At 36.1% G+C, this 129,491-nt stretch overlaps 5 protein-coding genes and 1 pseudogene across 6 annotated transcripts in view; 3 read left to right on the forward strand and 3 right to left on the reverse strand.

The window, feature by feature from the left end:
- LOC110458397 (glutamate receptor 1-like) overlaps nt 1-4,241 on the reverse strand; it is a 17,449-nt gene extending 13,208 nt beyond the window's left edge. Inside the window, exon 1 of the mRNA XM_021510076.1 lies at nt 4,027-4,241. Within this exon, the coding sequence (XP_021365751.1) occupies nt 4,027-4,128 (102 nt within the window). The 5' untranslated portion in view covers nt 4,129-4,241. The remainder of the gene's footprint in view (nt 1-4,026) is intronic.
- An 8,968-nt stretch (nt 4,242-13,209) lies between these two features.
- On the reverse strand, nt 13,210-19,198 carry LOC110458387 (D-beta-hydroxybutyrate dehydrogenase-like). 2 transcript variants are annotated; one of them, XM_021510061.1, is made up of 9 exons: nt 19,115-19,198; nt 18,400-18,563; nt 17,514-17,638; nt 17,208-17,330; nt 16,192-16,295; nt 15,473-15,545; nt 14,323-14,384; nt 13,948-14,001; nt 13,210-13,619 (listed from the first exon to the last, which is right to left on the reverse strand). In XM_021510061.1, exons 2-9 carry the CDS (start codon nt 18,546-18,548, stop codon nt 13,527-13,529), a joined length of 783 nt encoding a protein of 260 aa, XP_021365736.1. In that variant the 5' UTR covers nt 18,549-18,563; nt 19,115-19,198; the 3' UTR covers nt 13,210-13,526. The 2 variants fall into 2 exon arrangements, with proteins under 2 accessions (XP_021365736.1, XP_021365737.1); XM_021510062.1 differs by lacking the exon at nt 19,115-19,198 and adding an exon at nt 18,762-18,854.
- Nucleotides 19,199-28,735: 9,537 nt separating this feature from the next.
- On the reverse strand, nt 28,736-43,627 carry LOC110458377 (annotated as a pseudogene).
- An 8,110-nt stretch (nt 43,628-51,737) lies between these two features.
- On the forward strand, nt 51,738-95,945 carry LOC110458356 (protein FAM43A-like). The gene is made up of 2 exons (XM_021510014.1): nt 51,738-53,336; nt 88,897-95,945. The coding sequence occupies exon 1, from the start codon at nt 52,261-52,263 to the stop codon at nt 53,317-53,319; it is 1,059 nt and encodes a 352-aa protein (XP_021365689.1). The 5' UTR covers nt 51,738-52,260; the 3' UTR covers nt 53,320-53,336; nt 88,897-95,945.
- A 14,293-nt stretch (nt 95,946-110,238) lies between these two features.
- On the forward strand, nt 110,239-113,369 carry LOC110458352. Its single transcript, XM_021510010.1, has 3 exons — nt 110,239-110,411; nt 111,774-111,890; nt 112,328-113,369. Exons 1-3 carry the CDS (start codon nt 110,249-110,251, stop codon nt 112,888-112,890), a joined length of 843 nt encoding a protein of 280 aa, XP_021365685.1. The 5' UTR covers nt 110,239-110,248; the 3' UTR covers nt 112,891-113,369.
- A 4,205-nt stretch (nt 113,370-117,574) lies between these two features.
- On the forward strand, nt 117,575-128,624 carry LOC110458371. Its single transcript, XM_021510039.1, has 4 exons — nt 117,575-117,801; nt 125,688-125,875; nt 127,438-127,554; nt 128,056-128,624. Exons 1-4 carry the CDS (start codon nt 117,635-117,637, stop codon nt 128,622-128,624), a joined length of 1,041 nt encoding a protein of 346 aa, XP_021365714.1. The 5' UTR covers nt 117,575-117,634.
- Nucleotides 128,625-129,491: the final 867 nt, after the last annotated feature.

Consider the following 129,491-nt stretch of genomic DNA (forward strand, 5'->3'; position numbering starts at 1 on the left):
CAAGATATATTGTAATTGATTTAAGACAGAAACAGAACAAGATATATTGTAATTGATTTAAGACAGAAACAGAACAAGACACATTGTAATTGATTTAAGACAATACATCACAAAAGATAATGTTAACATTGATTTATAACTTAACATGATAAGACAATATACTTTAATTGATTAAACTATTACATTAGGAAAAAACCCAGACAACCCTTGGTATAGCACGACTACAGTGATATCGGTCGACAGAATAAATAATGTTACGGCTAATGGGTCGTAACAGAAAGATGTTTGTTGTAATCTTTGTTTTTATATGAAAACAGATCACGTGATATTTAAACATCTACATCATTCCACGTGCATGTGTGACAGCATAACACGTGACTTGCGTCATAAAACAACACTATAATACTGGTGCCGCGATGTTTGATTATCCGCCATTGATCTTGTCGACACAAAAACGGGTTTATGACTGGCTTCTTACCGTAACAGCATCCATAACATGTTATACGGACACGTCGACATAGACAGAAATAAAACAAACATGGAACTTCCGTCAACACCGGAAAACCGTCTAAAATTCAGCAAAAAACGATGAAATTAAATCTAGCAAATTTCCTTCTCTAAGGGGAAACTGGTAATTTGTTCAGGCAATGCAGAAATAAAACAGTGGAACATTTTATGCCACTACATTAAAGCCATTGTCTGACGTCTATACTGAACAATGGTTTTTAATCAAATGCTCAAGTTACAGTGACGTCAGCTACTTATGTTACATAGATCTGGTCTAATAAAGATATTTTTTCGTATCTCGGAGACGTAAGGCCTCGTCTGAAACACGCACAAAATAAAAGCGATGTGAATTGATTTCATGAAAGATGAACGTTAGACACACACAATGGTATACCGTATGCAAAGAATTAATTACACTCTTTTGTCCTTGGACGCATCGGTGATGCTAGGGGCCAATAAGGTGGACTTCCGTATTGGTCTTAATTACTGTCGGGGAGGTACGTAACATCAATTCTCTTATAAATTACAAAAATTAGAAGAGTACTGGTTAGTTTAAAATTAAATACAGAGAAAAGTGCGTATATTACGAACCGTGACAATACTCATTAGAAATAACTGTGGTGATCAAGGTTACAGCAAACCTTGGGGACAACGAAAGCCACCAGCAGAGTCTACCATCTGGTATCTTGACAGAATAACGTAAGATACAATGAGTTAACATGTTACGCGGGAACTAGTTTATGACTTTGAAACAAATGATATCCATAACATACATGTTCTGATAGGTAAAACCACGTTTAACATTTCTGTTTGAAATTATTTATTTTTTTAATTTTTTTTCCTTGTTTGAAAAAAATCGTTAAAAAATTATATATTTCCTTTTTTTGGTTTGGGTTAAATGTCGTCGAACTTTATGTAACAGATGCCTTTAAGGAAACATTGCCAAAATGAAAAAAATATGGAAGTGAAAAGCAGAGTGTTGCTATAGATGTAGCAATCAATTTGGGTTTTTACAATGACTCTCAAGGAAAGCCTAAGGAGACTAAGAAATCTCTAATTCTTCAGGTTGGGGAATATTATTCCTCAAAATGAAATGAACGCTGTCTGATTATTTCAGGTAAACTCATTCACCCATGAAGGCACATTTGAAACCTTCCAATTCGAAGGTTAGAATAGTTCATTTTGTTTCAGGGGTGAATGAGTGGATGTTTGTATACAGATTCATATGAGCGCAATCAGTGGAATATTAATGTGTCAAGTTTTTGCCTGGTGAAAGTGACAGTCATCGAACCGTCACACATAAACAGTCCACTGATTGGGCCATATGAATCTGCATACTTTCCAACAATAAGAAAAAGTTAAGAAATATATGGTAGACGTTTTCGACATAACACAAAGTGTTTTTTTTCGTTAATAAACATGGCAGGTAATTAAACAGATAAAATATATATCTTAAACTTTAAATATCAGGCAAATTAACGCATTAAAAACATCCTCCTCCCTTACACGCATTGGAAAGATAGTATACACATGTTAGTCAGCATAAATTCACATACCGCGACGTACCAATGTTAGTTGAGAAAATATTAAACATGGGCGTCACCGGTAAAATAGCACTGATAATGTGGCAAACAGGTGACCTCGTTTTTAAATTGGGGACATGCTGACAGGAAATATAACGAGATAATGTTATTAGAGAAAACATTTCATGATGATTTTAATTTGTCAGTCTACATATAGTATTACACAGGTAAAGCTGACCATAGACAGGAGACATTAGAGAGCATGTAAAATTATTCGGTCGTTTCTATTTTGTTAATAACAAAACTGCAGAAGCGGTTCAAACAATACTAAGGATTCAGACGCGTTTAGTGGCATTGTCCTTAACTCATTCACCCCTGAAATTTCATAATGAACTTTTCCAACCTTTGAATTGGAAGAGTTCAAATGTGTCTTCAGGGGTGAATGAGTAAATATATCCCGAATGAATCTGGGCAAACTTGTTCAACGCCTGATTAGCCTAACATCAACTTAACATCAACTTAACTCAACATTTTAGACCAGATTATTTTCAAAAAACACTTAATTCAAAAACGTAATGTTATATGTATTAGGGTTGAAAAGGATAATCTGAAGACAAGAAACACAAACGATTTTGAAAATGTTCAAATAGTTCTCAGAAAACACATTTTGAAAAATTGCGTCAATGACTTCATTAAGCTAACAAGGCTTTGGAAAACTAGACGCTGGGTTTAAAAAACACACAAGCTCAGGACAGTTTTGTCAACATTAATCTAGGTTTTATGAACCTGTAGTCATCATTAACGGTGTGCTATTCGTGTCAGTATTTGTACATGGACCATATAACATAGCCAGAACACACAGGCGTTTTTTTAACGCTAGAAGTTAGGAAATATAATCTGAACATCACCGATGAGTTAGTTATAAAAGGACGAACAGGTGTCTGATACAGTGTTATTCATTGTCTGGCATACTATATATATCAACAGTCTTAACTTATAGGTGCAATCACCGGTGTGTGTGTTACGTTCATCGATAAACCGATGATAAAAACCAGGAGTTTATAACACGAAAACAGGACTGTATTTTCAACATTAATGGAGATTTGTATGGACATTTAGTTAGTATTAACACTGTATCATCAGCGAAGGTTATGAACACGTGCTTTACGATACAGAAAGAAAAAAAATCTCTAGCTGTCCTTATTTTGTCTGTATGTTGTCTCTGACCGCCATATATGTCAACTGTATGACTATCACTTATCACTGTATGTGATATGACACACACACCTATTTTGTATAAACAGCGGACCATCAGTGTCACATCAAAAGTATATAAAGTTTTGGGGTAATAACGAACAGGTCAGGTTCAACCAGGAAACTAGTTATATACAGTAAAAACTCGACATAGTGCCCCTCATTTCATCAACATTTACCGTCAACATATTTTAAGATCCCATTTTCTCGTTTCTTAAGATTTCCTGTATATGTTTCCCTCAAATTATCGCCAAACCCCTTCATAACGCCAACATTTCTGTGGACGAATGGTGGCAATATAACCAGGTATTACTGTACGTTATATCGGTATAAGGAAACCTGTTGATTTATAAAATGTACAACTACCCCATATGGAATATTTCCCGAAACAAAAATGTCATATATAATGCCAACAGGTATACAGAGATACATATGATGTAAAAATGATATAAATGTATACGAACATACATCAACATTGTTTTATGTATGAATATAAGCACATACCCATTGTATACCAATCGTAATGCAATAATATCTGAACACGTACTCCATAAAACACATGAATTGCAGTTGATACTTTAAGACACATATATGGAAGTGTATTGACAGTAGCAATACCCTTTATGTATGAGCGAACACACTATACGTACATGCATATCGTATTATTTCAACAGTATAGGAACTATTCTGAAAAGAATCTATATCAACATGCAATTCAGGTTATTGCATATATAACGCCTACCTGTTGTTGGGTGATGGCGGAGACGAATAGACCACTCCATAGCGCAAGATGAAGTACCAGTCCCCAGCCGAGAATCACTCCAGGACCTCGCCACTGCGCCATCTTTAATTAATTACCGGCATCCTTTGTCACACCGTGTTGTTTTTGATTCACTGAATGCTCAGTCGTGTTAATACAGCGTTACAATAATATGTAAATGAAGCAAATATGATGGCTCTACTGAGGCAGCTGTCAATGCGGTAAGCGCAATATGTAAATGTATGTGTGGCGGAGATGAGGTCAACTATTCAAGCGGGATTCGTTTTATGAGGTGATTTAGCAATAAAAACGGATTAACAAATTGAGAAGTTTGATCTTTCTTCAAATTAAATGTAGATTTGGTTGAAAATTATGTACATATGTAATACCTGGCAATATCGGTGTATGTGTTAAGCATGCAAGTATATGTATACAGCACAATGCAGGATACAGTTTTTGAAGGTGGGCGTCAACTCGTTAAGAAGATAGCAGATACTTTTTGAAGAAAACTTCAGATAGACGACATTTTAAAAGGCAAAAGAGAAACTATTTTAATCAAGAAAGGAATGGTACATTATTTATCTGCTAGAAGGTCAAAAATTAACTTATGTCAGAACAAAACCGCGAAAGAGTAGCGCAAAACGTTTCCAGTTAAGGTTCTTTAAGGTATATTGGGATTCAATTTCACTATACTGTAAATAAGATATTTTCGTGGGGCCCAAATTTCGTGGTTTTCCGGCAAAACATCATTTCGCGGGTACACGAATTCGTGGATTACGAGGACCCACTGAAACGTAGAATTGTTTTATATCAAAATTGTAATAACTTCTTTGACCTATGAATTTGTGGATGAAGATTACCAAAGAAATCAACGTAATTAAAAAAAACACGAAGTCTCTGAATAGAGTGTTTTATCTATAAGTACTAACAATATTTTGTCAAATTAAGATTGTAGGTTACAATCAATATCAAATTAAGACTCAATGTTACTTAAACATCAAATAAGGACAAAAGCGTGAACAAACGATGATAACACACTTGGTCACCGGTGACATGAGCTACACGGTTTCTAGGATTTGAGAGAGATACACCATGGCGGATGTCACACGTGGTGGTATCAACATTACCTTTAATAAACGCTTGGTTCCGCCACCGTATTTTTGTTAGAAGATCCTTGTTACCTTATGCTCTTTATTCCTTTTATCTTTTTAAGGATCCCTGTCCCGCTGCACTGTAGATTTTCGTATATACAGTATCATCCCCTTAACTTCCGATTTTAATTTTAAACTGTTGCACAGATGTGCCAGGACACTTCTATTCCGTCTTTGCGTATTGCAGATTTATCTTCTCTTGTGAGCAGGGATTGATTGTTACGTCATTTGTTTGTGACAGTAACGTCATCAATTTTTGAGAAAACGACGTAATTTTCTCACACAAACCAATGACGTTACAATCAATACCTGCTCACAAGAGAAGATAACTCTGCAATACGCAAAGACGGAATTAACAAGGTAGCCCAGTCAGTTAGAGTGATAATATAACAATCTGAAGTCCAGGATTAGCATTCCGTCTAACCCCGCTGACTCCCTCTTCTCTGTTAACACTCAGAACACTGATGTTGATTATATTTTGCTTTATTTCCACTTAAGTGTTTCTCATAAGACACCCGCAAAGTATGGTTTCTTTTCAGAAATCAATTATCACAGCTATGGTCATGTTCCCAACAATTAGTTACAGTTTTTGGCAGGGGTACGGGGTCCTTAAATCAATTTTGGCTCAGTGGTGTCCTATTCTGTTAACACTGTTGTATACATTTATCTCTTTCGCTCCTTCGAAACGAAATAACGTTTCTTACTAATATCTTTGTGTACACGTGGGTCTAAGACCTTAATGTGGAATGTTAACGTTCAAATACTGGGAAATAAAATGTAATTGATAAAGTTTATGCATCCGGGTGTGACATGTAATGATTTTATTATTTTGTATTTAGAAAATTGCACGTTTACGTAATAATGCAACATGCGGAAATCATTAAAGAAGTTTTAAGTTCACTTATTCGAAAATAGCAAGTAAAAGTTCGTGAAAGGAATGGTTGATTATCAAGGGCTTTATTGAGGTATAGGAATAGTTGAGGTCCCTAGTTTGTCCTTTTCCCTATCTATTTATGAAGGCACGGTAGTCTAGTGGTAAGACGACGGGCTCTTGACCGAAGGGTTGCGGGTTGGAGTCACGTCAAGACACTGTGTTGTATCTTTGAGCAAGATACTTTACTCCGCTTGTTCCAGTCTACTTAGCTGTAAATGAGTACGTGTTTGGGCAGTGCTGGAATGGCTAAATGCTAGCTATTAGCGCCGAAATGGCAGCTCTGGCTGTATGCTCCCCAGGGAGTTGAGAAAGGTACTGGCTGGTTGCAAAAGTCATATAACCACGGATAATAATTTGTGAACCGCTTTGAGACAACCTTCGAACTAGGTTGTGATAAAGCGGTGTATAAGAACCAAGAATTATTATAATTATGTTAAGTATCTTAACTCGGCGGTTTTTCCCTAGTTACCTCTGGTAAGCCAGCATATGAATTATGTTACCAGGTGCAGTGCCATGCGGCTGTCTTTCGGATGTGAAATGTCATTGAGATGACACTATAGAAATGACATTAGATAGATATCATACACTGCAGCAAGTAGGCAACTAATAACTACACGTCGTCATATGACCTTTGTCATTTAGTTATCACGTCGCGAGAAGTGGTATTTGACTGACCTCATAACAAGTACACGTCGTCATATGACCTTTGACATTTAGTTCTCCCGTTACGAGTAGTTGTCTTTGACTGACCTCATAACAAGTACACGTCGTCATATGACCTTTGACAATTAGTTCTCCCGTCGCGAGTAGTTGTCTTTGACTGACCTCATAACAAGTACACGTCGTCATATGACCTTTGTCATTTAGTTCTCCCGTCGCGAGTAGTGGTCTTTGACTGACCTTATAGCTAGTAAACGTTATTGTTAAATGATTTCGGCTGATACGGAGACATTTCAAGCATACCACGTGTCCAGAAGTTGCGTCCGGATAATGATTCACGGGTCCGTAATTAGAAAGGCACGCTATGGATTCACGTATCGTTAGATCGAGAATATAAATGTTACATTATGGGCCATATTCCAAGTAACTATACCGTTGATAATCAGTCATTATTGGGCACGTGCTAGATAACATACCCTCGGGAGTCATTGACCATCAAATAAACCGCTGATGAAGGCTAATGAATATTCATATATCGAAGACATTAATGCGGTCACCGTTTAATATTTATGGCCGATATTCCGCCATATTTACTACATCATTTTTATCACATAGCAAACATTTTAGCCAAGCTATTGCCTGGACGTTTTATCCATTTTGTTTACAGATAGAATGCTGGGCGTTGCTGGAATTGGCGATGACAATGTGGCGACATTGTTCCATTATTCCATCACATGGCCTGATAACTAAGTCACAGGAGCTATGCTACGATAGTTAAATAAAAATCTCAGTAGCATTAGGAAATATCGATTTTATTGATTATCGCCAGACATACACAAATGACTTATGACAGAAACTTCGGTTTCTGTAAAACATAACTTGCAGTTCTATCCTGAGAATGTATTGTTTGGATTGTGCTTTTATTCAGCTTAGTTAATTTAAATTCAAAACAGTACGAAATAATTTCAATCAATGCTCATTTCTTGTTTGCGACTGACTTGAACAACGGACTTCGATAATCTGCAGCACTAAGAGTTACACCCTGCAACAATCCCTTATTGCAGTGCGATAATCTAGAACCACTACGGTAAATATCCTATTGGAAAAAAATAGTCTGAAACACGTGAATATCGACACTGCGACAAACCCTTTTTCAAAAGTGCTCCCGACTGCAACACCGTAAGTTAAACACTGCCGTTGACCTACTACTTAGACAGTGATAGTCTTGGACATGAAGAAATGAAAACCTGCAATAGTCCTGCAGACCGTAAATTTAATTATGCAATAAACCGAATATCGATCTACAATAGACTGGAAAACAGCAAGTTTATCACTGCGTAAACCACATACTGGTCTACGGTAGACTGGAACACGATATTACAACTATAAAATAAAACACATACTGGTATTCGATAGACTGGAACACGATAATACAACTATAAAATAAACCACATACTGGTCTTCGATAAACTGGAACACGAAATTACAACTATAAAATAAACCACATACTGGTCTCAGATAGACTGGAACAGGATATTACAACTATAAAATAAACCACATACTGGTATTCGATAGACTGGAACACGATAATACAACTATAAAATAAACCACATACTGGTCTTCGATAAACTGGAACACGAAATTACAACTATAAAATAAACCACATACTGGTCTTCGATAGACTGGAACACGAAATTACAACTATAAAATAAACCACATACTGGTCTCAGATAGACTGGAACAGGATATTACAACTATAAAATAAACCACACACTGGTCTTCGATAGACTGGAACACGATATTACAACTATAAATAAACCACATACTGTTCTACGGTAGACTGGAACACGATATTACAACTATAAATAAACCACATACTGGTCTTCGGTAGACTGGAACACGATATTACAACTATAAAATAAACCACATCCTGGTCTTCGATAGACTGGAACAGACTATTACAACTATCAAATAAACCACATACTGGTCTCCGGTAGACTGGAACACGATATTACAACTATAAATAAACCACATACTGGTCTTCGATAGACTGGAACAGGATATTACAACTATAAAATAAACCACATACTGGTCTCCGGTAGACTGGAACACGATATTACAACTATAAATAAACCACATCCTGGTCTACGGTAGACTGGAACACGATATTACAACTATAAAATAAACCACATACTGGTCTTCGATAGACTGGAACAGACTATTACAACTATCAAATAAACCACATACTGGTCTCCGGTAGACTGGAACACGATATTACAACTAAAAAATAAACCACATACTGGTCTTCGATAGACTGGAACACGATATTACAACTATAAAATAAACCACATACTGGTATTCGATAGACTGGAACACGATAATACAACTATAAAATAAACCACATACTGGTCTTCGATAGACTGGAACAGGATATTACAACTATAAAATAAACCACATACTGGTCTAAGCTAAATAAAAAATATAAACTTTTTTTTATATCACAACAATTATGGCACAAGTTATATAACTGGTATTAGTCGCTCTTGTTGGCAAAGATATTAGCGCGTGGTCTTAATGTGGGAGAAACCGGAGTGCCCGGAGAAAACCCACGTGGTCGGGCAGGTGACCTCATATCTTTTCACTTCCGATCAGGGAATCGAACCCCGGCCGCCCTGGTGAATAGCGAGTGCGTTATCCACTGCGCCACCCTACCAACAACTATGTGTTCGGTCGACTGGTCGACTATGAGCTTAACACTGAATCCCCTTGCTGAACAGCTATTGCTGGCACACTGCAGTAAACCCCGTACTTGTGTACACTTGACTAAAGTACTGCTAGTTTAAACCCTACTACATAAATGTAGACTGCAATAGTCTTGTTCACTTGATGTTTCCTCCTTATTTTATCCTTTTTGCAGTGTTCCAGAACAAGTATAACTTCCTATTTCCATAATGAATTTTCATTGTTAAATGTAAACTAAGTAATAAATAATGGGAAAAAAAGGTAAGGACATTTCCGGAAATTGCATCAGTGGCGTCTCTTGTTAGGAAATAATCCATTTCAGTTGTCATTGTTTAACCCGTAAACACTTTGACATAGTCAAGGCTACATAAATACCATTCCTTAGAGCCGTTTCGTAATGTCTTATTCCGTTATAACGTAGACGCATTAACGAATGGAAATAAACTGCTCTTTTAGTCGTCTGTAATTGACGGAAATAAACGTTTAAATAGATAAATGCTTCTTGAGATAATGTTATTGTTTTGAAACACAACTTTTATGGACGAAACTAATTGACGTTCTCCCCACGCTAATGCAGATTGAAATCTCCACTGTACAATTAGTGTTATATGTACATATAGTTAACTTTTATATGTTTTTTACATTACGTCACTAGACATATCGTAAACATTGGCGGTGGGATTGCCTATTCAAGATCTGATGTCGATATAAAACAAATGCTTACATAAAAAATACGTGTATAATATTGCATCTCTCACGCGCAGACTCCTCAACTGACTACTTCGCGCAGATCTGTATCTTTATCCCTCGCACACACCACACTCCATGTGCACACACACTCACTCTGCACACACACTAACTCTGCACACACACTCTCTGTGCACACATACTCTCTTAATCTTTCTCCCTCGCACACACTCTCTGTGCACACACACTATCTGTGCACACACACACACACTATCTGTGCACACACACACACTATTTGTGCACACATACTCTCTGAATCTTTCTCCCTCGCACACACTCTCTGTGCACACACACTATCTGTACACACACACTATCTGTGCAGACACACACACACTATTTGTGCACACACACTCACTGAATCTTTCTCCCTCGCACACACTCTCTGTACACACACACTATCTGTGCAGACACACACACTATCTGTGCCCACACACACACTATCTGCGCACACACACACACTCTCTGCGCACACACACACACTATCTGTGCACACACACTATCTGTGCACACACACACACACTATTTGTGCACACACACTCACTGAATCTTTCTCCCTCGCACACATACTCTGTATCTTTTTCCTTCGCACACACACATCGTATCTTTCTCCCTCCTACACACACTCCCTATCTTCTCCCTCGTTCAAACACTCCATATCTTTCTACCTCGTACACACATTCTGTATCTTTCTCCCTCGGTTACACATGCTTTATCTATCTACTTCCTGCAAACACTGCATTTCTTCCATTTACCTATTCATCCGTTGCTCTCTCTTTTTGCTTGTTTAATGTTCAACTACAAGGACATTCCTATCAGAGGAGCGACCAGCTAGTTCACCACTGTTGCAGACATTCCGCATTCCTCTCCCTCGTGTTTATACGTCAAATCATGTATCCCCATCGCATACATTCTGCACCTCTTAAAGTACAAACCTTCTATCTTTCGTCATCAAGTACACGTGGCTCCCCCACAAACCCTCTACACGTGTATCCCTCCCCAACTCAACACACCTCGCATCTCTCTCCCTTTTCATTCAAGCATCGCGCACCTTTCCATAATGAATACATACTCCGTTTAGCTCTCCCTCGTGTACGCATTCCATACTTTCCCCTTGCGCACGCGACTTCCACACATTACCTTAAGGCTGTACAAAATCAATACATTTATGTTCGCATGAAGTCATGTTAATAACAATGCAGTTTGCTGGCCCTTTAACACAATTGTAGAACAAAATATGAAATAAAGTTATTGATATTATAACTTCAAAAAGTAATTGATAATTTCGATAACAAAGGTGATTGATGAAGTTAATGCCCCAATTGGCATTATATATATTACTCACATTCTGCTAAGGATCACCTATATTTTGCAAAAATAAATATTAGAAAGGATATTATAATTTCCTTCCGTACTGTTTTTGGCGAATATGTTAGCCTTCAACATCGTCCTGTGTTGGTGTGTTCAGTCAACCATAAAAGAGCGTGCACGCTTCTCCACGTGTACACCCCTTTCAAAAGCTAATTTAAGCTAAGCTAAGTAAGGCGTTGTTCAAATTGTTAAGGAAATCAATTTGATGAATATTCTTTGCATGTTTGTGTTAATATGTTACAAAGACGAACCAGACAACGGTTACATGACGGTGAAATGAATAGGGGCATCGGAATGCTGCAAGCTAGCATGTCTCAACGTCAGGTTTCAGCAGACCTTGGGGTGTGTCAAAGTGTGGTGGCAAGAATGACGAATCGTTTCTAAAATAACGGAAACCCTTCTAGACGTCATGCTTGAGGTTGTTTTATGGCTACAACGCAGCGCCAACACCGATTTTTGCTCATTCAGGCACTGCGTCACAGGTTCCAGACTGCCACAGCTTTACGAAATGACCTCCTTAATGCTTCTTGTACCCGGGTAGCCACTCCGACAATTAGGTACCGTCTTCATGATGCTGGTTTAAGGTCACGTAGACCAGCAATACAAGTTCCCTCAACTGCCCGCCATGTTAGGTACCGATTAGATTGGACCCAAGCTCACAGCACTTGGACTCTTCAGGAATGGGAACCGGTTCTTTTTACTGGCGAGTCCAGATTCTGTCTCGACTTCACCGACAGACGCGTTAGAGTATGGAGACAACCTGGGGAGAGGTTCCAGGCAGGTAACGTTCTGGAACATGACCGATATTGCGGAGGTTCAGTGATGATAGGGGGGGCATAAGCCTTCGTGGGAAAACTGACCTCCATGTCTTCCATAATGATACCGTTACGGCCCGGATTAACTGCGATGGAATCCTTGATGCCTATGTCCGACCCTACGCTGGCGCTATGGGCCCTGACTTAATCCTTATGGACGATAATGCTAGACCACATAGAGCAAGGATGACTGAGCAGTATCTACAGCAAGACACTATTCAACGAATGGATTGACCAGCCCGCTCACCGGATGTAAATCCCATCGAGCATGTGTGGGGCATGCTGCAGACAGCGCTCTCTGCCAGAAATGTTCAGCCAAGAACGCTCCAGGAGCTGGGAACAGCTTTGGTAGCTGAGTGGAACGTTACCCACAAAACCGGATACGCGATCTCATTGGGGACATGCGCAGACGTTATGAAGCTGTAATTGATGCTCATGGGCGTCACATTCGATACTTAAACAGTTTCTGTTTATTTAGGATGACTTATATTCAATGCAAGTTTTTTTTAGTGAATACCTCGCTGTTGCCAATTTTAAGGGTAACCCTTTTCCTGGTGCTCTTTTTCCGAATGTAATGACGATTTTTGGAATTTTTGCATGCTGATGAATTGAAAAAACAATCAATTTAAAAAAAATAAATAAAAAAAATATCCCCCCCCCCTTAGCAAACTGTGAGTAGTATATAAAAATATCAACAAGGCTTTCATTGATAATTAACAACAATCACATCAAGGTCTATGATTCTTAAGTCAATTTATATGGTCGATGGATCAATGTATATGTCATAACGGAGATATTGAGAAAAAGGTAGTGAAACGCACTACAAAATATATCGAACACCGTAGTGAGAACGTCTTGTGCATTAATTGCATTATCAAACGCGTGAGCAGCTACGTCATACATATTACAGAAACAATATTCACCGATTCATCAGAGATGTACATGTTTATTTAACGGATAGTAAATTAGCGTCATGTTAAGCAATATTTAATTCCATACACCTATTAGGACCTATTTGATTGCTCAGTGTCCTCTTGAATGACGTCACAGTGTTGAACTGACTTATTACTTGGCGCTGGTGCCTCCATCCATGACGAATGATGTCCCAGTCATACTGTCAGCCCCGGGAGAACACAGAAACAATACGAGCTCAGCAATCTACAAAAAGATTTCCAACATAAAAAATACTTTATTTCACGAATAGGTTTTCTAACCGTGATATGTGTCAAAAAATTGTTTGAAAATTCGAGTTGCTTGGTGACATAGGTGTCTTTTCTAAGACATTTGCACTGTGTGACCCTATTGTGCTGATTGGCTATTATGATTGTCCGAATTTAGCTTAAAAATGAGGATACTTATTCTTTTCTCTCTCTACCTATCAAATTTGAACAATTTAGAAATATTATCATATGTGTGTGCTAATATATAGACATCTCCTAAAATGAACATTAACTAAGTTAATTATATTTTGTCAATTTAATCTCACCTGAGAAACCTGTACTGGTTTTCCTGTCGGCTGTGAATCACAAAATAGACGTTTCTGGAATGACAAAGCCACGTGATCAGAAGCTATGGCAGTTAAATAAACTCATATAATCGACAGAATGATTGATTTATATTCCTCATAGTTTTTGTAGAATTTCACGATGGTTTTAGTGCTGCTTTACTGTCTCCTTACATCTATTATAATCTTACCGTTTTGTCCTCGAGTTTAGTTCTGCCCTTGTGTGTTGACAGTTTCCGACAGTTTCCATTTCGCTTCATCACAATATCTTATAAAAACATCTCTAAAGATTTATGTTCGTATCTGTGGTACACCTAGCGGATTGTTACCGGGGCAATTTTCGTGTTTGTTAATTACCTTTGCGTCATCTATGGAAATATTCTGTTGGCTGGCGACGTTTTCTACCTGAGCCTGCACAACTGAAAGTATAGACAAATTTCTAGATAGAGTCGAAAGAACTGTTATACTTGTCACCATAAATATATCATTGTTAAAAATTTAGGAAACTAGAAATTCGTCACATATACTATTGATCAGGAACACTGCAAGCGTGCGTATTACCTGCAGGTTTCACTGGAACTGATGAATATATCAAACATTTCAAAATCGATTGAAAGACTTCATGAAAATAAAAATGGCATGATCCTATAGCTACAGTAAAACCTTGAAAATGCACTTTGTTTTGTTTCCCAACTCGCTTACTGCCAAGATATTCAAGGTTTGTTCAGAATTCCAGAATGTAATTTGAAAATTATATGGACGAATGGTAATACATTATAACAAGGCTATTACATATATGTTGTGCAATACTTTATAGGTTTGTTAGTGAAGTATTCATTCAGATCAGCACAAAATCGCCCTGCAAATTAGTTTATGATAAACACAAGAATAATTGTCGTCTCCGTTCTTGTTAACAGGTGGACAACGTCCGTCCAACATTTGGTCGAAAGCTTGATCTTTGATGTAACGTCAGAACTAAGTGTAAGTTTAATTTGCCTTTATGCGTTGATGAAGTTCTTTTAATAATAGATTGAATTTCCTGGTAAATTTTAATGATATTTTGGAAACTCAATATCAATATTCCCAAAAGGCGAATTTTGCATGAGCAGTTTTGACGCATTGATGTCTGTTTTTGCGGTAGGATTGTGTTTCAAACACAGCATAGTGACATCTCATTTGAATGTTACAGCACAGACTCTGTAACACCCACCGAATACCTTTTTATTCTCCGTGAGGTTTAATAGAGTGTGTGGGCAGTAGGAAAAAGATACCTCTTTGAAAATTTAATACTATGACGATGTCTGCGAGGAGGGCTAGAATAGTTTTAATCAATTGTCCAAATCACCCCTGTGCTAAGTGTGTATAAAGAAATTGGGGGTAAAGTAAGGAGGTTGGAAAGAGGTTGTGTGGGTGTCTGTTTTCGTGAATGGGGTGTCTTAACCTCGCTGTCAAAATAGGATATTTATTATGCATTCCCTGATACATTTACCATGACGACACTACTTACAGGGCGTATCAACCCAGCCAGGACAGATGGCGTTACACGTGATTCCGTATGGAGCGGTTTCCAAGGACACTGCCTAAATAAAATGCAACGATACATTTATTTGTCAATTTTAATTACAAATATCAATCATTTCAAACACGAACATTGCATAAAGATATACATTGTTATCAATTATAAGATTATTATTTTTCATGAACGTTTTGTCTGTATATGAGGTATCGATTTTGTGATATGTTGTACACAATGCGGATGTGGTGAGGTTTCGTTTGTTTGTGGTTCAACGGTCTCGTGACATCTTATGACGTCATATAAACAACGACTTTAGATATGAGTACAAATTCATCAATTCCTACAACAGATTAAACATTTCAAAAAGTATTTATTCAATTTGGATTTCCAACTTTCTGGCCCCATAGCATCACCAATGAATCCTAGAAGGACGAAACAGTTGTGGGATTCAGTGTCATTCATTTTGTGCATACTGTATCGAATACCATAATTGAACGGTGCTATCACCTCTGTATGTTTTACGTTCAATTTTAATTATATGCATGTTTTCATTGTTGTTATTGCAACTGTTTGCTGGGGGAAAGGCGTCGATAAGCTACAATTAGTTGTGTCCAAGTATTGCTAAAAGACATCGCTGTATCACAAAAACGAATTGTTATCCATCGGTATGCCCCATTTCTGTGTCACTCGGAGTAGACACTGATACATACCTTCGTCATGCCTACTACTCCATGTTTCGTAGCACAATACGGGGATTTGTTGGCTGAAGCCACCAGCCCCATCCTAGAAGACACATTGATCAGGCGACCCCAGCCTGTTAGTAGAAGTATTTGTGTAGAATAAGGTCATAATCACGTACTTTGTTAGCTCTAGGAAGTGAACAGCTTAACGAAAATGCTTTGAGCTGATTCTGTATTACAACATTACAGAACAGTTTTTGATATTCTTTCATTATTGGATCCTGGAAAAGCGGAACGGTTCTTTGTTAATCCTCCTATATATAGAATCATGAAGACACATTTAATCATACGACATCCGAGCCGGTGCTCTAATACGCTTTTGTACCCAAAAACTTCTGGTTGTAAAGACGTTAAGATATTTAGAAATATACATTATACTTTGAGAACAAAGACGTTGTAAAGAATAAAACTATACTGATAGGTGAGAGGATTTCTTATTACATGTAACTTGCAGTAAGGAGGGGTGCCAATACAATTTTGGCCTTCTGGTGGCTATCACCGACACATTTTATTTTTTTATAAACATACGTTGGGGCTATGCCTCCATGATATTACATACAATTAACGTCACAAAAAACAAGTGTTGTGGTTGTGCTACATAAACCTTACTGCAAAGCATATTTAGCGACCCGAATAAAATGTTCTGAAATACGCAATTTATGTTGAAGAGCCAGAATTCTGCTACACCTATTTGATAATGTTTTTTTTTTTTTTTTTTTTTTTTTTTTTTTTTTTTTTNAATGCATTACGGTGTAGAAAGGGGTAAGAATTCTGCTTCACTTGTTTGATAATGATTTACTGTGAATAAAAAAAGCAAAATTCTGCTGCATTGAAAAGGAGCTGAACTTCGTGCATTTAATAATGCGTTACCGTGTATAGAAAGGGACATAACTCTGTTTCATGGTTCAAGTAGTTGATATTACCGACCCTCTGATCTTCCTGTACTTGTTTTTACACGATAGAGAGGACATAGATAGTGAACGAACCCTTCTGCTTCATTCGGGGGACAAAATGGCTGATAAGATAAAACGGCGCCGTAAGATTGATGGCGACCACCTCGTTCCACTTTGCTAGCGTGCAGTCCTCTACAGGAGTGACATGTTGCATTCCTGCAATGTATAAAGCACGTGCATACAATGGTCGGTATTTTTTCCATAACCTCGTTCATAAATACTTAATCCAATACAGAAATTACGAATTAATTGATTAACGAGTTCATTCGTTGAATACTCGAAAGCAAGGAACCGGGTCATGATCACGTGACTAAATGGCTAACGTAAGCGGTCGTGTACCTGCGTTGTTGACCAGTACGTCGACGCCATCCGGACAAATACGGTCCACCTCCTTACATAGACTGACCATTCCAGCCTCTGTCTTCAGGTCAGACTGGACATAGTCGACACTTTGGAGCGCAGAACTAGTCAGACAAAATGGCACAGTTGATAGATAGAAGGCCTACATGTTAAACATTGTGACAAATCCATAATCGTGTTATTTTCCCCTCACTCTTCAACGTCCTCTGCTTAGTAGGGAACAATAAAATAATAAAAATAACTAAGATCGTCTGCAGCAATTGAATTCTTGGGACCTTCACATTTCTTTGTTGTCTGCATACCCTCTATATCTGTCTCCACTTACATATTACGGTTAAGCAATGTTCTGTGATGTGGCTTTGTTTACCTTGTTACTTATGTGTGGTCACGTGTAAACTTATTGTGTTATTTGATTGATGGATATTACCATAGTGATATGTATAGACTAAAATACAAACAACTAAACTGATGCTTGACCTCTGCATTATTGGAAGGAAATATCAAGCTGAATGTTAAAAGAATCATAGTTTGAACAAAATGTTTTGAATTCTTTTCTTTGTTCAATATCTTTGCAATGCAATGATTTTAAAGAAACCTTTAACGCAAATCTGTATTGAAATTTAGCTGGTTTTGTGTAGTATGATCGAAAGCTGGATCAAATGATCAAGTTTTTAGCATATAATTTGACAATAAAATGCACGAAAACTGTTACTGATTTGTGATGCAATTCCAAATACAACACAATTGGTTTTACAACTTTTAAAATATTTCAATTAGTAAAATGCAAAAACTTTGGATGGCGAAATTCGACGATGGTACCCCTGCATCTTTTTCACTGTTTACGATTGGGTGTATAAACATGTACCTCTTGACCTTGTTAATTGCCTCCAAAGCCTCCTCCGTTGACCTTGACCCACACATGATCACGTGATAGCCTTTCTGTGCCAGAGATGTGGCCACACCTAGGCCCATGCCACTTGTGGAGCCCGTTACCAAGGCAGTCTTTGTCTCCATGGTGATAGTAGTAATCTACCGATACAGGCATTAAGAAAGAAGACATAGAATTTCAATATGAGAAAGCACTGAAATATCATAAATCCATGTTTTTTTGAGCAACTGTACATTGCTGGCCAGTAATGTTGCGAACGTAAGGAAGTGACGTTCCCATGGAACGACTGTTATCAAAAATCTATGTTCGATCAAAATATCGCAAAAGAATGTACATACCCCGTGTTTCCTGTAAAGTCTTGTTTTAATCTTACTACACTTCAGGTTGTGTCAGTATGTATAATGACCGTCCTGAATTACAGGCGGTTGAATCAATTGGCCCTTCTCCCGTTTATATTTTTTAAAAAGTCGGACTTGAGCAAGGCTACTGCTTGAAATAGATTACCGATCAAGCAGAAATACAGAAGTGGTTGTATATAATTGATATGCTGAATTATTATCTAATAACACGTGGTCATTGGGTTGTTTTAAATAAACAATAACATATGTACTGCTGTCAAGACACACTTTTTAGCTAGAGAGCCGAGAAATATAGAATTCATCATGATCAGTCGTATATGCAACATACTTACGTTTCACTAGTTCAAGTCACTCGGTGGTTGAAGACGTGCAAAATATTCGTATCTGCGCCCTTATCTATTGGCCGACAAGCTTTACCTGTCGACAATGGAAGAATAGTTATCTTGCCAACATGAATTAGCTAGGTTATGTGAACCGTTTTATCAAAACTACATTATTTCGTTTCGTTTCTTATTTGTTTCCCTCTTTTTGTAGTTGCAACCGGGTTCAAACGGGAATTTCGAACTGTCGGAAGTGACCATATTATAAGGTAAATACCTAATAGTTCGCAGTAGTAAAGACGGCGTACTGTGCTTGGGAAGAAACAATTCCCTTTACGTGCGTGACATGAACTAAATTAAGACGTCTAACGTAATGAATTTACGTTGATGCGGGTACACACTTTTGTGATTTGGGAGGCGAAGATGGCCTGCTATATTTTGGATATCAATATGGGGATCTGTAGAGCTAGGTATGACCCCTGTNATGTCGACTTTTATTTATTTATTTTTTAATTCATTTTTCATTTCTAAATACAAATAGTAATTTATTGTCAAGTGTTTATCTCTGTAGTTTTTTTTTGTTTTGGTTGCGTTAATTACCAATCTAATAAACATAAATCCTAATTAATGCGTTAGCAACCGGGGCCAAAACGGGAATTTCGAAATGTCGGAAGTTACCATATTATAAGGAAAATACCTAATAATTGGCAGTAGTAAAGACGGCGTACTGTGCTTGGGAAGTAAACATTTCCCTTTACGTGCGTGCCATGAACTAAATTAAGACGTCTAACGTAATGAATTTACGTTGATGCGGGTACACACTTTTGTGATTTGGGAGGCGGAGATGGCATGCTATAGTTTGGATATCAATATGGGGATCTGTAGAGCTAGGTATGACCCTGTAGAACTATGTGTTGCCGCTATAAAACTATGTGTTGCCCCGCCCCCTAGAACTTTTTTCAGGAAAACGAACAACAATTGTAGACTGATACAATTTTTTGAAATTAATTCGTCCAGATAATTGGTTGCAAATTCATGCATATCGTATAAATATGCAACGAGATTATAAGGATTGTTGCCAATAACAAATTTCAATCTCAATTGAGTTGATTGTAGCCTTAAAATTGTTAAAATACATTTTCGCTGAAAGCAAACGATAAGCAGTATTAGCACCGACAACGTTGTTGAACCTGGACAACTGTATCGTGGTCATTACGTACTTTGTAATTTAATGATCCCTGTCCCACATTAGGCGAAACGCCCGTCTTGCCATATCTATTTTTGATTTCGTAGGGGGACTGGACTGGAGTGAACACCACTGTCCAGCTAGTGATCAGTTGGTTAAAGCAACTTTGGAGGTCCAGGCTTCGAAACCCAATCTGACCCCGTTGCAATTTTACTGTCCATATTAAAAAAACTTTTGATTTCATTTGTTTAATTCATCCTTGGTATGTTCCATCGTGTATATACTTCCTTATAAAAGAATTAATTACAACGAATGACATGACGGTAAGAAACCCCGTCCAACTTGATAACAGATAACGCATTGGAAAAAATGTTTCCATGTTTTTTTTTTATTTACTGCATTTACAGGTGATGCATACATTTGAAAGGTTCCGTATTATTAAGGTTTCTTTTAACTAGAACAAGTATCTGCCATAAGTCTCGTTTTTGATGGAGTCTGTTTATGTTCCGTTGTCATGTACAGTACGTCATTCGGCGGAAATGACATATTATTTTGGGTCGAACCCTCCATCAACGGATAGTGACTTTCTTGCAATGTTTTCAGCCCGGGAGAGCACAGATAAAGAACGAGAACAATGAGGTGGAAACAATAAACCATATATGGGTCCGGAAGGGGTGAATAATTAAAGAGACGTAACGCGACCGACAGATAAGAAAGTTACCCTTATTAAGGTTAGCACCTGTTGTCCGGAGCTTGACATGTTTCAGAGATCACAATATACATGTAGCTTAGGGGCGATATATAAGCATAGGTTCAATTTGAGTTTATTTAGACCAACATATATGAAGGGACGACAGCTTGCAAGGGAACATAGATGGAATGATAATGGTAGACAGTATACCTGTACATGTTAATACAAATCGATTCCTATAAATAAGACACGCAAGTTACGCCAATTCNTTTTTTTCAACCAATTCGTCCAAAAAATTGGTTGCAAATTCATGCATATCTTATAAATATGCGACGAGGTAAGTTTAAACGAGGAACACGTTATCTATAAGGATTGTTGCCAATAACAAATCTCAATCTCAATTGAATTGATTGTAGCCTCAACATCGTTAAAATACATTTTCGCTGAAAGCCAACGATTAGCAGTGTTAGCACTAATAACGTTGTTGAACCTGGACAACTGTATCTTGGTCATTACGAAATTTATAATTTAATGATCCCTGTCCCACATTAGGCAAATCGCTAGATTGTTCTACAGAAGTTTTGCCCGTCTTGTCATATCTATTTTTGATTTCGTAGGGGGACTGGACAGGAGTGAACACCACTTACCAGCTAGTGGTTAGTTGGTTAAAGCAACCGTAACTGTAGTCCAAACTTTGGAGGTCCAGGCTTCGAAGCCCAATCTGACCCCGTTGCAATTTTACTGTCCATATCAAAAAAACCTTTTGATTTCATTTGTTTAATTCGTCCATGGTATGTTCCACCGTGTATATGCTTCTTTATAAAAGAATTAATTACAACAAATGACATGACGGTAAGAAACCCCGTCCAACTTAATAACAGATAACGCATTGGAAAAATATGTTTCGATGTTATATTTTATTTACTGCAAATACAGGTGATGTATACATTTGAAAGGTTCCGTATTATTAAGGTTTCTTTTAACTAGAACAAGTCTCGTTTTTGATCGAGTCTGTTTATGTTCCGTTGTCATGTACATTACGTCATTCGTCGGAAATGACATATTATGTTGGGTCGAACCCACCATCAACGGATAGTGACTGTCTTGCAATGTTTTCAGCCCGGGAGAGCACAGATAAAGAACGAGAACAATGAGGTAGAAACAATAAACCATATATGGGTCCGGAAGGGGTGAAGAATTAAAGAGACGTAACACGACCGACAGATAGGAAAGTTACCCTTATCAAGGTTAGCACCTGTTGTCCGGAGCTTGATATTTTTCAAAGATCACAATATACATGTAGCTTAGGGGCGATATATAAGCATAGGTTCAATTTGAGTTTATTTAGACCAACAGATATGAAGGGACGACAGCTTGCAAGGGAACATAGATGGAATGATAATGGTAGACAGTATACCTGTACATGTTAATACAAATCGATTTCCTATAAATAAGACACGCAAGTTACGCCAATTCAGAATGACAGAGAACGGCTCAGGACCGCTTAGGACGACATAGAGAGAGCGACAGAGAACGGCCCAGGACAGCTTAGGACGGCCTAGAGATAGCGACAGAGAACGGCTCAGGACAGCTAAGGACGACATAGAGAGAGCGACAGAGAACGGCTCATGACAGCTTAGGACGACATAGAGAAAGCAACAAAGAACGGCTTAGGACAGCTTAGGACGACCTAAAGAAAGCGACAGAGCACGGCTCAGGAAAACTTAGGACGATCTAGAGAGAGCGACAGAGAACGACTCAGGAAAGCATAGGACGACCTAAAGAGAGCGACAAAGAACGGCTCATGACAGCTTCGGACGACCTAGAGAAAGCGACAAAGAACGGCTCATGACAGCTGAGGACGACCTAGAGAGAGCGACAGAGCACGGCTCAGGAAAACTTAGGACGACCTAGAGAGAGCGACAGAGAACGGTTCAGGAAAGCATAGGACGACCTACAGATTGCGACAAAGAACGGCTCAGGACAGCTTAGGACAGCTTAGGACGACCTAGAGAGAGCTACAGAGAACGGCTCAGTACAGCTACCTATGTAAGGACGACCTACAGAGAACGACAGAGAACGGATCAGGACAGCTTAGGACGACAAACAGAGAAAGGAAAAGTCAGCAGCTAACACCTTGACAGCAAAAATAAACTTTTACTTTACAAACAAAACTTGTTGACTCTTTTGATATTTACAACCAATCGTTTCTGCTTTTTCTGTGGCTGTGCGTGCAGGGGTGGTTAGCCTAGGGGTTGATTTGAATCCGAATGATTGTCTATAATGATATATAAATATGCCAGGACAGATGGTGTTACATGTAATGCCGTATGGAGTGGTTTACAGATCCCCTGCAGAATTCGGGATTTTCGTTAGTTTCTCCTATACACGGGGAATGAAGAGAACAACATAGATTTGTGTCATTTCTAACTTTTATTCTAACAGTATCCACTGCATATAAATGAAAAATGCGAATAACGTGGGGTTCACTGCAGAATCAGGTTTTTGATAATTGATTTGTAGAAGTCGATTTTTCATTGTTTTTTCTGTTATTTCTAGGGATAACAACTCCTCGAGGTGAGAACTCGGAAAGGACACTGCCTACCTTGGGTATGCTCATCAGTCCATGTTTGCTGACGTCACCAACCCCAATATTGAGGACACATTGATCAAATGACCCCAGTCTGTCAGTCAAACATATCAAGGTCACAGATCAAAGCAATATGCCTTCCAATATTGTGATCAGTCCCATGTGTTTTTTTAATATCTGACTCCATTTGAACTGTACGTCGACGACTCCTGGACAATTACTTTCCAACTCCAGACTGGTAATTCATGCCCCTGTCATAGTCAGACTGGACATAGCGGTGTGCAGAACTAGACAGAAAAGCGACCATGTGTACTGTGGACGTGTTCTAGGTGTTTGTATNTGGGGAATGAAGAGAACAGCATAGATCTGTGCCATTTCGACCTTTTATTCTACAGTATTCACTGCACGTTAATGAAGGAGGCGACTAACGCTGGGTAAACTGTAGAATCTGGGTTTTTCTCTCTCAGGCTTCCGCTTTTTAGACATTTGAAGAACCAGTAATAAATCTGACTCAACAACTGCATCCTTTGTGGCGATTGTCGAGGGATCCCTTAGCAACTGGGAGTTTGCATCCGTGTTGTCTGCTCAGCGGACATTGCTGCCCCTTACAACACGTGAGATCTCTTTCATTTCCATTGTCTCCTGCCAACTCTATTCTGTAGTTTCTGACTCGTCACCCGTCTTCATTGACCCTAGCTTTGAGAGGACGTTTATTCTACAACTTATATCATTTTGCACTTCCATAATTTTGTTGGCACACCTACATCTTTTCTACAGTATGACCCCATTTGGTCGTATTTTGCTCATCCGCCTTAAAGATCACTGTAAAACACTTTTTTGTCATATTGGATTTATGGACCAAGAGCAAGTAAAAATGCTGAAAAAACACTAAAATACTCGATCCTTCCGACAAGAACACTACATATAGATTCAAGCGCGCCACGTCTAAAATGAGACTTGGCGTATGCTATAAGACAACAAATAATTAATTTGTAGAAATCGTTTTTTCATTGTTTTCTGTTATTTCTAGGAATAACAACTCCTTGAGGTGAGAGCTCGGAAAAGACACTGCCTACCTTGGTCTTGCTCATCAGTCCATGTTTCGTAGCACAGTACGGGGACTTCTTTGCTGACGTCACCAACCCTAATCTGGAGGACACATTGTTCAAATGATCCCAGCCTGTCAGTCAAACATATCAAGGTCACAGATCAAAGCAATATGCCTTCCAATATTGTGATCAGTCCCATGTGTTTTTTTAATATCTGACTCCATTTGAACTGTACGTCGACGACTCCTGGACAATTACTTTCCAACTCCAGACTGGTAATTCATGCCCCTGTCATAGTCAGACTGGACATAGCGGTGTGCAGAACTAGACAGAAAAGCGACCATGTGTACTGTGGACGTGTTCTAGGTGTTTGTATTTAACCAGTGACCTTCATTATTTCTGCTGTATCCCACTGCACATCACCCCTGCAAGTCGGGGATCGAGAAAAGAGTATACCTGCTGCAACCCACTACATGCATCGTAAGAGGCGACTAAGATGGAAACCCCAATGCAAAATTTGGGATTTGCTATTGTGCTCTCTACTTCGGGTCAGAAAAGCGACCAAAATAAATCTGCTAACTACCTTATATTTCCAAGCGCCTTGCCTGGATAATACCTCGCTTTTGGCTTGAATGTTGAGTGTTCGATAAGGTGAGGAAGGCGATGGGTTCTGTCCCAAGACTGGGACAAAACAAAAAAGTTTTATTCCCTGCTAAATGTTCAGCATTTAGTGTAATGGCAACAACTGGTTAACCCGTTGTCAGTATAATGCGACTCGGCGAAATGCTATGCTGGGTGTCTTCGGCATGGTATTTCAGTGAGATAGCACTATAAAGTCGGCATCAGATCTGCGCTAGCATCGAGGTAAATACAACAACATACCCTGTCTCCGGCACACATTCACACATGCAGGCATACACGACACACATGAATACACGCCGATCAATGACATTAGCTGTTAATAGGACATTAAACCCCGTACATCCGACCAACTTAGCACTGCAACACTTTGGTTCTATTTGTCATGTCTTTGATGTCGGCGATTTTCTCCTGTGTCTTCTGCTTAGATCACATTACAGAAACCAAAGTGATATGTTTCCCCCATGACAACACGTAGGATCTGTATCAATTCGTTTGTCACTTCGGCTGTGTCTCCCTAAGCACTCGTCTTCTTTCTCACTGGCTGTCACTACGACGTTAAACCCCACGAACAACCAAACAAATATATTCATGTAACTAGGTAACAATCAAAACATTCACATACATTGAGGAGGTGTCTTTACAATAACCCGGTTGTAAATCCCTTGTAAACACATATAATTTTAAGTAAAGTTCAAAACGATGACCGCCGAATACCCGCTTTAAAGTGTTAATTCTTGTTTGTTTGTTTGGGGTATAGCGTCCTCGCAGCAGCCTGGGTCATATGAGGAGGGTTGCCTAGGGGAACATCGCCAGGGGGAAAACTAAAACAAACATACAAACAAACAAACGTTGATGCAAAATTTATTATTATATTACATAATTATATAGGCTTGAGTTCATTATATGAACAAAGATTTTGATTGGGTAAATTACATTTTTACGCTACGATATAGATTGAGGCGTTGAGTCCCGAAAGTATCCCTATGTTAACTTATTCCACTATAAACTGAACCTCTTGACCTAGTTAATTGCTTCAGATGCATCTACATTTAACCTTGACCCGCCATGACCACGTGATAACCTTTCTCTGCCAAAGATTTGGCCACTCCTAGGCCCATGCCACTTGTGGAGCCCGTTACCAAGGCAGTCCTTGTTTCCATGGTGATAGATCAATGTTTTCTACAGATATAGAAATTATGATCCTACATTATACAAAAGATATGCATCAACAGATATTCATATCGAGAAAAATACTTAAAAGGTATTGATCTGTGTCTTTCTTAAGNGTGGTATAGTATTTGTGGTATAGTAGGTGTGGTAGAGTATGTGTGGAAGAGTATGTGCGGAAGAGTAGGTGTGGTATAGTAAGTGTGGTATAGTTTGTGTGGTTGAGTAGGTGTGGTATAGTAGGTGTGGTATAGTAGGTGTGGTATAGTAGGTATGGTAGAGTAGGTGTGGTATAGTAGGTATGGTAGAGTAGGTGTGGAATAGTAGGTGTGGTTGAGTAGGTGTGGTATAGTAGGTGTGGTAGAGTAGGGGTGGTAGATAATGCCTGATAATGTAGTGAAATTGTAATATGTTAAAACAGTGTGCTTGAATAAGTATGGTATAATAGATGCTGTAGAATATATGTGGTAGAATAGATGTGGTAGAATAGATGCTGTAGAATAATATATATAATATAATGCCGTATGGAGTGGTTTACAGATCCCCTGCAGAATTCGGGATTTTCGTTAGTTTCTCCTATACACGGGGAATGAAGAGAACAACATAGATTTGTGTCATTTCTAACTTTTATTCTAACAGTATCCACTGCATATTAATGAAAAATGCGAATAACGTGGGGTTCACTGCAGAATCAGGTTTTTGATAATTGATTTGTAGAAGTCGATTTTTCATTGTTTTTTTCTGTTATTTCTAGGGATAACAACTCCTCGAGGCAATTTGATGGAATTCATCAATTTAAACAAATCCTATACGATTCACTGCATTCCTGCTGAAAAAAAATGCTGATCGTTGGTATAATTTATTAATGATCTATTTAGTATCAATATTATAGAATCGAGAAGAATTGGACCGAATAACGCAAGGGGGATGGATGGCGATGGGGTATACCATAGGAACCGTTAGTTCCTTAATTGGTATCAAAAGTGGTTAATACTATGACCCCTATTAAAACACCCAGCTATAATTTATTTTGGGATTATTTCCATCCAATGCCTTCCAGAGTTGCTCCCCTGAGAAAATAAGTTTGTAGGCTATNCAGTAACTCAAATACATTGAAAGAATTGTCATCTTAACGTGTATCTGGAAATGTACAGATACTGTTTAAGTATCAATTTGATTCCGGTCTGTTATTCAAAAATATTTTTAGACTTGGTATGATTATCCCCCTTTCAAAACAAAACAATATTCACATCCGTGATTGTTTAAAGGATTTAAGCAAGCAAAGCATGCATTTAGAATATTGCACATCAGTTCTTTATCATATTTTATCGTAAACTTGTTAAGAATATAATATATTTAACAGTAAATATTACTAAATGTTATATATTGAATTTGAATTGTTATTGAAATAAAATATTAAATATAATTTTAAACATCTCTGTTGTATTCTTAAAAAGGTTAAGCTAGATAATATTTTGTTCAATATATTGAACCGCGAATGAGTGTCACGTGATCCTGTAGATGTTGTCAGCATTCAAAACAAATTTAAGATTTCGTTTTCCCCCAAATAGGAGCAATTTGATGGAATTAATCAATTTAAACAAATCCTATACGATTCACTGCATTCCTGCTGAAAAAGNGTTTTGTTCAATATCTGGAGATAAATAGCATCCCGTGATTTCCGCTTCATTGCATGCAATTTTAGTATTTCATGCTAAGAGCAAAACATGTCTGTCTATCTTGGTCAGCATTATGTGATTGTGTTCTGTACCTTAGAATCCATAGCAAAATACTGAACCGCGAATGAGTGTCACGAGATCCTGTAGATGTCGTCAGCATTCAAAACAAATTTAAGATTTCGTTTTCCCCCCAATAGGGGCAATTGATGGAATTCATCAATTTAAACAAATCCTATACCATTCACTGCATTCCTGCTGAAAAAAATGCTGATCGTTGGTATAATTTATTAATGATCTATTTAGTATCAAATATTATAGAATCGAGAAGAATTTGACCGAGTAACGCAAGGGGGTTGGATGGCGATGGAGTATAACATAGGAGGGGTATAACATAGGAACCGTTAGTTCCTTAATTGGTATCAAAAGTGGTTAATACTACGACCCCTATTAAAACACCCAGCTATAATATTATTTTGGGATTATTTCCATCCAATGCCTTCCAGAGTTGCTCCCCTGAGAAAATAAGTTTGTAAGCTATCCGAGTTGTGTCCCTTCTTCTATGTTTGATACACTGTAGCACTTTAGAAATTCACATGACAAAGTTCACATACTCATACCATGTTTTTTTTATAATATATCTCATTTAAAAAAGTATACTAATGCGTTTGACGTTGTGGCAAATTTGTACTTGCTCAATCCTGTTTTTAAACAGAAGCCACATCGACAAATCTTCCGCAAAACAAAATGGTGTCAGATCGATTGTCTTTGATGAGAAAGATGAAAGGGTGATCGGCATCGAACACCAAAGGCATCTTCATTGACATACAACAATTCATTGCGACAGCTGTGGCAGCTGCAGCTTCTGTTCCCGTTTCGGTGACATCCACAAATGTTTTGTGAAAGATGGCGGAAAGATATGTCTTCCCGGAGGCGTCTAGACCAGACATATCAGCTTTCGACGCTTCAAAAAGGTCAGCCATTCCCATTTCCTTGAAGATCTTTGAAAGCTCAAATTCAGATTCGAGTTTGAACTTTGGCAGAGTCACGTTAACTGCAGTTGGTGTCATATGTTTGATCAGCCCATGAAGCTTTGATGGGGTAAGCGAATCTTCAAGGGCAGATAATCCATCTTTATCATCAGGTAAAATTACTACCATTGAGAGAGCATTCCCTTTGTAGGGCAACTCCAAAGCACTGCACTTTAGTTTTTCATCACGCTTCATGCAAAAATGTTTATCAACGTTAGACATCATTTGCACTTTCTCTTGTCGACCATTAAGGGTGTGAAATGTCCCTTCCTTGGTACAATATTGATCAAATTTTAACATCCATTCCGCTTTGAAATATATTGCGTTTACTAGTACCATCACGGTCATTGGGTTTAAGGACCCTTCTGGCAGAAGATCATTTATTTTCTGTGCAGTCTTCACACTCACCCATCCGTTGATTTCATTTCTTGCAGTTTCGGGCGGGTCATAGTTCATTGCCTTGATATCAGTCTGGTAGTGTTTCTTACAAAGCTCGAAGAAGGATGACATAATATCTGTCTTTTGGTTGGGATATAGTCTGTTGGCTATCCTCAATGTCACCTCTTTGTTTCCAATCATAGCCACTTGTAGGTAATCTTCGAAAGCCTCGTGCACGCGCTGACCTAAAGACTGGAGTTTTAATGCTGGACCCATTTGGACTGCCGTTTGCCCTCTGGCACCGAGAAACACCATTGACATGGCAGCAGAGATCGAAAACGGCGAGTAGAATAGATTATCGCCAGGTGAGGTTGCCATCAGACGTTTGTATAACTCCCATGTAAATTCCATGTTTGAGTCCTGGAAATCTTTGTGCAGGATATCGTTTCGAAATATTTTGGCGGATGAAGAAGCCATGTTGATGTTAAGTATAACACGGGTCGTCCCTTTTAATGATGTTCTTTTGAAGTTCTCTCTGTTCTAGTGTAACTTTTCCTGTTTAGAATATATAGAGAAAACAACATTGTACTATTTTGTGTTTAATTTAGGAACGATGCAAAAAAACAAGATAAATGTGACAAGGTTCAAAATGTAGAAAATGGCAAAGATTAAATCAAAAATAAAAATATGCAGTAGAATATGACCGGTAAGGATAGGGTATGGTAGAGTATGTGTGGTAGAGTATGTGTGGTATAGTAGGTGTGGTATAGGTGTGGTAGAGTATGTGTGGTATAGTATGTGTGGTATAGTATGTGTGGTAGAGTATGTGTGGTAAAGTATGTGTGGTAGAGTAGGTATGGTAGAGTATGTGTGGTAAAGTATGTGTGGTAGAGTAGGAATGGTAGAGTAGGTATGGTAGAGTAGGTATGGTATAGTATGTGTGGTAGAGTAGGTATGGTATAGTAGGAATGGTATAGTAGGTGTAGTATAGTAGGTGTGGTAGAGTAGGTATGGTAGAGTATGTGTGGTATAGTATGTGTGGTATAGCATGTGTGGTATAGTATGTGTGGTAAAGTATGTGTGGTAGAGTATGTGTGGTAGAGTAGGTATGGTAGAGTAGGTATGGTAGAGTAGGTATGGTATAGTATGTATGGTAGAGTAGGTATGGTATATTATGTGTGGTATAGTATGTGTGGTATAGTAGGTGTGGTAGAGTAGGTGTAGTATAGTAGGTGTGGTAGAGTAGGTATGGTAGAGTATGTGTGGTAGAGTATGTGTGGTATAGTATGTGTGGTATAGTAGGTGTGTTAAGTATGTGTGGTAGAGTAGGTATGGTAGAGTATGTATGGTGAGGAGTATGTGTGATATAGTATGTGTGGCATAGTACCTGTGGTATAGCATGTGTGGTAGAGTATGTGTGGTAAAGTATGTGTGGTAGAGTAGGTAAGGTAGAGTAGGTATGGTAGAGTAGGTATTGTAGAGTATGTGTGGTATAGTATGTGTGGTAGAGTAGGTATGGTTGAGTATGTGTGGTATAGTATGTGTGGTATAGCATGTGTGGTAAAGTATGTGTGGTAGAGTAGGTATGGTAGAGTAGGTATGGTAGAGTAGGTATGGTATAGTATGTGTGGTATAGTATGTGTGGTATAGTATGTGTGGTAGAGTGGGTGTGGTATAGTAGGAGTAGTATAGTAGGTGTAGTATAGTAGGTGTGGTAGAGTAGGTATGGTAGAGTATGTGTGGTATAGTAGGTGTGGTATAGTAGGTGTAGTATAGTATGTGTGGTAGAGTAGGTATGGTAGAGTATGTGTGGTAGAGTATGTGTGGTATAGTATGTGTGGTAGAGTAGGTATGGTAGAGTAGGTGTTGTATAGTAGGTATGGTAGAGTAGGTATTTTGTGTTTAATTTAGGAACGATGCAAAAAAACAAGATAAATGTGACAAGGATCAAAATGTAGAAAATGGCAAAGATTAAATAAAAAATAAAAATATGCAGTAGAATATGACCGGTAAGGATAGGGTATGGTAGAGTATGTGTGGTATAGTATGTGTGGTAGAGTAAGTGTGGTAAAGTATGTGTGGTAGAGTAGGTATGGTAGAGTATGTGTGGTATAGTATGTGTGGTATAGTAGGTGTGGTATAGGTGTGGTAGAGTATGTGTGGTATATTATGTGTGGTATAGTATGTGTGGTATAGTATGTGTGGTAGAGTAAGTGTGGTAAAGTATGTGTGGTAGAGTAGGTATGGTAGAGTATGTGTGGTAAAGTATGTGTGGTAGAGTAGGAATGGTAGAGTAGGTGTGGTATAGTAGGAATGGTAAAGTAGGTGTAGTATAGTAGGTGTGGTAGAGAAGGTATGGTAGAGTAGGTGTGGTAAAGTATGTGTGGTAGAGTAGGTATGGTAGAGTAGGTATTAAGGGTATGTGTGGTAGAGTAGGTATGGTAGAGTATGTGTGGTATAGTATGTGTGGTATAGCATGTGTGGTAGAGTATGTGTGGTATAGTATGTGTAGTATAGTATGTGTGTAAGGGTATGTGTGGTAGAGTAGGTATGGTAGAGTAGGTATGGTAGAGTAGGCATGGTAAAGTATGTGTGGTAGAGTAGGTATGGTAGAGTAGGTATGGTATAGTATGTGTGGTATAGCATGGGTGGTAGAGTATGTGTGGTAGAGTAGGTATGGTAGAGTAGGTGTGGTAGAGTAGGTATGGTAGAGTAGGTATGGCAGAGTAGGTATGGTAGAGTAGGTATGGTAGAGTAGGGATGGTAGAGTAGGTATGGTAGAGTAGGTATGGTAGAGTAGGGATGGTATAGTATGTGTGGTAGAGTAGGTATGGTATAGTATGTGTGGTATAGCATGGGTGGTAGAGTATGTGTGGTAGAGTAGGTATGGTAGAGTAGGTATGGTAGAGTAGGTATGGTAGAGTAGGTATGGTAGAGTAGGTATGGTAGAGTAGGTATGGTCAAGTAGGTATGGTATAGTATGTGTGGTAGAGTATGTGTGGTATAGTATGTGTGGTATAGTATGTGTGGTATAGCATGTGTGTAGGGTATGTGTGGTATAGTATGTGTGGTAGAGTAGGTATGGTAGAGTATGTGTGGTATAGTAGGTGTGGTAGAGTATGTGTGGTATAGTAGGTGTGGTAGAGTATGTGTGGTATAGTAGGTGTGGTAGAGTATGTGTGGTATAGTAGGTGTAGTATAGTAGGTGTGGTAGAGTAGGTATGGTAGAGTAGGTGTGGTATAGTATGTGTGGTAGAGAAGGTATGGTGGAGTAGGTGTGGTTTAGTAGGTATGGTAGAGTAGGTGTGGTAGAGTAGGTATGGTATAGTATGTGTGGTAGAGTAGGTATGGTAGAGTAGGTGTGGTATAGTATGTGTGGTAGAGTAGGTATGGTGGAGTAGGTGTGGTTTAGTAGGTATGGTAGAGTAGGTGTGGTAGAGTAGGTATGGTATAGTAGGAATGGTATAGTAGGTGTAGTATAGTATGTGTGGTAGAGTAGGGATGGTGGAGTAGGTGTGGTTTAGTAGGGATGGTAGAGTAGGTGGGGTAGAGTATGTGTGGTATAGTAGGTGTAGTATAGTATGTGTGGTAGAGTAGGTGTGGTAGAGTATGTGTGGTAGAGTAGGTGTGGTAGAGTATGTGTGGTAGAGTAGGTATGGTAGAGTAGGTATGGTATAGTATGTGTGGTATAGTATGTATGGTAGAGTATGTATGGTAGAGTATGTATGGTAGAGTAGGTATGGTAGAGTAGGTATGGTAGACTAGGTATGGTAGAGTAGGTATGGTAGACTAGGTATGGTAGAGTAGGTATGGCAGAGTAGGTATGGTATAGTATGTGGGGTAGAGTAGGTATGGTATAGTAGGAATGGTATAGTAGGTGTAGTATAGTAGGTGTGGTATAGTATGTGTGGTAGAGTATGTATGGTAGAGTAGGTATGGGAGAGTAGGTATGGTAGAGTAGGTGTGGTAGAGTTGGGTATAGTAGGTGTGGTAGAGTAGGTATGGGAGAGTAGGTATGGTAGAGTATGTACGGTGAGGAGTATGTGTGGTATAGTATGTGGTATAGTATGTATGGTAGAGTATGTATGGTAGAGGATGTATGGGAGAGTAGGTATGGTAGAGTATGTACGGTGAGGAGTATGTGTGGTATAGTATGTGCGGTATAGTATGTGTGGTAGAGTATGTATGGTAGAGTAGGTATGGAAGAGTAGGTATGGTAGAGTATGTACGGTGAGGAGTATGTGTGGTATAGTATGTGTGGATGGTATAGTATGTGTGGTAGAGTAAGTATGGTAGAGTAGGTATGGTAGCGTAGGTATGTTAGAGTATGTGTGGTATAGTATGTATGGTAGTGTAGGTATGGTAGAGTATGTGTGGAAGAGTAGGTGTGGTAAAGTATGTGTGGTAGAGTAGGTCTGGTAGAGTATGTATGGTGAGGAGTATGCGTGGTATAGTATGTGTGGTATAGCATGTGTGGTAGAGTCTCTGTGGTATAGTATGTGTGGTAGAGCAGGTATGGTAGAGTAGGTGTGGTAGAGTAGGTGTAGTATAGTAGGTGTGGTATAGTATGTGTGGTATAGCATGTAGGTATGGTCAAGTAGGTATGGTATAGTATGTGTGGTATAGCATGTAGGTATGGTCAAGTAGGTATGGTATAGTATGTGTGGTAGGGTAGGTATGGTAGAGTAGGTATGGTAGAGCAGGTATGGTAGAGTAGGTGTGGTATAGTAGTAGAGTAGGTATGGTATAGTATGTATGGTAGAGTAGGTATGGAATATTATGTGTGGTATAGTATGTGTGGTATAGCATGTAGGTATGGTCAAGTAGGTATGGTATAGTATGTGTTGTAGAGTAGGTATGGTATAGTATGTATGGTATAGTAAGTGTGGTAGAGTAGGTATGGTAGAGAAGGTGTGGTAGAGTAGGTGTGGTTGAGTAGGTGTGGTAGAGTAGGTGTGGTATAGTATGTGAGGTAGAGTAGGTGTGGTAGAGTATGTGTGGTATATTATGTGTGGTATAGTATGTTGGGTATAGTAGGTGTGGTAGAGTATGTGTGGTATAGTATGTATGGAAGAGTAGGTATGGGAGAGTAGGAATGGTAGAGTAGGTGGGGTATAGTAGGAATGGTAAAGTAGGTGTAGTATAGTAGGTGTGGTAGAGTATGTGTGGTATATTATGTGTGGTATAGTATGTTGGGTATAGGAGGTGTGGTAGAGTAGGTGTAGTATAGTAGGTGTGGTAGAGTAGGTGTGGTTGAGTAGGTGTGGTAGAGTAGGTGTGGTTGAGTAGGTGTGGTAGAGTAGGTGTAGTATAGTATGTGTGGTAGAGTAGGGATGGTAGAGTAGGTATGGTAGAGAAGGTGTGGTAGAGTAGGTGTGGTTGAGTAGGTGTGGTAGAGTAGGTGTGGTAGAGTATGTGTGGTATAGTACGTATGGTATAGTAGGTGTGCTATAGTATGTGTGGTATAGTAGGGGTGGTAAAGTATGTGTGGTAGAGTAGGTATGCTAGAGTAGGTATGGTATAGTATGTGGGGTAGAGTAGGTATGGTATAGTATGTGCGGTAGAGTAGGTATGGTTTAGTATGTGTGGTAGAGTAGGTATGGTACAGTATGTGTGGTAGAGTAGGTGTGGTAGAGGATGTGTGGTATAGTATGTGTGGTAGGGTAGAGTATGTGTGGTATAGTATGAGTGGTAGAGTATGTGTGGTAGAGTATTTGTGGTATAGTATGTTTGGTAGAGTATGTGTGGTATAGTACGTATGGTAGAGTAGGTATGGTAGACTAGGTATGGTAGAGTAGGTATGGGAGAGTAGGTATGGTAGAGTAGGTATATGTGTGGTAGAGTAGGTATGGTAGAGTCGGTATGTTAGAGTATGTGTGGTATAGTATGTATGGTAGAGGATGTATGGGAGAGTAGGTATGGTAGAGTATGTGTGGAAGAGTAGGTGTGGTAAAGTATGTGTGGTAGAGTAGGTATGTTATATTATGTGTGGTATAGTATGTTGGGTATAGTAGGTGCGGTAGAGTAGGTATGGGAGAGCATGTGTGGTAGAGGATGTGGGGTATAGTATGTGTGGTATAGTAGGTGTGGTATAGGTGTGGTAGAGTATGTGTGGTATATTATGTGTGGTATAGTATGTGTGGGATAGTATGTGTGGTAGAGTAGGTGGGGGATAGTATGTGTGGTAGAGTAGGTATGGAAGAGTAGGTATGGTAGAGTATGTGTGGGAGAGTAGGTATGGTAGAGTATGTGTGGTAGAGTAGGTGTGGTATAGTAGGTATGGTAGAGTAGGGGTGGTAAAGCAGGTATGGTAGAGTATGTGGGGAAGAGTATGTGTGGTAAAGTATGTGTGGTATAGTATGTGTGTGTGGTAGAGTAGGTATGGTAGAGAAGGTGTGGTAGAGTATGTGTGGTATATTATGTGTGGTATAGTATGTGTGGATGGTATAGTATGTGTGGTAGAGTAAGTATGGTAGAGTAGGTATGGTAGAGAAGGTGTGGTAGAGTATGTGTGGTATAGTACGTATGGTAGAGTAGGTATGGTAGAGGAGGGATGGTAGAGGAGGGATGGTATAGTATGTGTGGTATAGCATGTAGGTATGGTCAAGTAGGTATGGTATAGTATGTGTGGTATAGCATGTGTGGTAGAGTCTCTGTGGTATAGTATGTGTGGTAGAGGAGGTGTGGTAGAGTATGTGTGGTATAGTAGGGGGGGTAGAGTAGGGATGGTAGAGTAGGGATGGTAGAGGAGGGATGGTAGAGGAGGGATGGTAGAGGAGGGATGGTATAGTATGTGTGGTATAGTTTGTGTGGTAGAGTAGGTATGGTACAGTATGTGTGGTAGAGTAGGTGTGGTATAGTATGTATGGTAGTGTAGGTATGGTAGAGTATGTGTGGAAGAGTAGGTGTGGTAAAGTATGTGTGGTAGAGTAGGAATGGTAGAGTAGGTGGGGTATAGTAGGAATGGTAAAGTAGGTGTAGTATAGTAGGTGTGGTATAGTATGTGTGGTATAGTGGGTGTGGTAAAGTATGTGTGGTATAGTATGTGCGGTATAGTATGTGTGGTAGAGTATGTGTTGTATAGTAGGTATGGTAGAGTAGGTGTGGTAAAGCAGGTATGGTAGAGTATGTGTGGAAGAGTATGTGTGGTAAAGTATGTGTGGTATAGTATGTGTGGTATAGTATGTGTGGTATAGTTTGTGTGGTAGAGTAGGTATGGTAGAGTATGTGTGGTAGAGTAGGTATGGTAGAGTATGTGTGGTATAGCATGTGTGGTAGAGTATGTGTGGTATAGTATGTGTGGTAGAGTATGTGTGGTAGAGTATGTGTTGTATAGTAGGTATGGTAGAGTAGGTATGGTAGAGTAGGTGTGGTAGAGTAGGTATGGTATAGTATGTGTGGTAGAGTAGGTGTGGTATAGTATGTGTGGTAGAGTAGGTATGGTAGAGTAGGTATGGTATAGTATGTGTGGTAGAGTAGGTACGGTAGAGTAGGTATGGTTTAGTATGTGTGGTAGAGTAGGTATGGTATATTATGTGTGGTATAGTATGTGTGGTATAGTAGGTGTGGTAGAGCAGGTGTAGTATAGTAGGTGTGGTAGAGTAGGTATGGTAGAGTATGTGTGGTAGAGTATGTGTGGTATAGTATGTGTGGTATAGTAGGTGTGGTAAAGTATGTGTGGTAGAGTAGGTATGGTAGAGTATGTATGGTGAGGAGTATGTGTGGTATAGTATGTGTGGTATAGTACCTGTGGTATAGCATGTGTGGTAGAGTATGTGTGGTATAGTATGTGTGGTAGAGTAGGTATGGTAGAGTAGGTGTGGTATAGTAGGTATGGTAGAGTAGGTATGGTAGAGTAGGTGTGGTATAGTATGTGTGGTAGAGTAGGTGTGGTAGAGTATGTGTGGTATAGTATGAGTGGTAGAGTATGTGTGGTAGAGTATGTGGTGTATAGTATGTGTGGTAGAGTAGGTGTGGTAGAGTATGTGTGGTATAGTATGTGTGGTAGAGTATGTGTGGTAGAGTATGTGTTGTATAGTAGGTATGGTAGAGTAGGTATGGTAGAGTAGGTGTGGTAGAGTAGGTATGGTAGAGTAGGTGTGGTAGAGTATGTGTGGTAGAGTATTTGTGGTATAGTATGTTTGGTAGAGTATGTGTGGTATAGTAGGTGTGGTAGAGTAGGTGTGGTAGAGTAGGTGTGGTATAGTATGTATGGTATAGTAAGTGTGGTAGAGTAGGTGTGGTAGAGTAGGTGTGGTAAAGTAGGTGTGGTAGAGTAGGTGTGGTAAAGTATGTGTGGTATAGTAGGTGTGGTATAGTATATGTGGTATAGTAGGTGTGGTTGGTGGGTGTGGTAGAGTATGTGTGGTAGAGTATGTGCTAATGTAGTGAAATTATAATATGTTAAAACATAGATGCTGTAGAATAGATGTGGTAGAATAGATGTGATGAAATAGATGTTGTAGAATAGATGTTGTAGAATAGATGTGGTGGAATAGATGTGGTGGTATAGATGTGATAGAATAGATGTGGTAGTATAGATGTGGTGGTATAGAAGTGGTAGAATAGATGTGGTGGAATAGATGAGGTAGAATAAGTGGGGTAGAATAGATTTGGTAGAATTGATGTGGTAGAATAGATGTGGTACAATAGATGTAGTAGAATAGATGTGGTGCAATAGATGTGATGGAATAGATGTGGTAGAATAGATGTGGTGGAATAGATGTTGTAGAATAGATGTGGTGGAATAGATGTGATGAAATAGATGTTGTAGAATAGATGTTGTAGAATAGATGTGGTGGAATAGATGTGGTGGTATAGATGTGATAGAATAGATGTGGTAGTATAGATGTGGTGGTATAGAAGTGGTAGAATAGATGTGGTGGAATAGATGAGGTAGAATAAGTGGGGTAGAATAGATTTGGTAGAATTGATGTGGTAGAATAGATGTGGTACAATAGATGTAGTAGAATAGATGTGGTGCAATAGATGTGATGGAATAGATGTGGTAGAATAGATGTGGTGGAATAGATGTTGTAGAATAGATGTGGTGGAATAGATGTGGTGAAATAGATGTTGTAGAATAGATGTTGTAGAATAGATGTGGTAGAATAGATGTGGTGGAATAGATGTGGTGGTATAGATGTGGTAGAATAGGTGTGGTAGAATAGATGTGGTGGTATAGAAGTGGTAGAATAGATGTGGTGGAATAGATGAGGTAGAATAAGTGGGGTAGAATAGATTTGGTAGAATTGATGTGGTAGAATAGATGTGGTACAATAGATGTAGTAGAATAGATGTGGTGCAATAGATGTGATGGAATAGATGTGGTAGAATAGATGTGGTGGAATAGATGTGGTAGAATAGATGTGGTGGAATAGATGTGGTAGAATAGATGTGGTAGAATAAGTGTGGTAGAATTGATGTGGTAGAATAGATGTAGTAGAATAGATGTGGTGGAATAGATGTGGTAGAATAGATATGGTAGAATAAGTGTGGTAGAATTGATGGAGTAGAATAGATGTGGTCGAATAGATGTGATGGAATAAATGTGGTAGAATAGATATGGTAGAATCCATGTGATGGAATAAATGTGGTAGAATAGATGTAGTAGAATAGATGTGGAAGAATAGATGTGGTGCAATAGATGTGATGGAATAGATGGGGTAGAATAGATTTGGTAGAATAGATGTAGTAGGATAGATGTGGTAGAATGATGTGATGGAATAGATGTGGTAGAATAGGTGTGGTAGAATAGATGTGGTAGAATAAGTGTGGTTGAAAAGATGTGTTAGAATAAGTGTGGTAGAATAGATGTGGTGGAATAGATGTGATAGAATAAGTGTGGTAGAATAGATGCTGTAGAATAGATGTGGTATAATAGATATGGTAGAATAGATGTGATGGAATAAATGTGGTAGAATAGATGTGGTAGATTAAGTGTGGTAGAATAGATATGGTAGAATAAGTGTGGTAGAATAGATGTGGTGGAATAGATGTGATAGAATAAGTGTGGTAGAATAGATGTGGTGGAATAGATGTGGTGGAATAGATGTGGTGGAATAGATGTGATGGAATAAATGTGGTAGAATAGATGTGGTAGATTAAGTGTGGTAGAATAGATATGGTAGAATAAGTGTGGTAGAATAGATGTGGTGGAATAGATGTGATAGAATAAATATGGTAGAATAGATGCTGTAGAATAGATATGGTTGAATAGATGTGGTAGAATAGATGTGGTTGAATAGGTGTGGTAGAATAGATATGGTGGAATAGATGTGGTAGGATAGATGTTGTAGAATAAGTGTGGTAGAATAGATGCTGTAGAATGGGTGTGGTAGAATAGGTATGGTAGAATAGATGTGGTGGAATAGATGTGATGGAATAGATGTGGTGGAATAGATGTGGTGGAATAGATGTGGTGGATTAGATGTGGTAGAATAGATATGGTAGAATAGATGTGGTAGAATAAGTGTGGTAGAATAGATGCTGTAGAATAGATGTGGTAGAATAGATGTGGTGGTATAGATGTGGTAGAATAGATTTGGTGGAATAGATGTGGTAGAATAGATGTGGTAGAATAGATGTGATGCAATAGATGTGGTAGGATAGATGTGGTAGAATAAGTGTGGTAGAATAGATGTGGTGGAATAGATGTGGTAGAATAGATGTGGTAGAATAAGTGTGGTAGAATAGATGCTGTAGAATAGATATGGTTGAATAGATGTGGTAGAATAGATGTGGTTGAATAGGTGTGGTAGAATAGATGTGGTAGAATAGATGTGATGCAATAGATGTGGTAGGATAGATGTGGTAGAATAAGTGTGGTAGAATAGATGTGGTGGAATAAGTGTGGTAGAATAGATGCTGTAGAATAGATGTGATGGAATAGATGTGGTGGAATAGATGTGATAGAATAAATATGGTAGAATAGATGCTGTAGAATAGATATGGTTGAATATGTAGTAGAATAGATGTGGTGCAATAGATGTGATGGAATAGATGTGGTGGAATAGATGTGTTAGAATAGATGTGGTGGAATAGATGTGTTAGAATAGATGTGGTGGAATAGATGTGGGAGAATAGATGTGGTTGAATAGGTGTGGTAGAATAGATATGGTGGAATAGATGTGGTAGGATAGATGTGGTATAGATGTGATGGAATAGATGTGGTAGGATAGATGTTGTAGAATAAGTGTGGTAGAATAGATGTGGTAGCATAGATGTGATGCAATAGATGTGGTAGGATAGATATGGTAGAAGAAGTGTGGTAGAATAGATGCTGTAGAATAGATGTGATGGAATAGATGTGGTAGAATAGATGCTGTAGAATAGATATGGTTGAATATGTAGTAGAATAGATGTGGTGCAATAGATGTGATGGAATAGATGTGGTAGGATAGATGTTGTAGAATAAGTGTGGTAGAATAGATGTGGTGGAAAAGATGTGGTAGAATAGGTGTGGTGGATTAGATGTGGTAGAATAGATGTGGGTGAATAGGTGTGGTAGAATAGATGTGGTGGATAAGATGTGGTAGAATAGATGTGGTGGTATAGATGTGGTAGAATAGGTGTGGTGGATTAGATGTGGTAGAATAAGTGTTGTAGTATAGATGTGGTAGAATAGATTTGGTGGAATAGATGTGGTAGAATAGGTGTGGTGGATTAGATGTGGTAGAATAAGTGTTGTAGTATAGATGTGGTAGAATAGATTTGGTGGAATAGATGTGGTAGAATAGCTGTGGTGGAATATATGTGATGGAATAGATGTGGTAGGATAGATGTGGTAGAATAAGTGTGGTAGAATAGATGCTGTAGAATAGATGTGATGGAATAGATGTGGTAGGATAGATGTTGTAGAATAAGTGTGGTAGAATAGATGTGGTGGAATAGATGTGGTAGAATAGCTGTGGTGGAATAGATGTGGTATAATAGATATGGTAGAATAGATATGGTAGAATAGATGTGGTAGAATAGCTGTGGTGGAATAGATGTGGTATAATAGATATGGTAGAATAGATATGATAGAATAGATGTGGAAGAATAGCTGTGGTGGAATAGCTGTGGTGGAATAGATGCGGTATAATAGATATGGTAGAATAGATATGATAGAATAGATGTGGAAGAATAGCTGTGGTGGAATAGCTGTGGTGGAATAGATGAATAGATGTGGTTGAATAGATGTGGTAGAATAACTGTGGTAGATTATGTGTGGTAGAATAAGTGTGGTAGAATAGGTGTGGTAGAAAAGGTGTGGTGGATTAGATGTGGTAGAATAGATTTGGTAGAATAGATGTGGTGAAATAGATGTGGGGAAATAGATGTGGTAGAATAACTGTGGTGGAATAGATGTGATGGAATAGATGTGGTAGAATAGATGTGGTGAAATAGATGTGGTAGAATAGCTGTGGTGGAATAGATGTGATGGAATAGATGTGGTAGAATAGATGTGGTGAAATAGATGTGTGGTATAGATGTGGTAGAATGGGTGTGGTAGAATAGGTGTGGTAGAATAGATGTGATGGAATAGATGTGGTAGAATAGATGTGGTGAAATAGATGTGTGGTATAGATGTGGTAGAATGGGTGTGGTAGAATAGGTGTGGTAGAATAGATGTGGTGGCTTAGATGTGGTAGAATAGATGTGATGGAATAGATGTGGGAGAATAGGTGTGGTAGAATAGATGTGGTAGAATAAGTGTTGTAGAATAGATGTGGTAGAATAGATTTTGTGGAATATCTGTGGTGGAATAGATGTGGTAGAATAGATGTTGTAGAGTAGGTGTGGTAGAATAGGGATGGTAAAATAGATGTGGTCGAATAATTTCGGTATATTATGTTTGATAGAATATGTGTGGTAGAAAAGATGTGGTGGAATAGATGTGGTGGAATAGATTTGGTGGAATAGATGTGGTAGAATAGATGTGGTAGAATAAGTGTGGTAGAATAGATGTGGTGGAATAGATGTGATAGAATAAGTGTGGTAGAATAGGTGTGGTAGAATAGATGTGATGGAATAGATGTGGTAGAATAGGAGGGGTAGAATAGATGTGGTAGAATAGATGTGGTAGAATAAGTGTGGTAGAATAGATGTGGTGGAATAGATGTGGTGGAATAGATGTGGTGGATTAGATGTGGTAGAATAGATGTTGTGGAATAGATGTGGTAGAATAGATGTGGTAGAATAAGTGTTGTAGAATAGATGTGGTAGAATAGATTTTGTGGAATATCTGTGGTGGAATAGATGTGGTAGAATAGATGTGGTAGAATAAGTGTTGTAGAATAGATGTGGTAGAATAGATTTGGTGGAATAGATGTGGTGGATTAGATGTGGTAGAATAGATGTTGTGGAATAGATGTGGTAGAATAGATGTGGTAGAATAAGTGTGGTAGAATAGATGTGGTGGAATAGATGTGGTGGATTAGATGTGGTAGAATAGATGTTGTGGAATAGATGTGGTAGAATAGATGTGGTAGAATAGGTGTGGTAGAACAGATGTGGTAGAATAGATGTTGTAGAATGGGTGTGGTAGAATAGGTATGGTAAAATAGATGTGGTCGAATAATTTCGGTATATTATGTTTGATAGAATATGTGTGGTAGATTATGTGTGGTAGAATAGATGTGATAGAAAAAGTGTGGTAACAAGTATGGTGGTAAAAGATGTGTTAAAAAAGGTGTAGCAAAACAGATGTAGCAAAACAGATGCTAGACCGGAACTAGAATCATTCGATATTCTGTCTTCTCTAACCACTAGTAGCCAGGTGAGCTTCCTGGTCGACTGAAATACCCTGGCTCAGCTGCGACAGGGATATTTAATAAAGATCTTATTAAGACGTAATCATTCGTTATAGATACTGACGCCTGCACATGATAAACGGAAGTTACTGGACGTATTATGTTTATCTCTTTATCGTAGAGCCACGGGTACTAGCCTCGTCTGTCAATACACATGATTACATTGTATATTGTGTTTATGTAGAACCGTATCGTATACATCGGAATTAGCTATCTAGGTCCGTGCGTATACATACACATAAAAGACAAAATAAAAATGGCGTTTTGAGATGTAGAACTAATGACTTACTTTTCTTGGCTCATGTAAGCAGTGGGCGTGTATATATAATTTTGTTTATAAATACACACATGTACAGTATATCTATCGGAACGGGAAAACAAACTGAGCTAACCTTATCCTTTAGTTACATATGAGGTCAATTTAATTTGCATTACGTGCTGGGGTATTTTGTAGGTGTCCAAATTCAGCTCTTGATATTACACAAACGTCATACTTATTCTTCCAATCCCTGAGTATGTTTATAGAACTTCAGGTNGCGAAGAATTGTTTCATTAGTGTTTTATTTTTACTTGGGAGTAGTCTCCCTTTTTTAGAAAGATGAAATATGGGCGGCCGTTTTAGGATAAAATACATAAACTACTTAAGGTACTAGGATTTTCTGCCACAAAAAAATAGAGGTTGTCAGAATTTTAAGGATTTTAAATGGAAATTTATGTAAAAAGGATTGAATTTTGAAAAAAGCCTTGAAACACACATTTCTTTTGCAAAATAATGTCAATAAAAATGATACTAACATGGATTAGTATTGCATTAATGTATATTAATTTCATAAATGCTGAAATTGTGTAAAACTAATCATCTATAAACGATTAAAAATTGACATTTTATAATAAAACCATATACACATAGTAACTGCATGCAATGAGTTATCGTTCTTGGAAAACAGTAGTAAAATAGGTAGCCGGTTTCCTGAAGTACAGAAATATGGACACTGTTCCGTCAATAATAAGCATACAATATTCATCAGTTTAATATTAAACATTAGAATATGCGGAAATTGTGATACTATCTCCCTACATTGGATTTTCAACTAGGGATGTACTTCCTACTTCCGTTTAGCAATACACTCCTATGACCTTAAGTGAAAAAGTGATTGCCTTTATGTGAATTTTTGCCATTATGTCCAGTTTTTTCCACTTAAGTGTAAATCTTTTGCTCTTAAGTAGTTTATGTATTTTATCCTAAAACGGCCGCCCATAATGAAACAACGAAAACAGTTTACCTGGCTTAGAGTAACTGTCCCTGTCCAGTTTTTCATTTGCTTTGCTGATGAATAATTTTGATGCTGTGCTTTGATATTCCCTGTAAGGCAACATCGGTAAAGTATAGGCATTGCAGTGTTAATGTCCAGAGATCAACCCAGGTAGTTTTCTCTCTTATTTCTATTTCAAACATTCGAACAACTACTGTGAACTCTGTTAAATGCATCGCAGCATGTTATTTCATGGAATATACATTTCGAAAAGGACTGAAACATACATTGTACATGTATATTGTACAGTAATGACAATGGTAACAACATACTGTTACTTATTGTTACCATCTGCCTTAACATTTATTGCGGATTTTCAAAGGATTATCTATCAAACATTTTGCTCTCGTATTATGTACCAAATATGTGTTGATAAAGTAGGTAATACAAGTGTCTATTTACTATTACTGTCTTTTCTAAGAGCATCGTATGTCACAGTTTCCAATTGTTGACGACGGAAGAAGTAGAGCGCGAGCCAGCAGCAAGGGAAACAATCGTCCTGTCGGTAACATTAGAACCATCCTTGTGCAGAAGGCAATATTGGTTTAAGTCATTGTCGATACTCCAGGGGTTACGTTGAAGTCGGGTGTCGCTCCTTTGTAATCTTCAAAGGACAGCTATCGGTCGGCGATTGGTCAAGATTTTACCCGAGACAAATCATATATCAATCAATCAATCAACTGTATTGCATTTTACATCCAATTTACAAGGATCGAGCTGCAAACATCAAACAAACATTGATACTTTATAATGGACATCAAAAACTACATATAGCTAGCCGCGTGCATTCAACTTTGCCTTTACACATTCCAGTGGTGCAGAGAGCGAAAATGAGCGTAACCCCAGGAGTATCGAGGATGGGGTTAAGTAAACCACTGCCTATACAGTATGTGATGTACGTCACACCCAAGCGGCGTTACTTTGCAAAAGTGATAAATATTCGCATTTTGTCTTAATATGGTAAAACACAATCCCTTCATAGAAGGTGTGAATTTAAATACTGCGTTGATCAAAGTAACGAAAAATATGCATACTTCAGTGACGATACCCTTATTATTGCCAGATTTTAAACTATAATGCGTTTCATATGTTAAGCCTCTCGAAAGTGATCAAGACTTTTATCTTTTCAAGCTTTTTCTTCTGTTTTGCGTCCATAACGATCACTTACTTCCTCACTTACGATTTTTTTTCCGTGCCACTTTGCGAAAAAGTCATACATTTTCACTTTTACTTCCACTATTTTTCAGGTGGATACAATCTGTTTCAGCTGTTTCCCTGTTGTTCTGTGCCGTGTCGTTTTTCACGTTCCCTTTATCTTCCCATCAGTCGTCCAGTAGATTACCTCTATATCTACGGTATGCTGGTCTTTNAAATTTTTTCGTGCCCCTTTGCGAAAAAGTCATACATTTTCACTTTTACTTCCACTATTTTTCAGGTGGATACAATCTGTTTCAGCTGTTTCCCTGTTGTTCTGTGCCGTGTCGTTTTTCACGTTCCCTTTATCTTCCCATCAGTCGTCCAGTAGATTACCTCTATATCTACGGTATGCTGGTCTTTCCTCAGTACATACACTAATCATCTCATTTTTTTCCATTGAAATGATGTCCTCTTGTCCGGATAATGTTCTCAGATTTTTGTTAGATAATACAATTCGTCGCCTGATCTTATAAATGGCACCAAAACGCCTTTTCACAAGGTAATCTCGGAGGGATTCCGTATTCCACAGTTTCCAGTATTCTGATTCATAAAGAGGAACATTGCTGTTAAAATTCCTAGTTTTGTTCTGATGGTAATCTCGGAGGGATTCCGTATTTTTAAGATGGCGAACACACGACGAGCTTTGTTGATGCTTGTTGTAATGTCTTCGTCAGTTCCCCCTCTTGTTGTTAAGACGCTCCTTAGATACGACTTTATCGATGCTTGTTGTAATGTCTTCGTCAGTTGCCCCTCTTGTTGTTAAGACGCTCCTTGGATACGAAAAGTTCTCAGCGTCTTCAAATGCTTCTTTCGGGCATTCATTATCATCACTTTCGTATTTTGTAGATTGATGTTGAAAGCCAATACTGCTAAACGTGTCAGATAGTTTAGTGGTTTCCTGTTCCGTGTTCTTATGGGTGGGCGAAATTTCTGACAGGGATAGATCATAGTCTAGGTAATAATGTGAATGGGATTACACATTCGGACCAATCAGCCTTTATCGGCCTGCGTAGAGTATGCTTTTTGTCGCTGTTGAGTGTTGTCACCAGTGAATACATGGTTTACGGGGAAATGCTGCTTTCACGTCTGTATGTTAATTTTGATATTCCAATAGCTGCACCCAAACATGGGGTAGTATCCCTTCCAATCAACTCACCGTATAAAAGTAACTCAAATATTAAATAAATACGAAACTTAAAGTTGGGTAAATTTGTTGAAATGATATGTACGAAACATGTCTATCTTCCTACAGGTTGGGGATCTAATTTCCCTCGGGTCATCAGGCTTGAATAGGATGTCGAACATATAAACAGTACAAAATACAATACATCTACAGAAAGCATACATCTCATGTTAGTTAAGAAGTTATCAAATTCTAATGGAATTCTCGTGATTAAAAGCTGTTCTAGTATTTAATTGTTTTATTTTGTTTTGCCTGGAAGAAAGGTAACTCTCGTGTTTTACTGATTTGTACTATAACAAGGGGAATAACTCCTATGTATAATTCATCGCTTGGTGATCACTTTGAGAATTGATTGCGTCTCTGGTCTGTATAAAAAGAACAGACATTACTATATCCTATCATGTTTTCATATAGTAAAAACTGCATGGACCTGAGAATTTGTTTCAGCTATTTTTGGACCTAAAATAAGGTGTTCAGGGTATTTTTACACATTTTATTGTTATCATCATTAGGGATGGCATTTGTTTGTTTTTTACCGAAAGTTGATCTAAACCCCTAAAACTTGTAAAATTACTCCGAACACCCCAGTTTAGGTCCAAGTATAGCTGTAAGTGTTTCGTAGGTCCCTGTGGTAAAAACTGTCGTCATCCTAATCCGGTAAAATATCCTCTACTTGTATAATTATATTTATCAAATTTTGAGGAGACACACAATATCAGTGGTGGTGGATCCAGAGATGGGGACAAATTGAGGAAAATGGTGAACATGTTTTTAAAAGAAAATTATCAGGGGGATGGGTGTGTGTGTGTGTGTGTGTGTGTGTGTGTGTGTGTTCCTGAAGCCCCCCCCAAAAACTCTGGATCCGCCACTGCAATATACTACATTGTATACGTCTCTGCCAAGTCGTTTTATTGCGGTTTATTTTTGTTTAGTCGCTGAGTACTAAACGGTTGTGTTTAGTCCGGCTACTTAATGTCCCAATATTAGTTAGATTATATAAACAAGCACTTATCAAGACGCAAAGTTCTTCCTAGAGGTCCCTTTAATTCTCAAATTAACATCATTTTATTTCTTAAATACTTATCTTTATGTGTGAATTACGTTTAAATTCTAAGATATAAGGTACATACTCTGCTGGTGGATTGGATGTTTTAGTCCCGAGGTTGGCTGTAATCTCGATAGCCACAGTAATATATTTAGTGTAGTGGAATGGTCATAAAATACACACTTTATATAAATGACTTAATCTAAAATGAGCAGTACAACTCTGAATATTCCAACTTATAAAGTAGGTGGTTTTACCCACCTCCCCTTCTGTTTCTCCAATAGTTTAGACCCAACATGGGTTTTCACCTTCTTGTCACCTATAGCTAGCATCGCCGATAATTCCTAGAAGGACGAAATAGCTGTGTGATACAGTGCAATCAATTTTGGCAAACTGCATATGCATGTATGACCGAATATTAAAGGTGCAGTTACCTGTGTGTGTGTCTTAACCTCAGAAATATGCACTGCGTGTCGACTTTTATTTATTCATTTTTTAATTCATTTTTCATTTCTAAATACAAATAGTAATTTATTGTCAAGTGTTTATCTCTGTAGTTTTTTTGTTTTGGTTGCGTTAATTACCAATCTAATTAACATAAATCCTAATTAATGCGTTAGGTGTATCGTTATCAAAAGGGACATGGCTTCAACTACATCGTATTTATTGAGTTCATAGATTTATTCAAAAGCTACTAGAAATACGAAGAAGGCAGCACCCACATAAACATTAGTATGTCGATGCATTTCACCCACAAAGTAAACATTTACTGCACCATAGGGTAATTATGGTAAGCATTTACTGTACCATAGAGTAAATTAGTGTATAAAAATTTACTGTTCCATAGGGTAAACGTTTACTGTACCATAGGACCACTTCGTGCATTTAAGACTCGTCCGTGGAACTGAATGTCAAAATAAATGAAGAATCCATTTCTAGAGTATTCCGAAAGTTATGTAAACATTGGAAAGATACGTTTTAATCCTTTCATAGTGCATCCTAGATAATCCAGGGGTTTCGCTCACTTACGCACTGCGCAGAGAGCGAAAGTGAGCGTAATCCCTAGAGTATCGAGGATGTTCATAGTGCAACGCATTAAAACATTGAACTAAATGTATCTCTAATCAGTTAAAGTTATCTTTTAGTGTAATCAATATTTCTTAAGTATTAAAGATTACGTGAGAATTTCTTTGTTTATTAAATTTGTCCTGAATTAATAACGCGTACTTGGCAGTCGCTAGCTAGGTACATATATTGCCCGAAGGTCTGTGGTTCAAAGACCACAGCTGTGACGTAAAGCACAAACAAACCAAATCTAAATAAGTTCACATATCCCAGTTAGTTTATATCTACAAAAGAACATGAATGATATCTTTTAGGTATTAAAGTTAAGTTCAATTGTAATAAATAATCGTTAATTTTGTTGCTTAGTTACTTTTAATTGTTTTTTGACAATTGTGTAGTATTTCGAGTGTTACGCTATCACTGGTGGTCTGTTTATTTCTCTGTTCTAGAACTTTTCTATTGATGTAATCTTATATTGTTGATTTAAACCCCTTAAACGTGTAAAATTACTCTGAACATCTTAGTTTAGGAATAAATACAGCTGCAACAAATTCGCAGGTCCATGGGGTATTTTGTACAAGGGTTAACAGCTTGGCTTCCATACAAAGATGGGTGAATAGGGAGACGCCACAGGAACAAACACAACGGGGCACTATACGTAGATCACATTGTTCGTTTATTGAGTGCCCTCTAAAAGAAAACACGAAAGTAAAACCTCGATTTGCAGGAGTTTCCACTTAAGTCACCTTTTACGACATGGAGTGGGTACAGCAGGTCTTTTTATATCAGACAAATAACACAAAAATACGAACCTAGCAAGTTGTACAACAGGTATTGCAAAAATTCAGTTACACATGGCAGTGAAAAAAACATCGTTTTGATGGATTCATGTACTGTAAAGCTCCACAGGTATAGCAATCTATTAATTAAATAAGGTTTACCAAATGTAGGTGACCCTAAATGGTTGTTTGACCGCATAAAGGCTTATTGTTAACTTAAGTCGGGGGTTTACCTCGGTATATAAACAGCTCAGTGCAGAAGGACCTGATAATTTCTTATGGCTATATATGTGGACCTGAAAGAAGGTGTTCAAAGTAATTTTACATTTTTTTTAAAATCAAGTTTCTGTTAAAATGCCACCCCAATGATGATACCCATAAACGTGTAAAAAATCTCTGAACACCTGAGTTTGGGTCTAAATATAGCTGCAACAAATTAGCATGTCCCTGTGGGTCAATGTACTGCTCACAGGCGGATCCTATGGGTGGGAATGCGGCGCAACTGGCACCTCCCTCCCCTCAACCCTCCGTAGGACTTGCCTAGTGACACGGAATGAACATTCTAATTTACCCGAAATATATACAAGATTTTTTAAACCTTCATTTGCTTGTATTTCTACTTCCAACGAAGCGAGTGGACATATATTTTTAGCTTGTAAAAAATATTTGTTTTCTGTTGAAACATTGATGTTAATAACCGGAAAACAATCACATATCAACGCGTTTAGGGCGGATCCGGAGGGGGCGCCCAGTGCACCGCCTCCAGATAATGTGTGCATATATATCAAACTGCGCGTGAGAACGGAGTAAACCTTTATATATGAATGAATAATCAAAAGACAAATTCATTTCTGTTTATCAATAACTTTGTACATTTCTTTTGGTTTTCCCATTTGTTCCTAAATTTTCGTGTGTGTGTTTTTTTTTTATCGTAGACGGAAATAAAGTTATGAATGAATGACTCAGTACGGTAATTTATTCAAGTTGGCATGTGTATATACATATATAGCACACACATAGTGCATATATGGTAACAGTCTGATAACTATTAAGTGCATGGGAGATAATGAATGGCGGTGTCATGGTCCAAGCAACAAACCCCACCCTTTCACTGAAAGAGATCCAACCGATTCAGTGAAGTGATGGAATTGGGAGGGGACAGCTAGTCCAAAATAACACCGATATCTTTTTATTGCTTTGTGGTATGGATCGATAGTCTATCTCCGCCCCATCATAAAATTGAACAGACTATAGGGGGACGTTTGCACGTGAAAAAAACTGCGCCATCTCTATGCACGCAAACGTTTAATGAATAATTCTTTGTATGACCGAAAACGTGTACGACTCCTTTCAACAGTATTAGCTTTTATGCTAAAAAGCATCATAATTATGCATATGGTGTAGATCTATGTAATGATAAGTGAATAAAGATGAAAATGTATTGATAATATACCTGTATACCTAGTAAGTATTGGTTCAGGCCTGAGTGGGACCGCATTATATAAGTTTCCAGTTCAAACAATATTGTTCATAATTATAAACAATAATAATTCAATTCATATATTGGTTGATTGAAAATTGAACTAGTGATGTACATGTACAACGCTTACTGCCCTGAAGAAGTACTGTAAACATTTCGTCACACCTGGCTTCCGTTGTCCTTTTTTACTTATCAAGATATATCAATACAATGACTCTGACATTCTTCAAATAGCACTCAAAATCGCTTCTACAGGTAAGTCGACTGAATTAGCCAATCAGATTCCCGTATCCTAAAACATGTGATATCGTCGACACACAAACCTATTCGGCCCGTAATGTATAATTTGTTCCGGTTGACAGCACACTGGAGAGACATATATATATACACACTACAAGGAAGATGGCGATTGTCCAGGAGAGCTAGCTCAAAGAACGGAAGTTTCTTGTGACATTAGTGTTCGATCTTTGAGATTTAAACATTTGGATTTTCTCTATCAGCTTGGAATGGGAATTTAACAATGACGCTTGAATATTGTCGATCTTTCAAAAGGACAGGTGTGCTTCGTTGAAGGTAGGATTGGTTCTGTTTGTAAAATGAGGTCACCGGTATATATATATGTACATAGACTTTATTATATAGGCTAATCTTCCTACAGTAGACCGATTTACTCTCTTTGATACCTACATTTTAAAGGTGTCGGGATAAAAAACAATACTTTTTCCTAATAAACATTAATCGATGACGATCTGTAGATAAATGTTTACACATTTTCAGACGGATTGTAAGGCTCTCAAAAACATCCCAGATAGACATACCGGTTACCCTGAATGACATTGTAGTAGGTAATTCTATTTATAGTTTTGTGGTACGTCACATCAGCTACCAGGATGAGTTTTTTCTCTTGGAAGCGGAATTTGTCTATAAGTGAAAAGGAACCGACTTACAAAGTCCGTTACCTAGGAAACGTACAGACAGCCATGATGAAAGGGGACGGGTGCGTTGACAAGCCAGCTGCAGTTATATGGAATAATTATGTCCGGAGTTCGAACCCTGGACTTGAAATGAAACTGACCGTTACAAGCTGCGGTTTAAAAGCTTTCACGAAGGAGCAAGGACTCACGGAATACAGAGCACATAGGATATCATATTGTATAGCTCATCCGAAGTACCCTCGGGTGTTTGTCTGGGTATACCGACATGAGGGGAAAAAGATGAAAATGGAGCTCCGATGCCATGCTGTTTTCTGTAAAACCGAAGCCAAGGCAAAAGCTTTGGCAGTGCATCTTCATGATAAATTAAGCTTTGCATTAAAAGAATTTATGCGTGAGAAAACCCGACGTCAAAATTATCGCCTAACCCTTCAGCGGACAAACTCTCTGCCACAATCTGGCCAGGTGCTTCCAAAACGAACACAGTTTTTGAGTACAGGTCAACATTTTAAGCCACCGATTTCTAAATCTAACACTGCACCGCGACTCGGTTCAATTGTAGAGACCTACGAGACTGTAGATGAAAGCTTTGAAAGTGTAGAGGAAGAAGACGAATCAACGATAACCAACGGTTCATTAGACGAGGAGGAGGCACTGAAACATGCGCTCAGTGACCCTTCACTTGATTCCCCAGCACTACATGAAGCAAAAATGGAGGTGATTTGTGCAAGAATCATTGATTTGGAAATCGGTAATGACATTGACGAGCTAAAACAAGATGAGGATGTGAAATTCTGCATCTCCAACGGTGACTCGGATGATGAATCTTCAGAATCTGGATTCCATGAGGAACAAACAGAACCTGACCAAGACCAGGGAGAAGTGACCTTGAACTGTGAAGGGGTCAAGGACACGATTGAAGGCGACATGGCCGACCTTGACCTCTTAGATCATCAAGTCTGTGACAATCCAGTTGGAGATTATGTTGAGGAAAGGACAATTGTGACATCTTTATGATGGCGAGCTGTTGACAGGTAAGACCTCTCTCATTATTAATATACATCTGTACCTATATACATTGTCCCTTGTCTCTCTATGTATAATTATAATGCTGGCTATAGACGGCAGTATATTGTAACATGTGTATACAAATTATTCATAAAACAGAACAAATTATGACAGTTTAAATAGCAGGTTATGTATTTCCTGGTCAAACTGGCCTAAATTTATAATTTTTCTGGAATTTTACCTGGTGAGATTTTTCTTCTGTTTTCATGAATTCATATATATTGTAAACGTAGTATGCCAGCCTCGTCAATTACACAGCAAGCATTTATTGAATTAATATTCAGGTAACCATGTATATTCAAATTAGAATTATGCAAATATGTGAACCATAAACGTTACATAAACTCTCTGAATATGACATTTTTATATAAGAATAATTGTATTTTAACTTAATGTAGTAGTCATTCAGTTGTTCTTAAATGTTCTGAACATAGTTGTATACATATATATGGTCACTGGTTTAAAACGTTGGTCATCCATTGGGGAGGTACACTGGCGGTCCCATGTTTGTCACCCATACAAATTAATATGCAGCTTTGGGATCCTTGTCGAGTCAACTTCGATTCATACTATGCATGTAGTAATTTGTAATGTATAAGCCTATATAGATCAGACAAGATTTACTGAAAATTTAACTTTCTGTACAGATGTGGATGATTGCTGTATTACTTAGCTATGCTACCTTGTCAGTTTTAATTAAATCATAAAGCACTGTCTGTTATGACATCTTCCGCTATTAAGTTGTACCACTATGACGTACATTGTCAGCCATAAATTATGACACAATGACACCGACAACTAAGTTAAAACACTTTGATGATTACAGCTATAAGTTATGATGCTTTGACGTCATGGTCAGTTATAAGTTAGAACACCATGACATTGCAATTGTCAGGTATGAATTTTGACACTATGACACCGACAACTGTAAGTTAAAACACTATGAAAATTACAGCTATAGCAGGGGTGTAATTAAAAAGAAAGGTTACTGGCCCAGTTGAAGTAAAAATTCAATAGCCCTGTTTGAAATGCAATGGTCCAGAAAACGAGTACGGGAGGCCTTGGCGAGTGCTAAGACGCTTGATGCAAGGGAGTCCAGGGATATGTTTCCCCGAAAATTTTGAAATAACTCTGTTGCATTCTGGGTTTTGAAATAAAGCTTTTCGAATGATGTAATTTTAAATAAATTTACAAAATATCTATTGGTGCCTCGGGATAGCTTGTTGAAAAACCTGCTGGTCCACCCAGAAAACCTGACTGGCCACATAGCCCAGCGGACCAGCAGTTAGTTCCACCCATCCCCTGTATAGGTTAATGATATTTTGATGTCATGGTCAGCTATAATGACATATTGTCAATTGTAATTTAGTTATAACACTAAAACAGGGGCAATTTTATAATTAAGTAATTATAGAATTAGAATTTCACAGCTAAATAAGGACTATGATTTGTCTAAATACACAAATCTAGGAAATTGGTTTCTGCATTTCTATGCATCTTGAAAAGTTGCGTTCTCAGTCATGTTGATCTTATTGACTTTCATACTTACATTAAACATAACATTTTTTTGTAATATATCTTAGAACTATAGTGTATTGTGTTGGTACGAAGATGCTAGAAAACGGTTGGCTATATATATGTATGATCATTTCTATTTTGTCTATAGAAGAGTTACGTTTGTTAAGTAGTGACATCGGTAGTGTGTCGGATCAGTAATGTAATGGTCCCGAGTTCACCCCACAAAGGGAGAGTTTTTATTTTTGTTTTTATTTTATTATTACTATTTTTTGTTGTTGTAAATAATAGTATAACTAGTAATTCTAATCCTAAACAAGTAGTGCTCTTTGCCTTAAGACCATAATTGATGTATTTCTATTGCTGTGATATCGCTATGGCGGTTACGTATATAGCGGACGTCGATATAGCGAACTATTATATGACGTCACAACCTATACTTCAAATAAACAGTCTGAAGAATCTCCTAGTAGAGATGAAAGTACTAAAGACTCGTTGTTGAGAAATTTTCTTTTTATAATATTTCTTCGTCCGTAAGGATCATTTTTCTGCTTATATATAATGTATGTATATATATATATACACGACCTCCAGGCCGAACCACATAGGTATTACTCAATATATACTTACCCCGAGGGTCAGACTTGACAAATGTCACATACCAGTACAGCTAAAGTCGCTACACTTTAGCTAACCTTTTATATGCTTTAGAAAGGACTTTTGTTTTAACAAGTACATATTACGATTTTATGTATACCTGCTCATCAGGTACGCATTCCTTTTGTTACCCGTTAGAATGTGTGTATGCGTGTACATATGAGTACAGCTGTGTTGAGTGTACGTTTGTGGCATATGTGTACAGTACATACATTTATGATTACACGTGTGTTAATCTGATATATATATTGATGTCAATATGAGGAACTTAGTATAAAATTATTGATTAACCAAACTGAAACAGATTGCTGAAATAGCTTTATCATATAGTGACATACATGTATATAGTAGGTATGAAAGAGGAGATGGGTGTGTGTGTTATATTCTTGGAAGAGAAAGTGGAAATGGGCAAGGAATAATGCTGAGAAACCTAACAGAATAGTCAGCAAGATAAAACCTTAAGTAAATTACATGTGCTGGCTTGGGGGGAAAAACTGCGGGAGTTTTCTTTTATGATGTATTTATAGTTAATTGACTATGAAACATCTACATAGATTTTTTATGTTTCAGTTAGATTGACAGTAAGAGTTATGTCCCGATCTTGACCATCCATTAAATACATCCCATTTTATATTCATGAATTAGTTAAGTGAGCTACAAATGTATATATAGAAACGTAAAACTTTTCACCTTTAGCCTACGGTTATCACAAGTACATAAATTAACTGATGGTCAGATTTTGAATGCGCATATTTTTCCTTAACATTAAAAGCAGTCCTGGAGAAGCAATTATTTCAGAACGTCTGAACTTTGACATGTAACCAGTTTGTAGTAAATATATAGAATCTGATACAATTTATAAATAATTCAAAGATTTACACGTACAGTAATATCATTTGTACTAGACTCATTAGTTATTTTGTGTGAAGTAAGATAAGCTAAAGATTGACTGAGGAGTGCAACGGGTAAACATACTTTATTACGAGCCCATCTGACTGCATGCAGTGTAAGAGTGCTATTTCGTGAAATGTCTCAACATTTTCTGACAGCTGGCTTTAATTTACTGACTTGTCATATTGTGGCTTAGTGAATTGTTTTCAGCAGTTTAGAGACACTGGTCATTTGCACTCTTTGTTTAAAAGCTCGCAAAAGGCTTGCAATTACTGTTTTTGTTCATACAAAACTCAGATGGATGTCATTCCGAATATCAACTGGTAAAAATACCTACATTGTATACCTTTTCACATTATATACCTGTATATTAAAGTGTATTTTGAATTTCTATGGTTCTAATTATAGTCTGGCCCCCACCCCTGCAATACACACACACACACATGCATATATATAATGTATCATGTACAATGCATTATGCATATATGGTAATATGGGATGTCTTTGGGAATTAAATGTTAAGATATTTGAAATGTTTTCAAAAATGGTTGATTTGGATTTTAATTTGTACATTGTTAATTAAGGCTTGACATATGTGGTGTATAGATGTAGATATAAGGTTTCTGTCTGTTTCTGCAGAACATTAAGTTATAATAAGCGGTACGCATGTATACGTCATTTTCCGAGTGTCTGTACACATGTTGGCGGGCAGCCATGTATGATATTGCAGTGCAAATTGTCTGGTAGTTTAGACGCCAATTGCAATCACATGTATAATCAAAGTCTGCTCAAAATAGGCTATATTGGTGTACAGAATTGTACCTTATATTGGCCTTGATATTTCATTATTTTTTCTGCTGGGGAAAGACGGGACATTAAATTAACTAAAGTAAGATTTGTGAAATTTAATTTGGGACATTATAATTACATAAACCAGGAATTGCATACTTGCGAACTCTCCCTATTTAGGAGGGAGACTTCCGATTTTGGACCCTTAAATTTAGTAATTTGAACCAGTGATATTGCTATACTATTCCTATATTCTAAGATCTATTGATTTCATATATATGAAAGAACGACTCAAAATATGTCATTTTCAAGTGTTATTTTGTCCCTAGGAGGTAAAATACACATTTTGATTTTGAGCATGTAGAATCCCCCCCTCCCACGCCCCATGCAGACCCCCCCCCCCCTGGCACATCNCCCCCCCATGGAACATTTCAAAATGTTGGCAAGTATGGAATTGCTAAAGTTGGGAAAATAAATGAAGTTCGGTGCGTGAAAGATGGTAGTTTGTAAAATGTGGGACATTGCATTGGATAAAAGGTAGTGTAATGTCGTATGTAAACTGTTTAAGTAATTCTGACACTTAAATATGTATCATATTATGAAACTGACTTCAGACTGATGTGCCCTATAAAATGTAATAATTAGCGATATAAAATTATAGACTGTAGCGGTAACATTTATGTTAATTAGACGTACGGACACGTATGACGTACGTCGGTTAATATCTATGTAATGTCCATGTCAGTGCATTTTAGTTAATTTGCATTTTATGACAGCTCGATTTAAATATTTTCGTACAGTATTAATAAAAACATTTTGATAATACCATCATTTAAAATTTCGATAAATTACATAATCTTAAATCTGTTTGAACATGGAGAATTTTGTGTAGTTCAAATTTGAATTATAGTCAAATTAGACAAAATAAAATTTCAGCTTTGTTTTGAAGCGGTACAGTGATGAATAGCTGTAGAGAAAATTTTGACTTCTAATTACATAATCTATTCAGGGTTAATCTATCAGCATGTTACGGAAAGGTCTCTGGAGAGTCGTCTGTCTTGATTTGTTCAGTGAGTCATGAGAACCTGTGATTCATGGGATCAATGATACGATAGGTGTTGTGTTTACGCATCAATGAAGAGTTTGTTCGACTTCTACGCCACGGTTGAGATGTATTATACATGTATAGCAATGTATACATGCACTCCCGACACTGTTTCGTCATCTCATGTACACTGTAGATAAGTTTGACGGCTTGTACATGCGGGATAGAGTTCCATGTGCATGTGGTCAGTTGAAGGAAATAATTACTCAGATATATGTCCAAATAATTTGAAGATGACCGTGATCGTGTACAGTCCAAGGCCAAACCAAAATGTTACACAAGCTTTTTTGCCTCACAAGCTTTTGCATTTCAGCATTGTTTTGGTGCAAATTTTCATGAAGTCCATTTTGATGCTATGGGAATATATCCATTCACATACTATACCGGCAACAGAATTATCTACACTTTCCTTTGAGAGGTTGGCTAGATAGAAAATATGAGGAATTATTCTGAGGATTTTCATTTGGTTTCACCATTTATGGTTGTTAGCTGAAATGTTATGAAAACAAATTTAATTGCAAGATCAACTCGTTATATCTTAAAAAACTGCTTAAGTGGAAAAAGTATGAGAAGATGAAATTATAAGAGAAAAATGCAGAGAATTTTCTTTTATGATGCATTTTTTTTCATTGCAAAAGTATTGCAATTGATATCATGAAAATTCTTGGAAAAAAGATAAAATTTTCCAATAAAAAATACTGTTTGAACACACACAATTAAGTGATAGAGTACTAAATCTATCCATGAAATGTGATAAAATTGTTGTGGAAAATAATTTCAAACGTACTGCACTATTAAATGTGGAAGTATCCAAGTTCTTGGTTGAGACTAATGGTAAAACTTGTGTAAACATCTCATGTGCTCTAGCTGTGTTTGTGTTCACCGAGAGAACATTTCTAAAGTGTTTTGATGATACAGTGTATATGTGTCGTATAATACATTCCTTTGTTATCTAACTGGGTGTGCTATTTATTTTTAAGGGATGGGACATCTTTCTCGGGTGTTAATAAGGATGGCCCATAACACACATCACTGATTACTTTGTTAAATATTTTTCATGGTTTGTGTATACGTAATGGTCAAAAGAAAAAAAGATTAATAGAGTGAAGTAAGGTACAGCTTCAGGTATTGTCAAATTGTTTGGAATTACCGATACATTTTTGTACAGATTGATATTTGAGTTAGTGTACATGTCAAGATTCATGTTGTGGTCAGTAAGTGCTCAAGGCTGGTCAAATGTTCAGAAACAGACAGCCTTGATTAAGTCTTAACTCTTGCAATTGGTGATAGTTTTACTTCTTTATCTCTGTCTTGGATCATTTGACTATACCCTCGGGTACATATATTGGTACCTACGTATGTATACTCTTATCACGTCACACCTTATAACAGGAGATACACACATACCCTGTGGTGCGCCAGCTGATGACATCATCAGAGGGTTGTATATACGTATCTGTTGGATAATCAGAAAACCCTCGGGTACATATATTGGTACCTGCGTTCGAATTAGTCTCGGCACGTCACACCTTACAAGGAGATACACAAATGCCCTCTGGTACGCCTGATGACATCATCAGATGGTTGTATATACGTATTTGTCTTTGGTAATCAGAAAACCCTCGGGTACATATATCGGTACCTACGTGCTTAGTCTTACCAGCTCACACCTTACAATAAGGAGATACACACATACCCTGTGGTACACCTGATGACATCACCACAGGATTATCAACTCACCTGTGAAAATCACACTTGGCCTGGCTACCTGTTTAAAGTAAAGTTTACTTAATTTATTCTAAATGCAATTAGTAGATGTGGTATTTTGATGATATTTGTCGACTTGATAAAATCTTAACGACCCGTCAACAAATTAAAATTCTAACAAACAGGCTCACAAATAGATAATAATACTGCATTTATAGGTTAATAATATCATATGCTAAAACAGAAAACGGAAGCAAAAAGCTGTGAAAAAGGAAATGCTAAGCATACCAAGTGTTTATATTAGAAAAGTCCCACTGGAAGCAACTCTCTCAGACTTTTAGATTATGTAGTAGTAAAGTTTTGTTAAAAGCAGCTGGTTTACCTTATATATAGTTAATTGCGCTGCGCTTCACTTGTAGCAGTTGGCCATGGATATCTGCCGATGCTGGTTTACCAGACTAGTATGTTTTTAGAAAAGGTTCTAATTTATAAGCTGTAGGTTTCTCAGAATATCAGAACCCCCAAAGCTAGCATAACATTTCTCATTGTACTCACTTTATCTATCTTTGTCATTTAAAAAGTTAAAGCCCCCACTTAACACTTTCAACCCTAGGTAACTTTAGTAGACCTTCTACCATACATTGATCTGGAGGAGTCTATTATGGTCTACAGTGGTGAAAGGGTTAAGGCATATAACATCGCAATAGACAGACCTACATATACAATGTATATGTCCAAGGCCGTTGATTCCTGTTGAGATTTCGACGTTCACTGCATTTCTATAGGTTTATCTTTATACCCAATTGAACGATTAAGTCGGTGATCCCTACGTATAATCTGTTGAAAGTCTCTAGTTCAGGGATCGAGTGAATGAGTTTTAAGAAATCGTAAGTGTAGTGTATGTTTCAGCTCAGAAGAGCTGTACCCGTTATTAAAGCTAGCTCTGATTATTTCATCTTTAGTACAATACAAGACTATGATTACACCTGTGTGTCCGTTTACTTAGAAACACGGTATAAATGAGTTTCTTAAAATGTCACTGAGACTATCATATTTCAATATCAAGAATCATACGGCACATGAGCAACTATCATTTTTGAAGTTATTTTTGCTAGGGATTTGTAGACGCTTTAAATTCAAAACCTTTGTTGTTAAAATGAAATGTGATCTTGAAATGACTTTTAATTCAGTCATGATGCACCGTACATGTGGTGATAATTAAAATAAGTATCTGAATATTTTCTTACATTATGCAGATTTAAAACAAAAAAATGCACGTTTCAAACTATATTGCGAACAGCAAGAGAAAATGTTGTAACCACACTCGTACAGTTGACGTCACTCGGAACTAGTGAAGTCACTGCACACGTAACTGTGCAAAGCATATCATTAAATGATATTTAATCATTAGACGGATGATGACAGACACTTGTGAAAAACATGTACAAAGGTTGGGCACCCATATTTGTAATTGTTGTGGCAGGCTTTTGATACATCATTTTCAAAATTATTTTTTTCTCCAGATTAAACAGATTTTTAGACACCTGTCATGTGATAGTGGGTATGTGTATTTTTGGTAACACTAGTACCCTGACAACTGTTTCAACAGTATGTAAAAACATAAGTGTGCGGTTCCCAACTGATGTGAGACGAGTGCATGTGTACTCGACATTTCAGTCAGTAGATATTCTTTTCATGAAGAGTGAAATTTCAGCCATTGTCTTCCAAATTTTTAGAAAAGTTTGCTTGCTTTTGATTTGTCTTTATACCTTAAGTATTACTGGTTTCTGTTATGTACTTTATTACTGACAAATCACATGACTTATGTTTCAGAAACTTGTATATCTGAAAAAAATGAATTGAACATTATAGGACCATATATAAACACCTAGCTTTGGACGGGGCAGGTTTCCCTTCAGCTTGGTTTTGTACGTAGAGGTTGGAATCTGGGGGTTAAACGCTGGTTCATTTTTCAGTGGAAAGCGTATGTCACGCTTTTCTCATCCTGTAACTTTTGTATTACATGTAGTTTGTAAAAAAGATAACATTCATGTGTTTTTTTATCTTTGACCAGCAGTTTTCAAAGGAGTTGCAATACAAAACCTTTTACTGGAGTCGGGCTTACTAAATGTAATCTGAAGTATAAACTAAAGTGCTGGTACACTGCAGGTTATAGAGAATAACCTCAAATTATTTCACCAGGTATACACTATAGCTGTACCTGTTTTTGACATTTTTCCAGAATAAACCCACATATATATATGGATTAAAGTCTACCCCCACTCTTAGATTAAGGATATTAACCCTTCCTTGTTCAAAGATTCAAGTGGAAAAAAACATTTTTTATACATTTTTTTCTTCAAAACGATGAAGCGATCTAAAATAATGTATTTTTACAAAACATTTTTGTAAAAATATAAAATCAATCTAAAACAGTCTTTTTCCCGTAAAATTTGCTGATACATGTGACAAGTGAAAGATCAAAGACAATCGAGGAACATTCCAAAATGTCACCACCAAATGTAAGGTTATAATAATATCAAGGCACTAACTTCAAAAGCAAAATGACAACCCTGTCATAAGAGACTGATAGTTTTTATTTATTGAGATGTTATTATTCAGAAATGTCCCGTCTGTCTTAGAAAAGTAGGTTTTAGAGATGAACTCAGAGTCTTGAGTGACAATTTCATCATAAGCCTTTAGCTAACAATAGCGATTATTGAGAAACACTTGCAGTGTGTCCTAAAAAAGATATATAGACACTGGAATATATTGCATTTTTGTTCGCAAATATTCAAAGTGATTCATGTTTAATGAATATTCATGAGATGAAACAGACATCTTGTTGAAAAGTTGATTAAGTGTAGACGTCAATCACACATTGGACCAGTATATATATATAGAGAGGTTTCAGAATAATTGACTTGAGTTGTTCATCTTATTGAGTTGAGTATAAAATTTGCCAATTTAAAAAAAACACTTTTAAAAGTTTATCTTATTAGAATTTAAAAAAATTAATAAACCCAACATCATAATTGATGGTTACAGGATGTAGAGCTTCTAGTACTTTCTACCACAATATCTAAGTCAGTGATAGATGATGTTGTTTTCACAAACAAGTCATGATCAGACAGCATAGAAATGTGTATTAATCGGGATATATTTGCTTATTAACTCATTCACCCCTACATATTTAAACTGGACTTGCCAAGCACTTGATTTGGTAAGGTTCAAATGTGACTTTAGGGGTGAATGGGTTAATGTGCAAATTTAGATCCGATGGCTTTAAGGTTTATAGGTAAGACTTTACCCTTATTTTATCATATGATACTTATATTAACTCATTCACCCCTGAAATTTTATAATGAACCATTCCATCCTTTGAATTGGAAGGGTTCAAATGTGTCTCCAGGGGTCGATGAGTTAAGGAACTTCATACCACTGCCACAAACTATAAATTATAAAAATTCATTGAAAACTTTGAAAACTTTTTTCACGCATGACTGGACCTTTAATATAAATATTTCTTAAAAGACAACCACAGATTGCAGAATTTTTGCGACAAAATAATAATAAAGATGAAATATTAAAATTACCAATAGCAGTGTTATATACATATATATATGGGTGTCAAAAATGAAACAGGGCTGGACCTGAGGATTTTACATTGGGGACCTGATATCATTATACTGTTGATCAAACACACTTAACTTATCTGCGCAGTAGTTTCCCCGACACAGTTGAGCTAGTCTGTTAACAAGACTAACAGGAAGTTACTGTATGTGTGAAAACTACAATGAAATTCTCTAGTGCTTTGACTACAGTGAAACACAGGGAACATAATGTTGTTCAATTGTAACTGATTCTGAGTGTTCCCTAAGCTTACGATATTGCGGAAGATTGCTATTTTTTTTTTCAACATACAAGTAATATTGTTAGTCATCTTGTTGTCTCTTATTGTTAGGGTGGGGGGGTCTTCATGTCGAAGGAAACCGGAGTACCCAGAGAAAACTGAATTAGTCTGGCACAGCTGGTGACCCTATACCTTTCATGTTCGATTGGGGAATCAAACCCCGGGCACCTTGGTGAAAGGGGAATGCATTATCCACTGTGCCACCTGATAACCCAAGAAGAATATTATCACTAGCACCAAATGAAAGGGTGCTAATATTAGTATCATCAGACCACTACATTAGAAGGTGTTAATAAAATGTTAGTTTACATTCATGTTTAATCAACACTTTGCGTAAATGCTGTTTAACCCTTTCACCCCTATGTAACTTTAGTAGACTACCATGCATTGGTCAGGATGAGTCCATTATGGTTTATAGTGATGAAAGGGTTAAACTATATAGGATAGGCTGTGAATTTATAAACAAGGACAGTTATTGTAGAACCCAATATTTTTACAATGACAGAGAGGACACACTTCAGGACTGATAAAGGTCACCTTCAAATGATGTATAGGCCTATTGTCTGATAAAAAACCCAAATCGTACTGAAGAATTTCATACAATTTTTCTGTGTGAGATGACATAAACGAATCTAATAGTAACTCCTGTGTCAGTCTAATCTAAATTGTTTCTATTTTTCGTCTGATGGGGTGTCTATAGGCAGCCTTTATAAATGGCATGGTCATGATCCTAAAAGCCCCTATTCAGGGAGAGCATGACACATGCTCCTGGTCTGTTTCTACAGGGTGTTAGAGGTTGAAACATTTTTTCTGGAGCATTAGACAGATTGACTACTGTACTTTATTTAATTCTTCACAATTTAAGTGACATCAAATACACAATAAACCTATAATAAAGGTAATTCTGGATTATTTATAGAAGCAAGTGTATATAGTCTTTCAGGAAGTAGGTCTGAAACTCGATCTGTTCCTGCAGCTATCATATATAGTGGTATATGTGGATCGGAAACTTTACATCAGTATAGATTGGAAATGTTACCTTCATTCCTCGTGTCATACGTAGCAAATATTGATCTGAAGCTTTACATCTGTTCCTCGGGTCGCAATTCTAGACAAAAACATTCATTTAAGTATGATATGTTCTTAATTCCTGTCTCAAATACGGACCCATTAAAATCATTTTCTTTCTATCACAAATATTTTTGTAAACTCTGTGAGCTAAAAAATTAGAATCTCAGACACTGTCTGATTATAATATTTTCACTTCATTTTCACAATCTTAAGAAGTTTGTGAATGTACATGAACAACATAATGAATGTTTTATAATGGGGCATTGTACTGTATATCGTCACGTCTTGTACGATAAAATACAAATTGATAGTGTTATGGGTATTTTGTCAACACATGGGTGTGAGAATTATTATTTTGAGGTCAATATTTATCTTTGATATATAGTTATGGCATAAATGTACAAATGAGTGATTCGTACAACCCCATAGTTATCCCTGCGAGACTAATGTGATATCTGAATTACTCAATATGTATACTGAGTGGAGCATGTAAATACCTCATTGAGGTGTTGTCCAAACAATAGGTTAACAGGTGATTTATGATGATAGAGGGTAAATAGAAAATGAAGTAATTACGGCAAGGTAACAGGAATCATAATGACGGGAGAAATGGAGCGTGGAACACACATATTAGCAGATCCGATAGATATAGCTTTTGTGTCAGATTTTGTTTGCTTTGTATTATCTTTAATAAAATGTACACATGCCTAGATAGGCTTTATAGGTCGATACTTTTCTGATAACAGTTAATAATATGCATTGTAGATACATACATGACATACATACCAGTATATACATGATACATATATGCATATCGTTTCTGACGATTGATTTATTTGTCAATAAAGAGTATACAGTGAAACCTACTCATGTCACCACCTCTTTAGGAGACCACCTATATAAGGAGGTCACTTTTAACTCGTCCACCCCTGAACACACGTTTAACTCTTCCAATTCAACTGTTGGAATAGTTCATTATGAAATTTCAGGAATGAGTCAATGTTCTCCGTTATAGTGATTTGTTTGTTGAAATTATATTAAGAGACCACTTGCATTAAAAGACCACTTTCCGGGGTGATTTCTTAATACAAGTTTGACTGTATATATACCTAGTACATTGTCTGAACATGTTGCATTAAAATATTCACTAAGTTGACAGTCAACATGTAAAGTTTGTCACCAATAAAAGTTAAAGTTTGTTAGCGCTATTTCTCAGAAAGTACTGGAAGGATATTTCTCAAATTTGATATGTATAGGTTTCCCTTGGTTTTTGGTTGTGCATGTTTACTTTTGAGACTGATCGGATCAGCAAAATGGCCGACAGGTGGTCACCTTGGATTTTGACAGTGAATGTTTGTTATCGCTATTTCTCAAGTAGAACTTGAGGGAAATTTCTCAAAATTGATATGTAGGTTACCCTTGGTCTTGAGTTGGGCATATTTAATTTAAAATTATACATTTTGTTATCGCTATTTCTCAGGAGGTACTGAATGGGTCTTTCTCAAATTTGTTATGTATAGCTAGGTTCCCCTTGGTCATTAATTGTGCATGTTTACTTTTGTGACTGATGGAAGAAACAAAATGGTTGACAGGTGGCCATCTTGGATTTTGACAGACAAAGTTTGTTATTGCTAAGTCTCAGAAAGTGCTGGAGTGATCTTTCTCAAATTTGATATGTAGGTTCCTCTTGGTCCTAATTGGCCTGGTGCTGCTTTATTGTTAGAGTGATCATAAAAAAAAGATGGCTGTAGGAAGAACTGAACAGATTTCATATTGCAATGATCGGTTATATTTCTTTCACATTAAGTACTGTACTAGTAAATATGTGAAACGACAAACTCAAACTGAAGATTGTCTTTTATACACAAAGATCAAAAGTTACCACAAGGTGCATTTACTGTATTACGTAACTACATGACTCAGTCAAACAGATAGGAGAAAAGAAGAGAAAAGATCAAACTGGCATGGAACTAATGAAGATGGTACAGTGGTGGGCACCAAGATCCCCCTGGGATCACTTATTTGAGTCTTTATTTATGTTGATGAAATATTGTTAAACATGAATCAAGAAAACTACTAGTATGTCCTGTAAAAAAGGCATTGAATAATTCTTCAGTTCCACTATAGGAAACTAGTACACATATATAGATGATCAGGAAGTACACATATGTCATTCTGTGGCAGAAATATATTCCCTGATTTATTACATTAATCACAGTACAAGACAAACAGGTGATTGATTATAACAAAGTATCATTGTTATCAGCTGTTTTACGTGTCATCAGCGCAATTATGTCACAGCTATTTCAGGTAATTGACGATCTAATTACATGTACACCTGGCGTAGATCGATTGTATCAGCCAATCAACAGACTGTATACTATAGGAGATTAATCTGTTATATATTTAATCAAAGTTTAAAATCAAGGTCAATTAAGACTATAATTAACTTGTAAGGAGATGTTATATATATGATTTTTGATGGTTTCCAGACAGATTTATGACGATTGGACATATATAATTTATGGAAAGGCTTATTTAAGAGGAAACTGATTCAGCTAATATTGTCAAAATACATTTATTAGTGTTGACCTGTTTTAGCATATCATCAGCATTAAAAATGATCTCAGTATCTTATCATGAGTGTAATAAGTGCATCAAGATGTTCCACTCCCTGGGTGGCCTATGAAAGATCAAGATGGAAATAAAAGTTATATAAGTCAGTTAATCTTTGGCATATCATTCTTTAAAATGGAAATTCAAATAAGATTAGCAATAAGTCAAAAACTGATTGTACATGTCCATGTATTATGTACATCAGTGGCCTGCCACCTCTCTGGGGCTTCATTTGTAGCCAGCTTATATAATTAAGTCGCTGGTGAAAATACTCTCTTACTACAGATATTGCACTGGCTACTTTCATGAGAAAATCAAAAGAATATGATAATGCACACTTGCCAACTCTGCCTGTTTAGAAGGAAGACTTTTTTGGACCCTACAATTTAGTATTTTCAACCTGTGAATTTGCTTAACGATTCCTATATTCTGAGATCTAAAATAAAGATTTCATCTGAAAGAACAACTCAAAATATGTCATTTTACAACACACATTTTATTTATTGTTTTAATTTTGACCATGCAGAATCTCCATCATGGAAATTTCAAAAAGTTGGCAAGTGTATGGTAACAGGGTATTATGAAATGTACTGAAACTAACTGCCTGCATTGTGTTGGATACATGCAACATGAAATCTTATTGAAACCGCTGTCCTATTGCTATCTGCTACTGCAGCCCTTCTTCCCATCATTCTCTTGTTTCTCCTCCTGTTCTGCCATTTTCCTGCTATCTCCTGTTTTTCTCGATCTCTCTCTCTGACCTCTCTTTGCTGTTTTTCCTCTTTCACGATCTTCTGCTCTCCCATCCTCTTTCCAATCATTGCTTTCAGTCCCTTTCTTTTCACACATGTGGTGGTCGGGTGGTGCAGTGGATGGCACACTTGCCTTTCACCAAGGCAGCTGGGGTTCGATTCCCAGTTCGGGCGTGAAAAGGTATGGGGGCACCTACACCTGCCCGACCACGTGTGTTTTCTCCGGGTACTCTGGTTTCTTTCCACAATAAATCCCCCCTGTGCGCTTACATCCGGGCCAACAACAGTGATTAATATAAGTTGAAATAACTTGTTCCATAATTGTTGTAAAATAAATTAAGTTTATGTATATATTTTCCCACATATGTCTTGCTGGTCCCTCCTCCACATGTGTGCTATCTTCCAACCCATCTCCTATTCTTTACTGCTGCCTTCCACCTCTATGCACTCTTCGTCACTACCCCCTCGCCTCCCCCACTCTGCTGCTTCACCCCAACCCTTGCTGCTCTATAAGAGACTTGTGAACTCTGTACAGCAAAAGCATACTGGAGTCTCTGTAATGTATATATTATGTATGTCGAGGCGTTTGTTTAGCAGGTTCACAGTGACTTTTGAGGATAAACAATTATCTTATCATAAATAATTTATTAACAGTGTATTGTAATAGGGTAATCTCTTCTGATGTGAAAAGGGAACTAGTAAACACAGATCAGTAACGTATTTGTCCTAATAAATGTAAAATTTGACACCTGTTGTCTTCAAACTTAACTAAGGCCAAACTAAACAAGCCTGTTTTAAACATTTTCTTGCTTTGTACATATCTGTCGTCAATATGAATCCCACATTAGATGGATGTTTTATTAGCAGTTTTACGGTAATACATATGTACATTGAAAACATATACATAATACATGAGGTATTCATTCAAATTGTGAAAACATTTATACATTATAAATTATGTTTTCATTCATATTGTATTTGAATGTGGGGTTGCTATACAGTCAGTGGAGAATTTCAACCAGTCTGGCTATATATATATATATATCCGCCTGAAGAAGCCCTAGAAGGCAAAAAGGCCTAGCGGACGATCTGAAAAATTTGTTTTTATTCTATATATATATATAAATGTAGTACAGTACATGTAAATTAATTAAGGAAGTGCTTATCATTTTTTTATAATTCTTGAAGTGTGTGTCAGACTTCAATTGATAAGTATTATATATACATATATCTCTATCACAACCCTAACAAGATTTATTTCGTTACCGAAATAACTGTAAATTTATATGACAGAAATAATATATATAGCTGTGTACAAATATTCAATCATGGCAGCATGTGACAAAATAAATAGCTTCCTGTACTACTATGTACTTTGTATTTTATTTTTTATAAGACTGTCACAATCTCTCTCTACAAAAAGTTAGTGGAGCTTAATTAAATTTCCTAGGTGACGAAGCACGAGGTAACTTGTACTGCCTCTAAACACAATTATTGTCACTATAGCAGGTGTACACATTCATCAAGGTGTCAAAGTGGACACAGAATATAAATATTGTTGTTTATTTTGTATTATTTTGTAAATAAAACATAAAGACATGATTATGGAGCTTCATATTTAATTATAGGCCATATATTAGCACAATTTTAGTTTGATATACATCTTTTTAGCTTATAATCTGGCCAAAACATTCAGTCCCAGTTTTATGGCGTGGTGCATTGCTCATTAACATTTTCCCTTCAAGACTTTTTAGTCTTGTCCCAAACCACTAAAAGCAATTTTATTGTGACTATATCACTTGGTATGGTAATTTCCATGGCTTAAAGGAAGTTATGTTGTAGAAATTAAAGGAGTAATCCTATCTTCGATTTCGGGGCAGTAGTAGTGCCCCTGCAGCACTGTCCCCGATATCCCTCCAGAGAGTTAGGGACCAAAAGGAGTTAATCTTGTAAAAGACTTCAAAGTTTTGGGCAGCAACTTAACTATGTAGGTGATACAACTACATTTGTATATTGTTTGGGGAAGCAACGGTTAAAGAACAATGCAATTCCTATTCACCAGATTTTAGGGTTCAATCAACAGCGTTGATTTCCCTCTCTGTTTTAAGTATTGCACTCCTTCCTAATGTTGATGTGAAGTGAAGTAAGGAGAATACGCTGCATCCTACACACCTGTTGACTCACCTGATGATATTCTCCAGGTCTGGGATGTAAACATTTTGTATAAATATATCTGTATAGTGTAACAAGCTTAACAAAACAGAGGTGACTGCAAATCATGGACATCTTCATAAATATTCAAATAAAAAACCCCACCAAACTACTCTGTCTTCAAAATCAAAATGATCTTACTGAGGTGACATTAAACATGATTTAAAATTTAAAAACGATTCAATTTTTAATTCAGATCCAATTTATTGTCTTATTAAGCTAATCATTCTTACACAGACAGATCCAATCTGTAGGTCAGATACCAGCTTGTCAACAAGCAATTGATGTTCTCATTCACAAGATTTTAATGATTGTCAGACCTTGTCCGACATCCTTTTTGCGCGGTGAGTTGTGGTTTACAAGGAAGTACACCTCAGAAGGCCTTACCTGTCCAACCAATAACACACACAAAGGCTTCAAATATTTATTTTTTTCCTCTGACTTTTTAAACTGCCTTGAAAAAGCTTTTAAATTTCTTCTGTTTACTATACATTTATCCTGCAATAAACCTGGGAAGCCAACACATTTTATTTTACTGAGAGTATAGGAGGATGGACTAGCTACATTTTATATGGGTGGGCTTATTACTGGGTAAATAGGATATAGTGAGTTTTTAGTGTTATTCATGTGGTATATGTGGTCTCTTTTCATGGTAACACAAACAATTTAATTTGGAAAACAGTCTGTGTAGAAGGTAATGTTTGCCGAGTGAAACAGTGTACCTTTTCCTGATAAAAAAACTATACAAAGTATAAAGGATATCAAAATATTTGCTATTCGTCATAAATTTCATGTCCTTAAGGGAAGTAGCCATGATGTAGGTAAAACTGCTTCAAAATTTTCCTTTGTTATTACAAATGAACAGACACATGTATAATTATCCTTCAGTTTGACAGTCCCCTATAGTATGGCGACTTAAATACTGGAGATGGCGATAAGTTTACTCTGACCATCGGTCAGTTGGTCAGCTATTGATCATTGATCAGTCAGTCAGCTGTCCGTCGGTGTGACACTTTGTCCAGCCATATCTTACATTCTCTTTCACCTACAATTGGCAAATTTTGCATGGGAGTTGATTTTGGGATAGCAGAGTGTTATGAACTTAAACCAGATCTCTTTCCCTTCTACAGGGTGTATACAGAGTTATGTTCCTTTGTTCACCTTGAGTCACTTTGTCTAGGGCATGTCCCTTTTAATCTGCCATCAATAATTGCGAAATTTTGCATGGGTGTACCTCTTTGGAACGTTAAGTCTCATACACTGATATCTTGTGTATTGTTCCCTGCTATATACAGAGTTAAAGCCCTTTATTCACCTCGTAAAACTTTGTGACATATCTTACATCCTTTCCTAACAGTGCATTTACCTATTTAGAGACCTTTATGAACATTGTGCTATAAAGAGATCTTAATGGACAGGTGTGCTAGTTAGAGATCGTTATGGACATGTGTGCTATTTAGAGATCATTATGGACAGGTGTGCTATTTGAAGATCTTTATGGACAGGTGTGCTATATATATCTATTTCTATGAATAGGTGTGCTATTTAGAGATCGTTATGGACAGGTGTGCTATTTAGAAATCGTTATGGACATGTGTGCTATTTAGAGATCGTTATGGACAGGTGTGCTATATAGATGTATCTATGAATAGGTGTGCTATTTAGAGATCTTTATGGACAGGTGTGCTATTAAGAGATCGTTATGGACAGGTGTGCTTTATAGATATATCTATGAATAGGTGTGCTATTTAGAGATCGTTATGGACATGTGTGCTATTTAGAGATCGTTATGGACAGGTGTGCTATATAGATGTATCTATGAATAGGTGTGCTATTTAGAGATTGCTATGGACAGGTGTGCTATTAAGAGATCTATGTCCAGGTCATTGTTTGCAGGTTATTTATAATACAACAGTTGTCAGTATATATATATATAGGTTGAGGTTTAGATCTAATTTTAGATTTAATCACTCTTGTTGGCCTGGATGTTAGCACCCAAGGGGTCTTTAAGTGTGGGAGGAAAGCTGAGTTTAAACACAGAGAAAACCCACATGGTCTGGCAGGTGATCCAAACCTTTTCACGTCTGATTGGGGAATTGAACCCTGGCTGCCTTGGTTGATCAGATGAGTGCCCCAGTTGGTATATATACTGTACCACTTTAGATAGACCTCTGTTTGACGGGGCATTTGAAATGGCCTTGTAAAACACTGGCCACCTAGCTATGTCCATTAGCATAAGCCATTCCTGTAGAATTGACTGGGATGACTGGGGGACAGGTGCTGTCTGGTCAGATAAACATTCCATGGGTCAGTATAGTGGTGGTCAAGTAGTCTGGCCAGAATACACATATATATATAGCCTTCAGGGACAATTGCCCTGACAATTATCATACTTATTAGCATACAATTCATCACTGAACTGTCCCCTGTATGGAACATTGGTATGTGTGTATATATATGTGTGTGTGTGTGTGTGTGTATATATATATATATGTGTGTGTGTATTGGACAAATCGCCTCCTTACACAGGTATAAAGGACTAGGGGCGAAGGGTGACATTCATGGCCTCATCAGGGATTTATAATTTAGTGTATATATTCGTAATTTGGAATAAATGAAGTATGCAAACAATGTTTAACATGTAATTTCAAGTTCGTCCGACTATTGGTATAGGGGATTGTTTGGCATAACAAAGAGAGGTATAAACCTGCATCTTTCGCAGTAAATTGCGTAAATATCGTCTGTTTGGTGCCATTTACATTGACAATTGGCCATTTTGGAGCAAATGAAAAAAACACTTTTCAGTTTTTGAAAGCCTCTTTATAGAGAGGTTGTCCAGGTCATTGTTTGCAGGTTATTTATAATACAACAGTTGTTCCAGAGGTTGAAACCTACAATGTATGTGAAACTGTACAACAAGTATCAAGGTTCTCCTTCTTCAAGTGAACATGTACCTATATATATAGCTATCTATATATACTGAATATTCATGAGATCCATCATTGGCCCTTAAGGCATTACAGCCTATTGATAGGCCCTGAAGTATCAATGAATATTTCATAAGGGCTTTTGTATCTTTGATAGATTTCTTGAAGAGTTTAAATTTACATAGGAATAACAAAATGTCCTGTGTAGACACAAAGATATCACAATAAAAATATGGTATACATAAGAAATACACCCCAGTTAGTGAAATGAAGGACAGAGAATTTTGTAAGGAAGCTCTGATTCAGACAGTATTTATTTAACTCTTCCAATTCAAAGGTTGGAATAGATCATTATGAAATTCCAGGGGTGAATTATTAACCAGCAAAATTCGTTGGAACTTTCATATAATGGTTATGCAACTATGTAGAGTTGATTTTATGAAAATCTTTTTCCGATTGTATGGGGACTTTTTTGGAAAAAATACCAAAAAATTAAATTTTCGTCAATATTAATATTTTTCGTTTTTGTGTGTGTGTCGCATTGTTCGGAAAAATAACAACAATAATAAAATGAAAAGAGGCATTTCTAATTAACCCTACAAATATTTTATTTATTGCAAAATATGTAACACATGTTACACAAAGTGTTTTTTATTGAATTTGTACGGATAAAAGTGATGATCTACTAGCTAAAAGCAAACAGGAGACAAAGATCTATACATATAGAATGGGAAATTGAACAAAATATACACAATGGCTTTACAATCAATTTATTTTACATTTTACAATCACTTTGATCCGGGTGAGAGTTGTCTTCCTTGAAAACAATCGGAACTTTTTGCAGAGGGATGATATTTACACAATGACAGTTGTCTCTGTTTACATATAACAAAAATGATGGAAATAAATCAAAAATATGATATCAAAATTATCAATTTATTGTTCTTTCTATATAATGGAACCAAATTACCCTCAGTCATGTACACTTTGCACATCATTCCACAGTCCGCTAACTCACGGTATATTTATAATTACATATCGGGTACATATGTGACCAGAGGCTATCGCATGGTATGCCGTTCTCACATGCACTCACACATGCATTTCATAGGTATCTTGATATTTTACAAAACATTATTTTCACAGTAAATAGACTACATTTGTAAACACGATTTAATCGACAGAGTGAAACTCCCTCAACAGCGAAAATCGTAACGACCTTTAGCTTATGAACTCCTGTAAGCGCGTGATATGCACATGTGAGGTCGGTATGTCCGCATTCCATGTGTTTCCTATATGACCTTCTTGAGGTCGTCTGTTCTCATGTGACTGTCATTCCGTGAGTCTGTTTATGTCTATGAATTGGAAAGCTTTATTCCTGAAGTACATGTGATTATACATTTCCCAGTAAAATTTCGATATAGGGTGTTGACATATCATCGGCACGCACGTGTACTATTGTTTACAAGGGGCCTGTTGATTTATGCGGAACAACCGGTTTGACCGTTTATAAATGTAACAATTTACGTCACGAAAATGGACGCTGATGACGATGTGTGGAGCCACCTTAAATACAGATGTAAGTTTGGGTAACAATTTTATCAGCGATCTGCAAAGATAGAGGTGTATTATATAATAAGTAAGACCTTTGAATATCTTGAGTTGTACCTCCAATTGTAAATTTAAATGTCTACAAATGTAAAAAAAAAAAGGAATAGGAATGGGTTGATTTATATCTGAATTGGCTGTGTCAGTAATATTTATGTTGCTCGATTAACACATTCACCTCTAAAGACACATTGGGACCTTAACAAAGTCTGGGAAAATCCAGTTTAAAATAAATGGGTTACATGTACGGGAGTCCCAACATCTTTCTAGTGTATGCAGGGGCAGTCTTGAAAAGTTATTTTCTAGATTAAAAGACCCATATACCCCTGACAAAATATGTAATTATCGATAAGGAATAAACGTTTTTTGGAGTATATACCATTGGTAATCTTTATAATTTTATTTAAAAAGATAGACAACACTTTTTAGTTCATAGTTAATGAAAATGATTTTTGTTCATTTCTAATTATTTGGTTCTGACAAAAAATGAAATATTTTTGCTCAAAAGTACCATTGTGCAGTAATTTCATCGCTGCTAGTATCTTTAATCGATCAGAAGTTAAAATTTACAAATACCACGCTATCCGGTGTAGTACTACAACATCATCAGTGTTTTGTGTTGTCTTCTTTTATGTTGCGTATTTGATATAATATCCTGAAAAGTCTATTATTTGGGAAAAGCATGAATCCTAAATTATGCATTGGACAGTTTTGTTCTAGCTATGACTATAGCTGAGGTATTAAACTGTCCTAGTTTTGCTACATTTTTATCCCAAACAAGATTCAGGGGAGATTACTGAAAAGTATCATGGAATTCTCTTCAGTGTTAATCCTGAACTCGTTCACCCCTGAAGAAACATTTGAACTCACCCAACTCAAAGGTCGGAATAGTTCATTATGCAATTTCAGGGGTGTGTTAAGAAAGACAGTTTATGTAGAGTTGTTTATATATGAACACACTACTGTGAGGTTAAAAGGTCGGGAGACAATTGTTATCTCAACCCTGGGTACCTTCATGACAGTAAACATGAAGTAACACAGCCTTCATGACTAAAACGAAGATAAACAAGGCACTAAAACTAGTCAAGCGTGTGTATATCTGTGGATTGTATGGGCTGAAGTAGCATTAGTATAATATCAACAGACCGGAAATTTATACAGATTTGTAGATAAAATGAAATCTATATTACAGATTTTGTCAATTTTTTCATGAGTGTAGATTCATTTATTTTTGAATTGCTGAAAATATTAAAATCATGCAGGTTCTTGACCTTAACTTCTGTACAAAAAGTCAAGAACCATTTAAAACCCATTTTTTTTAATATCATCATTTATTTTGAGGATTTTTATTCAATTAACATTGAAAATCACCTATCGCACACTGATCCCATCTGATTATAGAATTTAAGGACAAAGATAAGAATAGAGAATGAGTTAAAGACAGTGAAACACATATTATTTTCTTCTTATATATATATGTGGAAGGTAACATTTTGGTAAATTTATGTGACTCGTCTAAGACGTGACACATTAACATATGACCTGTATACCGCATCCTCTGCCATATATCATGCTGATCGTTTGGTCGTCAGTATTTCACATGTATACACCCCTTTTTGTTTATAACATGCCTTTTTACACATTAGATTGTTTACTTGTTTACTTCCGCGTCAATAGCATGTGGTTTGTCATGTTTCCATATTGTGCTTTAAGGAAACGCATAAAGTTGTAACCATTGTTAAAATATTTGCATACCAAGAGTTTTTACTGTTGATAATTATAGAAAAACAGCTTTTGCCTTTGTGGCATATGTCACTGATCCACTTCTGACTAAGGAATTTCCTTTAAGCTACCCCTGCGATGAAGTTTAGGATGGGGGGGGGGTTGTTGAATCACCCAGTGTCCGTCTGGCATCTGTCCATGAAACCTAATAAGTGCAGCTACTCCTAACCTATTAGTTGGATTTTTACTAACATTATATGGACATGTAGATCAGCATGAAAAATGGAATATGCAATTCAACTATTTTTCCTGGAGTTATTGCCCTTGAAATTTTAATTTCTACTCCAGAAACCCTTTAAGCACAACACTTCCTTATAACCGTTTGTTGTTTTATTCTAAACTTGGCACAAGGAAGGTACATCAGTGTGAGTTGGACCTGTATTAACCCTTTCATCACTGTAGACCCCAATGGACTCACCTAGATAAATGTATGGTAGAGTCTACTTAAGCTACCTAGGGGTGAAAAGATTATGAGACAACTTGTGTTAAAAGACCACTCTATAGACTTCCTGTTGGTGGTTTTCTAACACAGGTTGGACTGTTATTAAATGTAATGTTTCTGGCATGTTCTACCAAATAAAATCATTTTTGACAATTAATTATTGAGCATTTGAATCTCTAAGATTGTTTGCAGTTGATTCAAGATAAATGTTCACATATTATACCAACATTGATCTCAATCAGCCTGAGCTAGTGCCTGACCTGTTCTCCTGCTGTTAATATTATTAGTATATGAATGAAACACTGCTTACAATCGTGATGTTAACAACAGCTAAGAAAAACTTGCTGACGCAGTGTAAAACAGTTGATAGATGTGGGTCGATATGTTGAGTTGATTATATTTATTTTCACTCCAGGTCAGGCACCGCTATAATGACTTGCCTATTGTGCTTCAAGGGAAATGTATTGATGTAGGCTACAAAAGTTCACGTCTATATATCCCTGATGGCTTCAAGCCATTACAAGAGTGAAGCTTTTGCAAAAATCTATATACATACATGTATGCATGAGGCGATTTGTTGGTGTTACACTGTCAGCTGGAAGTGTAGGAGTAGTCAGTGTATTGGACTGGCATTTAATTTCTGCTATAATGAACTTAGTGTAGCTGTTTTACAAAAAATAAACCCCATCAAGTCTTAAGAATAGGAGTATATATTTCAGTCGCTGCAGTCTGATTATAAGGGCATATATTATATGGGATAGAAAAATGTAACAAAAATCAGTTTTGTCTTTTCATTATGTATGAATCGTTTGAACATTTTGAACAATATTTTGCAGTTTTAGTCACTGGCTATTTGAACATTGAACAACTTGAAAATTTTGCTGTTTGCTCGTTCTAACAATCTTGGTAATCACATTCTCAGTATTTGAACATTCCTGTTTAAGCATTCTTGCCCGTTTTGGACGTTCTTGCTGTTTGAACATTTTTACTGTATAAACATTCTTTCTATTTGGACATTGTTGCTGTTTGCTGTTTTGGGCTTTTAGCTGTTTTGGACATTGTTTTTGTTTTGATCATTAACGCTGTGTGCTGTTTTGGACATTGTTTTTGTTTTGATCATTCATGGAGTTTGCTGGTTTGGACATTGTTGCTGTTGTGGACATTCATGCTATATATTTGCTGATTTGGACATTCTTGATGTTTGCTGTATTAGACATTGTTGCTGTTTAGGACATTTGTGCTATTTGAAGATGTTTGCCCTATTTTGAACACTCTTATTGTTTCAAACATATATTCTAAAAATGTTTGAAATTTCTTGATGCTATATAATGACCCGAATGTACTTTTGTTTAGATTTTTCTTCCTGTGATCATATTCTTGCCATACCATCAGTCTTGCTATTACCTTGATTACCTTAAACAGTTCATCACGCTTGGCGAATCTAAGCTAATCATTGGCTATATTATGTATCTATAAAAATAAGTGTACCTGGGTGAGTTTATCATTTGGGTTGTTTATCACCACTGAATAATGTCACATGATCCTTCTCTTGACATCGTCAGATATCAGTTGGCCTTGCCTGTCTCGGTATTGTACATTAATTTACATTTATGAAATATACATTAAATAATTTACACCTTTTAATGACCATGATCTAACAATTGTCTTTATATATATGTTTATCAGTAAACAAGGTTCTATTGCTAATTTGCATATCACTGAATATTTATAATGCACCAATGTAATTCATAGAATTTGGAATCGTCCATTTTTCTCCCTGGGGGTTGGAAGATGGAATATATTACCACAGGAATATAATTCATAATTTACGTTACTAATACGTTTGTCTGACCTTTCAAATTAATGTCTGGAATTTTTTATTATGATGTGTAGAATCTACAAAGGTATAATGACTTGGCTGTCTGAATACATGTACTTCCTTCTGAGTAACATTAATTAAAGTGTTGCTGCCACAAGGACAGATAGCAGAACTACAGAAGGGAACATTGATACTATCGGAAACTTGATAACTTGAAATTTGGAATTTGACCCTGTCATTTTGTTTCTGAAAGTCTTAGAAATAATATGTTTAACAGGAAAATTCTTTCCTGCTGTGTAATTGTTTGCCTTTTTCACCCTCCACAATGAGGACAAACTCATCATAAAAGTGGATATATGTTGACAGCATACCATATATAGTTATAACATGTAAAAGGCGAAATTTACACTGGGCTTGAAACCGGGATTTTACTGGTGAAGGGTGAATAACAACCCAGGTGGAGTATAAAATGGTCTGGGGTGAATATTGTGGTATCTGTGCCGTAGCATTCTAGTGAGGTGGCACTATAATAAATGATACCGTTGCATTGGAAGCACTATAAACAGAATGCAAAACATCTCCAGCATACATGCTGCAGGCATACACACATAGGGGATATTAGCCAGGTGGCATAGGACTAGTAAGAAGTGCCTGGTAAGGCAGCTCCTGTGAATTCCTCAAAAAATTGTAATAATTAATGTAAATGATAATTGTATTGAATGTATGAATTGTATATCTATGTAATTTATTGCTTTAGAGTGGCTTAATATTCTAGCTAAATAAGGCACTTTATCAAATGTTGTATAAAATGTATATAATAAGTCATCGGGTAAAGGTTTTCTGGTGTATTGTATAATGTATGCTGAGATGTTATAGAGTAAAGTTAAATTCATTCACACATACCTGCCAAGTGACCCGATTTCATTGGGTTACACCCGGGATTTTAGCCCTTCACCCGCCGGGTTACGATTTTGACCCGGATTTCATCCATTTCACCCGTTTTCACCCGGAATCTTTTCGCATATTAGAAGTTACTGAAGTCACTTGAAATTCTCTAGACTTTACCATCCTTTGTCATACAGTTTTCATGTGAATCAAAGTGTAGCCAAACCTGTTTCAACAGGCAAATATGACACTCTCGTGTAGTTCAAGAGATGGTCTGAATGCAGGTGTTCTCTTTATGCAAGTTAATCTTTTCACCCCTAAAGTCACATTTGAAATTTACCAAATCAAAGACTGGGTAAGTCCAGTTTTGATTTTTAGGGATGAATGAGTTAAGTTGAAAATGAAAGTCTGGAATGGGAAACATTACTAGTGGTCAGTCATTGACCACCCATGAATAGCTCTAGTCTTAAAAGTGACTTCTTAATGCAGGTGATCTCTTGACACAAAATTAAGAGCAAAATGAGAGTCTGCAATGGAAAACATTAAAAGTGGTCAGTTAACAGTTTTGGGGCTTCTTATTGGAGGTAATTATACATATGAGCAGGTTTGATCATAAAAAAACCCCACTAGTTATATAAATAATTCCGGGAATTTGAACCTGTTTTGAAAAAAAAATAAAGGCAAAAGCAGTAATTTTCTCTATTTTTAAAACTCATTCACCCCTACAGTTTCATAATGAACTAAACCATCATTTGAATTGGTAGAGTTCAAATATGTCTTCAGGAGTGAATGAGTTCACTCTGTGTGACACTTATATTGTAGATGTCAAACATGTCCATTTATGTATAATGTGTACTTTATTTAAGACAGAATATATGTGCTTGCTCATACCTTTAAGTCACCTGAGTGTCTCAGTATTTATCACCGGTCCGTTTAAATTGCACTGTCATATTTTAATCAATCAATAAAATTGTCAAATCATGTTTTATTTCATTGTTATGAAACTTGTTCCTGTTGTAGGCCTATAATATATCAATGTACAGTAAAATCATGGCAAAGTGCCATCTTCCTGTTGAAGTGTGGTGTATAACACCAGTTTGAAAGCTCATTACTGAACAAAGTAGTGGAGAAAATTAATTAAAGTTGATAATTGAAAATTATTAATAAAAATAACTGAAGGAACAAAATCTTTTCATATGTGAGAACAGCAAAGTTCCTTATATAGAGGTCAGGTAGATACAACAGACATTATAATATATATGTCAAAAATAAGTCAGATAATGGTGCGTCTATAAAATATAGGTCAGATTGTGGTGTATCTTAATCAGATCAGGTCATGATGTGTCTAATATATAGGTCAGGTCATGATCATGGTGTGTCTGTAAAATATAGGTCAGGTCACGGTGTTTGTAAAATATAGGTCAGGTCATGGTGTGTCTGTAAGATATAGGTCATGATCATGGTGTGTCCGTAAAATATAGGTCAGGTCAAGTTGTCTGTAAAATATGGGTCAGGTCAATGTGGCGGTAAAATATAGGTCAGGTCAAGTTGTCTGTAAAATATGGGTCAGGTCATGGTGGGTCTGTAAAATATAGGTCAGGTCAAGGTGTCTGTAAAATATGGGTCAGGTCAAGGTGTCTGTAAAATATAGGTCAGGTCACGGTGTCTGTAAAATATAGGTCAGGTCATGGTGTGTCTGTAAAATATAGGTCAGGTCATGGTGTGTCTGTAAAATATAGGTCAGGTCAATTAAGGTATCTTTAAAATATAGGTCAGATATATCACAGTCAGATGATTATAATTATGAAGGGGTATTTGTAAAATTATGCTGAGGATATATGACAACGGTTCATAGAATTTGATCATTTAATTCAGATATGGTTGCTGCTTTTCTGTAATTTGTCAGATATGATGGTGTGTCTTCAAAACTGGATCAGAATAAGTTATCAACAGATATGACCGAGGTTACCCGTAAAACTGAATTGTTATAACTGGTCATCATGATCAGCATAGAGGTGGGTGTGTTTGTAAAATATCTCATTCCTAAAATACATGTAGACCAGATTATACCTTAAACATTAAAAGAAGGTTCAGTTACAAACGCATCTAACCACAACTCTTTTGTTCTCAGTAACTATCACCTCACCGTGGTTAGGAAACTTCCATACAATTCACTGTGCTTGAAAGACAGCTTCACAAAATGAATGGAAGTAGATACAATGTATGTAGACTGTTTTAAATGTTCCTAGCCTAAGTGATTTATCAGATCTATTTTTTACAATTATGACGTCGTTGCAGGCTTAATAAACACAAAAGTGTCGACATCAAAAACAAAAATGAAGGAAATATGGGCAGGTTTCCATTTTTAACTGCTTATGAGAAGAGAAAGAACCTATCACCTCACCGTGGTTAGGAAACTCCCATACAATTAACTGTGCCTGAAAAACAGCTTCAAACAATGAATGGAGGTAGAATAAGATGTCTAAGTGATTTATCAGATCTGTTTTTTACAATTATGACGTCGTTGCGGGCTTAATATACACAAAAGTGTCGACATCAACAATAAAAATGAAGAAAACATGGGCTTGTCTCCATTTTTACCTGCTTATGAGAAGAGAAAGAAGTGTTTCCTGGCAAATTGGGTCATATATAGGAAACACTGAGTTGGTTATTTGTTTATAAACCCTGTACAATTTGGCATTCCTGTTTCGGTTGGAGTTTTTATCCCTGAGGTTATACAGCTTTGCAATAACTGTAACTGTTGTAACTGTGGGTGATTTTTAAAAGTGCAGGGCATCGTAGGAAAAATGTCCTCAAAATTGAAATTAAATGGCTACCATGTAATGGTTTAAGGGCTCACACAACTAAATCATTTACAATATGTTATTACTAAGCTTTTGAGCTATAATAGCGTTCATATTTGAAGTTCAACACTTAATGTGACAACTGTCTAATTTCACAGATATATACATACCTGAAAAAGGATTCAAAAGGCTTTTTTGGTGAGTTTGGTGGCATGCTGGTGAAATGGGACGGGAACACCCCCTGACATTTGACCCCATAGCAATCCGCCATCACTATTTTAAAAATCTACTAAAACTATACATTTTTCTAAAGTTCAATTTCTGTAAATTTCGTTCAATGTAAAATATGTCAACAATTACCTTTTTAAATTACTCGGAGGCACTGTATTAACCCGGAACAAATTTTAGATAGGGATTACAATCGTATGAAACGCTTGCTGTTTGGCTGATTTAGTTGTGCGAGTCCTTAACTCATTCACCCCGGAAATTTCATAATGAACTCTTCCAACCTTTAAATTGGAAGCGTTCAAATGCGTCTTCAAGAGTGAGTGAGTTAAAGCTATAAACATTTGATTAAAAGGGCAAACAGAAGTACTCCCTGTTACAGACTCTTCAATCACAATGATGAAATATTCGGTTTATGTGCTGTCTGTCATGACATAGATGGACTTGAAATTGGGAAATGTGCCAAGCATAGACAGAAAAATAAGGATAAAAATTGATATGATGATTATAAGTATGCTATAACTATATAAGACTGATTAATTAAGAATCAACCTTACACAAGGGTAAATAGGACTTCAGGATTCATCCGCTTATAACTATATGTACAGAATAACAATCTTTTTATCTGATTCGGCACGCCAAAAAAGCTAATACATGTTATTTTGAAAACAAAATAGCACACATCTTATAGCTTAAAGGCCAATGTTCATGTACTTAATGATCTGGATTTTGTGTTCATTTCATTCAAGGTCAAAGGTCACGTTTTTCTAAAGAAGCGCTGGACAGATCTTACACAATTAAGGTTCCTCAAGTCCAAAGTTGTGCGTGATAAATTTTGAGATTAATAACAAGAAAAAGATGGCTGCAAGCTATATAGGTGCCAATCTTTGATTTTGACAACTAAAGGTTGATGGAAGTTGGCAATTCAGTATCGTTATAATATCAGGTAGAAAGACTGTAAACTTCACATTGAAAGGTCAAAGGTCAATGTCAAACACAGCAGTATTACGTTTTGCACCTAAGTCTACCACCTGATGCATCACATTAAATACTGTTGATGTAATCAGTTAGACAGAAAGGAGAAAAGTACAGGATGCCATGATTATCCTTCTTGGATCTCTTGGTTTGGTCAGGAGGCCTAGGGGTCCTCCTATAATATCCTCAAATAGGGGTCTTCATGATCCTATCCTGGCTGAGGGATCCTCCTATTCTACCAATTTAGTAGACATGTGCACTACATGTCTGATTGAAATGTTGGTTGGGTGGGGTTTATATCTGTTATAAGTCTTACTTAAGCCCCATCGGGCAACGCCCAGACATGCTTATATTGCTGCTTAAGGCGATTTAGACCGGGAGATCCGTGAAAATGATAGACAACGTCTAATAACTTTGCTTGTCTGAGTGATCTTTTTTTGTAATCGTTGCTAGATGTATTTTCACACCACCCAAAATAAGTTAATGAATCATAGTGATAGAATCTTCTCGACAAACAAGTGTACATCTCTGCTTTCGTAAATCTGAACAGATATATCCAATTTGACTCAAGAATTGCTATATACTGGGAAAATGTCACCACAGTTCAACTTTCGCCTTTATTCACACTCCATAATAACGGCAATTTTATCATGACATTGAATCAGAGACCACAGCATACCATGTACATGTGTATTAATTACATATGAAGGGCAAAACACAGACTGCAATGAGAAAGACAGAGTGAATAAGATTATAGAGATCAAGGGAGCTAGAATATTTGACTTTGAGAAAGTTTCCCAGTAAACAGTTTATGCAATGCTTATGCAGATGTCATGCAGCAGATATATATGCTCTTAATTTAAGCCTCATATGATTAGGTCTTCGCCACGGATGTGATGTTGCATATTTTGATGAACTTGTAATATAACTGAGATTAAGACTGTGATTATAAACCGTGATTATGTGATTACCAATATAAGCTGCGAAATCGTACAAATATAAATCTGTTGACAGAAGAAATATTAAATCATTGAGTATATTAAAGTTTATAAGTAATATTTGAAAGCATTAATCGTGTTGAAAAACGAAAATTCAACAGGTGTTAATTATGTTGAGTATAAAAATGCTTACAGACAGACTTTATTACAGATGTCCAACACTCTTCCTGTGTTCACGCTTGGCTATTACTTCTTGTGAAATATTTATAATTGCCAAAACATGACATATATCACCTGTTGATAAAGTGACAGTGACTTTTAAGTGACCTTTGGTTGACCTTGACACTTAAAGTTTTTTACCTAGAAGGAAGCTGTACCAGTGGTTTGCTAACCAAGGATATTTAATAATGATTAAATGCAGGTCAAGAGCTGTTCCGTGTGGTCAGAGGCTGTGAAATTAATGCTGTTTTGGTTATTACACAGAAATAAGATCAAAGCAGCGCGTTTCGGAGCTCATGTGCTCAAAGTATGATAAGCTTAACGAGAAGTTTTTGCATTTTATTTAATCAGCATTTAATTTTTAAATGTTGAATTGATAACTTAATTAGCGATTCAAAATGATGACTCCTGCTAAACACTTGATGATATGAGTACATTTTAAAATATATTGCAAATTATCTATAAAAAAAAACTTGAATTAAAGACTCATTAAAATTCAAATTTAAAGCTTGCAGAATTAAACAGGAAGGAAGCAGAGCTTTTATGAATGACATAGGGATTTCCTGTAAGATAGCGTATGACTCGTTATATTGATAACATGTATGACGTCTTGTCCTGACATTTTGTCGTGATGATGAAATATCCTCTGTCACCTTTAACACCAGGAAAAAATCATTTGAGAGAAACCAGTGATTAATAAGGCTATCTTAGGGATCCCCATGCTACTACCATAAACTGTAACTACACAATGGATTCGAACACAGGACATCAGATTGTTATACTGTCTCCCAAACCAACTCTATATACTGAAAACCAGATTCCGGTGGAACAGAGATTCTTAAGATATAAAAGATAGGATCCATTTGGCTGTAAGGGTAGCACTGTATATACTTTTTTGTTAAATCTATAGAAACTCCTTTGCCACTGTAAAATACAAAACAGTAATATAGATTTACTAAGTTTGAAGTCATTTGTAACAGATATTATGATTCCCTGCAATACAGTTATATTTCTTAATGTAATTTACAGAATTGCTTTATGTGTTCAACTTTTTTAATGTAACTCCCAAAGGTCTGATTTCTCTGCCCCCACTTTTAGAAGTAATATTGATATGATACCAGAGCATGACAACTTCATCAACACCATCAGTATCAGTTAGATTGACTTTCTAAACTTCATCCTAACCACGACCAATATTGTTATATGCATGAACATTTCTCGCAATCACATTGGTCGGATCCTATACATGTGACCAGTCCTCAAAATCTCATGTAGACTGGTTATCTGGTGAATATCGATTTCTAAATATAGCCTGTATGGAAATTCCCCGGAACCTGTCGTAGCGCATGCGCAGTTAGACTGGAACGCAATCTGTCAGACGACATTAGAAGATGGCTGCTGGCGAACGTTTCTCCTCCGTTACATCAGAAAATTACCAAAACTATTCGAGGATAAAGATGCTGTTAATGTAAAAAAAAAAAAGGCCATTGAACACGCAGTGCATGTCCTCCATGCTTAAGAAAAAGAATCTAGACGATACCTTCAAAAGCTACAATAATGAACTGTTGTATTCAAACCTGGCTAAATTTTACACGGAGGCTCACTTACAAAAATCAGAACCTTTAGTTTTGTTTTATTTTATTGTTGAAGCATATAACAAAACAGTTATGGGCTTTTGTGCTGGTAAATATGATGTGATATGAACCTGAAAGAGTGATATTAACTGAGGCGAAGCCGAGGGCAATATCACTCTTTCAGGTTCATATCACATCATATTCACCAGCACAAAAGTCCATAATTGTATATTAACGCAATCATCCTTTGAATGACCTGGTGACCATGAGTTATATTCACTAGGGGGTGTTGCAGGACAGGGTTGGCAATAGCTATATGTGGATTGACTTTATAAACGTCATGGTATAACCTTGACCAATGCACCCATCCTTTGAATGACCAGGTGATCATGAGTTATATTCACTAGGGGGGGTTGAAGGACAGGTTTGGCAATAGCTATATGTGGATTGACTTTATAAACGTCATGGTATAACCTTGACCAATGCAACCATCCTTTGAATGACCAGGAGACCATGAGTTATATTCACTAGGGGGTGTTGAAGGACAGGTTTGGCAATAGCTATAGGTGGATTGACTTTCTAAACGTCATGGTATAACCTTGACCAATGCAACCATCCTTTGAATGACCAGGTGACCATGAGTTATATTCACTAGGGGGTGTTGAAGGACAGGTTTGGCAATAGCTATAGGTGGATTGACTTTCTCAACTTCATGGTATAACCTTGACCAATGCAACCATCCTTTGAATGACCAGGAGACCATGCGTTATATATGCCCAGTGTTCATATCAATAATTTGAGCATGCATAGTGTTTGATAAATATTTGTAATATGAGTATTGTCTGTGAATTCACTAGGGGGTATTACAGGACAGTTTTGGCAATAGCTATACAGTGTAGGTGAATTGACTTTCTCAACTTCATGGTGTAACCTTGACCAATGCAACCATCCTTTGAATGACCAGGAGACCATGCCAGAGTTATATTCATTAGGGGGTGTTACAGGACTGGTTTGGCAATAACTATAGGTGGACGGGAGTAGGACAGGACGAGGATTTATGAGCTAAGATGTGTCTACAAACAACACTATACGTAGCCTTGACAGGCCTGATTTCTCAGTAGGTCATGGTGGCTAAATCTGTATGTTTTATGTGCGGTGGAAGGTCAGACCTTATGTGTAGTGGTGCAGAAACTATAGGGGAATTAGAAAAGTAACTGACAGCCTTCATCAGACAGTACTCAGCGACTGTTTATTACAGCTGTCATTATATACAGTGCTTGTCAGATCTAAACTGAACCCTGTGTAATCTGTACACCTGTGTAAACAAGATTGTCATCTAGGGCCAATTGTATTACAGCTTTAATGTTATTGAACCCAATAATGGAATCAGGGAAACCTTTTCATTTCAAACAAAGTCATTCACTGCATGTCAATGTACATATTTGTCGGATCTAAACTGAACCCTGTGTAATCTGTAAACCTGTGTAAACCAGAATGTCACTGTACTAAAGCTTTGATATAAATTGAACCCAATTATGGAATTGGGGAATCCTTTTACTTGATACATATGACTACGTTAATTACTGTTAATTTATGTATTTTAGCACACTTACTTTGAGTGTTATCAAATTTAAAAAATTAGTGCCTGGATGAATTACATTATAATACACTATAATATGTGTCATTGATTTTTTTTTACAAAAACAGTACTTAGCGTAACCATAATTCAGCACTAAATAACATTACTGTGGAAATAGGTTACAATGTTTAGTGTATTATATGATTGTTGATTAGACTTAGTAATTCTGAATAAAAGAAACATTTAAGGGAGATAACTCAAAAAACGAAACAAAATACCCCAAAACATTTGGACACAGTAATTCAAAATAAAACGGAAAAAAAAAACATTTTTAAGAAAGAAAACTCCAAAGGACGTTTTGTTTTAATAAGTATATTGCATTAGGATGCTTTTTCTTTTTTATAAAACAAATTATAGAATTTATTATAACAACATATGTTAAAACATAAAATTTAACATTTGTTTTGTGTCTTTCCAAAACTTGAAAAGTAAAAGTTATGTTTTGCTTTCTTCTCCTTGCAGGTCAAGTCCTTTGTAACAGAGAACAGCAAGAATGTGAAGGACAGTTTACAAGTATACTAATGTAAGGATTGGTTACTTTGTCCTGGTCATAGGAAAGACACAGAACATAGGAATGACCATAGCATTGCAGTCAGGAAGGACATATATCATAGAACTTGAGTAAGAAATTATTTAAATGTGCTGTAAACATATTGTACCTAATTGACCTCGGTCATGTGGTTTGGAAGGATGTGCTACCTAAAACTGACCACAGGAAGGATGTGCTACCTAAAACTGACCACAAGAAGTGATATGCTACGTAAAACTGACCACAGGAAGTGATGTGCTACGTTAAACTGACCACAGGAAGGATGTGCTACCTAAAACTGACCACAGGAAGGATGTACTACCTAAAAATGACCACAGGAAGGATGTGCTACGTTAAACTGACCACAGGAAAGAGGTATACAATGGGTACAAATCACAGCAAGGATGTGTTCAATAAACCATAATATGGAATATGTCCAATACAAGTGCAGAATGTTTTCTTGGAATCTCTATCCAATAATTTGCATATTTAGTTTCGTAAAAATCATGTACATATAGAAGTGCCAGTGAACATTATTCAATTAATCAGGACATTTTCTTGGATTAAATGTTCAACCAGGTTTAAAAAGCCAAATATGTGATTTTGGAAAGACTACAGAATTTCGTTCGAAGTGGAGATACACACATGACGAGCATTTTTTGTGAGATTTCCTCAGCGATTTCACTATAGCTCTAAATGACCTTATAAGGACATGCACATGTATGTGATATTTTTCAATGACAAAGGTTTTCATATTTTAATAATGATGATATTAGTGTGTATATGTATATAGTACCAGGATGAATACAAGTGCAAATTTTTCAATACGTTTGACTTTGAGGCGCTACTAATATGGATTAGTCTGTGAAGTTATGTGATATTTTGTCTGTGAATTTGAGTTGTATGACCATATTTGGGTATGTGCGTGCATGCGTGCGTGTGCGTGATATTTGCACGATTGCAGTGATAGCAGAACCAACTGAATATGAATTTATGAAAGCTGCATTCAAAATTTTTTTAACCGTAATGTTATTGATTTCATGTGACCTAAGGATCTCGGCAAATAATATCAATCAATATTACAGCCAGTGTGATCAATAATCAAGGATTTCAACCAATAAAAATCATTCTTACATCCATGAAGATTTACTGAAACTTGTGTGCACCAATGAACATATTTGTAACATCCATGAAGATTTACTGAAACTTGTGTGCACCAATGAAAATATTTGTTACATCCATTTAGATTTTCTTGACTTAGCAAGATTACAAACACATGCAAGTGGCTGATGGACTCTATTGTTTAATGTTGAGGAAAATGTCTGAGATCCAAGGACTTAATTTTAAGGAGGGCAGATACTTAAATATTTAACATGTAAACAGCTCACCCCATATACTAATAGTTATTTTTGTTTGTACATTACATTTTTTGTACTATTACACCTGTATATTCCTGGGTTGTATTTATTTAATGGGAAATTGATGATTATACAGATTCATGATGTCTATGTTGATAATAGAAGAACTTATCACTGTTTAACACTCCAATATTGTACTGAAAATCATGTCTTGTTTTTATATATGTTTTAATGTCTTTCGTCACTAAACATTACACGTTTGTATTGAACTAGACATATCTAGTTATGTATACCTGTGATCAGCCTTTGCCTAGGATAAGCCCTCCTTCCCACTTCCTTGGAATAAGAATTTTTGATAAAGACCTGGCAAACCTCAAAATGAAGCCTTTTTAGCCATTTATGATGATCTCTTGCGCGCACTACAATTCAGATAGTTTTTATTAACATATTTTGTTTCTCAACATCAATCAATTTTTCAGTTGTGTGGGCTTATTTCGAGGCATGGGCTTATTGCTAGATTTATACGGTATGTTGTTTAATGCAACAGGTTAAAAAATGAAAGTTGGTACAGCTCCAGTGATTTTATGTGTTGTGATCACAGGTAAATCTTGACTTGACTCATTCACCCCTGAAGACACATTTGAACTCCTCCTGACTATGACTTTTATTATTTAAAACACATTTCTTCTAGTTATCAGCATATTTCCAGTGACAAATATTGAACACAGAACATCATCAGGTGGAATGTTTCTTGTTAAATGGAGCTTGGGAAGAATTTATTGTTTGTCTTCAGTACAAATTGTTAAGAAGGTGAATATTATCTAAATTTATTTTTAAAATTATTTTAGCCTGCCATGACACCTTTTTCATTAAGGACCGATAAGTAGTATTTCATTAATTAATATACTTCTGGATCTTTTTCAGAATCTATTGAGTAGGATTTCTGGTGATATCATTTGATTTCCTCAGATAGCCTGTTGTTTCATATCTTCCACATACATTTGCGAAAACCATTATTAATATATACACATATAAATACATCATAAAATGTATATAAACCTCTTTTTGGGAAAGTTTTGCAGTTAAAATGTAATTTAAAATGTCAATCCCATACACGACTAGTGAAGGCTTGATAATCAAATGTTTTCGTCAAATTATGTTTTGCAGTGTATATGGCTGAACAATTCAGTTTTAATATTAGTGAATAACAAGTTAAAATCTTCTTGTTCAGAGTACTCAGTATGAATAACCATGTCTTTATATGCTATATCTGATCTGGGTTTTCAGTAGTTTGTTGAAGGTATAGTCTTGACACTCTAAAATCGTCTTCGACTCATGATATTGACAGGACTTGTCTATTTCACATGTGTTTTTAACCATCCAATTTGCAGGGAAAGATGTCATTTAACTTCCGAAATGGCTGAGTATCAAAGAAAAGCTTTAACCTGTTCACCACTGTAGACCATAATTGACTCATCCAGATCAATGCATAGAAGAGTTTACTAAGGTGACGTAGGGGTGAAAGGGTTAATGATGCCAGTATATATGCCTACAGTGTGAACAATGTGAATCGATCTTGACTCATTCACCCCTGAAATTTCATAATGAACTATTCCAACCTTTGAATTGGAGGAGTTCAAATGTGTCTTCAGGGGTTAATGAGTTAATTCTTTTTAGTGTTTCTCTAGACCTGTCACTAGTTGCTAAATTATTAGCATAATGTTGAAAGAACCCAAGCTGCAAAAAAGTCATTGATGTTCAATAATTGCAGAATTTTGATATTTAAAAAAACTCACTTTCATTTTTTTCATTTTCTAAGACTAATTAGCATACGTACTTACCACAGACTTGAACGTTGAGATTTTTTTCATTTTATGAATGATTTCCTATTCAAATTCAATGTCGTTAAGTCCAATAAAAATGCAACTAATGAGAATTTTGCATAAATACATATTTAACATCTGATATATTGTTCCTAGCTGTTTGTACATCAAACTCTATCCATGACAGTTTCCTTTCAATGTAGATAATATAATAACAAATGACAAAACAATATTATTGGCTTGAACACTATACGTTTTTAAAAGCTAAATGATCACGGAATGAAATGCATTTGCATATTCTGTGGAAAATATCCAGGTTACAATTTAGGAAAAAATGTGCCTTATACTGTATCTTGTAAGTTCAAGAGATACTTCAAGTCATGCATCCGTAGGGATAAAAGTACTAGTACTGATAACCATTGTACACCAAATTCGAATTTTTGAAATAAATATAAGCTCATACAGAATACTAAATAAATATGTAATGCCAATAAAACATGGTAAATGAAAAATCTATATTTTATATAAGATCATCCATTTTGAATTTGCATGAAAAATGTGATGCCTACGACAATATCGTGTTAGCTTCTAATGTAAAACTTACAACACAAGTTATAAATATACTCCATAGAAAATATACTGTATTGTAAGTTATATTGTTATACCTATCTGCTCAATTTTACCATGAAGTGGGGTCCTAATGTGTACCTTTGTAGATTTATAATGTAATACAATGTAGTTAACTTAGCGAACTATTAACTGTCGGTATTATCTCCCCACATATTATGTATTGTTGAATATTCTGAAATACAAAACACCCTGTTAACAAAACTAACAGAATGATACAATGCATGTAGTATAGCTATAATGTATGAGTAACTTAACCCTACAATCTAAAGCCTGATACCACTAATGTTTTATATTACGGCAAATTTGTACACATTCACAGGTACCAGGGCTAACGTTAGCTTAGGCTTATTTACATAAGTGTTGCGATAAGAACCCTCAAAATAAACCACAAATTAGTCTTCACCAGATAATTTATAACCTGGTCAGTAACAGCTCAGAAATAGTAGCAATCTTTATATATATCCATCACAGTTTTAAATAGAAATCTAGGATAAGATTGACTTAATCTGGTTAGTTTATAAAGCTTAATTAATCATTCAGTGTTTGGCCGATTCTTTTGTTATGTCTGGCTATAGCATTAATAAACGGGACAGGGAAGGACTTTCAGGACTCATTCTGGCACATATGTGTGTATACTTTATATACATGTTAGGTAACCTTGTCTACATGTAGATAACCTCGACTCACTTTGGTTAGTTATTTTACTCTCTAATGGATTTGACTTTGTGTTACACGCTTGTTTTCGACTTTTTTAAATGCCAGTATGTACTTTCAAAAGGTGTACAAAAATGAAATAATTTTATTGGGAAAGAGGAAATGTCGAAAAGTTTTACCTAAGTATTTCATAAATCATACTAAATTGTCCTCAGCTTCGGTTGAAGATAATGATTCAATTTTATTGTAACAATCTGTAGTCAGTGTGTTGTCACAAACTCATGTTATCATTTAACTTAACTTTTAACTGTATAGTCATGTAATTATATGTACATGTAAATATATATCTGAAGTATATAAAAAAAATATCATATTTTCATATTCAATATTTGAAATATCAGCCATCTTGTGCAATATTCCCCTATCTTATCTGCCAATGAAATGGTCTGTTATATTTTTCATTTGATATCTATTGACCAATCAAATGGTATGTTATATATATTTTGTCATGTATATATATTGACCAATTAATTGTTACGTTACATTTGCGTTAAATTTATTGTTGATTTATCTTTATATTATGAGACAGATATGTTCATTACACAGGAATGTGGAATTACGAAAGATCACATAGATATACAGGTTTATTTCAATTAAAATCAATTTCACTCTCTCCCAATTGATTCAATTTCTTTTTGGAATCAGATAATCTTATATTGTGAATCAGTTCTTCAGCCACACAAACATATTGACGAAGGAACTGTAAACAAACTCATCGTAGCTTATTAAAATTGTAGCGCATTTTCAGATTTTTACAGATTAGCGAATTAGTCAAAAGTCGAAAAGCGCTAAAATAAAACTTCTGCTAAAGTAGGTACGTTTACAGTATAAGCGATGTGTGGTGAGAAAACGTTTGTAATTCATGACTGTAATACACGCATGAATACAATATTGAACATTTGTTATTATTTAAGAAATATTCCAAATTAGACAGTTGCACTCCGAAATGATTTGATCAATTCTCGATTGTTTTAATCATTGTTTTTAATTTGTAAGCATGAGGGTAAAATCTTTTAATTGAAATGTACAAAATTATAATGATTTTTTGAGAAAATGGAATCTATAGATCTCTTGAGGCGCCTGTCTTAATTTCAACCGTACATTTCTACAGCTGACGTTTATCCGGTTTTAGCAGGTAGTACTTTAACTTTATGTAGTGTCGATTTCGTATGAAACAGCGAGTAGTCCACTCTACAGAAGTGTATTTTTGAAATGATAATAAAAAAGCACCAATTGAAAAAAACATAGATGTATTATGTTAATATTATGAGCAGACTTGCATGTATCTTATTTGAAAGTTAAATCACACTTATTAACAATATTGTAATTTTTTTTCTTTTTTTTTTCTTTTTTAAAATATTTTTTCTTCATTTTTTAAATTTATAATGGGTAAACTGTCAAAATTTGGTTCAAGTGTCAAGTTATATTTATGACACTTTCAGTGAAACAGTGGGTTCAAGCATTGTACATTTTGAGTTGTCCTGATTAAGCTAGTTGCGTCATAAAATAACTATCAGACGAATATCTTTACTGCTAGTTTAATTTTATTCTATCATTATTTCCGCACGATCTTGCATAGGCAGCGATATAAATTAAAGTTTTTAATCCGTTAAGGAAACCTCCTAAAAAAAAAAACATGACTTCCGACTATGGTGTATTTTTGTATATGGCTCAAAGGCAATCCTTGCTAACATACCATTCAGTTAATTTAATGCTATGTAATATTTATTATTAACTCAGATATGAACCATGATAACCAACCCACTATGTAAGCTATGACTAAAAAGTGTAGATTTTTTTTATGTGAAAAAAAAAAAAAATTGTTTCATGATTCATAAATATTGGTACTATTCCGTATACAAGCCACAATACAGAGTTGATATAATAATTCATTGGCAAATGTTTTACAATTTTCTGATGACAATAAATGATAATGTATTGATTATTATGTACAAAAGTTTTATAAAATGCTGGGAGTATTTGCTATCAATTATAAGTAAGAGTAACCAATATGAATCTCCATATCGTTTAGGTAGCAGAGAGTTACGATATAGGGGAGATAACCCCGGATGCAGTGCTAAATGACACTAGTTTTATTTATTTCTCGAGCAATATTGGTGTTGCGCTTTTTATAAGTCAATGTTCTGTAAATGTTCATCTTTGCAAGCCAAGGGTTAAGATCCGGTACGATCTGGTCTACCCGTTAAGAAAGAAAAAAACCCGGATCGAAATCCTTTGCTAGCGAAGATGGTCAATGTTCATCAGTTTCAAGTTGTGTAATCTATTATAAAGTTTTTATTTCTAGAAGAAAACCAGATTTTTCGCTCACTGTACTGCTCGTTGTATGTCGAAATGAGATTGATTGTCTCATTCTAAATTTTTGTTATCTCTGTGAATATGTTCATCACACTATCTACACTGTTTACATATTTACATATTAAAATGACATAACCTGCATCACGTGTTTTAATGCGTTATATTTTCTGACCTCATGTAATATATCAAATGAAAAGGACTTTGTACAAGTTTCAATGGTTAAAAGAAATGACTCAATGGTTCCTCATATTTCTGTGCATTCATTCTTAACCTGATCTACTTTACCTAGGTATTCCTAAGAGGATCCAATGAATTTTTCCGTTTGAATCTGCAACACGTCGCACAACACTGGTCTTTCAAAAATGAGTGCACTGTAAGCAGATATCGTGTGGTTTAGGTAAAAATCAGCAGTGTCAAACTAGCTTTGGGTAATATTTGTTTAATAACGCAAGGAGTGCAAAATATGTGGTTGACATAAATCGCTTTGAAGTGATGCAAAGGGGTTTATCAAGAAATAAGACCAAAGAAGTAAATTTAAATAGTTGTTTTGTCGACAATAAGTTATGCCTTTTTAACTCTGGCCGCCGACAACAGGTTCATGTCAGAAAGCCAAAAACATGTTAAAGTCAACATGTTCAAAAGCAACATGTTCAAGGATAACTCACTGCAACAATCTAAGATATTAAGTTGTAGGTTTTACCATGCGTATACGAAGTCATCAGTAGATTAAGGGGAAGCAACTCCTTTATTTCTAATAATTTATCCAACATGCTAAAAGGCAAGCCGTTAGGAAAATTCCCTTTTATCATCAAACGGCCGAGCGTCAGTCTGCGTAAAAGATATGGTTGTACTGATTATTATCACCATCACGAGCACAGTCCGTGTACGGTTGTAGAGGTTTCAAGGATATACAATTAAAACGAAGTGTTGCAAAAGGCAGTCATTTCTGTCAGCTTGATAATTTACTGTCAAGTTTGTCAGACACATCAGTGATTAGAAACCATTTTATCAAAAATCAAAAAATTAAATATATCTATTGCTTATATATTTTCATATTGTAACGTGTGAATGGCCAATATTTGAATAAGATATATTTTTCCTATTAACAAATATTACTATTATACTTAATTAAGACAAAGAAGAGTAGAATTCTTGTATTCAATAATACCGCAGATAAAGCCAAATTATCATTGGATAATAATACATATGATATTTGAATATGTTTTACGATTGACCCATACAAATGATTGTCAAGTCATCACTAAGGATGTATATTACGGTCAGTAAGCCTCATGCAGATAACATGCGTGTTTTTTTTTAAGGTTGATGTCAGAAGTTCAAAGGAAACACGTTCACAGGCCTTCGAATCCGCACAAGGATTACCCACTACAACAATTTAATATTCACGTCACACAAAACATACTGAAAGTAAGTTTTAGGCTTTACCATGCGTATACGTAGTCATCAGTAGATCAAAGGGAAGCAACTCCTTTAGTACTAATCATTAACATGTTAAAGATATTTTCGTACTGAGTACTATCACCATCGCGAGCCTTCAAATCTTATTAACCATGACAAATAACATAAACCGTAAAATACATTCAAAGATCATTTGTATCATTAGCCGATGATAATTTAGCTTTCTCTGTGGTTCTAGCAATATTTAAAAAAAGCTTGATATTGAATACGGAAATTATACTCTTTGGTGTTTTAAGTATAACAGTAAAATATCATACACCGTATTCAATACCCTGAGCCGATCAAATCAAGCTATCTAAACTCCTGTATACAGTGTAGGCAAGTCCAGTACAGAATTATTCACCCAATGCAAAGACCCTTACAATAGGGTTTATATTCTAATTAATCTCCAATCCGACTGTTAGGTTATAGATTCATACAGGAAAGAAAGAGCTGATCTAAAATTTATTATTAGTACTTCATTCTAATGGTTTCAATACTGTAACTAGTTTTGATTTTCTTTCAAATGTGTAATATTAAAGAAAACCGTAATATTTACGAAAGTCTTTAAAAGGAACTGGTTTACCCGTTGTCAGTATAATGCGACCAGATGTTTACTGTGCAAGTGCCTTCGGCATGTTCTTTTTTCAGCGAGGAATAAATGTAGTACAAAAGTCAATATATCCACGCTATTGCAAGGAGACAATTATACCACCATACTCTGCCTCCAGCTCACATCCGAACATGCACGCATATTTTACACGTGAAGAAAACCTCCTAAAGGTTGGGGTCAACGCCTATGAAGATTTAACATTTGCGTCGGCCCCCACTTGGAATTTCAAAACAAGATAAATCCAAAAAGGTATGGGTAAAGGAAGCTTAAATCAGGAACAGTTACTTTCAGAATTCATTTGATGATAAATGGGACCTCCTTGACTTACACCTGTGTGGGTGATAAAGGTGCAGTAATACAATTCCTCCTAGAGCATTTAAATGGCACAATTACTATAAAATTATACCACCATACTCTGCCTCCAGCACACATCCGAACATGCACTCATATTTTACACGTGAAGAAAACCCCTTAAATTACCTAAGCTGTTAACAGGACGCTACATCTTAGTAAAATATTATCGTATTTTAATATACAATCAGCTTTAAACATCATTTACTTAATACATATTTCTGTAAGCAATGATCTTCCGGTTTCCAAAACGTTTTTCGTTCGTCTAACGGACTTGGTATATAAGCCTGTTATTAATTACGATTAGATAGTTCTGGATGTTTTTAACCTGTAACTAGTCCAAGTTAATGTAAATCTATCAATGAGTATATTGTGGTATCCAAAATTCTACATTCTACATATGGTTCGGAACATTGTAAACATGGGTTTTCTATAAGCTTATGAAGTTGACGAAATGACAAGATCGTGCTGTAAAATAATACGTTATTATGCTTTCTGAGGTAATTATCTTTTTAAGACTTTCCGAATTCCGAATTTCATATTCCATATTATTATGCAGACATCTTTTTATTATATCCATTTCAACAGATTAAGTATGAAAATTCCAATTGCTGCAATAAGGCTGTACTTATGGACGTAGCAAGGTTTGCCACGTCGTGCTTGGTTATCATTTGACGAAAGAATTGCGCACAGCTGATGTCATAAATTTGGACGCTGCAGCCAGGAGAAGTTTTCGTAAAAATCAACTTTGATATATCTATGGAAATTGTCAGAAAAGAAAATGCACGAGCCTTACAAAAATCAACAAAGCTAATACGAATGCATACACGAACCACTTATTTACAATTGCAAAACGGGATGGAGTTTTGGAAAAATGTGTTGCACGTTAATGGTTAATTCGAACATCACCAACAGGGTAGAGTTGAAGATACTGTACTTCATTCATATAGGTCTGCTAATTTCAACATGCGGGCAAAATGAGAATAAACTTATTCATCATCTATGGTACATTTTATCCAGGGCGAATGAAAACATACTAAAAGTATATGATTATAACGTCTCTCTGTCTGTTAAAAAGGTGATTAAAAAACTTCTTTATTACACACTCTTACAAATAACAGGTCGGTGATCATGATATAAGCTTGCTACATCTCGTCGATGAAGTAAAAGACGCTTACCCTTCTGACACGCTTCGTTTTGCCCTTATGAGTTTGCAACGGTGTCCGGGGAATGGTTTCTTTGTACATATTTTGCCCTTGTCTCATTGCTTCTGATCTTAAATTAAAAAAAAATACCGTTCGGTATTTTCGTTTGATTATTTTTGTTTGATTTTTGTTTGTTTTGCTTCCAAAAAAAGCAAATTATGTCTCGCCTATTCTAATATTGACTTTTATTTGCCTCTATATTCTACCAAATTTATCATTAACATAAAACTTATAAATATATTTATAGATTGATTTCTTACATATCTTTCATTTCATTCAAAGAAGAAGCGATAGGCATTTTCGCAATGGCAGCCACAATTTATACAATTGGAGTCTTGGACCAAGTTTGCACGGTAAAGATCATGTTTGAGAGGACTGCATTCGTGTCTTAGTCTGGTATGAAGAATGCTTAGTTTTTTGTCACCACGTAGGTAATGAGGGGGTACTGTATATGGTATGTTGGGGACTAGAGCTGATTTGAAAGATGAGAAAGACATGGATCTAATATTATAGACTAGAGTATTCCTCAATTTTCATTAAGAAGGCAAGAAAGATAAACTATCCGAAAGTAATTCAAGACCAGTTTCTGTATATAATGATTCATTTCTAGCATATGACGGTAAACCTGTAATTATTCTAGCTACTTCACGTTGAACTTTTCAGAATCGAGCAGAGTACAACCATCCCAAACCTCACATGCATATTCTAAAACTGGTAATATATAAGTTCTAGTACTTCGTCGATATCATTTATATAAATTAAGAAAAACAATGGTCCAAGAATTGAGCCCTGAGGAACTCCAGCACATATCAAACCAGCATCAGAGGAAGAATTGTTTATAAACACTTTCTGTTGTCTGTTGCTGAAGTAGTTTTCGATCCAAGAAAGGAAATTTCCTGAGATACTATATGATTTTAACTTGACTAATAAACTATTATGCCAGACTCTGTCAAAAGCTTTTGAGATGTCACAAAAAACTAAACAAGTATGCTTCTTTTCTTCTAGACCAAGACAAATATTATGATACAATTCGATTAATTGATACACAGCTGAGTGGCCAGGCATAAATCCTGATTGGTACTGATAAAATAGAGAATTTTCAAAAAAATAATTATGCAAGTACTTCAAGACAACCCTTTCAAATGTTTTACCAACCGTAGACAAAAGAGAAATCGGTCTATAGTTAGAAGGAGAATGCCTATCACCCATCTTAAAAAGCGGCATGACTTTAGCAAGTTTACAAATATCAGGATTAATACATGTACAAGTAGATAACGATAAGTTAAAAAGAAGTTCAAGTGGTTTACATACAGTTTTTGCAGTGTACTTCAACATATGGTGGCTGATTTCATCGACGCCTGAGGCTTTGCCAAATTTTAAATTCAACAAGACATCACATATTTCATTATAGTTAATGTTTTCGGTTCTAAAATAGGAATATCAGTATTGTTATCATCTATGTTAGTGATACTGCAAAAATAATTATTCAATAAATTTGATTTGTCCTTATCGTCAACTAATAAACGTCCCGATATTGGATCAACTAAAGTAGAAATATAGACTGCAAGGTCCCTGAAGATCCCAGCAATCTCTTGATCAGTGGCCAATAATAGGATCAGATGAGTAATAAAAATCAATAAGATTTCCAACATTTTCATAGAAGGATTTTCTAGCATGCTTTTTCATGTTATTAACTTTGTTTCGCTGATTTTTGAATTAAGATATATCCCGTGGATGCTTAGAATGCTTGGCTGTTTTTCGTAATCTATCGCGTAATCTCATATTTTTTCTCAGGTCTGAATTCATCCATGGCTTATCGTTAGGTCTTATAGTACCTTCTTTATGTGGTATTGTTCTACAAGCAAAAGCGAGAAAAACCTCAGTAAAACGTTCAGTAGCCGAATCAACAGAGTTACATGTAGCAAAAAGAGTATTCCAGTCATATTCCTCGATAAGGTGATTAAATAATACATAGTCACCTCTTTTATATCACCAAATTTTTCGTTTGTAGATGGGTTTAATAAATAACGGGACAGAAACATATGCGACACAACCTTCGTGATCAGTAAAGGAGTTTTCGGTAGCTATGACGTAGGAGTCGGTGCAAGACAAAGATTCTGACACTAAAATTGGATCACTTAAACTGGACCTGGTGGGACCTATTGGTGTAGGTTCATTTATAACATTTGTAAAATTAAAAGTATCAATAATGTCAGCAAAAGCATGATTCTGGGACATGGTTAGCATGTCAACATTGAGGTCTCCTATCAAAATAATATTTCTTGATAATTCTACAGCATCGTTTATTGAAGCCCAAAGATTATCCCAAAATTGATTATTGTGATAAGCAGAACGGTATGCTGTCCCAATTTTTAGACATTTGTCAGGAGGAAACAACTGAAACCATAATACTTCGGTGTCGGGGCCTTCGAGATCAACCAGCCTATTAACTTTTTAAAGCCTCATTTCCATATACTAAAATACCCCCGCCCGCAAAATTTCTATCGAGTCTTAAAAGAGAGTGGAAACCTTCTATCAATAACTCATCTATGGGGACCTCAACATCAAGATGCGTTTCGGTGAGACAAATTATATCATATTCACCTGCAATGTTTTCTATGTATTCAATTTTATTCCTTGCACTCCTAATATTTAAATGAAAAATAGAAAGCTCGCATTCCACGGGACCAGGATATGACTCAACATCCATATGCTGTAATACTAGCAACAGCAAAATAAACAGAAAATCGTAATGGTTCACGTGCGTTATAAGATAAGCATTCAACAAATTTACAAATTTTGCTATGTTGTTTTTGAAAACTATGCATAAATAGGCAAACAAACTGAAATGTAATAAGTAAAAAATAGAAACGGTACATTTTATATCCGTATGCTTTAGCGTAAGAAGTTCCGATTGCCACCCTGTGTGACATATAATCATTACCTGTTGTCAAAAATCAAGCATTTGTATACAAATCTATCAGGGTGACAAATCAGAGTTATTACAATGTAGTGTGCATAGATCCAGTGGTAGAAAATGAATAACACGTGAAAAACGATACAAAAAATATACACAAATAAAAGGATCAATATATCTTCTTGGTGCAACATGATATATAATATATAAAACTGACCGTGGAAACAGTACAGCTCCACACTTTGCAATAACGGGTTTGTTTACATAATTTTACATTTTGTTCTCAAATATCACTCTTTCATGAACCTTTCATCGACCACACAATATGCTATGTATACTATAAACTGTTAGCAAAGTTAAATGCAAGAAAAATCCGAAGAGTCCGACTGCTAGACATATTTGAACATTTCAGCGGAGCGGATACGGTTATGACTATCCATGTGGACTAAGACCACAATTAATTTTACTATATGTTTCATTGTGACATTCAATTTCATAACAAATTCCCAATATCCGATAGCCAACTTTCCATCTAACCTGGTCAAGAGCAACATCTTGGGAGTAAAATATCAAAATTTCAACATAGCATGTTGGCCTTTTTCTTGAGATAATCGTCTGCATGTGTCACCAATGTCAAAAATAAACTTCGGGGTCAGGGGTAGAGGTAAACACAGGCCTTTTAACACAGCACTCTGCACCAAAAAATAAATGCACAATATAAAAATTTGACACAGAAATTGTTAGATTGATATCTCCACAGTATTTTAACACCAAACTTTTAAACACACACCAAGTTCTAAGAGGCATAGTATAGTTTTTACTAAAGTACCTATATTTCTAAGGGACTTCATTCGTGGGTACTGAACCCGGAAGCATTTAATTGTGACCTCAGTCCTATTATAGGACTCAATTTTTTTTGATTTTTTTAAGTAAATTTTTCCTGAAACTGTAAGCAATTTGGAACTTGTTGGTGAAAACCGCGTAATTTTAAGACATATAAAACAGAAGTTATGATGAATTTAAAAAACTCTATCATACTGTGATTTTGTGCTGAGTTTGACAGACATTTTCTACATATATTTCTAACTACAAGGGTCAGGGAAAATATCATATCTTCTGAAAAAAATATGATATTTCAATTCTGTAAAGTGATTTATGAAGCAGAATAATATCTCCACTTACTCAAATAAGTTGTTTACATTATAATCTTCAACTTAATTTTTTTTTAAGAATTTAAATTTAAATTTTTGCTTTAAAATTTAAACTCTTTCATTAAATGAATATTTAAACAGTGCCAAAACCATCATTCAGTCTCCATAACTACACAAAATACTCTAGAGACAATTACAATTATCATAAAGATAAGTTGCACGCATGGACGCACCCACAGCCACCTGCATACACACATATAGACAGATAGCCAGTGCCAAAGGCAGGGGGGGTGGGTGGGGGGTGTGTGTGAAAGGGACCTATCTCTTTGATGTTAAGGCTCTCCTGTTTTCTAAATCATCATCTTTAAAGTTGATAACAAACAAACTACATAAGAATGAGTAGACAAGTGGTCAGCACCACTCTGATTTTGGATTCTCAACACAACTGACCACTGACCACCACTACTACTATTACTACTATGAAGGGAGATACTAAGAGGAGGAAAAATCATTTTCAACCTGGAAATATTCCCAAGAATAAGGGCCAGACACTTATGCCTGTAGAAGATCAAGCTGGACACCCAAATGACCGGACTGTATTTACCAGAAGGCTAACTACAGAGGAGTTCAAGCTGGTGACCAAACCTAGTCATGATGGTCGATCACTTATAGCCTCGGACACTGAAGACAGACCATGTCCAGCTCGGATACTTCGCCCATCAACAGTTCCTCAGGAAGACTCAGACTCTGAACCGGACAATATCGAGGGAAACAGAATTATTGATGTACTCTTAATGGTAAAAATGTGGAATTCTGTATTCAGACTCCATGCAGAAAAACACCATGAGACATGCAAAATTCCAGAGTTTGAACTTGACACCGAGAGTAAACGGGCCCTGGGATGGAGTTGTTCCGTGCGGTGTGCTAAGTGCAGCTACCGGTCTCCACTGCACAAGCTCTACAGAGAAGCGGACACAAATAAGCCGGGACCAAAGCCAGCACTTGTGAACAGGTACCTACCATCAGCACTATGTGGCCAGTCTGTCAGCACCAAAGGAGCCAGACTGCTTCTCGGACACCTCAACATCCCTGCCGGAGCAAAAAGTGGGATGCAGCGACAAGCTAACCTGGTGTCCAAGGAGATAACAGCACTCAACAAAATAGACATGGCCGAGAAGACCAGACAGGTAGTGGAAGTTAACCACCTGAGAGGGGATGCTAATCCGAGCACTATCGGAATAGCACTGGACGGGCGATACAACAGCACATCATTTGGGAGTGCTAAGAAACCTGGCATGAATGCCTCACAGGGAATGAGTCTGGGCATTGAGACATCAACTCCTAAGAAGTGGATAGTAGCACGCACACTTCAGAACAAGCTGTGCTGGACTGGTGCTTGGCTGAGGGGAAAAGGATATGACGTCAACTGTCCTGGCGGCCACCCTGACTGCACAGCCAACACTGACCGATACGACGGCCTGTCAGAGCATGCCATGGGAAAAAACATCGGAGATCAGCTGACCAGTCAAGGTATTTTGGTCAAGTACGCCACGACTGACGGGGACGGTACTGGAGCCAAAGGCATTGAGGAGGCCATGCAAGCGTTAGATCCCATGTGGAAGGTGGAGAGACTGGCCGACCCTACACATTTAGGCAAGGCACAGTTCCGAAAGTCTAACAGTGCCAAGTTCAGTGAGTCCATGTTTCCTGGCCGAACCAGACTGATGAGAGCGCATTCCCAGAAAATATTTTCTCAGGACCTGAAAGCCCGGAGCAGTCTGATCTTCAAGGACCTGATGAAACTTCACAATGGAAACATGGACATTATAACAAAACGTTTACCCGCTGTGCTTGATGCGACTGTTGCGTGCTACTCCGGTGACTGCTCCAAATGCAAACAGCATTCTGTCGTGTGCTCTGGGGGTGACAGTAATAACTGGTGGACACGCTCAATGTTCCTAAGTGCCAACAAAATTCACGGCCTGCAGATGACATCAGATGATGAGATGTTAGTGCTGGAACTCCTGAAGATGAAACTCAGCACCGAGACGGTCCAATCAATGCGACTCAGTACATCTACCCAAAAGAATGAGGGATGTCATCGGACGCTGAATGTTTCCTTGCCAAAGTACCAGAATTTCGGAAGAAATGCTGAGGGACGGTTGGACAACACAATTCTAACCATAAATAATACCGCAGGCAAGGCCACTCAGCAGAAAGTAGATCATCTTGGTGGAACTCTGAGTAAGGAGGTTCGACATCAGCTGGACCAAATAAGCTCCGAGGAAATGTACCAGCGCCAGCGTCAGTACAAACCCGATGTCAAGAAGAGAAATCTTGAGTTGTTGGTGGAACAGCACAGGGAGCATGCAAACAGGTCAAAGTCTGCCAGGAAGTCCGACTACAGGAAAGGTCAACTTGATCCAACACTGCATCGAACCAGGGGAGACAATCAACCTCAGGACCACCTGTATTGAGAGAAAAATGACATTTAATTTGAGGACTTTTTTGAAATCAAAGACAAAATTCCAAATTCAAGAAATATGTAACAAATGAAATAAAAGTTACATATATATGACTACCTAAAGAGGGAACCTCCACGTGGTGGTAGTCGGACAATGTTGTATCTGTGTATACAATAGCTAATACCCTCAAAAATAGTTGTTTGTTGTTTTTTCAATCAAGCCACTTTCAATTCCAACATACAATTTCTAAAACCTACATGACCATAGCATAAATTTGAATTTAAGCAATATTGTCTGTTATTATTAATGAAATGATGCTCTAAACTAATGTGATTTACATTTACACACAAACTATTGTGGCACAAATGCGAGCAATCCATATCACTTCTAATATCTATTTTTTTTTCAAAAACCATAAATGACAGTCTATGAGCATGTTTTTTTTTCCATTTCAAATCCCTGGGATCTCGGAAACTAATCAGTCCATATTTTCCATTCTTTGTTAATGGTCCCTGCCAGATTCTACATGTTCCATTTTCTGCACTGATAACTGAATTTTCTAATATTCTGTATTGATACAATTCAAAGAATTCCTCCATTTTTACTTTTAAAAATCAGGTGTAGGAATACATAAAACCACATAATATGCAAATTTAAGTGTCTATATTTAAACACTCTGCCATTAAAAAAATAATTAAAAAATTAAAATTAAAATGAATTTAAACTTTAATTTTTAATCAAATTTAACTTTTTTATAAAAACTATTTGATTCAAAAAATCAAGGATGCAGTATAGAATAATCATGCCAAATTTTATCGAAATCGGTCAAAAAATACGGATCTGAGAAATAAAAACATGCATTTTTAGACCAGTCATATAGGACTANAATGCTATGTAAACTATAAACTGTTAGCAAAGTTAAATGCAAGAAAAATCAACCGAGTCCGACTGCTAGACATATTTGAACATTTTCAGCGGAACGGATACGGTTATGGCTATCCATGTGTAAAATTCCCTATAACAGCACGTCCGGAGTTCACGGCTGCGTACCAAGTAGTATAACAGGTGCTGTTACTAGCTAGGTCACAAACCAGGTCAACGTCCTCCCCCCATTGCCATCTAGTAGTGGTACGCGTGACTTACATCCCAGTGAAATGGACCTAGAGAGCTACCAAACCAACATTACCAGCATTATAGCAGGAGGGTATATCACTTCCTCCATCACTATTGGAAAGGAGCTGGGATTATTTGACGCCCTTACAAACCTGGCCACACCCGTGTCTAGTCAACACCTGGCCGACCTTTGTCACCTTAAGGAAAGGTTATAGTACTAGCCATACTTTGTGTACGATCTGTCGAGTTGACCTTTATTTACCCGAATATATCAAGCGCTTGCATTTATTTTCATGTTTTCCCATTTGTTCATCGTTCAATTGTAACAAATACAGTTTACATGCCCTGGGACCTCAGCACTGTTTCACCTGCAACCTTGGTGATCGCTTACTTTGAACGATAGATCTACCTACGCTCCCTGAACTAATATTGACTCGAGTTTAATTTAATGGTGGTAGGAGGTCAACACGATAAGTCGTTGTGGTCTGAATGTTATTCAAGCATATGTTTTTATCTATCATAACTTATTATTATGTCTTTCCGTTACATGTCTTGGTCTGTATTTTTGGAATATTATTGTGTTGACTTAATTCTTTCAACATATATGTTGACAAATACGAGCCTATATCATAGCGCGGAAAGTGCGTCACAACGAAATAATTTGTTTATATCAATGTTATATTGCTCACAAAAATCCAATATTGCACATTTAAATGGCAGCTATTTCATCATTAATTTTTTTCAAACCTATGAAATCACATGTGATATAACATGTTTTTGAATATGCAAAAATCGAATATTTGGTTTGCAAAAATACTTTATAAGTCATCTCCAGGTATGAACGCTTATTCCCTAGAAGTGCAAGTTTTATTTCAATCGTAGCGACTATTAAAATGTGATGTTTTTTTAATTTACCTGAAAAATCAATCAATTTATGACGCATATAAGACTTATTTAAGTTTCATATCATATTAAACCTCTATAACAATGCATATGTATAAAAAGATACAAAATAACACAATATTCATGGAGCTACTCCATTACAGCATGAGGTACGGAGTATATTGTTTCTCATATATTATAACATTGGTATTTTTATATGAAATGTCATTTATCCTCAATATCCAAGCAGTAGCTCATAATCTACAATATCTTCTTCTGCTGTTACATGCATATCGACCAATATGAATAATACGCATATGAAACGACATTCGAATATTTGTTATTTAAAAAAAATTGAACGAAGTGTTTCTGTAAATAAAAATTGTCATCGATATACAATTTTATTTGTAAAATGGTTATTACGTAGGTGACTTTATTTTTTTCTTAAAAATGATGAAAATAGATAACATTAATAAAAACTGATATGAACTGTACTATCATTTTGCCAACCATGTCTAGATAATCTCAGTTTGAAAGATGCCATTCCTTTGCACTGTATGAAGGTCGCTGTGTTTCATTATCTCATAAATGTACATTGTTTCGGATTTTTTCACTGACCCCGTTTTTCGTTATGAGGACCTGACAGTTCATGAATTTACCCTAGATTGACGTGGAGGGTATCCACTATGAAGCAGAAGACGTGATCCCTTTTTGAAATTCTCCGTGACATGTTTCCTTATTTCATGTTGAGTTCATCCTCGATACTCGAGGGGTTCGGCTTAATTTCGCTCTCTGCACCCCTGGAATATGTCAGCAAAACTGAAGACACGCGGCTAGCTTTTGATTGTTCTCAGGTAAAAACAAACCTGACCAATCTTATGCTAACATGTCTTTTGGAGATTACAGAGGAGCGACACCCGACTGTCAATTTTACCGATATTCGACCGCAAGGTTCTTTTTATATACCTCAAAGGATCAAACTAGTCTTCTCGTCTCATTCACGAGGTGGCGCACTCTGATCCCCCTTTTTGCTGTCACATATTCCATGGGTGCAGAGAGTGGAAATTAGCGTAACCCCTGGAGTATGGAAGATGATTGAGTTCGATGTACGATTTTGCTGACGCTTTGATATTCTCTTGCTTTTCGTAAATAAAACAATTGAAAATCACCCACAAGGTGGCCATCATTTTTTACTGTGAAATATTCCATGGGTGCAGAGATTGAGTTCGAATTACGATTTTGCTGTTGAGTTAGTATTCTCTTGCTTTTTATAGATAGAACAATTGAAGATTAAGATATTCAATGTAACTTATATTTGACTTGTTGGCTAGGCAAGATGTAACATTCGAGTTCAGGCAGAGTGAAACAGGAAACATTCATAATAAAATTTCATAATTAAATCAAAATTTCTGTTCGGATTTTGACTGTTTGGATAGGAATCGTTATGATTTTTATGGACTAAAAAAACCTTAAGTGTTTACAAAACCATAATTCGCATTTAAAATCGACGATGCAATAGCAAAATATGAACAAAAAGAATGAAAGTTAAGGTCAGTTACTAAGTAAGTACTTGTTGTACATCAACTAAACTTGCAGGGCTTATGTATCTTAAAGGATGTGTATCACATGTGATGCTTGGAATGCTGCTTCTTTGAAATTCATTCATGAACAAAACCCATTTACACTTTTTAGGTAATGTTATTCCGCTATATCCGTCATCTACCATTAGAAACTCTACGGTACAGTTACTCTAACAATATTCAATCGTTTACATGAAAAGGTAATGTATCGCCATTTCCGGTTTCTTGTTATGATTATTTTCATAATTTCACCATTAGTGCATGTTTTGCGTTTGTCGTGTTTTCAAACACTATACTTGTAAATAGTTCGCAAACATGTTATTTTCCGTAATTATTTTCCTTGGAGACATCTTTGTCAGTTACGTTGTGAAATGCCGTCACTCCTTTAACATTGTTTCGACACCCGTATGCATATGACAAACACCAAATGAAAGAGGGCACGAAACTTAAGTCTAAAATGTTTATGTTCTAAGCTGAAGTGAGAATATATGGTCACAAACAAAACGATCAAGTATCGAAATTAAAATAGGGGCCAGTCCAGTATAATATATATTTTATTGTAAACCCTTGGTGAATACATGCACTTTCCCGATAAAATTATGAATGCATTTTGCATGAACGTATAGAACATTTATGTGTTTTTATTTAGATAATATCTAATAATTAATTAATTTAATTTTCTAGATACGTTCGGGAATGGCTGGGCTGTATGGTAGCCAGCAAAATCGTCTCCCTAGATGACTCTGACAACTATTTCATCCCCGACGGTTGCAAGCCTGGGGTCAAGAGTTTGAACTTCGCTTTCCTGTACCCCTTCGTAAATGTCATGACAAAAAAAGCCATAGAATGCTTTCGAAAGAACGGTCCGGCAGGTAAGACATGTATCATCCTACATGAACTACGATGACTGTAGCCGATACAAACCTCCCAGATGATTACCGATATATACATTATATAACTTACCCCTTTTACTGTGTCATACGTATACGGCCATGCCATCAATATAGTAATACTCACGTGAACGATTAGTCAAAACTGTGGGACATATTCCTACGCCGCTATAGGTAGTACTTCCATTTACTTTACCACATACCATTTGAAATGTTTATTTGTCATTATTTTTTTATTGCATGTAAAACTGTTCATTAAGACCAACGGAACTACTTTGCAATGCAAGGAACGACGATACTATAATTGGAGTACTTCGGTTTTAACTGAATATAGTCAGCTGAGAACAAATGATTGTGTTTTAAGTGTTTTTTTTCTCTCCAAATTATGATTGTTATGTGATAGATGTAATCTTACAAGAGTGTCCATGTCATATTGAATATATTTAACTCGTTCAGTTATTTGATATGACACGAGCCTTTATGACATTGACACTTATACACCTACAGTTATATCATTTTAATTCATTGTTTCATTCACTCATACTTCATAAAGCGCGGTAGTGTATCAAAAATATCTTTGACAGGGAATTTATTGAATACCATTACTAATTTTAAAAATTGCGTTACAATGAATAACCAACAAATACAACATTATTTTACCATTCTCCGTGGTCTCATTCATTTTCAAAATACAGTTTTAACACACTGTTTAAATGATTGGAACAGCTATTTTTGGGGGAACAAGATTGTGCTTTCTATTGTTACCAACGTAATTTTCCAACGTAATTTAAATTTGACATCACGTTATGATCGTTCCCCAATTACTCAAAGGAGGGAATGGAACTATACCGGCATCTTTCAATTGGAAAACATTCACGTGGTTCTTTCTGGTATTGGAATAAACAACTTTATTGGTACATTGTAAGTAGCTTTAGGTAAAGACTGTACAAAGCAGATATCGATATATCCGATTTTAATGTCATAACCAGATTTTTGACTTCATTATCATTATGACATTATAATTGCAAACATTGGATACCTGGTTAAATACTTAATGATACACCATCACACCACTTTTCAGTTTGTATTTATATACAATTTGTTATTAATGTATAAAACTATAGTATCGTTGAAAAACGCTTTCACGTTAACAGAAAAAAATTGTTAATAAGTCCAAATAAATGTTTTATTATTTTATTATTTTTATTATTGTGTCAATAAAATGTTTAAATAATGTTTAAAAAAAAGTTGAATGTCGAAAATATCGAAAGAAAAATCGTGACACCAAAGTTTCTAGATATTTTTGACATTGATTTTTTTACCAATGGATATCTTACACTGTAGGGTTTGGATACGATGATATGCCTGCTGGACTACCTGACGCCTTAGACAGCAGACTAGAAGGAGGAAATGCATGTACTATCGTGGATTCTATGCTTGAATCAGTTTTAACAATAAGAGGTAATACCCATATCTAATATTAAGTCCTTCTTCACGGTCGGGAGCCGAAGAAATGCTGGCAGATGTGGTCAGTGAAAAAGGGACGGGACCGATTGAAAGGGTTGGGACTTGATAAGTTAATGAGAAATAGCAGTAAAAGAATAAAATAAGGAAATATTCTGATGGGAAGACATATTTATCACTGTTAATGGTCACAAACTAAAATATTTAATTCATTGTGAGTATCGGTTGCTACTCTGTATTATAAGAGTTTCAATATTCATTTTTTACAAATTAGAAATAACGCGGAACTCAATGTAAAGTATTGCTGCCAGATATGTAATTTAATAGACCCTCATGTTGCCCAATGTAGCTGGCTAGTTATTAGGAGTATCATGCCGCCTAATGCAAATATCCATCGAGCAAACACAAACTTTACAATTACATTTCAATTTCAGGATCCTCAACTGTGACAACCATACTTGATCTTGGATCAGGATCTGGAATGTTGACTCGTGCACTGGGCAAACGTTTTCCTGACGTCACAGTCTACGGTGCCGACTTCAATGAAGACGCCATTGACAAAGCAAAAGCCAAAACGGAAAACCTTGCTAATGTGAAGTTTCTCACGGCAAATGCGTCATCATTGCCAAACGATTGGACAAAAACATTCGATTGGATAATTATTCATGACGTGCTTCATGATCTTCCATATCCAGTAGAATGCATGAGCGAGGTGTTCCGAGTATTAAAAGACGACGGTGTGGTTTCCATTGCAGATCCAGCCGTTCACAGTTGCCATAGAGATAACATAGGTGACTTGAATCTTGCCGCAGTAGGGTACAGCCTCAGCTCGGTTATCTGCCTTCCGAGTAGTCTGTCGACAGAGGGCGCTGCAGGGAACGGTATTGGCTGGGGTACAGAGAATAGGGAAGCATTTGTGACCGAGGCAGGTTTCTGTGTTAAGAACAAGCGTAAAATAGGCATGTCTTGTTACTTGACTTGTGTCAAAACTGAATAAATATGAAAGATTTTGGAATTGTTCAGAGGCTGATATTTGCCCATAAAAGGTTGTTGTTGAGTCTTACAATCAGAATAAAATATGTGTATCTGTGTTGAATATTTTATTCTTGACGTATATTTCACAACGGTCACAGTGTATGTAAAAGTTGTGGTAGTATAATATTGTTGAAAATGTACTACTATTGCCAATGATCTTACAAACCTTACAGTTCTTGTAAGATTTGCAACCAATCCAGCGTTCAATTTTTACAAAGCTCATTTCTTCAACAAGTCGTGCATGCAGCCAATCAGCATTTAGTCCGAAGAAAGCGAAACTACATACATACAAACGTAACATTTGCGCACCTATATAGACATGCTATAATTGATTGGTTTTTTTCGTCATCGCAAATGAGGACACAACAAATGATACAATTGTACTGTATATGTAAAATTTAATATTATAAGAACATTCATCAACAGTACGCATCGAATCTCAGCAAGGCAGAAACACAACTTATGTTTCCATCAAACGGCAAAATAAATGTCTGTTTCATTAGATTGTCCTGGCTTGCTTTTTCATTGGAACCATATTTGACTTCCCCGTGAATCTAGTGTCTTGTTGAACACATTAGGCAATGGGCAAGCTGAAAGGGTCCACTTATATGCATACATGGAATATTGTATCTAGTTCTGAAATGAGATAGAAAAAAAATGTTACAGTGTCAATACACCGGCAAAACAAGAAACGAACACCCAGAGTGTTCACACAACCGTAATTCAAACTCAAAATTGATAAATTTAGGACAAAATTCAAACAAAGGAAAATTAAATGTGGAGTCTTGAAAACTACAAGGAGAAGAATACCAGGTGTTTCGAAAAGGTAAGCGTCGTATGCTCTTTAAATCATACCTCTCATGGGAATCTAGGTCAAATCATAGCGAGGACTAGGATGATGACAACAAAACCTCAATGTCAAAATGTTAACCAGTCACGTTACCAATTGAAAATCTATAATCAATAAATATACATTTAATTTGATGATATTTTATTTCATTATTTCGGATCAACGATGTATCTGACAAACTTGAAATTCAATTATTAAGCTGATAGATATTTGAAAAATGAGTGCATTCTTTGCATATATCGTGTACTTAAACTAATGCACGATGAAGATAAAAAAATCAACAGCACCAAACTATATGAGTAATGTTTGTTTGATAACTCAATGGTTGTAATATATGTGGCTGACATTAATCGCTTTGAAGCGATGCACACGGTGTGAAATAAGACCGAAGAAGTACTTTTGGAATGTTGTTTCGTAGAAAATAAGTTACGAACTGAGTGCTTTTAACTCGGGCAGCTGACAACAGGTTGATGTCAGAACGCCGGGAACATGTTAAAGTCACATGTTCACAGGCCTTAACAGCCGCACAAGCTAATGTTATTTAAGAATGTGTCTCCAGGTGTGTAGTGTATGCGTGCTTGCGTGTGTGTATGCAGGATATAGGGTATGTTGGTGAACTTGCCTCTTTGTGATAGCGCAGATCTGATGCCGACTTTATGCTAGAATTGTAGAATGATAGCTGTGAGCGGGAAAATGGCAGCACTAACAGTATACTCCCCATGGAGCTGAACAGATATTTGCTGGTTTCAAAGGCCCTATGACGACGGATAATAATTTGTGAACCGCTTTGAGACAACCTACGGACTAAGTTGTAATAAAGCGGTATATAAGAGCCTCGAATTATTATTATCATTTATTATTAAACGAGCTAGTTTCAGTCTGAGTTAAAGAAAGGCTTAATAATCGTTACCACAGTCCGTGTACGGTTGTAGAGGTTGCAATGACTTAAAACCTTAAAAACCAAACCAAGCATGTTATTTGCGTAAAGCTCACTTGCCACGATAAAAAAACCTTGGTGATGATCTGAAAAAATCATTTTATTAGGTTTACCGTAAAAGATATCAAATATCATATGTATTATTAGCCGATGATAGTTTGGTTTTATCTGCGTTAATAGCAAAACATAAGAAAGAGCTGGACATTGAATACGAGAATTATACCCTTCAGACGAGATTATTTTAAGTATAACAGTAAAATATCATACTTCGTATTCAATACCCTGAGCCGATCAAATCAAGCTATCGAAACAATAAAGTTTACGCAAGTCCAGTACGTAATTATCGACTCTTACAATGGGGTTTACATTCTTATTAATCTCCAATCTGACTGTAGGATTATGGATTCATGAAAGAAAGAAAGGACTGATCTGAAATTGTTTTTTCAGTACTTCATTTTGATTGTTTCAATACTGTAACTATATTTGAATTTCTTTTAAATGTGTAGCTATATATTCTCGAGCAATATTTAAGAGACCCGTAATATTTACGAAAGTCCTTAAAATGTTCAGCATTTAGGATACTTGCATCAACTTGTTTACCTGTTATCAGTATAATGCGACCGGGTGGAATACTGTGCTCGGTGTCTTCAGCATGTTTTTCAGTTAGGTTCATGTAGCTCTATAAAGTAAGTATCAGATCCGCGCTATTGTAAGGAGGCGAATACACCATCATACAGCTGCCCAAAGCACGCATCCATACATACACGCATACATTACACATATGGATACAATCCCTTAAATGACCTAAGCTGTTAATGGGACGCTAAACCTAAGTCCAGCACTGCCCAACCACATACTCATTTACAGCTGAGAAGACTGGAACAAGCGAGGTAAAATATCTTGCTCAAAGACAACACAGTGCCGTGCCGTGACTTGAACCCGCATCCCTTCGGTCACGAGCCTGGCGCCCTACCACTAGGTTACCGTGCCTTATAATAATACTTAATAATTGTTGCTGAATAAAATATGTGTATCTGTGTTGAATATTTCATTCTTGACGTATATTTCACAACGGTCACCGTGTTAGTAAGAGTTGTGGTTGTACAATATTGTTGAAAATGTACTACTATTGCCAATGATCTTACAAACCTTACAGTTCTTGTAACCAACCAAGCGTTAAATTTAGAAATAATTTACATTGCTCATTACATCTTAATTGTAGGACAAATTGGAGTTACAATTCTAGCATTGCCCAACCACGTACTCATTTACAGCTGAGAAGACTGGAACAAGCGAAGCACCCTACCAATAGGCTACCATGCCTTATATAAACAATGCAATTGTTGAAAATACATTTCCTTAATGTACAATGTATCGAATAAACCGCCCAAAAGTAGCCTACATTGCTCATCACATCTGAATTGTAGGCCAGATTGGAGTATGTAGATAAGAATTGGTTTATAAACGTGTAACTTACGTTCTGTGTTTGTTATCCCGAGACATCTTCCCGTTCATCACAGGCACACCGCAGTAGACTGCAATACCAAGTAACAAAAAGTAATTACAATGCTATACAACTAGTGTTTACAATGGAATATGTCTAGCTTAACATTGATTTACAGTGTAACAATTATAGTCACCTCAGTAATTTCACAGTCGTTTACTTTCCTTCGTAGTGATATTGCAGCCTCCATAGCATATCAAGGTACCGTACATCTTTCATTAAGGTCTGTTAATTGCATCGATGGGCAAAATGAGAATACACTTCTCATCATCTATGATAACATTTCTCCAGGTTGAATTAAATTATACTAAAAGTGTATAATTATAACGTGTTTCTGTCTGTTAAAATATCTATATAAATTATCTGAACGTGGAATATACATACTATTACATATAACAGGTCTGTGTTATAAGCTTTCTACATCTCGTCGATGAAGTAGAAGACGCTTATCCTTCTGAAAAGCCTCGTCTTGTCCTTTTAATTTTTCAATGGTGCACGAGTAAGGTTTTTGTTTTTTTTCATGTATTTTGCCCTTGTCTCATTGCTTCCGATCTTAAAGTAGGATTTGTTCACCTTTCGGTATTTTCGTTTGATTATTTTCGTTTGTTTTTTGTTTGTTTTGCTTCCAAAAACGCAAAATATACCTCGCCCATTCTAATATTGACTTATTATTTGTCTCTTTATTCTACCAAAATTATCATTAAATGTAAAATAAAACTTATAAAATGTATTAATAGATTGATTTATTACATATCTATCATGTCATTTTAATATTTTTTGTACTTATGATATTAAATGAATAATAGTTAAGGTAACAAAGTGGGATAATTTCTTTAGTTCAAAATATGAATAAGAAGACATAGAGAAGTAATTTATGATTGTAACTAATACATTTGAGAAGTTATTTTTATTGATAAAAATAAAACTGAGTAACGGTAATTATATTTTCTTAGTGTTCTTGTTAAGTTGATTAATAACATTGCCATGTACACTGTTATTGGCCCCGTGTCTGACGTGTACAGTTGTTGTGTAACAAGTGTTGTCTCTTCAATACTCAGTCATGCGGAAACAGTACAGCTGCACTCTGTGCAAAAACTTAACTTTGCCTTTTTTTTTTCTTTCCCCCCTCTCAAATATCACTCTTTAATGAACCTTTTATCGACCACACACTATGCTATGTATGCTATAAATTATTAGTAAAGATAAATGCAAGAAATCAACTGTGTCCGACTGCTGGACATATTTGTTATGACTCTCCAGTTGTAAAATTCCCTATAACAGCTAATACATACTATTATGTTCACGGATGCGTACAAATTAGCATACAATATCGCTGTTACTAGGTCACAGTCAAGGTAAACGTCCTCGCTTCATTGTCAACTAGTAGTCGTACGCGTGACTTACAACCCAGTGAAATGGACCTAGACAGCTACAAAACCAACATTACTAGCATCATCGCAGGAGGGTATATCACTTCCTCCATCACTATTGGAAAGGAGCTGGGATTATTTGACGCCCTTACAAACCTGACCACACCCGTTTCTAGTCAACAACTAGCCGACCTGTGTCACCTTAAGGAAAGGTATAGTACCAGCCATACTTTGTGTACAACCTGTCGCATTGACCTTTATTCAACTGTATATATCAAGCGCTTGCATTTATTTTCATGTTTGCCCATTTGTTCATCGTTCAATTGTAACGAAAACAGTTTACATGTCCTGAGACCTCAGCACTGTTTCACCTGCAACCTTGGTGATAACTTATTTTGATCGATATAATTAATATTGACTCGAGTGTTTCATTATGCCTATCGTAAGTTTGTTTACACCAGAAACCTATTGATGTGTCCTAATGTTTACCACTCAATTGTCTTTGATAATGGATAAATACAAGAATATCGTAATTATATTTATTGGGACACATATATATTGTGAGTATTATTACTATATCAACACATTGATCATCCGAGCATTTGCAGGTAAAATTACATACCCTAGCTATTACTTTACATATTGTTTACTTTTTGATGAATCACATTTTTTCAAACTTAGAAACATTGAATATCTTTTATGTACCATTCAAATATATATTACTTCTTTGCAATGATATTGAACTAAATCCAGGACCCCAATGTACAATGTAGCATAGAAATCTCACATCTTAATGTTAGATCTCTCAGAACCAAACTTGATATTATTGAAGCAGAATTACATGAAAATGACATATTATGTCTTACTGAAACACACCTTTCTCCAAATATAACTGATGCTGAAATAACACTTAACTCCCATTCCCATAACATTCACAGACTTGATAGAAAACTGGACCTGGGGGAGGAGTAATTATTTATCACAAAGACACAGTACATACTGTAAGAAGAATTGATCTTGAGCATGAAGATATAGAAATGATATGGATTGAAGTATTATTCAATAAGCAAAAAATATTATAAGGATGTATTTATAGACCTGAATCAAATGTTGAATATCGGGATAAAATAGACCATGTTCTAGATAATGCATGTAGCACATTACTTAACATCATAATAACTGGGGATATAAATGTAAATATGTTGAATATACCTACTAACCACCATTTAAATAGACTAATGGTAAAATATAACTTTACAAATCTAATTAATAAACCTACCAGGATAACACAAACTACTGCCACTGCTATTGATATTTTATTCACTAATAATATTAATCTTATAAAACATAATACAGTGAATACACCAATATGCAGTGATCACTCTGTTATTCATTTTACCTGTTCATATTCTGTATTTAAGCAAAAGTCCTACCAGAAAACTATACTAAACTATGACAATGCATATTTTGATGAAATGAATAGAGCTCTAAATGAAATAAATTGGGAAATACTAATAAATACTCTTGACTCGAATGAGTTTAATAAATTTTTAACAGATTCTATTAATAATCAAATAGAAGAATGTATACCATCCAAAATTATAACTGTTCGCCCTAATGATAAACCTTGGATGAGGAATATTATAAGGCAAAAAATTAGACAGAGAAATAGATTACATAAAAAAGCTGTAACTAACAACACTGCAATTAATTGGGAAAATTTCAGAAAGGCTAGAAATGAAGTAGTAGACCTTGTTAGAGAAGCTAAAAACACTTATTACGAAAAATTACAACAATCGCTTAGTGACCAATCTGTGCCTCCTAATAAGTGGTGGAAAATTGCTAGATCTGTCATGAATTCAAATAATGTATCAAATTGTCTTCCTCCTCTTTCTGAAAATAATAACTTAATACATCATCCATTTGAAAAAGCAGAATGTCTAAATAACTACTTCAGCTCAATATCAACTTCTTCTGAAAATCTTGAACCCCTTACCCCCCATGAAAATACTTTTCCCTTCCTTCTAGACAATATCATTATATCTGAAGAGGACATTAAAGATCAACTGTGTTTACTTAATGATAAAAAACCTCCTGGCCCAGATGGCATGATACCCAAGATAATAAAGAAATTAGCACCTTCTCTAATATGTCCTCTAACTTTACTTTGTAATAAGACTATTGAATCTGGTATTATACCTCTTTCTTGGAAAACAGCTAATATTAATGCAATATACAAAGGTAAGGGTGCTCAAAATGATGTCTCTAACTATAGGCCAATATCTATTACATCATGTTTTAGCAAAATTGTTGAAAAAGTTATTTTTAAATATATGTTTAATTATATGAATGAATGTGATATCATAACGAAACACCAATCAGGCTTCTTACCAAGAGACTCGACTGTAAACCAGTTATTATCTATATATGACACTATTGTAAATAACTTGGATCAAAATAATGAAATCAGATTTGTATTTTGTGATGTAAGTAAGGCGTTTGATAGAGTTTGGCATGAGGGTTTACTTTTTAAATTGGAATCGTATGGCATAAAAGGGAAAATATTACAATGGTTCAGTAATTATCTTTCTGATAGAAAACAGAGAGTATCAACAGAGGGTTTTTATTCAACTTTTAAGCATGTCAAAGCCGGTGTACCCCAAGGCTCGGTCCTTGGTCCATTTCTTTTCTTAATCTATATTAATGATATAACAGAATGTGNAATAGAAAGCAGAGAGTATCAACAGAGGGGTTTTATTCAACTGTTAAGCATGTCAAAGCCGGTGTACCCCAAGGCTCGGTCCTTGGTTCATTTCTTTTCTTAATCTATATTAATGATATAACAGAATGTGTAACAAATAAAATAAAACTTTTTGCAGATGATACTTCTCTCTATGAAGTAATAGACAACAATCAAAATGAAATTACGGTGAAATTAAATAATGATCTAGGTAATATTAATGCATGGGCAAAAAAATGGGATATCAAATTTAATTCACTAAAAACTGAATCTGTAATCTTCTCGAGGAAAAGGGTACTAAATCATCCAGATATATTATTTGGTAATGAAACTGTAACTTACAAACAAACTCACAAGCATCTTGGTTTAACTTTTAGTAGTGATGGAAAATGGACATATCATATTGACAATATTTATGAGCAAGCTTATAAAAGAAAGAATATATTCAGAATGTTAAAACACAAATTGGATAGAAAAAGTCTTATAACAATATATACCTCTTTTATAAGACCAATACATGAATATGGGGATGTAGTATGGGATAACTGTAATAATAAAAATAAAAATATTCTTGAGTCAATCCAGCTAGAGGCAATAAGGATTATTAAAGGATTGCGTAGAGGGACCTCTCATTGTAAGCTTTATGCAGAAACTGGACTTGAATCACTTTGTTGTAGGCGGAAAAAATCATAAATTAGCACTTATGTTCAAAATTTTAGATAATGAATCGCCTAAGTACTTAGAAGACATCATTGAACCATACCTTCACAGCAATATAAATGTAGGATACCAACTAAGAAATAGCCGTATTTTCGATCCTCCTTTCTGTAAAACTGAGAATTATTTCAATAGTTATTTCCCCTCAATGTGTAGAGAATTTGACCTTCCGTCTGCAGAAACTGTAAATGCTACTTCCCTTCAACAATTTAAAAATTTAAAAATTTCATCAAGTCTGATAATATGAACAACACTGAAGAAATTGCTAGCATATTTAAATACTTTGGGCCAAGAAAATTCAATATCATAATTTGTCAGCTGAGAAATCATGCTAGCAACCTAAATAGTGACTTAGTGATATATGGATCATCTGAATGACACACCAGCATGTAGATGTGGAAATGAAAATGAAAATGCATTTCATTTTATATTTGAATGCCCACTCTATAATAACTTTAGAATGCAATTAGTAATAAATATTTCTCAATTTTGTATAACTGGTAATCATGATCATTTTAATCTAAAAACTTTATTAAAGGGATGCTTAATATGCAGCGCTGATATTAACATATCCATTTTAAAAAGTATATCTGACTACATTTGTCAAACTAATAGGCTTGATATGTAATCTCACTCACAGCAAAACTTTACATTGAAAGTGATGCTATTATTTATAGTGTCATGATCACTCTGCTAATAAGTATTGATACTGGTGTATATATCTTCACAACATATCTGGTATTCGGCTTGACTGGATGGAATTTATGAGTGTACTATTTTATAACCTGTTCTAACTATTTCATAGTTACATGAATATTCTGTAGTAGTGCCTTGTTAAATAAATTTTAAGAGAATCAACTCCAATAATATATAATAATAATAACTACATTTTCCTATATGAATCCATATCATATTCTGAAATTTTACAAAATGTTTATTTCTTGGTAACTTATCCTATATATCCAGTGGGTGGATGGCCAATGTGTTTATACACAAGGACTTTTGGGCCTGTATCCCTTGGATTTTATGTAGAAGGGTTGTCAATAAAATACATGATTTATTTAATTATTAATGTTCATTTTACAAGCTAAATTGGAGTTATCTCCCCTGCACTGTTTAATTGGATTGTTATGACAGAATATATGTAATGTTTGTAAATAAGTTTGGAAAGGACTTTAATAGGCCTAGCCTGATGTCCAATCCAATTGACATATATAAATTCAATAAAATCTGATGAAATGAAATGAAATGAGTGTTATCTAATGGTGGTAGGAGGTCAACACGATAAGTCATTGTGATCTGAATATTATTTAAGTATATGTTTTTATCTACTATAACTTATTATTTTGTCTTTCCGTTACATGTCTTGGTCTGTATTTTTGGCATATTATTGTGTTTTACAGTTTATATGGTTTGACTTAATTCATTTCAACATGACAAATTGACAAATACGAGCCTATATCATAGCGCGGAAAGTGCGTCACAACGAAATAATTTGCCTATATCAATGTTATATTGCTCTCCAAAAAAATCCAATATTGCACATTTAAATTGCAGCTATTTCATCATTATTATTTTTCAAAACTATGATATCACATGTGATATAACAAATTTTTGAATATGGAAATATAGAATGTTTGTTTTGCAAAAATATTTTATAAGTCATTACAATGCATATGTATAAAAAGATACAAAATAACACATTATTTATGCAGTTACTCCATTCACAGCATGAAGTATGGAGTATACTACATTCATCGAGAATGATCTTGCTTTTTGTTGCTATATTTAATTAACTTTGATAATATTGACAATTAATGTTGCTGCCCGATTAATCTAATACAATTTAAACATACTTGATATTTAGAATATTATACTTTGACATTACAGTTTCTCATTTTATTATAACATTGATATTTTTATATGAAATGTCATTTATCCTAAATATCCATGATGGTGCTCGTATTCTGCAATATCCTCTTCTGCTGTTACATACATATCGACCAATATGAATAAATGATCAGTTTATGAAACTATATTCTAATCTCTATTATTTAGAAAAAATGGATTACCAATCGATTTCATCAAGTATTACTGTTAATAAAAATCGTCACTAATAAACAATTGCATTTGTAAATGATTACTTCGTAAATGACTCATTTTTGTTTCAAACAATGGTGCTAATAGATAGCATTATTAAAATCACTATCATTTTGCCAACCATGTGAATGATTATCCCATAAATGTGCCGTGTTTTGTTGTCACTAACCCCGGTTTTCGTTATAAGGACCTGTACTCAGTTCATGAATTTGACCCAGATTTACATCGTTGGAATCAGAATCAGAAGTCGTGTACCCTTTGGAAACTCTTACCACATTTCCATTGGTCTAGCTTTTTTGTCGTTGATAGAACAATTTGAAGATTAAGATATTTGACTAGATGACTAGGCTACATTTTGTAGGTGTAACAGATGAGGCCTGACACAGTGAAATAAACGGTCAGGAAACGTTTATAATAACATTTCATAATAATATCAATATTCCTGTTTGGATTATGACTGTTTTTGATATACATTGCTATGTTTTTTATGGACTAAAATATAAATACTGAAATGTTTACAAAACCATAATTTGCAATTAAAATCGACGATACTATAGAAAATATGAGCCAAAAAACAATATTTTTCATCTTTCCTTAAATTCATAAGCACGGAAGTAAACGTGACAGTGCAAACAGTAAAAGGGAATCCAGGTACATAACAAAAACAAAATCAAAGAGAAAATAATTTGATGCTGATTTATGTTTTTGTTTTATAATTTCCTTCTCAGAGTAATATTGAACTTTGTCGTGTTTTCAATAAATATGCTACAAAATAGTGAATAAGCATTCATAGATGTCGCCGTACGCCTTTCTTGAAAAGGGGAACTGTAATTATAAGATTAGCACGGACTATGACTATGTAAATGTTCCGATAAAAGAAACTTTTTTGAGGAGAGGATGCTCAAGATTAATACAAAGATCTTTTAATTCTTCAAAACTCACATTCCTTTAGTTCCACTTCTGAAGTTTCCGGGTCAAAATAAAAGTGAAACCCCGATTTAAAAATACCAAGAATGGTTGTAAAAAGTTTGGTATTTTGACATAGTTGAGCAATTAGCAGGGCAAGCGAACAAGCGTTATTTATACGTAGGCTAGTGAAGTTTAGAAATCTAACACAGACGTCCGTACCGTTATCATTTATTAGGCACCCACCGGTTCCCTGTTACCTATACTTTGACCTTTGACCTTCACTTTAAAAAAAAATATTGTCCGGGGCATATCTTCTATACTATTTCACCTCAATTAACCAGATTTGGTAAAGAATGTCATCTTGGGATGGCGGAGTGCATAATGCAAGAATTACCTCACTGTGACTTATGATTTGACCTTTGACCTTAACTTTTGAAAAACTTCGTCGGGACACATCATCTGTACTTTTCATCTCGAGTAGCAAGATTTAGCGTAAAAAAAACATCTTTTGATGGCGGAGTGCACAGTGTATAGTGCACGAATTAGGTCACTGTGACCTATAATTTGACCTTTGAACTTTACTTTTGAACAAATTTGCCCAGGATATATCTTTTCACCTGGAGTAACCTGATTTTATGAACAATGACATCTTTGAATAGCGGAGTGCGAAGAAGTATGTATCAGGATACTTTCCTCACAGTATATATTTCTGACATAAATGTATTGTGTTAAATACATAAATCCATACCGATGGGGTACTATGGATTGTCTTGCATTACTTTGCCTTGTCTCTCTTAGGAAAGAGTGTAAATCAGAAGCACGAGTAATTATTTCGTCGTCTTTCGAATAATTGAAAATGTGTTTTATAACGTTTCTTTACTAGTGAACAAGTCTAGTTCTTTTTGAAAACAGGAAATGTTTGTAAACGAAATTTTGTTTTGTAGATATTGAATTGTTGAAAATAGAATTGTTTGTTAAGGAGGTAATCATGCTGGGATGAAGGGCTACCAAAATTGATCAAATGAATGACTTTGACCCACTTTGAAGGTCACAGGGGTCAAATATGTTAAAAACTTTAAACAACTTCTCAATAACCAAAATGCCCAGGGTGATGATATTTGACATAGTAGCATGCTGGGATGAAGGGCTACCACGTTTGTTCAAATGAATGACCTTGACCCATTTTCAAGGTCACAGGAGTAAAATGTCGTAAAATCTTCAAACGACTTCTTCTCAATAACCAAAAGCAGCCAGCTGCTTAACCTCCCTTGTAATTCTTTCCCTTGTACATGAAGATGTCGTTGCCAGTTACGTAGTTAATAGCCGTCACTCCTTCAACAATGCTTCAACACTTGTTTGAAATGTGACAAACGCCATATAAAAGAGGAAACGAAATAACAATCGAAACTGAGACAGTTTATGTTCTTAGCTCATGTGAGAAGATATGGTCACAAACAAAACCATCAAGTATCGAAATTAAAATAAAGGCCTGGCCAGTATAATGTTTAATATATATATTACGGTAAACCCTTGGTGAATACATGCACTTTCCTAATGTGAGTGTGAACGTATAGAACATTTATATGTTTTTATTTAGATAATAACTTATCATTAATACATTTAATTTTCCAGATACGTACGGGAATGGCTGGGCTGTATGGTTGCCAGCAAAATCGTCTCCCTAGATGACTCCGACAACTATTTCATCCCCGACAGTTGCAAACCTGGTGTCAACAGATTTAACTTTGCCTTCTTCTACCCCTTAGTAAATGTCATGACTAAAAAGGCAATAGAATGCTTCCGAAAGGACGGTCCGGCAGGTAAGTCACTTACTACCAGGTTGGGGAAGAATTATCTTACATGAACTACGATAACTAGATAATTAGAGATATATGTTACATGACTGAACCATTTTACTATGTCATACAACCATGCCATAAATAAGGTATTACACACGTGAAATGAGTCCTAAAGCTGTTGCGATTGGTCAAAACCGTGAGAAAATATTCCTTCGACACTACGGGTACGACTATTATTTACTATACCACATTATACATTTATTGTTTTTGAATTTGAAATGTTTAGTTTGTCATTATTACTTTCATTGCATGTAAAACTGTTCATTATCTTAAAAAGATGTAACAACTTTCCACTGCGCGGAACGACAATACTATGATTAGGGTACTTTAGTTTCAACTAAATAGAGACAGCTGAGAAGACGTAATTATATTTTTGTTTTTATAAATTGAATCATAAATGAGTGTCCATGTCATATTGAATTTATTTCACTCGTTCAGTAATTCGATATGACACGAGCCTTTATGACATGGACGCTCGTTAGCGTTATCTAATAAAAAAAACATTTGACAGGAAATTGGTTGCATATCATCAGAATTCTTAAAAAGGGCATTTGAATTCTAATATTTACGAATAAAACAACTAAAACAACACTATTATAGTAATCTGTGTGGTCTCAATCATTTCAAAATATAGTTTAAACACACTGTTTTGCAAAATGATAGAACAAGATGGCGGAGTCATTTTTATGGGAACAAGATAACGTTTTCTATGGTTACCAGTTATGTCAGGGAGCGAGCAACAATTGCAAAAAAAAAATAAAAAAATGAAGGAATTTCCGACGTAATCAAAATTTGACATCATGTCATGATAGGTCCCAAATTTTGTAAATGGGGGATGATATCATACCATCATTTTTCAATTTGAAACATTCACGTGCAATGATTCTTTCTGGTAATGTATTGAACAACTCTTTTGGTAAGTAGGTTTAGATAAAGACTGTACAAAGCAGGTATCGATATATCCGAATGTCATTACCCAAATGGTGACGTCATTATTATTATAATTGTAACGTTGGATACCACCTACCTTCCTTTTACTAATTGCTGTTCTATTCATTGAAACAAGTATACTGTATACACATGATATATATACCAACTTGAAATAAATGCCGAATGATATCAAAAAAAATAAAATAAAAAAAAATGGTAAATATATGTATTTTACCGCTTCATTGAAATTGCTTTGTCTAGTTGGCGTTGATACTCTCTGAGCAGTTCAATACAAGTATTGAACTACTTCTTTAAAGTCCAGTCTGCGTATTCTTTCACCTTATGAAACATCATCACATCACTTTTCCATTTTTTTAAAAATATACAATTTGTAATTAATGTATTGAAACATATATTTTCGTTGATAAACGTTTTGAGAAAAATTGTTAAAAGGTCAAAATACATATTTTCCTTTCAGACTTAGTTGATGAAATGTGTTTAACTTATAATAAAAAAAACCGCCAGATGAATTTCAATACAGCGGCGTCACCATTTGTTTCAGGGATATTTTTGACATTCATTTTACACTTTAGGGTATGGATATGATGATATGCCTGTCGAATTACCAGACGTATTAGATAGCAGACTGGCAAGAGGAAATCCATCTACTATTCTGGATTCTATGTTTGAACCGGTTTTAACAATGAGAGGTAATGCCCTATATCATAATATTAAGTCCTTCTTCTTTGTAGGAAGCCGAGGACTTGCTCATAGACATGGTCAGTGAGAAAGGGATAGGATTGATGGACATGTCTGGGACTTGATAAGTTAATGGGAGACAGCAGTAACAATAGAACAAGGAAATATTAAGATTGGACGACACATCTATCACTGTTAATCGTCAAAAACGAAAAAATCTTCAATTTATTGTTCGTATTGTTTGCCTCGCTGTATCATGATAGTTCCAAATGATTTAAAAATAAGATTGAACGTACATCCCATTGCACCGTGGTGCTGCAAGATGTTGTCTGGTGTTGTCCGATGCAGTTAATATTTCATAGAGCCTCATACTGTCCTATGTAGTTTTTGTAGAATAGAATCATTCTTTTCTTTGAAGTTTTCATATACAGTATGTTTAATCCTAACTTGAAAAAAACCCTTACGCGGTGATTTTAATGTGATAACTATTGACAATCACATTTCAATTTCAGAATCCTCCACTGTGACAACCATACTTGATCTCGGATCGGGATCTGGAATGTTGACTCGTGCACTGGGCAAACGTTTTCCTGACGCCACAGTCTACGGTGCCGACTTCAATGAAGTCGCCATTAACAGAGCCAAAGCCAAAACGGAAAACCTTGCTAATGTGAAGTTTCTCACAGCAAATGCTGCATCATTGCCAAGCGATTGGACAAACAAATTTGATTGGATAATTATGTTTGACGTCCTACACGATCTTCCATGCCCAGTAGAATGCATGCACGAGGTGTTTCGAGTATTAAAAGACGACGGTGTGGCTTCCATTGCGGATCCAGATGTTCACAGTCGCCATAGAGATAACATAGGCGACGTGAATCTTGCCGCGGTAGAGTACAGTCTCAGCTCGATTATCTGTCTTCCTAGTAGTCTGTCAAGAGATGGCGCTGCAGGGAACGGTGTTGGCTGGGGTACAGAGAATAGGGAAGCATTTGTGACCGAGGCAGGATTCTGCGTTAAGAACAAGCGTAGGATAGGCTTTGAGTGTAATTTCACCTGTGTCAAAGTTGTATCAATGTGAAATATTTGTAGTGTTGTTCCGCAAATGTACCTATATACAAGCGACTGGTTTTATTTGTCGAATGTTTTACTTGGTAGAATACAAAAAATGTAGATATAATCAACGTTCGTTTGCATATTTGGATGGATTGATTCACAAATGTTGTGAAATTAATAAGTTCAGGCCGCATACGGTCTTGCTGATATTTTTCCAGATATTTTGTCCCACCTTCGTTATATTTTCTACCAATATAAACGCACATACGTTGAATATTTTTTGAATATCATACACGGTTTCTCGCCTAAAGACATACTCTCCGGCATAATAAATGATTTCATTGAATTAATGAACAGATGTTAAATAAATAAGGGCTGTGTGTGTGTGATGTTCATGTTCAAATCTGATTGGTCGAAACAAATTCTATGTTATGGTTTCAGTTTATTGAAATTATTTATAAGCAGTGAGGTTGATTCTTTTTATTTCAATCGGGATTTGATTTTGTTTTGCAAATATTATGACTTCGAAAATTTGAATCATTCGTTTGAATGGTAGAATAAATTTGGTTGAATGCCTGGACCATATATATCGTATACAGAGGTGTCGGCGTTTCAGTTTAAAGCAATCCGTTCTCATGATTCACTTCGTTCCGTTTCCGTCGCAGACTACTTATTTTATTCGTTCCGTTTCAAACCCTTTCCGTTTCGCTCCATACCGTTTCCGAGTTGAGCTTTCGTTGTACCTGGCTACCGATGACCCTCGATACCCAGGGGTTACGCTCACCTTTGCTCTCTACACCCCTGTAATATGTCATAGCAAAATTGAAGGCTCTGTGTACAATATTGTTGATGAGACAAGAAGACTAGTTCGATCCTTTGATATACATCAAAA

Source organism: Mizuhopecten yessoensis, unplaced genomic scaffold (assembly GCF_002113885.1).
Source record: "Mizuhopecten yessoensis strain PY_sf001 unplaced genomic scaffold, ASM211388v2 scaffold9561, whole genome shotgun sequence".
NCBI classification, from domain to species: Eukaryota; Metazoa; Mollusca; class Bivalvia; order Pectinida; family Pectinidae; genus Mizuhopecten; species Mizuhopecten yessoensis.

Excerpts from the sequence above, each read along its gene's own strand:
- LOC110458387 (XM_021510061.1), bottom strand. The coding sequence starts at position 18,548 with ATGGAGACAAAGACTGCCTTGGTAACGGGCTCCACAAGTGGCATGGGC. Across the intron at positions 17,331-17,513 it reads CGTACTGGTCAACAACGCAG|GAATGCAACATGTCACTCCT; the intron begins GTACACGACCGC and ends TATACATTGCAG. Across the intron at positions 13,620-13,947 it reads AACCAGTACAGGTTTCTCAG|ATTGCTGAGCTCGTATTGTT; the intron begins GTGAGATTAAAT and ends ATCTTTTTGTAG.
- LOC110458356 (XM_021510014.1), top strand. The coding sequence starts at position 52,261 with ATGAGTTTTTTCTCTTGGAAGCGGAATTTGTCTATAAGTGAAAAGGAA.
- LOC110458352 (XM_021510010.1), top strand. The coding sequence starts at position 110,249 with ATGGTAGCCAGCAAAATCGTCTCCCTAGATGACTCTGACAACTATTTC. Across the intron at positions 110,412-111,773 it reads TCGAAAGAACGGTCCGGCAG|GGTTTGGATACGATGATATG; the intron begins GTAAGACATGTA and ends CTTACACTGTAG. Across the intron at positions 111,891-112,327 it reads ATCAGTTTTAACAATAAGAG|GATCCTCAACTGTGACAACC; the intron begins GTAATACCCATA and ends TTTCAATTTCAG.
- LOC110458371 (XM_021510039.1), top strand. The coding sequence starts at position 117,635 with ATGGACCTAGACAGCTACAAAACCAACATTACTAGCATCATCGCAGGA. Across the intron at positions 117,802-125,687 it reads CTGTGTCACCTTAAGGAAAG|ATACGTACGGGAATGGCTGG; the intron begins GTATAGTACCAG and ends TTAATTTTCCAG. Across the intron at positions 127,555-128,055 it reads ACCGGTTTTAACAATGAGAG|AATCCTCCACTGTGACAACC; the intron begins GTAATGCCCTAT and ends TTTCAATTTCAG.